This window comes from Periplaneta americana, chromosome 15 (genome assembly GCF_040183065.1).
Source record: "Periplaneta americana isolate PAMFEO1 chromosome 15, P.americana_PAMFEO1_priV1, whole genome shotgun sequence".
Lineage (NCBI taxonomy): Eukaryota > Metazoa > Arthropoda > Insecta > Blattodea > Blattidae > Periplaneta > Periplaneta americana.
Window position 1 is genome coordinate 170,826,616 of NC_091131.1, and position 144,179 is coordinate 170,970,794.

Below are 144,179 nucleotides of genomic sequence, written 5' to 3' on the forward strand. Positions count from 1 at the left end.
TCTCGAACACAAGCTGATTTTCGAGAAAAAATTACCAAAAATTCGGTCAAAACTCTCGCTGCCATAATTCGGACGAATTAGCAGCGGGACGAAAGCTTGTATGTGGTACGAATGGGGGTGGTCGAAGTCTATCTGTTGTTCAAAGGACAATTCTTTACCCTAGGGCATATTGAACGGTAGAGGAGGGCAAATTCTTAAAAATATTATTTTTTAATTTCCAAAACAGACTCTTTTCTATAACAGGAGGACGAAAGGGCTGAGGACCGAGACGCCTATACTGTTGGTTGCGTACGTACTTACCAGTGACCCAGCAATAAAATCGGTCTCTTCCATTGCACTTTATGCTTGCCTGAGTTCTGCGGAAATAAAGGCGATACCGAGGCACGGAATGCAGTGCTGTATTCACCTATGACCCACCTCGGATGCGGTAGCATTAAAATCAGAATCCCAGACACAAGCTGATTATCGAAAGAAAAATACCAAAGCTATATACCTCTGTACAGCTTGACTACACAACTTTTACTTCGGAAAATGTAGTTTATTGCTTTTACGTGTTAAATACTAGCCACGGCGCCTTGTTGACTGGTTTCTGCTTGTTGTGGGCTATCTTCAGAACTGGGTGGTCCTAGTTAGTTTTTGCGCCTTCTGTTTGCGTTTCCTGTGGCGGTGGGTTTGTTTAGTGTAATGTGGAGTCAAAAAGTGTGTGTGTTCTGGAATAGCCCACAACAGGCTGAAACTGGTCAACAAAGTACCGTAATCTAATATTTAACAACGTGAAAGCAATATACAGTATATTCCGAAGTACACTTCATCCCCCTATTATTTATTCGCTCGTTTTCATACTCTCTCTCGCTATCATAATATTAATAGTCGATCACAACGCGATAACACGCTAGAAATTCCACTTTACACATCATATCTGTATTCCTCATCTTTCACTGTTGCTACCTCTCGTCACTGGAACTCTCTGCCGCCTGAAGTCAAGGGCTGCCGAACATTGAAATCTTTCAAATCCAAGTTAGAAAATTATCTTATGACGAATTGCCAAACTAACTTACTATTATGACAAGTGTTTTATTGCATGTTTCCACGTATTCACATTTTTTTATGTTCTAGTGATATTTAACTTATTTTATATTTTTGTTTTCATATTTTCCGATAATGGTATATCTCCAATGTGATAAGTTGAGCTATATATAATCATAATTTTCCTTACTGTGTGTACTTAAAAATATTACATTCATTGTATGCTTTGTACTGCACTATTTTATTACCACTACTATTATTATTATTATTATTATCATTATTATTATTATTCTTATTTTTATCATTATTATTATCATCATCAATAATTGTCTTATTTTTTATACTTTGTCTCATTTATTTTGACCTGCTGTTCACATTTTATTATGCTTGTCTGATTTCTACTTACTCGTTGTTTATATTTTATTATTATTATTATTATTATTATTATTATTATTATTATTATTATTATTATTATCTTATTCAGTTTTGTGTGTAAAATTCTAGCGTACTTTGTAAATTTGTAATGTTTATTGTAACGCAGTTTTACTCCTGGTTGAGTGTAAGAGAAGGCCATATGGCCTTAACTCTGCCAGGTTAAATAAATTATTATTATTATTATTATTATTATTATTATTATTATTACTATTATATAACGTTAAAAAATGTGCAATCAAGATGTATAAAATGAATTCCGCTTCCTGATTGTATTGTTTGCTGCATGGCTATTGTCCATTTTTCTAATGTTTGATTTTAAAATGACGAATGACGGATTCAGAAAAGAGCCATACGAAAATACCACATGCTAATTTATATTTGGGAACTATTTCCATAAAAAGAATGACTGCTTCATGTGTGTCAAAATTGGAGGAGTCAAGGCAAAATCGATAATTAATTTTTGTCACTGATACGGAATGGGATTTATTAAAGTATTTATTTTCCTGCAATACTAACCAGTGAACCTCAAATGACAAGCGCATCGTGAAACAGAACATAATTCTTATACTGATGCATCACACCAGCGCTGTAGAGTGCAGAAGGGATAGGGAGACAGCATACCCGCCAGCACGACGGATGCACACTGGTGCTGTAAGAGACGCTAGCCCGAGATTGTAGTGTTCTGATGACCGCTGCATTACACCATGCATAAGATTTTTTAGTGTGCAACTTGTCAGCAAGAATATGAATAAAGACCTCCCTCCAAAAAAGGTGCAACATCCAATTAATGAAATATGTAACTTCGTTGGAAAATGTAATAGTTGAATCAACTTGGATCTTTGATTAATCAAATGGTTCTGCTGGTAAATATAGGTCTAACGAAATATGGCCCTGAAATTATTGTGTTTTCTCCTGAAACGTGTATTATAGATTTGTTGGTTACACCAGCGTATAGGTAACTAAGTATGGACACTTCGCGTCGGTACCTTTGATGTAGCCGGACTGATTTCAATGACCTTCAAGCCAGCTAGAGCGTGAGATTCTGCTTTCTCCCTAGAGTTGGCGCTGACATCACACCAACTAGCAGTCGACACAGCGGAAATATAACACATACAATTAATACATCTAGGTACATTAGGCCTATGTACTCAAAATAAATTTATTATATCTGAAATATAAAAAAATATTATTACAACTAATTTATCACTCAGAAGTAAGGGAAAGCTGTTAACATGAATTTATTTGAAGCAAAGCGTTACTGGATTATGCAATAAGGTAGGCGATGTTTGGATCCTGTGTCTCAACTCTATACTCAATATTATCTTAGCGTATGCTCGATTACACTAACCTCTAGCGCTTGAAAGTAGAACTAAACGCCGGTGCACAGAGAAACAAAACACAGGAAAATTCGCTCAGTGTCCATTCTTTATATTCCCTACTAGCCGTACCCGTGCGCTCCGCTGCACCCGTTAGAAATAAATATAAAGTAATTACATAATTAAAATAGGACATTTGATCCAGGGAACATTCGTGTTTGATAGAAGGATAACTCGTTTAATATGTTACTTAATTTAAATTGTACTTAAAATATTAAAATGCGATCATTTTGGTCCAGAGACCACTCATTTGATGCAATGACAATTCCTTTAACAGGTTTCTTAATTGTTATTACCAATTATTTTTGGAAAAGCGAAAAATTAACAGAAAAATTTTGGCTACAGTTTTATTATTATGTTTATATTATATTATTTTATGAAAAAGTGTGTTGATAACGGATGTACTCGAATTAGAAAGTTTTTAATTTGTTGTGGGAGCTCTTGAATCTCAGGAGGAACAACTTTTACAACAGCGCAACATAATCTGCTTGGCTCATTACCCAATTTTTTGCATTGTACTTATTGCATATATATTTTATGTATTTTAACACGATTCAATTGAGTATAGTTAAAATTTGAATTATAAAATAATGGATTGCTAAGCTAACGTACTATTACTGCATACTAAATCAATACACTCTCGTTGTTCGTTAATTCTCTGAGATAAAAATGAATACGTTCATAAACATTATTATAAGAAATACAGGAAATGAATATACGAATAACCTATCAAGTTTTCTGTGCATAAGAAGCTATTTTAATCTTACCTGTCCTCAATTCACTCACAAGTTACTGTAATAACATTATAGCATTATGTCCATCCAGAGAAACTACACTTTCCAATGATGAAATAATAATTAATTATACAAATCGGTTAATTTAGCTTCTGATATTACTTTATAAAAAACACAGAAACATTCTCTGTAGGCTATGTTTCATAGCTTTCGATTGTTGTGTCCAAGGCCCCTTATAGACGAAGTCATTTGTTTTTTATTTCAATACACCGCCTTAGATGGCAGTTATTTTAATTTTAAAACTCATTTATCTCATTAAATATCAGTCCTATCAAAATTCTTCAGAGAACAAAACTTATCAGAAATCATTTTTAAAGAAACTTTTGTTATGATCATATTTCACAAAAATCAATAATAAGCGAGATATTTCGATTGATTTAATTCAGGCCCCCTTATAACCCCCCTTTTAAATAACGTATTTTGAATGCCATATAGCCTATAATCTAAGTTACAACGAACTTAATTTATATTCCAATTTTCATCGAAATCGGTTCAGCCATTATCGCGTGAAAAGGTAACAAACATACAGACAGACAGATAGACAGACATACAAACAAAAATTTCAAAAAAGCGATTTTCGGTTTCAGGGTGGTTAATTATATATGTTACGACCAATTATTTTTGTAAAATCGAAAATTACCAGAAAAATTTCGGCTACAGATTTATTATTAGTATAGATTCGCTGGTTACACCCTACATTTCTAGTTATGAATGCTAAATTCAAGCGTAACACTGAATGCAACAGTGAGTTACGTTACCAAGGAAACGAAAGTCTAGTTACTCAAGATGAAACACCAGGAGTGATGGAGCCCCTGACAGGCGGCGGACAAACACAGGAGGAGGAGGACCGCTTCAACTTTCAGTATGAACGTGCCATTTGCTTATTGCGTATGGGCTATTCCATATGAAATCGATCAGTAAAAAACCTCGCATTTTTTTATACTCTAATTTTTTCCCTACTTATACAAGGTGCTGAGGGAAGTGCATTTGCAAAAATATAGTACTATCGAAAGTCAAACGGTTTTCGTATTATTGAGCGACAAATTTAGCGTATTTTATAAAAACAAGCCTCTTTCAGCGCTCAGAACTCTGGAACCATTTACTGCAGAACATTGAACGAGAGCTTATTTTGAAGCTGACATTTGGTAGGTTATGTTAAGAAGTAATCCTTATTTTTATTGTACACAGAGAGACAGTTAATCTGATTTTACTTGCTTTTAGGCTTTTTGGCCATTTGTAAAAATACAAAAAAAAAAAATATATATATATATATATTGAGAAAAAACCTTGCATTATTAAGAGGGATTCGGCAATGTTTGCTTAGTGGTACGGCAATAAGTTTCGATGGTATTAAATAGATTATTTTCACATGCCTAGACTTGACGGGCGCACTACCGCACGCACTGGCCGAGAGCTGAAGATAAGCGAGCGTTGGGCGTCATTTTACTCCTGTGTTTATGAAAACCTGTGATAAAGCTAGCACAGCTATGCGCTGCTAGACGACACATCACGTGTTTGTCTCCTGGCCTTGCTTGTCTCGGCTAGCTCCCGTCTTACAGTCAGCTGGTTAGTTCACGCGCGTACTATTTATTTTCTTTATTTGATATTTTCAATACTTTCTTATCAACATACCATCACTAAAAAAAAAATGTTTTTATTTGTACTTTCAATGCAGAATCTAACTATATATTTTAAAAATATTTTTTCCTAGCCAAAGGCGTCTTAATGAGGAAAAATCTAAATTTCTCCATTTCCATAAAAGGTAAGAAAATCTGTTTATATGTCAATATAAACTTAAATTTCTCAGCATCAAAATAAACAATGATTTTGACGATTGGGTGAAAGGGTTTCAGAGCTACAATAGTTTAAAGTTGCTAATTTTATGAAAATACGATAAATTTAAATATTTTTAATTTAAACACTATGAAGTTCTGATGCCTCAAACTTTGCACAAAGCATTGTATCACAGTTCTCTACGTACAAAAAAAAGGTTCATTGTATTTAGAAATTGTAAGGTCAATTTTCTCTATATTTCGGTCGATTTGAGATGGAATAGCTCGTATGTAGAAATATTGAGATGCTGTTATAACCAATTAAGAGACGGAAAGTACGCTATGCAAGTAATATTCTCAGAGTCACTCTTTATAATGGTCAGGTTGTCGTGGAGGGTCGCTGGAATCACCCTGACATGAACGAAGCCGCCGCCTTCAGCTTCAACATCCCCTACCCAGAAACAGACGACGAAGAGAGCAGCAGCCGCACGACAGCGACTATGAGGCGCAGCCGCTCGCGCTGTTTCCGACCCGACGGACCGAGAAGGGAACGAGCGCCTCGTTCACCCATAGACTACTAAATAACCGCTAGACGCTCACTGGCGCTAGTGTTATGTTCCCAAATTGAACAGTCGACGAGCGGCCATTTGTTTGGTAGAGCTGAATAAGTATGGTTCTTTCGTGTGCTGCTTTTTATTGCAGCAATGCACACGGATGTAACGATAAAGAAGGAAGGAATGTTATATTTTACTGGTTAGTTAATAAAAATTTCTTCTAAATTATGAAGCAGACTTTGTTGAAACTCAGTGTTTACGAATGCATTCAAACGGAGATATTGTACATTAAACATAATATTTTTTTTGAAGAAAATAAGGAACTTATTTCAAGGAAAACAATACAAACGGGTATAATTCGAAATCGATTGTAACAAGCTTCGTGTATAAGATAACGCGATAGGCCTAAATGAAATGGTACAGACAGTTGTACCAGGTAAATGATTGGTTAGTCTACTTGTGCGTTCAGTCAGGATTCAACCTCGTCACGAATTTTAAAAGCATTCCAGCCATTAGTTTATTTATCAGTAATTCCGAATGTAACGTTACAGCTAGTAGAGATCGCAGCCGACGAGTTCTGCAGGATTTGCAGAGACTCGGACAGCACGGAACATTTCATCTCGCCGTGCCGATGTAAGGGAACATTGGCTCTAATTCACCTCTCCTTGTTGGAAAGATGGCTGGCAGAATCGGACACCAGCGTGTGTGAGTTGTGCAGATATCAATCAGTACACAACTGTACGGACCCCCAGGTACGCATTTGCTTATTTCCAAATATGAGTTGGAGTGGCAATATCCACACAGTTCCCAACATCTCAGCAGCTCCTATTAATAGGCATAATAGGATGAATGAAAGAGTGAATCTGTAACATCGCCCCTACCATAGGCTATGATGATGATGATCCACATACTGTTCATTACCTTTTGTGGAATTATCTGTTAAAAATAGCGAGTTAGAAGACAGAATCTAACTCGTTGGTTAAAACAGATGTTTTTGTATATCTGTTGCCTTTGAACGTGTTTTTGGAGATAAACTTTCGAATTTGAGGCATTTTAACGATCTCAGACTCTAGAATGATGAAATGAAATGAAATAGCCTACTAGTGTCCCTTAGAAGGGCTAAGGCCTCCTGCAAGAGGGAAAGCTCTGGCTCCGTTTTGCTCACGTGTCGAGCTAGTCCACGTGGGCGGAGTTATGTACTACACATCGACAATTATGACTAAATATTAACACTTTGTCACTTAATTATAACCAAGATATTCAACACTTTTGTCATTTAGGATTGTACTCATTGCTGTTAGTCTGTTCTGCACGTTAGTTATCACATTAGAATATTTAGGCTTTGTCATTCAGGTGATTTCAGTTCCTACTCATTGGTCTACGTTTAATTCGCACTCAATTAACATATTAGGATATGTATCGCTTTGTCCTTGGGATGCGTTGTCTCTACTCAACTACCTGTCGTCCTAGCTCCTTCCATCCTCTCCTACATTGTGCTACTCTCCTCCAGTGTGTTCCGATCTGCTGCCTGGAGGAGTCAGCCCATCTGATTCTCGGCCTTCCCCGTCTTCTCTTTCCTTGGTAGGGGTCCCAAGTAGTTGTTATTTGCGCCCATCTATTCCCCTGCAGCCTTACCACATGTCCTCCCCATCTCCATTTTATCCTTGCCGCTTCATGAACTATGTTCTTGGAGGATGTGATTTCTTGCAGCCTCTTGTTGTTAATCCTGTCCTTCAAAGATATGCCGAGTATTTTCCTCTCCATTCCCCTTTGGCATACTGCTAGGGTGTTTTTCTGTCTAGCTGTGAGGGCCCACGTTTGGCAGCCGTACAAAAGGACTGGAACGATACAGGTGGTGAGTGCTTGGGGTCTGAGGTTCCTATTTAGTGAAACAAGACTCTAGAATACTCACTAGAAACATAATCACAGGCTAAAGTTTGTTTACAGACAAATATGATTAATAAATCGACTAGTGGATTATCTAATGATCGATAAATACACAAACGATATATCCAAACAGGTATACCAACCGTTGAATATACAATCTATGAAAGAAAATTCCCGATCAACAGCAATTAATTTCTTTTCGTCAGAAGAAGCATCTGCCAAAAAAGGAGCGGCTGCCAATGCAGACCTTAATAAAAGCACTCAAGATAAAAATAAAGCATATAAAATATTTATATGTCACAATGAATTGCTCTATATCATGGAGTAAGAAAAAAATTGAAAATGTGACTTTTTCACTTCCCGGTTCCGGTAAAAAGCCTTCATGTATAAATTATAGTATAGGCATTATTAATGACAAGTCAGTTTTATATGAATATCACTAATTGTTTTAGACGCGAAAGATTAAAGATGATAGGTCTACAACTTATTCGTGATTGCTGTATATATCTTTAAAGACAAGCTATAACAACTCCTAATGGATTATAGTTAAGGCAGAAACAAGATACTTAAGTCCATTAATAATATATTACAATATAATAATATATTAATAATACTATGTCTGATTTCTACTTACTTGTTGTTTACATTTTATTATTATTATTATCTTATTCAGTTTTGTGTGTAAAATTGTAGTGTACTTTGTAAATTTGTAGTGTGTTTTGTAACGCAGTTTTACTCCTGGTTGAGTGTTAGAGAAGGCCGTACGGCCTTAACTCTTCCATTTTAAATAAATTATTATTATTAATATTAATATTAATAATAATAATAATAATAATAATAATAATAATAATAATAATAATAATAATAAGGAACATTAAATCCAGACGTTTGAGATGGGTAGGGCATGTAGCAGTATGGGCGAATCCATAAATTCAAATAGAGTGTTAGTTGGGAGACCGGAGGGAAAAAGACCTTTAGGGAGGCCGAGACGCAGATGGGAAGATAATATTAAAACGGATTTGAGGGAGGTGGGATATGATGATAGAGAATGGATTAATCTTCCGAAGGATATGGATCCATGGCGGGCTTATGTGAGGGCGGCAAGGAACCTCCGGGTTCCTTGAAAGCCAGTAAGTAATAATAATAGTAATAATAATAGTAATAATAATAATAATAATAATAATAATAATAATGACTTTCGTGTGTTCATTGTTTTATTTCATTCCTGTAGCTATAATTATGTCTACCCTCACTACAAGATACGAACCGATGTCAACAAATGTAACGCTTTATAGGATATACAATTCAAAGGCGTAAGTAATATAAATGCCTCATAGTTTCATGGAATTTCATTCAGAATAGGTCTACATGTAACTTGAAAATCGGCGATCCTGAGCCAATTATGTAGACCAATTTACCGACACAGTCGTTGCCCAGAGTGCACCATAGAAGGCTAGTCTATGCTACATCCGTGATGAAATGAGATGATGATGGAGATTTGTTGGGAACCGGAGCTCCCGGAGAAAACCTCTGTGTTGCCTGGACCAACACACGGGGCTACGCCAGGGTTAGGATTACAAGTCCAGCGCTCTAGCCACTAGACTACCGTGGCGGCTAGGATAAAACAGGCCTACAAACATGACTACTGATAATGGTAAAAATACGGCGACTTAACCGCGTTATAGGCCTAGTACTTCATAGCCGCATTAGTTATACAGGGTGATTCAGACCACCCGTAACAGTAATTTATTTCGGAAACTAGTGCATTAGAATTTTCGAGACAATATTTATAACTAAAGAACATGTGAACTTTCACTTGAGCTTGATTTCATCAATCAGCCCTAACAGCACATTACACTTTGAACACTGTATACAAAGAACTTCGAGATATGAGACAGTGAAATTATCAAACATATGATAGACCTACATGCACAGATCGATTTTCCTTTAGTTATAAAATATATTCTCCCTAAAAGATTGCTTCATAATAACCAGTCCGGTAAGGGACAGTGCATATTGGTTGTCTAAAAATTAGGTAGGTACTGTATTTCATAAATCTTGCATTGTACTGACAATTTAAAATCTGGATGAAGGAAATACAATAAATGTGATGTTTTAAAGCTGAATGCATTTTTCACGGCATGTTGTCACGTGCTACTAGTAGTAGTAGTAGTAGTAGTAGTAGTAGTAGTAGTAGTAATAATAATAATAATAATAATAATAATAATAATAGGCCTAATAATAATAACAAGAATAATAATAGTAATAATAATAGTAATAATAATAATAATAATAATAATAATAATAATAATAATAATAATAAACTACGGGTTACATCAGCTGCTTGTCTATGCGGATGACGTGAATATGTTAGGAGAAAATCCACAAACGATTAGGGAAAACATGGAAATTCTATGTACTTGAACCAAGTAAAGAGATAAGGTTGGAAGTAAATCTCGAAAAGACTAAGTATATGATTATGTCTCGTGATCACAATATTGTACGAAATGGAACTATAAAAGTTGGAGATTTATACTTCGAAGAGGTGGAAAAATTCAAATATCTTGGAGCAACAGTAACAGCGGCGGCTTCTCAAGGGGGTTACAGGTTTGTACACCCCCCAGTAATGTTCGTAATCTCCCGGTTTTGTTACTATTAAAATATATATATATATATATATATATATATATATATTTACAATTTTCATTCATGACTATCTGCAGCTGGCGTCTTGTTTTGTACGTCTGCAGGAACCTTCGAGCCTCTTGGTTTGCAAAGATGTTGAAAATCTATGAAAGGTAGTTTATAGAGATGTTCGGTAATGGGGGGACAGGGGGTTAGAGGCGTGGTCTACTGCTTTCTCATTGAGAAAGGTTTGTCGCACTCCCTGACATGGGACACCAACGTCAGTGCAGAAGAAACTAAATTCATTGGGAAAGTATCTGTTTCAACTAGACATTTGTCCGAAGTAATGAGCATGAAAAATGTATTCATTCAGCTTGTGCAACGGACAGTCGCATATTTCGCATATTACTTTCTCAATCTACATGCACACAAACGGCACAATACATAAAGGAGCTTGTATTTTGCTTTAAAGTTGTAAGAGTTGTCGTTCTGACAATAAATGCTGCTACCTCCCGACAGCCTACGAAAGCTGCATTTGAATTTTATGAATGAAAACGTTGGATTTGGTACTTGGTAGCATTCTGATGACGATTCTGTGCTCAAATGTTTTTCATGAGGTTAAATCGTAATATAGAGAGCTCCATCCACGACCCCGTCCACTTTTGGACTTTCTGTATAAATAAGTATGCTTGTATTTAGTCATTTTACTTATTAATTGCATATAAATAAGCTTTATATGTATAGACCTCAGGCATACACGGTTTTAAACATTGAAGTAAAGTATGTTTAACTCCTCTCCGATATCCATTGTGCACCACCATATTTTCAAACCACCAGCCGCCACTGAACAGTAACAAATATAAATTACACTCGGGAGGAAATTAAACACAGAATAAATATGGGAAATGCCTGTTATTTTTCGGTTGAGACGCTTTTATCATCTAGTCTTCTGTCAAAAAATCTGAAAGTTAGAATTTGTAAAACAGTTATATTACCAGTTGTTCTGTATGGTTGTGAAACTTGGACTCTCACTTTGAGAGAGGAACAGAGATTGAAGGTTTTTGAGAATAAGGTTCTTAGGAAAATATTTGGGGCTAAGAGGGATGAAGTTACAGGAGAATGGAGAAAGTTACACAACGCAGAGCTGCACACATTGTATTCTTCACCTGACATGATTAGGAACATTAAATCCAGACGTTTGAGATGGGCAGGGCATGTAGCACGTATGGGCGAATCCGGAAATGCATATAGAGTGTTAGTTGGGAGGCCAGAGGGGAAAAAAGACCTTTGGGGAGGCCGAGACGTAGATGGGAAGATAATATTAAAATGATTTGAGGGAGGTGGGATATGATGATTAGAGAATGGATTAATCTTGCACAGGACAGGGACCGATGGCGGGCTTACGTGAGGGCGGCAATGAACCTCCGGGTTTCTTAAAAGCCAGTAAGTAAGTAATAATAATAAACCCATATATTGAAACGACATTTTAAGTTATTACATTTTAACATAAAATAAAGAACGGCTTAATGCAATTTATGGTCTCTTGTTTCTTAAAAGTTAACTTCCGGAATGCATATACAGCATTAGGCCTACATGTTTCCGAGAAATAAATTCACACTGCAAGGCAGAAAAGCCGAATGAGGTGGAAAAGCTGTAAAACCCGGCAGATTAAATCGGCATGGAAACGAGAGAAGAAAGAGAAAGATAAGCAAGAGAGAAGATTAACTTACTCTTCACGACCTGCATAACAACGTGTTAGTAAACATCAGAGATCAGCTCGGGCTGGCTCTGCTTTCGGTTCAGAATCGCATTGTAAACTTCCACATCATCCTGAATGGTTCATAACATCCCCATTACAGTGTTGCGCATGACCTCCCTTCAGTTTAATTGAGTGTCAAGGCAATACCAAGTATAAATACCAGACCTATTATGAAATGTTATGAAAGAATCTGGGCATTGTTCTTGACTGAAATCTTATGAAGCCCAGGTCCTCTCTCATGATAATCCAGTATATATGAATCTGCTTAGTCAACTGTCCGAAGACATATTAAAATGAAATACAACCTGATAAACGTGAATGCATGTTTAATTAAAAAAATTGATGTGATGAAATGACACATAAGTTACTTTCTCAATGAATATAACTGTATGTGTGTATAGGAAAAAGAGAAACTGGAAGAATTACGTGTATTATTACCATTGCCATGGGAGGTCGAGTTGAACATTCCTGGACTTCTTTGTAGATGAAGTCGGAATGTTGCTTAGTATTAAGTTTATAATGCATTAGCTTGTGTAATCTATCCTTGATGCTGTGTTTTACTTCCAATATACGTGGTACAGTCATTAAGTTCTAATACTGAGCGCATAGTGGCGTTGTGGTGCACTATAGCGCATAGGTGGCGCCATGGTATGATACCTTGTCAGTTAGTCTCTCGACCCAACAAGAGACAGTTGAGTGCATGCACTGTAAGCAGAACTACGGTCTTTGTTGTGACGGCGATTTGAATGCGCGCGTCGGAACTCGAGTATGTTGCAGTTTGAGCAACGGGCAAACGTCACGTTCTGTCGGAAATTAGGCGAAACTGCTATAACCGATCATAACTGGAGACGAAACATGGTGTTTCCTTTACGATCCGCAACTGAAGCGACAATCCGCCACCTGGAAAACGCCATTATTTCCAAGACAGAAAAATCCGCAACAAGACAGGTCAAAAGGCAAGGTGATGCTTTAACAGTTTTTTTTTTATTCAAATGGAATTGTTCACATAGAATTCATCCCACAAGGTGCAACTGTAGACAAGATCCTCTACAAAGAGATTCTTGGCCGTTTAAGCAATTCAATTCGTCATAAGCGTCCTGAGCTTTGGCATAGGAAGAATTGGCTGTTGCTACACGACACCGCCCCTGCACATCGCTCCATCCTTGTCCAAGAGGAACTGGCAAGGCAACAGGTCGCTGTTTTGCCACACCCTCCGTACTCACCTGATCTCACACCATGCGATTTTTTTCTCTTTCCCCTCATGTAATCAATCCTACGAGGGCGTAATTTTTATGCGGCCGAAAGGTCATGACTGCCACAAGAGAAGCCGTACGGCATCTTCCTGCCAACATCTTTCAGCGGTGCTTCCAGCAGCTACACCAACGTTGGCAGACGTGCATAGCGGCCAACGGCGACTATATGGAGGGAGGATGTCGATCTGTTTAAGTGTACGCCGTATCACGCGGCATCTTCTGAGACATCCAGATTCTTGTAGGTGCCTACCCTTCAGGCGTCAGTGTCAGAACTTAATGACTGTACCACGTATACCACATATAATATTCAATGAGATTATTGTTAAATACAGTGAAACAGTTAAAAATCTTGGCATTTTTATGGATAGCGATCTAAATTGGAACACTCAAGTAACACACACTTGCAAAAAAAATATTTTCTCAACTTCACTCTTTGTTTCATATGAAAGAATTTCTACCACTTAGTCTAAAAAAGAATCTTATTCAGACGCTTGTAATGCCCCATTTTGATTATTGCGATTCCTTACTAACTAATGTAAGTTCACTCTTAGCTGAGAGACTACAACGTGTTCATAATATGTGCATACGATTCAACTGCAATACTCGTAAATGTGACCATATAACACCTTCCCTCCAGTTACTTTCATGTGTGCGTCTGAAGGAACGAAGAACAATACATTCACTGTCTCTTCTATTTAGAATCATGATTGCTTCTACTCCGAATTATCTCTTATCCCGCTTTCAATTTCTTACAACTCTTCGAAACCGGCATCAAGTACTTCTTTCTATCCCTCATCATAGAACGTCTCTATACTCATCCTCCTACACTGTAGAAATACCTCGTCTCTGTAATTCGTTACCTAATGACATCAGGCACTGCCGGACTTTATCACAATTCAAAATTAAATTGGAAAATTTTGTCTTGTTTAATGCTTTTTAGGTATTGCTAGAAGTGTTGATTTGTGGTTTTTTAATCTAGATTAAAATCGCAAGTTTGTTGTTTATGTTAGTTAATTAGGATACAATTAATTTTACTTTTCTTTTCATTTATTGTATCTATGTATTTATTCACACTGCAAATGGGTATGTACCCGTGGCAGTGGTAACTAATTACACTCAATAATGACAATTAATAATAAACACAACTAATAAAAAAACAATAATAATAATAATAATAATAATAATAATAATAATAAGGACCATCCTAAATTAAATGAAGCATGATCACTTCAAATTTCAAATTTTTTCAAACAAACTTAATCACTAATTTAAAGTTTGTGTGACTGCAACCTGTGTATATTTTTGTGTGACTTTACTTTGTTTATAATGTTTTTTTTTTTCTTTTTATTTCTGTTATTGTATTTGTATTTCTGGTGGTGTGGAAGAGAAGGCCTGATGGCCTTAACTACACCAGAATAAATAAATAAATAAATACATACATACATGAATGAATAAAATTATTAAAGTGTTATAATGAAGGGCATTTCATTAAAAATGCCTGAATAAAGTTGCTAACATTATTTGTCCCGATTAATCAGAAGTTTTTAACAATATGAAATTATCCACACGGACAATACAAAGGAGGATAAGGGATATTGAAACACTAGCTAAACGAGTAATAATATCAAAGATGCATCGAACTGTGGTCTAATCTCTCGCTTTAGGTGGAAACACAGATATTGATGTAGTAGAAGGGTTAATTTTTACCCACGTGATTACGAAGGATCCCTCTGTATAAGAATATTTTCTCCATTTCATTGCAGTTAAGGAGAATGCAACAGATTCAAGCATGAAGAAAATATGTAGAATATATGACTTGCAGCATAAAGTATTTTGTATCTGTAGTAACAGACGGGACTCGAAATATGACTTTTAAAAATTCTAGTAGGGGGACTAACGTTTAATGGAATTAGTGAAGACATGAAATGTTTCCATTGTATAACACACCAGGCTGACTTAGATTTATTTCAAAACTAGCCGTACCCGTGCGCTCCGCTGCACCAGTTAGAAATAAATATAAAGTAATTACATAATTAAAATAGGACGTTTGATCCAGAGAACATCCGTGTTTGATATAAGGATAAATCGTTTAATATGTTACTTAATTTAAATTGTATTTAAATAATTAAAATGCGATCATTTTGGTCCAGAGACCACTCATTTGGTGCAATGACAATTCCTTTAATAGGTTTCTTATTTGTTATTACATGCAACCATAGTTTAATGAATGTACAAAATAGCCTATTAAGTTTTCTGTGCATAAGAAGCTATTTTAATCTTACCTGTCCTCAATTCACTCAGACGTTACTGTAATAACATTGTAGCATTATGTCCATCCAGAGCAACTACACTTTCCAATTGTGAAGTAATAATTAATTATACAAATTGTTAATTTAGCATCCGATATTACTTCATACAAACACAGAAACATTCTCTTTAGGCTATGTTTAATATCTTTCGATTGTTGTTTTCCAAGGCCCCTTATAGAGGAAGTCATTTGTTCTTATTTCATTGCACCGCCTTAGATGGCAGTTATTTTAATTTTAAAACTCATTTATCTCATTAAATATCAGTTCTATCAAAATTTTGCAAAGAATAAAACTTATCGGAAATCTTTTTTAAAGAAACCTTTGTTATTTTACTTTTTTACAAAAATCAATAATAAGCGAGATATTTCGATTTATTTAATTCAGACCACGTTATAACCCCCCTTTCAAATAAAGTATTTTGAATGCCATATAGCCTAAAATCTAAGTTACAACGAACTTAATTGAATCGCACTTTTTAGAAAGGAACTAATTCAAAATTTGCTACTTTTCAGGAGAGCATAAAAACATTTTTTCATGTACATATAGCTGAATAAAATATTTAAGAATTACATTATATAAAGATAACATGGGATTGAATTTAATGATAACAGACTTTTGAAGAAAATGTTGCGCTACAATAGTATACATAAATTTCTAAATTTGAGACTTGGTTCCTTTCTTCACTGGAAATTGTTTTTGAAAGAACGAAGTAAATATACTAAGTTTACAACAGTTATTCAATGCAGATCTACATATATTTTGATTAAATTGACATGTTAGAAATTTTTAAAATACTATTATGAATCAAAAAATAATTCAAAATGGACATGTTTCATAAAATATTAACAAATGTGAAATGACTAGTGAGTCTCATTCATGGTGCACCAGGACCTGTGTAGTAGAATATGAAAATATTTCTTCGTAAAATGCTTCAGCATTTTCATCACTGACGTACTTCATTAGTTTCTTAAGGTCTTCAATGTTTTGGGCATTGATGGGAACTTTTCCTTCTGGATATGCCTTTGTTAGTTCCAGTGTCAAACTCGTAAATTCCCCTTCCCAAGGAGAATCATATTGCTTACATAACTCTTGATGTATGAGCGAGCTTCTACAACGCCAGGACTGTCTCAGCTGTATGTGAATTCCTTTCATATAGAGGGTGTGAAATGAATCTTTCTCTCACGAGGATTCTATGAAGTTTTTTCCGATATGATATTCTTTTTGAAAAATTAGACCATTACATACCAAAGTTACTGATCAGTTTTTCAGAGTCCACTTTGTACGGTTATTTCTATATATTCTTTTATTGTATACACCCTATCGGCCCCCTGTTATTGCTTTTCTGAAAACCCCAAAATCCCTATCACAAGGGAGAAAGGAATGGCCTCGTTCAGGAAAATAATTCTTTTTATAGTTTTGAATCTTCCAGAAGCTGCCAGACCAAGACAAAACCTAACTATTGTATGATTTTTGTTTTGGCCTGGGCAGCTATCTGAGAACATGTCTATGTTTTCATCAAAATAATATTTCAAAAACGAACAAACATCATTGGCTCCCTTTCGAGCCTGTCCTTCGTAATACACGTACAGCACAAATTGGTTGGCTTTAAGATCATGAATGCAAAATATATTAACCTATAATTACCTCATATAGAAGACTTCTTTGAACTGGTAATTGGGGGAAGGGCAGGTTTATAATATTATGCTGACAACATTCATAATGTCTTTGTATTTTAGGAGTCATCTTAGTGAAATTACTGGCTCATGTATTGACGCACACAACTTTCTCTGTTATGAAAATATCGTACTGTAAGAATAAAATAATAATGATTATGTAAACAACATATTACTTAATTATTACCTATACAAACATACACTGTTGTCTGTATAAACACATGTTTCGTAAGCAAGTTTAACAATATACCAAAAATCAATGTACCAGTACCATAACAGAGTTACAAATGATATGTTGTCATGTTTTCGATGTCCAAACGGTGAAGAAACGCACTAACTTCCTGACTTAGTTCTTTTCTTTACCGTAGTATAAATATCACGGTGATGTTAGAGACACATGAAAAGGTCTGACTAAGTTCATTTCTTCGCCAATCAATGTGTCTTGGAAGTAGTAATCTTTTGGCGAATAAAAACAAAAATGGCAAATTTTGACTTAGTTCCTTTCTAAAAAATGCGATTCAATTTATATTTCAATTTTCATATAACTCGATTCAGCCATTATCGCGTGAAAAGGTAACAAACATCCAGACAGACAGACAGACATACAAACAAAAATTTCAGGGTGGTTAATTATATATGTTAGGACCAATTATTTTTGGAAAATCGAAAATTACCAGAAAAATTTCGGATACAGATTTATTATTATTATTATTATTATTATTATTATTATTATTATTACTATTATTATTATTATTATTATTATTATTATTATTAAATAGATTCTCTCCATAGTAAAAATATCTATTGTCCTATCTTAGGTCGCCTGTCGCCTATATTCAGTATATTTACGAACACTTGTTTTCTGAATGAAAACTGTAAAGTCTAAACAAAGATCGTGACTAGGAGACAATAATTTACGATTTGTATTAAGAGTGGCAAATTGTGACGTGTTTCCTAGGTTGTTGTAGCACACTAAGAATAAAGGTGAAATAAAATATAATCTATCCATCTATAAATCATTATTATGCAATATACGTCACATGATTGGATTGAGAGTCCGTCACTGGGATCCAAACCGAGTGCTGTATACACCTTGATTGATATTACCTCATATATATATTGCGGCTTGCGCATCGTGAGTACAAATTTGCCGATAGCTGATGTACATTAAGAATAAATTATTCTCTTAATTGACAGTATCAGCGCTTTCCAGCTAAACCCAGTGTTCTTTTACAATCAGTAGAATGGTATTAGAAATTCGATTCTATAATGTGGGTATATTTATGTACGATTGGCAACACTGACTATTATCTTCGCCGTCTTATCATAGGAATGATAATTAAAGAAGCCACACTTACACTAACAAATTATCGGATTATTGGTCACTATAGGTAATTTGTTGGTGTAAGTGCGGCTCCTTTAGTTATTACTTCTATGAATAGATGGCGATGATAGTAACAAGTGTTGCCGATGATACATAAGTATACCCTCATTATAGAATTCAATATGGCATCCACGTGTGCTAATTTTATTGTAAAACAACACTGGGTATAGCTGACAACCGCTGATATTGTCAATTATAAGAAGAATTTATGCCTAATCTGCATCATCAGTTTCCCAGACGCTTTTTAAGCCGCCCCTATAATGGTCTGCCTATTGAAAACTAGAGGAATTATTTTAAAATTTGTCAGTTTTTTTATATCTTTGGTTCTGACTTATCGACTGAGTAGAAATTCGCTTACACGATCATAAAATCTTAGGTCAGATATCTTTGAACGTCAGTTTACCAGAAGGACCACTTCTGACCAATGAGTTTGGACAGACATAGAATGTATTAGCATTCAATAATCACAGTAAAAAGCAGTCAGTTGTAATAACCGGGTCAATGAATCTTAAGCTTAATACACACGATAAATATTAATAAAATCAGTGTATATATGTATGTATATATATATGAGTATTAAAAGGCACTAAGTAACATTTTTGGTAATGTTAGTTACAGTAACTGTGTAGGACAGCAGATTACTAACCCTATTTTAGAGTTGGTGAAGAAATTTCTGTTCAAATCCAAAAGTTGAGTCACCTGTCTTAATACTGGCTGCATTTATATGACAAATAAATATGTATTTGCATGAAGTAAACCTTAGTACCCTTTGAGAGTTTAATTTGGTAGTTTTAAAAGGTTTGTTTGAAATAATTAAAAAAAAACAATAGTTTGACACAGATTCTGAAAAAAGCATGAGATCAGATAGACTTTCTTGGTAAAGACAAGACTCAAACCGCTTAGAAGTTTATAGAAAATCTTTTGTGAAACTTCAGTTTATAAGACAGTAAATGGTATTCACTTTTGATCTAAATCTGCAGTTCAAAAGGCGGCAGAAGTTACAACAAAATGTCTCACGGAGTCCCACGAGATATCTGTAAGGAGGTTTATTATGACAGATTCTTTTCCAGTTGAAATTTCTTTAACCTCTAAATTACATTTTAATTTCACAGATTGAAATTTAGTCACTGGTTAACTTGCAACTTCTTTACCGTGTTAACATTTTAGGATATGAAATTTATGCTTGCAAAAATAACAACAAACTATCTGAAGTGCCAACTTATACTCTAATACTTAAGTAGAATTGAAAGTACAATACATTCATTTATTTCTATAATGATGATAATGATGTCTCATCTGTTTCGCATTATGTCCAGTTATTATTTATGAGGATGCAATTCAAATTTATGTTTGCAAAAATAATAATAAATAAACTGTAGTGCCAGTATTTATTGTCTGACATTTTCATATAAAATTGAAAGGAACTATCTACAATACATTCATTTATTTCTCTAACTACATTAAATTCAAAATTATAATTTATATACAATTTTTAAAATCAATGATCCCATCTTTACCTGTCTCAAAAATAAAATAAACGTACACATTAAAACTTTAACAATCCGACACATTTTTTTCAATTTACCAAAAACCACTGAAAGTGTAGTTAGCCCCTTTCATGTTTCACCAATTCATAAACATGTATTGTGAAAATAGTATCTGGTAAGTGTTCAGATGGAAGAAAGTATTACATTTTTTTATTTGTTGTTATTAGGATTGGTAGTAAATCAGTATTAGTAACTGTTACTGGCAATTACTGAGCCATAGATGTATTTCCAGCATAATTATTATTGCTTTATATTCTTTTTATAGGACCTATTCTATCCCGAAAGGCTGGCTCCTATAATGGCCCTTATTGTAAGTAACTTCACGATTTACCAATTTACAATAATATACTATTTATAGTACATAAATATTTAAAAGTTGTGTCACTAGATCACCATATGAAAGGTATTTAATGGAAAAAAAAGTTATAAAATAGATTTGATTTTATAACGTAGATACCGATAGGCTATCAGTTTTGGATTATACCGGATGTCTCAAAAGTCAGCTGTCTTAGTGCAAATCTCAAGTCTTGATGTAATGAATGTTGTACAATATTGACATTTGAGTTTTCGTTTGAAATAGAAAAAGCATTAATGTAAAATATGTTCAAATTGGTTTCCCTCTTGAGCGTTAAAAATATGGATGCGAGCATGGAAAGATCTTTGTACGTTATGAACATTGTTCTTGTGATAGCGTGATATGCAGCACTGCAGCATTAATGTTTTCTTTGAGATATCAGTTGAATGTGGATAGACTTAAGGTTTCGCCACAGGAAAGAGTTACGGTATGTGAGGTGTGAGGTCTGGGGACCTTGGCGGGCCATTCTGTAAGCACTCTACGACTGAACCATCGTCCAGGATCAATGTTCTCGTGAAGTCGTTCTCATACAACGAACATCGAAGTGCGGAGAGATTCGTCTTGTTGCAATTTGAATCTCCGACTTCCTTTACTGACATATCGCCGACTTACGGTTCGAATACATCTTTTAGGAGTTGCAGATATCGTTCAGTGTTGACGTGTCCTTCGAAGAAAACTCGCGCACTGTTATTCTGGGTATCGATATATTATGCTATGTGAGGATTCTCTTGCGATAACTTCACCATGTTGTGCTTGTGCACATGACCATGGTCCTGCCTGTTTATTTCATTATTAGTAAGCCAATTACAAAATTCTTCCCGGCGCACAGTGGCATATTTGGCAGATTTAGGCGGCCAAAGCTATTTTTGTACTTGAATTGAGTCTAAACTTGTTTTCTTACTAATATATTGTATTTTTATGAATAAAAATATTATTTCTACATTTTCAAGCCATTTAATAATACATTAAAATCAAGACATAAGTTCAACCTAAATATTCATGTTTATTATTGCTTAAAATCTGATTCACATTGATCACCCGGATGATGATGGTGTTGCTTATGATGATGTTGAGTGCCATGGATCATTTCACTTGCTATGTCAGTAGATTCTTTGACAAATCTTATTTTAATAGGGCAACAATAACGTGGCGAAGTTGGAGTTGGATTGTGGCAGATGTAATTTTTATTTTGCAACAAATTAGTGGGAAAAAAGTCCAAGAAATATTTTTATCGGAATCAGCATCATTCTGAAATTTCTGTTTAAATGGAGTTTAAATGCAGTCACATCGTCATTTCCAAATTAACACCAACCAGTTACTCGTTCTTTCTTCTTCAATTAAAGTTTGTACAACTCATAAGACGCGTCAACAATCGTGTAATCCTATAGTCCAATAACCTTTGTAACTTTTTCTTAGCAGAAATAATAGTAGCATCGTATGACTCCTCATTCGCGTAGCAATCCAATTTTGCCTTCTGTAACACACTGTAGCAAGGTTATAACTTTTTATTAATTCTTGTTATTTCATATTGTCTTATTGAAACACCAGCTTCAACAAACATGCCAAAGTTCTTAATTTCACCTGGGAAACTATAAGTCAATATTTCCGTACACAGTATGTAGTTCTATACAAACGTTCTTTCTTTCTTTCTTTCTTTCTTTTCTTTCTTTCTTTTTTTCTTCCGTTCTTTTGCAACTCTCAGTCAATTTCTGCAAAGTCTTCATGGTCGTCCCGGTTGATCCACTGTATTAGTAATCGCGAATATTCCTTCGAACAAATCATTGTTTTTGTTACTGAATGTATGCTCCATTTTGTGTGCTGTGGTCCATCTTCATTTCAATTCAGATTTATAACGTGAAAATTTATGCTTTATTTCCTTAATTTGTTCGCCTATGTAATTTTCATAGGCTAGCAGCTAATTTTCTACAGATTCCAATTTTGCGTTAAATTTTGGTAAACTTTGCCGCTGCATCATGTTACATAACTTCCTTCGAGATGTTATATTGACGTCCGGTGCCCTAAAAATTTCGTATAATATAAAACAGAAATAAACATAGGGTAAAAATATCTACATTTATACCAACATTTCTAGCTTAAGTTTTACTAATAGGTCTACCCTGCTTCATGCATTCAAACCTGAATTTTCAATTTTACATAATAATGTTCTTTTTTCTCCTTCATATTTTGACATGTGGGGTCCTGAAGGTCATTTCTTGCAAATTTAAATTTTCAAAATTAAGAAAATGCTTTTAGCTCCCCCTCCATTTTTTCTTCAACGTGTAAATGGTATATTTTTACAAAGTAATTTAGAAATTAATACTTCAACACACAGAAAGAAGTGCAATTTCATGAAATCTGTGCACTTAAGCTGAAAAGAAAAACGAAATTTTGGTGATGTAACATAATCATGCACGCAAGGTCGTAAATAGTTGATGAATCTTTATCCTATAAAACCGCGCGATTCCGTGGCTGATTTTTAAGTAGGCCTAATAGTGAAGTAGAAGCCTTAAAGTTTCTATTGAGGGTGGTTCACAATAAACCGGGAACGGAAACGACGAGAACGAGAACGAAAATAATGTTAAAATATATATTTTTCAATCTGAGCATTCACAATGGTTAATTGTGAATGCTCCCATTTAAATACATTTATTTTAACACTAGCCGTACCCGTGCGCTCCGCTGCACCTGTTAGAAATAAATATAAAGTAATTACATAATTAAAATAGGACGTTTGATCCAGGGAGCAACTTTTACAACAGCGCAAGATAATATGCTTCGCTCTCATTACCCAATTTTTTTTTGCATTGCATTTATTGCAGATATATTTTATGTATTTTAACATGATTCAATTGAGCATAGTTAAAATTTGAATTATAAAATAATGGATTGCTAAGCTAACGTACTATTACTGCATACTAAATCAATACACTCTCGTTGTTCTTTAATTGTCTGAGATTAAAATGAGTGTGTACATAAATATTATTTTAAGAAATACAGAAAACGAATGTACAAAATAGCCTATCAAATTTTCTGTGCATAAGAAGCTATTTTAATCTTACCTGTCCTCGATTTACTCAGACGTTACTGTAATAACATTATAGCATTATGTCCATCTAGAGAAACTACACTTTCCAATGGTGAAATAATAATTAATTATACAAATCGGTTAATTTAGCTTCTGATATTACTTCATACATACACAGAAACATTTCTGTAGGCTATGTTTAATAGCTTTCGATTGTTGATGTCCAAGGCCCCTGTTTCGATTGCTGTTGTCCAAGGCCCCTTATAGACGAAGTCATTTGTTCTTAATACATTGCACCGTCTTAGATGGCGTTATTTTAATTTTAAAACTCATTTATCTCCTTAAATATCAGTCCTATCAAAATTTTGTAAAGAATAAAACTTATCAGAAATCATTTTTGAAAAAACTTTTGTCATGTAACATTTTTCACAAAAATCAATAAGCGAGATATTTCGATTTATTTAATTCAGGCCCCCTTATAACCCCCCTTTTAAATAAAGTATTTTGAATGCCATATAGCCTAAAATCTAAGTTACAACAAACTTAATTTATATTCCAATTTTCATATAAATCGGTTCAGCCATTATCGCGTGAAAAGGTAACAAACATACAGACAGACATATAAACAAAAATTTCAAAAATGCGATTTTCGGTTTCAGGGTGGTTAAGTATATGTGTTAGGACCAATTATTTTTGGAAAATCGAAAATTACCAGAAAAATTTCGGCTACAGATTTATTATTGGTATAGATTATTTCCATTTTCGTTCTCGTTGTCGTTTTCGTTCCCGGTTTATTGTGAACTAGCCTTTACAGTAAAAACAGTACCGGTAAATATCCGGAAGTGAACTATTGTACTCTCGAATTTGCTTAAATTAACTTAAAAAATAATGAAAAGGAATGTCATTTTTTGATATCGCTTTGTCTTCGTCAAAATAGTTAGGCCTGTAATACCGATAAAAATATTTAAAATGTATTCAACTTTCCAGTTTCATCAGAATCAGCAACTATTCACTTCAAACCATACACCGAACAAATAATATTCACTGTAGAACTTGAGCTTACACAAACAATGCCGAGAAAAGGTGCGAGCACTGCAAGAGATGATCAAGTTTCCACTGTCATACAGTCTCAGAATTTGCGCGAAGCGATGGCAGTAGGGTAGTTTATTATTTCCCGTCAATTCCATTCAGCTTTACCATGTCATATTTTTTTCTACCCAAAGTGAGTTTTAGAAAATCGATTTTCGGCCGCCTAAATCGGTGGCCAAATGCCCCCACTGTGGGACGATCAGAATCACCACTACGAGTATGCAGTTCCTGCAAAAGTTGATTTTATAAGAATGATATTTATGATATTGCAGAATACGGTGCATAGAGTTTTAGGAATTCCAAGTTCCTTTCAATCTGATCGGGTGATCTAATACCGCAAAAGAACTGTCATTATCATGGATCGCCCAGTTTGTCGTCCTTCTCCTACAGAACAGGTATCCTGAGAGTTTGAAAATTAGATTCAGGTCTTTGGGTGACGACGGTGAAATTCAACCCATGTTCGCGGTTGAGAGAGAAAGACCTGAGGCATGCTATGCTGAATCACAATTTCGGCTTTACCTTGCATAATGTACGGTAGTGGCAAAAAACCGACCGACCCTTGTAGCTGATACAAAAGAATCCTGTGCTGTGTATTGTGTCAAACTGTGGTAATTTCAATATGGATAGTGAAGCCAGAGGTATGTACTGCTATTTAATGTAAAAATACGCAGTTATCTTTGCCGAATAGAGGTAGAAATGTAATATTGATGCCAGATAAAAATAAAACTCTCAAAGTTTTTTCGTCTGTAAGTTTGAGGCACTGAAGGAAACACAAGACGGTAAGAATCGAACAAATGCAGTAAATTTCATTGTTACAATTAATTGTACAAGATGGATGTGTTTTGTGACTAGCAGAATTTGAATCTGTGACTCTGAAATCAGCTACAAGGGTCGGTCCGGATTTTTTTGCCACTACTGTACATCCATTTCCTCTACATTAGCCTGTTATATATGATTATATTACTTCAATTACTCCCTATTTTTCCCATGAAACCAAAATTTCAGAACAGTATATAATTGTTCCAGTTCTACTTTCTTCTTTACGTTGCGAGATATGGACTGTGAATATATTCCGGTTATGCTAGAAATCATTCATAAGGTACCAGGAGCGGTGTAGCGTGTCTTGTGAAAGGAATGAAGCAACTGTGATTATTATTATTATTATTATTATTATTATTATTATTATTATTATTATTGTTGTATGAATTGCAGAATGGGTGTATAGAATTTCAGAAATCTACCTTTATCGTTTATATGCCATTTCGAACTTCCCATTAATCGCTGTAAACTAATCAATTCTGTTACACTGGTCAACAAAATTAAACATGTATTTTGTTAAAAGATAAAGAATGGGTGATTCTTGTAGCATTTTTCATGCTGATTTCAAACCTGTTTTCAAAATTCTGCTATCACCCAAGGGTTTTGAACAATTACCAAATGTACTTCAGACTTTTCTAGTATTGATATCTTGTAATATTTTACCTAAAATCATATTTATTTACCTAAAATATGTGTGTGAAATAGATTTTATTCTATACTTCGCTTGAGAAACCTCTCTTTTGATATAATTATTAGGCACATCCTAGATTCTTTTGTAACATCTTGTACATCAGAAACAGACCAAGCTCGACTTTTGGCTCTACAAGAAAAAGAAGCGGGTTCCTGGCTACAAGCTACCTTCCCCAAATATTGGAACGCTGATGAACAACAAGTCTTTTAAGACTGCAGTCGCTCTACGTCTTGGATGGAAAATCTGCGTGCCACATAAATATGTATGTGGGGAAGTTGTCGACACTTCGGTCACCATGCTCTGAGCTATGTCAAGAGTAAGGGACGTTTTTATAGACATTCAACAATTAACGACATAATCAAGAGAGCATTAACATCTTCTGGTATCCCAGCTATTTTAGAATCCTCTGGGATTAGTCGCACGGATGGTAAGTGTCCTGATGGATTAACCTTGGTCCCGTGGAGCAGAGGAAAATCACTAATGTGGGATACGACATGTGTGGATACCTTAGCTCCATCCCACTTGCCGACAACTTCTAAACTCGCTAGCCCTGCAGCAGAATCTGCCGTACTCAAACGTCGTAAATACGTACATCTAGTAGACAATTACATCTTCATCGTCTTTGCCGTGGAAACAATAGGTTCCTGGTGTAAACAAGGAAAAGACCTGGTTTCCGAAATTGATAGAAGTTTGGTGACTGTTACTGGAGACCCTCACTGCACCAATTACCTACGGCAACGAATAGGAATAGCCATCCAACGTGGAAACGCAGTCAGCATTTTGGGAACCTTTCCAGACGCCAATTCTTTCGATAAGATTTTCTTCATTTGAATATCTGAAAGCAAGACAAGGGTGAAGTATGAAGCCCCGTAGAATTGAAGACTGTGCAAAGAAGAGTTAAGGTGAACGTAGCCTGCTTGTTGGTCACATGGGACATTTGACAGTCATTTCATAAGATATTCTTTAAGTTTGTATTATATTGCACGAAATTATCTCTTTTGAGTGTCCAACAGTAATCTGACAGAACATTTGGGGTCAATTTTTCCTGGCAGCTCCTTTCCATTTCAGAAAAATACTGATGAAAACACTCCCCATGTTTGTCGCTGACTACCCGAAGGTTTTGAGGAAAGAAAAAAATAGATGAGAATCCAAGAAGTTATTTTCAGAGATACATGCCACCCCATCACGTTATATTTCTGAATCAGCTGGCTGACAAGTTCTCTGTAATCTTCTGATCTGTGGTTCCTAGAAAGTAATAGTCTGTTGAATGTTGCTTAGGTTCCCGGCATATCATTGGAACTGGAAAAGATATATGACGGGATCCTTTTAGCCAATTAGAGTAAGTATTAATTTATTCTCAGTAGAGCACAGCAGATTTCATGGACTCAGTTCCAGTCCTCATCTATTTTGCAATCAAAAGAAAACTCGTAAGCTCTTGTAATTCGTTTAGTAGCTAACATTAACCTGTGTGTTTTCAAAGTTAATTAACCACAAACGTAACAAAAATTGTTTGTGATTTACACAGTATTTCGAGGTATGTTTCACTTTACAAGATACTTTTACTACATTTAAAATTAGGACAAAGAAAACACAGGTTATGAAACTTGTTTCATGATTGTAAGTTCCAGCTCGACTGAGAATAAATTAATACTATCTCTCTCAGTCTTATGAGGAATGAAATTAATTTTTATGAAATGTGGCTTCATACGCAACAGTGGTCTAAAGTTTTAGGTTAATTGTTAGAGCAATAAAATGAAATATTTGACATATTTTCTTTCCATTCGCATGTTAAGGACAGTATGTACAAAAATAGATCTATTTTTCTAAAATTACAAAAAAAAAAAATGGTGGGTGGTAGAAAAATTCTGACTTCATTTTTGGAATCAGCGGATGACATTACGTAACAAACAGCAGAAATTGTACATTTAACAAAATCATTGCTGACCAGTGCATTATCAAGGAAATAGGGCCAGAATTGTCTCAGCAGCAGAGTTATGTCTATGATCTTCAGTGTAAGTAATGGCGACTCTACTGAATCTGTGAATTTGTCATATAATAAAAAGTTTTTAATACTGCTGACAATGGGGAAAGCAAAAGAACGTTTGTTTCATGCCCTTGTTGCAGGAATCGTTATCAGTCTGCATAAGTGAAAATGTAAACGTTTCGGGATAAACATGGGATAGCTTCCTTAATTTCGAGAATTGTAAAGTTTGAGTGCACTGTTGTTCCAGTTATCAAGTTCAGAGAAACCACAATAAATTCGATGTTTAGAGCATTGATTCATAGTTTCCTGTCCAAGGACAGATCTTTCACTGCAAACCCATCATTCTGCAATCTTTCTTCTTTTCTGCTTTCCTCTTCTCCTCCCTAGTTCCTCGCTTCACACTTTTAGCATCCCACCACAACCGTGATACACGTTCATAGCATGACCTTGTTCTATCAATTCCATTCCATCACACATCTCTCTACTCTGCTTCCTTCACAAAACGCACAGCTCGTTCCTTGAATTCAATGTCATAGGAAATCAGGAGAAGTCTGAGTCTAAAATATTTTAAGTAGACTCTACTTAGAAATGTTTTTAATGAACAGAACTACACTCTTGCGGAAGTTTCCAAATAGTCTTAAATGACCTAGTTGTTATTTTTTTCTCTTCTCTCTTCTTTTTTTCTTTTTTTATCATCTTCATATATTACTTAATCATTTGTATTTCTATGCCATTCAGTAGACTTTGCTAATCAACATTTTATGTCTTGTAACCCACATGTATTCTCCTATTAGTATATTAACTGTATAATATATCTCAAGTGAAATAATCGTCGAATTTATCTCGAGCATTTTAGGCCTTATAAATTGTGTGTTTGTGTGTGTGTAAGTGTGCATATTCCCCTTATGTTATGTAACTGATTTTGATTATGTGTAATTTTCTACTTTATTCTATATATTATGTAACCGATCTTGACTATTTGTATTTTTATATTATGTAAATGATCTTGACTATTGTAATTTTCTACTATATTTTATGTAATTTCTAAGGTATTTTCTTTTGTTTTGTTTTGTAATCTAATTTTGTATTTCATGTATATTATTGAAACCTGGTTGAGTGGAAGAGAAGGCCTCATGCCCTTAACTCTGCCAGGCAAAATAAACCTGCTACTACTACTACTACTACTACTACTACTACTACTACTACTACTACTACTACTACTACTACTACTACTACTACATGATCCATATAACTTAATGTCGTCTATGATCTGATATCTTCTTGTGCCCCGAACTCTTCTCGCATTCACTATTCCTTCCAGTGCATCCTTCAATAGAAAATTTCTTCTCAGCCAGTAACCCAACAAATTCCTTTTTCTCCTCCTGTTAAATTTCAAGATCATTCTTTCTGCACCCACGCGTTCCAACACAGCTTCATTTCTTTTCATGTCTGTCAATTTCACACGCTCCATTCTTCTCCGTATTCACATTTCAAATGCTTCTATTCGCTTTTCTTCTCTTCCTCTTAATGTCCTTATTTCTGTCCCATGTCGTACAATGCCACATTCCACACACAGCACTACACTAGTTTCTTCCTTGGTTCTTTTTCTGGAGGTCTGCAGAAGATTCTCCATTTTCTATTAAAAGCTGCTTTTGTCATTGCTATACACCTTTCAGCTTCTAGCAGCAGCCCATGTTATTGCTTATAGCACACTTAAAGTATTTGAAGCTGTTCACTTGCACTGCTGAGTTCTTCACTAAATCCTCCAAGTAGATGTTGAACGGGTAGGTGATATATGACATCCTTGTACTGCTCTCTCAATTTCACTTTCATGCGACATTTTTTCTCCTTAGGTTTGGAGGAATGAGATCAAAATAATTTTCATTATTTGCTTTACGATTAAATTCTTTGTCAGAAAAAGCACATTTTTATTGGGGGAAGTGTTTAGAACAAAGGGACCGTATTCATAGACATTCTTAGCGCGGGCTTCCGGTGGATCATCAGCGTACCAAATTTTTCGTATTCAAAAACCAGAATTAGCGATATGAATTCATATTAATCCTGAACAAGTAACCAGTCGATAGCCGGGGCTAGTTTAGCACGCTCGTAGCACGGGCTAGCGAAATGTCTATGAATAGCACCCAAGAAGATTAAGAAAGAAAAGCTTCTGGCTATTACTGAATCTGCCGATAATATTAAGACAAATCAAGCCACTTATTTCGCAATAGAGGCGGCTGTGAGAGTGTTTTCCATCTTTGTCATTCATGCTGTCAACAACATTCTAAGTCGACAATATTTTCAATATTATTGCATAGTCTGTCAGAATCCTTCCTCAAATATTGTAATGACATTACAGATCGGCAAATTTTTAATTGTAGTAACTAATATCGATCTGTTTAATTTGAAAAATGCCGAAGCATTATTTAAAGAAACAAGTCTAAGCATATCATGCATGTTATCATCGGAAAAATTGACCATTAATAATTGCTTAATTAGTTCTTTCAATAGAAAATGGTTTACATATGCTTGTGAAACTGAAAATCAGTTGCGCAGGGAATTTACGAATCTTCGGATTCTGTTCAGGGTTTAAGTAACTGTTAAAAGTACGGCAGTTCTCGTTATTTTACGTGTTTTCGAATAGTGTAGTATGTGAAAAATCAATTATTTCCAACTGCAACTCTAAGGATAACATAACAGAAGGGTTCTAATTTGGATTGAATAATTGAATCACTTTCACTTAGTGTCTCTGATTACGTTTTCTCTTAATATTCATAGATTGTTCATGTATTAACCGCATTATATCTTCTTTTTACTGAAGGCAGACTTCTGTATCTCCATGGTGAATGCTAAAGGTATAGTGTACAGTGTACAGTGTACATTGTACACCCCTTTCTCATACTAACCAGGCCGCTGAAGCTTAATATAGCAAGAAGATTGAGAAGAGAGTGAGATATTTGGTCCAGTGATTTTTCCCCTATAATTATTACTGGTTTATTTTCTTTTATAGAACCGAGGCCACTACAATATAATGGAGAAGAGCCAGACTGTTTCCGTAAGTAATTATTCAGTATTCATAGATCACAGTGTGTACTCCTTGCAGGCTGTCCATAATAGTTATATGACTGAATAATCACATGGAAAGCAATCTTTAAATAATATTTTGATAATAGATTACTTTTTAGAACAAAGATATTGATATCAGTTTCCGATTATATACTTTATCTTAACAAAGTTTATTTTGCTCCATCCATACAAAAGTTGCTAAGAGCAATAGTCTCCCTTTTACACACCTTCCTTAGTTCTTAATCATTCATTGGCACATTCTCTCTAGAAATTTGTTGCTTGAGCATGAGTTACTTGATTTTTTAGGTGAAGAGCCATGTGCCAGAAGAATTCATAAAATATCTCAGTTGTTCTCAAACATAAAAATAAAGGTTAGAAGAAAGAATTCTTCTTATGCCTAATATTCAAACACTCCATAGACAGTACGTCTAGTAAACACTTAAGTTTGTGTACGTTCTCCTGTTGCAAGTCTTGCCGAGTGAATAATAATTGGAGTTGCAGTCACCTCCACTGAAGGGCGATGACCTCAAGGAGCACAGCTACTCCTTGCAGTGTTGCAACACGTTACATTTCATATTCTCAAAATTATTGGACGTATCAAAAACGTATTTTCATAAGTTGTTCGCATTGACTTCATCTATTAATGTAATAGGTTTCCTTCCACGCTGTATAATGCAATGACTTTTTTAAATAAATTTCCCCTCGTTTAGTCAACTGTCCGAAGACTGGTCTGAACCTCATAAGTGACACCATGAAGTATCACTTATGAAGCAACTAAGACAGGAGACAGTGGCTAGTGTGGCCGGTTCCTTTTCCCCTCCATTGCATACATCGCTGACTAGCAACAAATTACATTGATCAGATTTCAGATGCATACAAATTGTTGTTCCTCTGACAAATATCGTCAAGTGAGATGTATTGCCTGATAATAGATTACAGTAGACCGTCGATAATCCGAAAGTCGTTGTCTGAACAGTCGAATATCCGACTCCGAACGCTCAAATTTTTTTTAATGAAAAAGCTGTCTGCCTGTGACTTATAACTCCCAAAAATTCTCCTGGATGACTGCTGATATTTCAAGGATTGGTACGGAAATAACCTTACATCAAATATTAAAACAGTCAGATAGAACATAAAAAAGGGAAAGTTCTTTTAATCCTAGATAACGACCCACATATCCTTCATTTGAAATTCTTAAGGTTTATAAATTTCGTATTGTTCTAGGGTGTTGAGTTTTTGCTCTTTGGTTCAATGTGTAGTATTTCATGTCAGTGTGTATGTTGCTGTAGCTATGGTTGGAGTTTGTGATGTGTTCTACGAAAGTTGAATTATTCTACAAAAAATTTAAAAAGAAAGTATTTAACACCGAATAATTTAAACACTTAACTTGAAGGACTGTGTTTATATGGTTTCTGATGTTTTGGATAGTTTTACAGAAGAAAATTAAAAAGTTGTGGATGAAAAAATTATGGCCTATACGTATAGAAGCAGGAAAAAATGAGGAATGGAAATGCGTGCAAAATGAAGATTTAACTGAAGCTACGACTCTTTCTAACGCCATACACAGCTTCAGAAATTGTGAGAAGGTCGATGCTAACGAATGGTTGAATCTTGACCAAAACGATTTCGGGTACCAAATTTTGAACGACGATGAAATTCTGACTGTTGTAACAGATAATGAAGCACCTGTAGATGAAGATGACGGCGTAACAGAAAACTAGGATGAAAGAAGCCCTAGAGGTCAATTCACGGTGAAGCAATCAGTGGTCTAGAGACTTTTAAAATTGGCTGAATAAAATGCCTGTGTATACGGTAACACAGCTTGTCTGTCTACAAATTAGAGACTTGACTGCAAAGAAACGAAACACAGTAAAAATTTAAAAAATGATCAAAGACTTTTTAAAATCTGTCTAATGTTGCTTGTAGTACAGTCAGTAGGTCTATTGAAATCTTTAAAGTTAATATAGCATGCAGTTAAATTATTTGTGGTGTTGTTATTGCTCTATGTTCGAAAATCCGAACGAATCGATACTTCGAACAGGAATAAACATCAATTAGTTCGGATTATCGACACTACTGTATTTATCAGCCGAACCTCAATCAGAAGCATAAACATAATTGTTTATTGTTTATTAAATAACATTGACAGAAATACAATCTTAGTTCTTCCCTGAAGGAGTAAAAAAACTCGTGCTCAGGGAGATACCTAAACACAAAGATAATTTTTTGACACAAACTGGGTCAAGAAAAAAAATTACTAGATTCTTTTCTTTCCACAGGTCCACACCTCCAACAACATCCACTGGAGGTGTGAGCGGACTGTCCGCCTGTCCTAGGAACGGGCGGGGTAAGTAAACGTCTTCATGCGCAGATCGCAGTGACTTTCATTCCAAAGCTTTCTAACTATTTATATCAATTAAGTGAAATTTAAGCAAGAAACACGTAAATTTATGTATTGAGGGTAAAGTTTATAAAACAAGTGTTAATTACATTTTAGGTTTCCGAGGCCCATTTCAATTTCCAAATGCCACCCATGTATTTTTGTTATTTAGTCAACTGTGTGAAGACAGATCTGAACCTCACAATTGAAACAAGAAGTCACCACTTATGAGAACTAAGATAGGAGATAATCTGGTAATTTAAGGTTTCCAGTGATACAAAGTTCAGTTTTTAGTATTTCCACACTTAAACGATTTCTCTCATCATTTCGTAATCTGTTAGGACTATTCATGATATTAATTGTACACTCTGCAACCACGTTTTGAACTTACTTACAAATGGATTTTGAGGAACCCGAAGGTTTATTGCCGCCCTCACATAAGCCAGCCATCGGTCCCTATCCTGTGCAAGATTAATCCAGTCTCTATCGTCATATCCTATCTTCCTCAAATCCATTTTAATATTATCCTCCCATCTACGTCCCGGCCACCCCAAGAGTCTTTTTCCCTCCGGTCTCCCAACTAATACTCTATATGCATTTCTGCATTCGCCCATACGTGCTACATGCCCTGCCCATCTCAAATGTCTGGATTTAATGTTCCTAATTATGTCAGGTGAAGAATACAATGCGTGCAGTTCTGCGTCGTAACTTTTTCCATTCTCCTGTAACTTCATCCCTCTTAGCCCCAAATATTTTCCTAAGAACCTTATTCTCAAACGCTCTTAGTCTCAGTTCCTCTCTCAAAGTGAGAGTCCAAGTTTCACAACCATTCAGAACAACCGGTAATATAACTGTTTTATAAATTCTAACTTTCAGATTTTTTTGACAGCAGACTAGATGATAAAAGCTTCTCAACCGAATAATGAAACGCATTTCCCATATTTATTCTGCGTTTAATTTCCTCCCGAGTGTCATTTATATTTGTTACTGTTCCTCCAAGATATTTGAATTTTCCCAACTCTTCGAAGGGTAAATCTCCGATTTTTATATTTCCAGTTCGTACAATATTCTGGTCACGAGACATAATCATATACCTTGTTTTTTTCGGGATTTACTTTGAATCCAATTGCTTTTCTTGCTTCAAGTAAAATTTCTGTGTTTTCCCTAATCGTTTGTGGATTTTGTCATAACATATTCACGTCATCCGCATAGACAAGAAGCTGATGTAACCCGTTCAATCCCAAAACCTGCCTGTTATCCTGAACTTTCCTAATGGCATATTCTAAAGCGAAGTTAAAAAGTAAAGGTGATAGTGGATCTCCCTGCTTTAGCCGGCAGTGAATTTGAAAAGCATCACATAGAAACTGGCCTATACGGACTCTGCTGTACGTTTCACTGAGACACATTTTAATTAATCCAACTAGTGTCTTGGGATTACCAAAATCAATAAGAATGTCATATAATACTTCTCTCTTAACCGAGTCATGTGCCTTTTTGAAATCTATGATTAACTGATGTACTCTGCCCTTATATTCCTATTTTTTCTCCAATATCTGTCGAATACACTAAATCTGATCAATAGTCGATATATTACGCCTAAAACCACACTGATTATCCCCAATAATTTCATATACGTACGGAGTTAATCTTCTCAAAAGAATATTGGACAAAATATTGTACGACGTCAACAAAAGTGATATTCCTCGAAAGTTACCACAGTTAGTCTTGTCCCCCTTCTTAAAAATATGTACAATTATGGACTTCTTCCATTGTCCTTGTATAATTTCCTTTTCCGAAATAGGAAGTACAATTTTATAAATTTCGCTATATAATGCACTTCCACCCTCTTGTAATAATTGTGCTGGAATTTGATCGATACCTGGAGACTTGTACTTTTTCAGATTTTCTATCGGAATTTCGACTTCTGAGAGCATGGGTTCGAGTATAAACCACGTGTTGAACTACTATTTCTAATTGTGGAGATTTCTCTGAGGCACCTTTAGTCTGAAAATATTTATTTAATTCCCCAAAACTTTTCAAATACGCATCTTTCACAAAGGAAGAAACCACTTCATTTAATAAGCACAGGTCACCATACATTGTATCTTCATCAAGTTGTGGCTTTAATTTTCAACTAATACATAACATTTCTTCAACGTTTGGTGTGGAACCATCAAGTAAAACTGAAAAATACTTGAAAATTCCCTATCTTCACGTTACACGAAATAGAGAAATATCCCTTTCAGCCTATGTAATAAAAATTCCTATAACAAGTTTTCAAACTGATTTAATAAAATTACCTGCCGAAATTAGAGTCTTTAATAATGATAACAGCCAACGGCCTCATGATGAGACCCACCAACATGTTCGGCTGAGCTGGTAAAATACCGGCAGGCTACCAACCCTAAAAGTATGATATACTTGAATGGTATTTTATTGTGGCAAAAGATGACTGGGATATTTCCAACCCATTGTTGTGAGACACAATGCTACAGTTTAAACAGTCGAAGTTTCAAAACTGAAAACATTACATCACATTTTTCCTTCCAGAGACAAAAATGTAAATCTGTTAAATACTGTCAGTTTTAATTATGAGAGATATACATAAGGAGCTTTTGAAATGAGTGTATCTAGAAGGAAAAATAAGCGATCGGTGACTGGCTGTTATCGGTTTGTTGGGTTTTCGGTACCGTATCAGCGTATTCCGAATCTCACCGGTCCGGTGGCATCAATGACGTCACGTTGCAGCGAAATAACGAACAAAAAAATTGCTGGAAGGATCCATGGCTGTCATGGCGACTGTACAGATTGTTGTCTGTGCTACACTAGCAAAATTTTCCCATCTCGTTCAAAGAAAAGATAGCATAAACAATTTATTTCTTCAACCGGTAGCAATAACGGGTCCGTTGATGTGTTCGCTCATAAGCCATTAACATATTGTTTTTACGTTGTGCTCATTACAAACAATACAGCAGAACACACCGCCATGACACAACAGTGCACGATGTTATTCTTCTGCTAATTCCCGCCCTATACAAGAACCAATCAGATTCACTGATGGCGGCTGATGGAGACTGCCACCACTTCTGCAAGTTGATGGCACCGGTGCGACACCGGTGGAGCATCAATGACGTCATCGGTGGAATTCGGAACACCGTGATGCCATCGGATTGCTCACCGGAATACGCTAGATAGACAGAAAGCGGAATTTCCGGAAGCTCTACATGGGCTGTCGCACCACGGATTACTAATAATGTCTTAATTTATATACAGCTATTAATAGGGATATGATCGTCTACCTCTGGTTCGCTATGTGGACTTGAGGTCAGCAGCTGGCTGGTCGGTCATGGCCCTTCATGGGCTATCATGCCTCAGATTAAAATTATAAATAGGGGTAGGAAAAAGTATTCCCATCCGCTCACTCTTATACCTAGTATGTCGAAACTACAACAATGACAGACAGTGATGCTGGCAGCAATAGATTTGATTCAAGGGATAAAACTCAGTTAATTAAATATACGAGGGGCATCCAGAAAGTAAGTTTCCCGATTTTTTACCCCTTGAAAGTAAACGTAATTAGCCGTGTCAATTGCGCATGCGTAACAGATCTATGACGTATCATTCATATGCCAGCCGGACAGGTCCCGCGTGGTGCCAGTAGCGTGGCAGCAGTGGTTCGAAATGGAAGCTCTTATTCCTTCTCCCGCCGCATCGAGGTTCGGTCGGTGATAGTTCTTTAATGCACAAAGCATTGCCAGCTCTCATCGGCAGCTGTCAGGTCTATGGGCCGAACCCCCCCCTCTCTCTCTCCCTCTCCCTCTCTCCCTCTCCCCTCTCTCTCCCCCTCTCGCCCTCTCTCTCTCCCTCTCTCCTTCTCCCTCTCTCTCTCTCTCTCTCTCAAGAAATTCCTGTACTCCGATAAGCGTTTTGGCAACGACGAAGAGCTGAAGACGTCTGTCACACTCTGGTTCCATTTACAGGCGGCAGAGTTCTACGAGAGAGGGATACAAAAGTTGATCCCACGATAGAAGTGTCTCAATTCTGATGGTGGCTATGTTGGAAAATAGCTGAAACATTGCTGTACCTGTTGCCAATAAATGTTTTCCTAAAAGTGTGTGTTCTTTAAAAAAAATAGGGAAACTTACTTTCTGGATGCGCCTCGTATTTTGTTTTGTGTTGATTAGTTATATAAATTGGAGTTATATTTCTAAACTGGTGATGAATTAATAATCATTCTAAATTTATCTTTTATTTATTTACATTATGATGAGGTATTTTTTGTTTTTATACGTAGGAATATGCCTTTCTCAATTCCATCTTCAGCACGATTCAAATTGTGAACAATGTTTCTAATTAGTTTTGAGTACAGAGTTCAGAACCAGATATTTCTAATGCTTCAACAGCAGTTGGAAAAATTCTAAAAGGCGATCAAACATAATTTATATTACATTGAATGGCTGCATCCCTTGTAAATTACTGTTACTTACCTGGTTTTAACAAAATATGTCACTACTTTTCTTTACAGCACTACATCACCGAGGCTGGAACATCAGGCTGACGATAACGTAAGTTCATATTTACCGTTATTTATTTGTTTCCAGTGACACACCTAGAAATATGGTTTGGTGGGGGGACTAACCGTAATCAGTATTTGCTATAGCTGTGAAGCGCTGATGTGCTGAGAAGTACAGACGGCATCACTGAAAATGATTCAATGGTTGGGGCTATTAAACACATTTCAAGTAAAAGTTACAGATCTTCTAACATTATCAAAATCTTGAGCTTTTTGAATGAAGATGTGATAAACATGTACAGGGACATCATTTTACTTTTACTAACATTTTTAATATTAACCTGGTTATACCTTTAGAGAACCGGAAACACCGTTCGCTACCTCCTTCCACGACTGGAGTTCGATGATACTGGCGTAAAACACAAACAAATCACTTTACTAGGTATAGGAGGGAAGAAAAGTAGTTCATCCATTTATGTAAACTAGGAAATATCGCGATTTTGAGTTCGATAATTTTCATTACGTTTTTGTTTAATCAAAATGCAGTACTGTATTAAGAATAAGTGTTTTTACTCACGAACTGAGCTATTCATGCGAACGTATTCATTATGCAGTGTATATTATACTGTCTACAGCACATTAGAGTACAGTATAGAGAATGAAGTTCAATTGAAAAATAATCATAATATGGATATTTAAACACATTTTTGAAAATAGTGGCCGTTCATTTCGATACAGGCTTCAGTTCTTTTGTGCATAATATCGCACTATAGACTATTGCATCTAATTCCAATTGCCAGTTTTGTCCTTCGTACTAGTAACTCATGTTGAAATAATTCTGTACCTACTCTATAAAAGAGTACCTTACGTACTGTAAATTCCATCTTCACTTCTGCCCGACCCGCAAAGATAAAATTACTCAGACATGCTATCTACTGTCCGTCCAAGTGGTTATGCCGCAGGGTCGTAGAAAGGGGGAACTCACGTGACAGTTAATTACTTAACGAGGCCCTTTTATTTAAGTTATTTTAAACAGTTGTATAATATTACGTAAACGTCCAATTCCTAACAGAAATTAATGTTTTCAGAAAAGAGCTAAGACAGCCCTGCTTTTACAGAGGGGCGTGCAGAAGCAGGTGGGGGAAATCGGGATGCGACGTAGGCAAACGGACAGTACCTGTGCGAAAATATGAGTCAATATTAAAAGTTCTTTCGTCACTGGAAAACGCGAACATATTTCTGGAACGTACTATACTCAGTAACTCAGTGCTGTTTACTATAAGCAGCCTTGATTCTGTCTGGAGAACAGTTGAAACTTCATTAGTAGAAGGGGTGGGAGTGAAGTACATTCAAAAACTCAGGTACAATAAAAATTGAAGTAAAAATAAAATGATGTCCCTGTATTAACATACATGCTTACTTAAAATTAAATGTTTTAAAGATCACAGACTTCTCACAACAACATATACATTCAAGTCAAGGCAAATAAAACCTTTCATTTTCTTTCTTGTTTTCCCCCCTTTCGTCATTCTTAATTTTCTTAAGTTCCTTAAGATAACTTCTCTTGTTCTCATGCTTACGAATGATATTAAAATAGGTCTGAATCTTCCTTTCCCAATTCTATAAGTCTGTTCAATATGGCCCACTCTCACATCGATACCAAAAATCTTATCGCACACAATACATACAGTCTCATATGTATCCATTTCATATTCATGACCCTCTTCTTCCACCCCGAAGAATATTAAATTCTTCTTCCTTTGCTTATCTTCATAATATTTGATTTTCTCTTTCATTTGCTCATTTTCCCGTACCAGATAATCAATCTTCGCACTGATGTTATCCACTCTGCACTTCAAGCTTTCTGATGATATATCCACTTGATTCTTCGAGTTTCCTGTACTGTTCTGCATTTGTAGTTCTCCATTCCTAGCTTCATTTCCCTCCTTCTTTATCACTTCTCGTTGTAGCACTTTATCCATTTTCTATTGTACCTCCCGCTCTATCACTCGCTCATTGGTCAATGCCCCTCTACGCTGTTCAGTCTCTGCTCCTTCAGCACATGTCCTTACTCGGCTAAAACTCGCTGATGACTGTGTAATTGTAAATATACCAATTACTTATTCATGTGATAGTGAGAAATTTTTCGTCTCTGTATGTATGTGTTTCTCAGTTCCATCTTGAGCAGGTTTCAGATTCATATTCATAATCATCGTCATCATCTGTTAGTTCATACACGGTTTAGGCAATTTACCTGTTTTCAGAATAAGTATTTTCATCGTTTAATGCTTTTTTCCCTAGGGATTCATAATTATGCATTCTTATTAGTTTTATGAGATAATGCTTTGTCCATGATTTTGTCGTTGACTATTCCACAGATGATGACATACGAGTCAGGTTGTGAACACTATTTCTAATTCGTGTTGTTTGAGCAATGTGTTCTGAATCAGTTCGACATCAGCTGGCATATAGCCCAAATTTCGATCAAGTATAATTGATAATATATTCAATACTACATCCCTAATTAGCTCTACTTCCTGTGATTAAAAACATTTAATGACTTCAATTTATTATAGACTGTCAATTTTTTATTTACAGCCCGGACATGTTAGTATGTGTCTGCTTCAATCTGTGTGCTAAATTTGGTGAGTTTATAATTGTTTCCATTGGTACATCTAAACATGATTTGGGAAGGCTATTCTTAATCTTTGCCAGAGAGGAAAATTAAAGTTTTTTTTAACTATATTCACAGACAAAGATTGGATGCATTGAAAATAATATTTATCAGCATTGAATATGAATGTCTGGTGGGAATCTTTTGGGCTAGCAGACACGCTTCAATATTTAAGTCACAGAAATTACAACATTACCCAAAAGTGGACTTTTTATAATAGGGGTATGTCGTAAAAATCTACTCACACAGGTCTGTATAACATATTGTTTAAATATCACACACTTCCCACAATATTACATAAAGACATGTGAATGCATTTACCCTTTCTTTCTTTTCTCTTAGAAACGGGATACATGAACATGCTTCGAGCCTTGTCCACGTGGTTTGTCACTGTTTCTTTCTATGCACTTTCATTTTATCTAATGTCGTTCTGACAATTATACATATCTCTGAATTTGTCTTACGCAGATATTCTCACTTTATTTGAGAGACAACTCAGTGATCACTCTCCCGTTCACAATTAACATATTCCTTATTAAATGTTGTGACTTTGTATCATATGAGAGCACAGTTGTTGCGCAACCTCATCGTGAACGAGCGGGTTCGGGATCCAATCGAGTTGGGACAGATTACTCCACCTGCTTGAATTTTTTTCTCAGGGATTTCCCTCATCCCATAAAGAGTAAATGTTGGATAATCTTCGATGATGGGCTCTGGATTCATTTCGCATCCATTATCACATTCATTTCATTAAGACGTTACGTAACCCTAGCAATTGATGAAGTGTCGTGTCATAAACTTACCTATATTACATAATCAGGAATGGATTTCAGAAAATATAGCCAAGCATTACGAAATTGTTGTGTTAAACAAACTTGCACGGACGTTCGTTTACAATTTCTTTCTGAATAGGACACTGGTCTTAACAATAAATTAATTTTTTCCCAAATTTTTTGGTGATTCAGTGTTTATTCCACAGACGCTTTTGAAGCATTTCGCTACGGGCCACTGAAAAAGTATATATGCATGTTGCGACAACCTAAGTGATCTTGAAAATCTTCAGAAACGAAGATGAGTTTGGAGGAAATAAAATCAGAGATGTGTATTAACTAATATTTTCTGAGTTTTCGAAATGAAAATAAAATATTAACTTAATGTGCAACGTTGATGAAAGTATTTGAGGAAACCGGGACATTTTGAGGAAAGGATTTTAGTGTCTTTACAAATCAGGCATAGTTTGCTATATTCTTGTTTGCGAATATGTTAATGTTTAGTGTCTTAAATAATTGGAAATTGAACACATATGTAGAATCGCAGAATTATCAGAGTAATCGATTTGTGTTATGGATACTTCTGTTCACTCTCTACAAATGATTGTATTAAAGTCTTAATTGACTGCGGGCATCATCGTTTTGAAAAACACGTTACTCCCTTACTTGTTTGATGATCGTTAACCTCTGCCCAAGTAAGTAAACGCCACGCCACCAGCCTGTAGATTAGCCGTTGGATCCCATTAGCTGATGTGCCACGGAACTCTTAAGTCTTATTTGATATTCAACTGTCAAATATGGCTAGGGAAAAGTATTGCTATTCGATAACTCCGCCAAACACAGTAGTAGGGCTTACTGTGTGGGAATAGATTGAACGGGGATATACAGTCTGATTGTAGAAGTGATACCGGTACACTTTATCTGAGAGAAATAACTCAGACTACGTATTAAACACCTTTTATTTTGTGTTGATTGGCCATACAAATTGAACTTACATTTTACACCGTCATGAATTAATAATAATTGTAAATTCACCAATTACTTATTCACGTGATGGTGAGAGTTTTTCGTCTCTGTATGTATGTGTCTCTCATCTCCATCTTAAGTAGGTTTCAGATTCATATTCATCATCATCATCAACATCAGCATCATCATCTGTTAGTTCATGCACGGTGTAGGCAATTTACCTCTTTCAGATCAAGTATTTTCCGCCATCCCTTGATGTGTCGTTAAATTCTTTTTTTCCTAGGGGTTAATTAATTTGCACTTTTCTTTGTTTTCAGAGATAATCGTATCCTAATAATTGTCCATGATTTTCTCGTTAACTGATCTACAGATAATTATATTCGGGTCAGGTTATGTACCCTGTTTCCAATTCGTGTAGTTTCAGCAATGTGTTCTGCATCACTTCGATATCAGCTGGCATAAACCCCAAATTTCGATCACGTATAATTTATATTATATTCAATGGTGCAACCCCCTTATTAGCATTACTTCCTGTGTATAAAAACCATTTAATGACTTCAATTTGTTATAGGCTCTCATTTCTTTTATTCAAAGCCCCTACACGACACAATACAGCCGCCGAATCTTGGTATTTTCAGGTGAGTTTATATTTACAATTCTTTCTTTGTTTCTATTGGTATAACTAAACATGATTTGGGAAGGCTATTCTTAATCTTTGTTACAGAAGAAAATTAAAGTTTTTTAACTTTATTCACACGCAAGGATTGGATGCACTGAGAATAATATTTCGCCTTATTGAATATGATTGGCTGGTGGGAATGTCTTGGGCTAATAGACACGCTCCATAATTAAAGTCACAGACCTTCGAACTTTGCCCAAAAGTTAACTTTTTACAACAAACTTATGTAGTAAAAATCTACTTACTCACAAGCCTGCATGAAATTCAATATTTTTAAGGTCACATAATTACCAAAATATTAAAATAAGGCACGTAAATGCAATGCCACTTTTTCCTTTTCTCTTTGAACGGGGATATATGAACTTGTTTCGAGCTTCGATCCCGTGGTTTTGTCACTGTTTGTTTCAAAGCACTTTCATTGTATCTAATATCGTTGTGACATTCAAGTTATTATGGCCCCAAGACAAACATCGTTTAAACTGAATACTTATCTCTGCATTTATCTTACTCTGATATTCTTACTTTACCTAACAGACAACACAGTGATCATTCTCCCCCTCGAAATTAAAATATTCCTTATTAAATGTTGTGACTTTGTATCATATGAGTGCACATGATCGTGAAGCGAGCGGGTTCTTTATCCAATGGAGTTGGGACAAATTAGCCTGCATGCGTGAATTTTTCTCAGGGTTTTCCCTCATGCCATTAAGGGTAAATGTTGGATAACTTTCGACGATGGGAGCTGGATTCATTTCGCATCCTTTATCACTTACATTTCATTGAGATTTTATATAACCTTAGCAATTGATGAAATGTCGCATCATGAAATAAGCTATATCACATCATCTGGAATGGATTTCAGGAAATTATAGCTAAGCATTACGAAATTGTTGCGTTTAACAAATTCATATGCACAATATCTTACAATTTCATTCTTAATAGGACACTGATCTCTATTTTTCCCTAAGTTCTGTACTATACAGTGTTTATTCCACATTCGTATTCAACGCATTTCGCTACAGAGCTTCTAAGAATGTATATGATGTAAATGCGAGAACCTCAATGAACTTAGAAATCTTCAGAAACTGAGATGAATATGGAGGAAATAATATCAGAGATGTGTATGAACAATTTATATCTGGGTTATCTGAATGAAAATAATGTGTTAATACAATGGGTAACGTTGATGAAAGAATTTAAGAAAACCGGGATATTTTGAGGAATGGATTTGAGTATGGTTACAATTATCGTGTAGTTTGTATATGTGGCAATATTCTTGTAGGCGTTACATCTTAATGTTAAGTGTCTTAAATAATTTGAAAAGGAACACGAATGAAGAATTAGAATGAGCTGAATTTGTAGAGTAACGGATTGGTGTTATTGATTATTTTGTTCACACTCTGCAAATATTTGCATTACGTAAAATGTCAATTGACACGGAGCATAATTATGTTGAAAGTACGTCATCCCCATACCTGTTAGATGATCGTTAACCTCTCTGCAAGCAAGTGAACGTCACCCTATCAGCCTGTAGATTGCCCCCTGGAGCTTCAATTGCTGGTGCGCCACGGACTACTCTTAATGTCTTAATTGATATTCAACTGTCAAATACGGCTAAAAAAATTATTCCTATCCGAGAACTCAGCCACATATTATAGTAGGACCTACAGTCTGGGAATAGGTTGAAGGGGGATATACAGTCTGATGCTAGAAGTGATACCGATACACATGGTCCATGGGAAATTACTCAGATTACGTAATAAATAGATTTCATTTGTGTTGATTGGCCATACAAATTAAGCTTACATTTCTACACCAGTGATGAATTAATAGTAATTGTAAATACACCAATTATTTATTCATATAATGGTGAGAATTTTTTCGTCTCTGTATGTATGTGTTTCTCAGTTTCATCTTCAGCACGCTTCATATTCTTCCTCATCATCATCATCATCATCATCATCTGTTACATCATGCACTGTGTAGGCAATTTACCTGTTTTCAAATCAAGCACTTTATGCCATCACTTGATCGTCAAGTGCTTTTTTCCCTTACTTACTTACTTACAAATGGCTTTTAAGGAACCCGAAGGTTCATTGCCGCCCTCACATAAGCCCGCCAGCAGTCCCTATCCTGTGCAAGATTAATCCAGTCTCTACCATCATACCCCAGCTCCCTCAAATCCATTTTAATATTATCCTCCCATCTACGTCTCGGCCTCCCTAAAGGTCTTTTTCCCTCCGGTCTCCCAACTAACACTCTATATGCTTTTCTGGATTCGCCCATACGTGCTACATGCCCTGCCCATCTCAAACGTCTAGATTTAATGTTCCTAATTATGTCAGGTGAAGAATACAATGCTGGCTTATACTAACCAGGCCACTAAAGCACAATCCTTACTAACAGAATTAATAAAAACAGTGGAATATTGCATTTAGTCCACTGTTGTCCTTTGTTCCTCTAAATATTTAGCTTAAAAAGTGTTAATTTCAAATGTCCAATATGTTCAATGCTCAAATATGTTGATATATATGACATCTTCGAAGACCGGAGCGTGACAGACGATTTTGTGGCGATGAAATTCGAGATAAGAACCGCCATGGTATGGTGATTAATTATGGAGTTATGAGAGGCAATACCCAGAAGTCAAATGGAGTAATAGTTACTTTTGATCCACAGTGCTTAGTAATTGAAGTAAAATGTCAAAAACACAACAACGGTGTGATGTGTGCGACATGTACCCATCTGTCCCTGAAATGGTCTGATATCTCGGTTTAAACGCAAGAACTGCGAAGAAAATAACTGTAGTTGGTTTGTTTTCAAGTACTGCACAGCGAGTTCTCTGTGCAATGTCACAGTTTAAATTGGCATTACAATACTTACCTGTTTCTCATTTTGAAGTAAGTTAAGCACGTGATGTTCACATTGCGAACGTCTCGCAGACGCCGGTTTTCAAAATGTGTTGTGCGATTCACCCGACGTTCGGCGTTGGACCAAATCCTAGCAAACCTGTGTGCGTCATGCTTGGAGTAAGAAAGTGTAATTTGGAAGTGCGGGATGTTTGATGTGGACAAGTCGGGGTCACAGTCCGAACTGAAATCTTTCGTGCAAAAGCGTTTCACACGGAAATAATATTTGATCCAATAGACAATTGGAAAAATTGCGAAATAGAATATTGGTTTCTATCTTATTTATGCATGCTTTGATGTGGTTTATTACGCCATGGTCTTCGAAGATGGAATTAATTACAGTTGTTCTGACAAACATGGGAGTAGATTGTTTTCCTGGTTTGTTCTTATTAGCATTAGTGATAAATCAATAAGTACTGCTGGCATTTACCGACGCAGTGCTATGTTTTTAACATGATTTATAATAGTTTCTTTTCCTCTTCTAGGTTGTTCCAAGAGAGGATATCCTCATTACAAGCATATTTAACAACGTAAGTAAATATATATGTATACAGGTAATAGTATATATTGCTTAGAGGCTCTTCCTTAATAGCAGTACCACTGCGGCCCGTATCAAATGTGTTTACTGAAAAAAAAAATTGAAAAATTGATTTCATTTTAGAACATAGGTGTTGATACCGGTTTCGGACTATATGCATTACTTTAAATATATCAATTTTCTTCAATCTCCACAATGGATACAACGAGTTATTGCATCTTTTTTATCCACCTCCCTTAATGCATAATCATTCATAGGCACACATATTCCCGTCAGATAGAATTTGTTATTCGCGCATGCATTATCGGTAATTTAATTGTTTTGTGAACAGCTATTTGACGGCAGTATTGATAGAATTTCCCTAGGACCTAAAATGTTGTTTCATCAGCTGCTTGTCTATTCTAATGTCGCGAATTAGTTAGGAGAAAATCCACAAGTTTATTAGGGAAAACACTGGAATTTCATTTGAAACAAGTAAAGAGATATGTTTGGAAGTAAATCCCAATAAGAAGAAGTATACAAATTCATTATGCCCCGTTACCAGAACATAGAAAGGAATGGAAATAGAACAATTGCAAATTTATCCTTTGAAGATGTGGATATATCTTGGAGCAACAGCAGCAAATAGAAACATAAATCAGGAGGAAATTAACGCAAAATAAATATGGGAAATGCCTCTTATTATTCGGTTGAGAAGCGTTTCTCATCCAGTCTGCTCTCAAAAAAGCTGAAAGTAAGAATTCATAAAACAGTGATATTACCAGTTGTTCTGTATGGTAGCGAAACTTGGACTCTAACTTTGAGAGGGGGACAGAGGCTAAGGGTGTTTGAGAATAAGATACTTAGGAAAATATTTGGGGCTAAGAGGGATGAAGTTACAGGAGAATGGAGAAAGTTACACAACACAGAACTGCACGGATTGTATTCTTTACGTAGCATAATTTTGGACATTACATCCAGACGTTAGAGATGAGTAGGGCATGTAGCACGTATGGGTGAATCCAAAAATACATATAGAATGTTAGTTCGGAGTCAGGAGAGAAGAAGACCTTTGGGAGTCACAGACGTAGTTGGTATGATGATAATATTAAAATGAATTTGAGGGAGGTGAAATGTGATGGTAGAGACTGAAATAATCTTGCTCAGGAAGGGACCGATAGAAGGCTTGTATGACAGCGGCAATGAACATTCGTGTTCTCTAACAGCCATTAGTAATTAAGTAAGAGCCTATAGTGTTTAATTAAAAATTAATGCTACAAGAAAGACAATTTCTCTTATGTCCAATATTGCAAACACACCATGTAGCTCCAGTATATAATACGAGTATTAGATGTGGTGGGAAAATTCAGATCATGTTTTGCAATATTTTGCAAATTCACGATTTATATCAGTTTTACAACATTATAAGTTACTTCATTGGCCATTAATAATCGTTATTTTAATTGTCGCCATAATCATAATTAGCAATAAGTATTACAGTTCCTGGACACTTAATTTCCCGATCTTCTTTCCTGTTACGGGGGTAAGTACAGGGAGACTTTAGAGCAGAGGTCTCCAAAAAGCGTATCGTCTTTCGTGCTCTCGATGCTGCCCGCCGAACACAGTGTGATGTAAGGCTAGAGAAGGGGAAGAGACTCGTACCTCAACAGATGGGAGCAGTCAGTGGGGGATCGCGGCAACGGTCTGCTTATGTTTACAAATAATAACATCAAAAGAATAAGAAATATCATACGTTTCTATATTATTTCCAAATACTATGAAGCTGGTGCCTCGTCTGTTGCTATTGACACAAGCCGTTGCAAATTCCACCTCTTCTGTTCTATGGTGCCTTTCAGTACCAGGAAAAGATCTTCTCCAATTGTATTATGTAATTACATCTAGAAGACATTCAGACACAGTAAAATGTTCATTAACTCCTCGGATGAAAATGGCTACGTGAGCTTTGTCATTTCTATCTGTGCTTTCGTCCAATGCAAGTGAGTAAGCTACAAACTGGTTAATTGTGGTTTCGACTTCAGATTCAATTACATTTACAATCTTGAAATTCCTTCTCTGAACTGTAATTGAAAACAATTAAATTTTCTTAAACTTTGACTTTGTTCTGGACACAGTATTTTTGTAACGTCCTGTATGCACGATTTTACAAATGATGCTTCTGTAAAGGGCTTCATTGATTTTCCAATATTCCAAGCTAGAACATAGCTAAAAAGAAGCTTTTCTTTGTTTAAGACTGACTGAGGACACGTGTTTGATTTGTGTTTGTATTTTCTTGTTTTATATTTATCAATATTTGTAGGCCTACGCATTTCACCTAAAATTAAACGAAAGCTATATGTTTTTCAAGCCGAACTGAGTGTAAACGTATTGCATTATACTGATTATTATTATAACCAACAGTTATACAGATAGCCCCAAAATAAATTATTTTCACATGTCCAACATGCCTGTAATTGTATGATATTCTTTGTGAAGAGTCGAGTATTGTCGTCGCATGTTGAACTTTAACACATCGTTAAAAATTTTCGAACACATTAAGTATTTCACATTCTCCCCACTAACACAAAAAAAATTCTCTTCCTATTCATCCTTGAATGTACTACGTCCATGATTAGAAGACATTGTGAAACGTGGAATACTCCGACCAACACAATGATAATGGCAGTCCGCCACTACTCTTCGTTTGCGCATAAACATTGAGTACAGTACAGGTGGGGATGGGTGAGGCGGAGCGTGCTCATTACGTACTGGCTTCGGTTCCGTTCAGGGGCTTACTCGCGAGTACGCTTTTGGAGACGTCTGCTTTAGAGGGTCACTCAGTGACGTCATCATACTACCCCTATTCTTGTCTTTCATTTCTCGTTGCAACACCAGGAAATTATTCACTGCTTTCCCATAGAAACCGATTGAACATTCGCTTTTCCCATTCCTCCACCGAACACGGAATCTATCAATAAATTCATTATATTGTATTATATTATATTATATTTTTATATTCACACCAAAACTCAGCCCTATTCACAGGCTGTGTATAATGCAGAATGTTTAATATAAAATTAACACATTTCTTTATTTATTTCAACAAAAATTATGCTAAGAATAATTTATTGGGGGACTACAGAGATGACATTGACCCCCCTCCTGTCAAGGCGTAACTCATCATGTCGATCCATGTCACTCTTACTAGACGCTCGTTAGAGTACTCTGTTGTCAATACCATCGATCTCGTGTGTAACATTTTGCTTCAAATGGTCCATTGTTAGGAATCGTGTGGCGTAAGCTCAGTCCTTCAAGTAACTCCACAGGAAGAATTCTGGTGTTGTTAAATCCAGAGATCTCAGTGGCCACATTTTCTTGGAAATTATCCAGTCGTCAATGAAACATTCATTTAGCTTCATGGATTCGTTTGGTTTGTGGCATGTGGCACCTTCTTGTTGAAAGCATCCAATATCCGCATATCATTCAACAAATACCTATGCTCCCAGCGAAAGTAGTGGTTTGGTGAGCAATTTCCGCACACAGGATAGTGGAACCAAATTTTATTAACCAGTCTGTGAAAACTGCAGAGTAACGTCGCATTTTCATGAAGTTTTTGAGCAACTTGGAAGATGTAGAGGTGGGTCAAGAATATTTCAACATGACGCTGCCACATGCCACACATGAATTGAGTTTATGGACCTAGTGGAAAGTTTCCTTGACGACCGGTTAACTTCGAAGAACCTGTTGACACCGAGATATCTTAATTTTTCAATACTCGACTTGTTCCTGTTGGGTTACTCAAAGGATAGAGTTAACGAATCACGGCCCGAGAGATTGGACGATTTTAAGCAGAATAGCCTATTATAAACGAGATCAAAGACATTGACAACAGAATCTTCTAATGAGCGGCCAGTAACAGTAAATGACATGTTGAGTAGTGCCTCGAGCAAGAGAGACGGCATTTTCTACAGTAGAGCTTTTCATTTCACGACCGAGATTCATAATAATACACGCTATCGGCCGCTCCCTTCGTACTATACACAGCAGACTGGCTGTCGCGTGCCCTGACGCCGCAAAAGACTAAGCACTCAATGAAGCATATGTGCGGATCTGTCGTCTCGATCGTTTGAAAGTATCGTAGACTGAAAACTGTTTTCGAAGTAATGCTTGCAGTATGGAAGTTTTAAACTGCTTGAAGCCCTATCACCTGATAGTCAACTTAGTAGGTATAGAGGCTTTCAGATTTAATAATAAAGTACAATAAAATATTTGAATAATAACAGAAAGAGTCAATAAAATGAAATAAAAATATAACAAACATTATCAATAAGAATATAAATAAAGTGTAAGCAACAGTAAAAAAGATAAAAAAAAACTGTTCGTCTTTTTCCCCTAGTTGAACGGAACAATAATAATATTTTGTAACAGTTGTATTCGTAATGCCATGTGACAAAATTAAATATATTAAAGAAACCAAAAAAAAAATTCTAGATAAGATTAAAAAATATTAATTTTATAACCAAATGACGATTCTTTTAATTTTGGAATAATTTCAGCACGTATTTTGCTATCTCCATCCTCGATATTTCGTGATATGATCGTTGAATGTGGAATAATAGAATGTGCACCCACCTTACCAATAGTAGCTCCAACGTCAATCATTGTCTGTGATTAAGCATCTCTTAATATAGCCTACATTATGGTAAAAATGTTACGCGAAGGAAACATGTAGATTTGGTTTATTTTTATTAAATACTGTGACTGTAATAGATTACATCTGGTATTGAAGAAAATTGTGACGCATCACAAAACCTCTTATATATATATATATATATATATATATATATATATATATATATATATATGCAATCACACATTTACTAAGCTTCTTTAAACATTTTTATTATTGCTATAATAATTTCGACAAGATGGATGCTGAATAATTGATAGTGTAAAGCATTATTTCATTTCAAAATTTGTGTTATTTAAAAATTATTTTTCTTGTTTAATTCTTCAAATGCTTTCTAATTTTCGTGCTCTCTGAAATAGAAACAAAATGGCAACCTTCTCAGGTAGGCTGTTTTGCGTACCAGCATAAAAACGTGAAGTAATATTAGTGCAACAACCTCGAGCGCTCGCGATGGGTTATACATTTTCTACTGCATGCTCTCGAGCTTATCATTTCGCGACTGGCTTCTTCACAACCGGGGACTGATCGATGAGTTCGGTCGGCCGTTTTCAAAAGAATGCAGAGGTCTACATTATAGAGGTTAGTAATCTCCAAAAAGATGCTCTACATTTGAGGTAGAGTAAAAACAGTGGTTAGAATCATTCTTGTTGAAATGTGTAAAGAAACAAATATGTTAGTTTTATGCGAAATACTCAGCAGTTCTTTCTCTGGATTTACATATGAAAAGAAATTATCGACAAGGAATTAAGAATAGATTTAGCTTTTAGAAGAGAGATGTTGATATCATTTATTATATACTTCGGTCAGTGTAGAGTATCCACCGGCCACTGAACGAATATTACACACTTTTGTCACTGCCAATGTGGCACTATAAGCCAATTTTCAATACCTTTATCACAACCACAACACATTTAAATTCTTATAGAATTATTACTACATTAACAAATTTAGTATATCACAAAACACACTAAACGAACGAAGTGCCATGAAAGTTGCCATATTTTCTTCCTGGAATTACGATCCACTTCCACTAGATGATTACCGACACTAGTAGCAGGGCCGGCAATACATGCAAACGAAATGTTACTAAATGTGAGGAATGTTACTACAGATGTGTAGTATTATGTGACAGGTTATTTTAGATTAGGTTAGGTTAGATTAAGTGTGTAGTGTTATGAGAGAGGTTAGGTTTGATTAGGTGCGTAGTATTATGAGAGAGGTTAGGTTAGGTTTGATTAGGTGTGTAGTATTATGAGGTTAGATTAAGTTTGATTAGGTGTGTAGTATTATGAGAGGTTAGGTTGGATTAGGTGTGTAATATTATGAGAGGTTAGGGTTAGGTGTGTAGTATTATGAGAGAGGTTAGGTTAGGTTTGATTAGGTGTGTAGTATTATGAGAGGTTAGGTTAGGTTTGATTAGGTGTGTAGTATTATGAGAGGTTAGGTTAGGTTTGATTAGGTGTGTAGTATTATGAGAGAGGTTAGGTTAGATTGTATTAGGTGTGTAGTATTATGAGAGAGGTTAGGTTAGGTTGGTTTAGGTGTGTAGTATTATGAGAGGTTAGGTTAGGTTTGATTAGGTGTGTAGTATTATGAGAGGTTAGGTTAGGTTTGATTAGGTGTGTAGTATTATGAGAGAGGTTAGGTTAGATTGTATTAGGTGTGTAGTATTATGAGAGAGGTTAGGTTAGGTTGGATTAGGTGTGTAGTATTATGAGAGAGTTTAGGTTTGATTAGATGTGTAGTATTATGAGAGGTTAGGGTAGGTTAGATTGGGTTAGGTGTGTAGTATTATGAGAGAGGTTAGGTTAGGTTGGATTAGGTGTGCAGTATTATGAGAGTTTAGGTTAGATTAGATGTGTAGTATTATGAGAGGTTAGGGTAGGTTAGATTGGATTAGGTGTGTAGTATTATGAGAGAGGTTAGGTTAGGTTGGATTAGGTGTGCAGTATTATGAGAGAGTTTAGGTTTGATTAGATGTGTAGTATTATGAGAGGTTAGGGTAGGTTAGATTGGATTAGGTGTGTAGTATTATGAGAGAGGTTAGGTTAGGTTTGATTAGGTGTGTAGTATTATGAGAGGTTAGGGTAGGTTAGATTGGATTATTTTTGTAATATTATGAGAGGTTAGGGTTAGGTTAGATTGGATTAGGTGTGTAGTATTATGAGAGAGGTTAGGTTTGATTAGGTGTGTAATATTAGAGGTTAGGGTTATGTTAGATTGGATTAGGTGTGTAGTATTGAGAGAGGATAGGTTAGGTTTGATTAGGTGTGTAGTATTTTTACGATGTTGGCGACACAAACTCACTCAGTGATCACATCAATTTCTAATAATCAATAATCCAAGGCATTTTCAAGGTATTTTATCAAGTTCCTGTAGTGGCCGGGACATAAGTAACATTCACCAACAGATTTTTATCGTAGTTTTGTGTGTCTGTACAAATTGAGATTAATCTTTCCAAGTGACTCCAATTAAAAGAAAATGACAAAATTGCATATTTAAAGTTTTATTTAAATGCGTTGTGATCAACAATAATAATATAATTTGCTGTGATGCAACCTTTACTCAACCAGCAGACTGTTTTCCCACTTGGATAACGTAACTCCACTAGCAACCAGGAGCGCACCATGGGTTCCCGTTTTCCTACTCCCTCTTTTTCCTATATTCCTGTGTATATAGTCCTAGACTAGTTATCATACTCTCTAGATTATCATTATCAGAATGTTTGTGCGTTGAACATGTTGCAGATTTGAAATTATTAATATCCTTTCAAGCAGATGTTTATCAAAAGGTACCCCTTGATTAGAAGGATGCAACTTTGAGCAATTGGCCACTATATCTGTAGTTTTCGTTATTGTTGTCAAATGGCAGAATGTTTGGTTTATAACCTCTTCTAGCTTTCTATTCAATGTAGCCAAAGTCGGTGCTACCATATAGTTGAGGTTTCACTTTATTCGTAAAATGGTTACATGTATAAGAATTTACAGGGATTATAATGGACGGAGTTTCGCAGTAATAGACCAACCGGCAATTTGGGGGGGGGGGGAAAGAGAAATAAAAAAGAGAAATTTGCACAAATCTGTTAATGGCAGGCTAATTTATGTCCGAAGAAATCAAGAATACCATATCTGAATTTGCTGCTATTTATAAGAAAAATTCGTTTATTGCATAAAATTAATTTATTTATTTTGCTTTGAAATATTAATTCAACTGCTAGTCTCTTATTAAAAATCGGTTAACCTTCTTTGGTATTATTTGTGCTATTTCTTGTAATGGTATCAATGTCTCAATACTTCTTGAATAAAATGTAGTATAAAAGAAACAGTTTATTTCAATAGCCAATATCTTGAAACGGGTATTTACAATTGGCATGTATACAAAATATGTGAAGTGTCATCTCACCGGAAGTACCTTAAAGACAAATATATCATATCATTATCATATCATATCATATATCATATATCATATCATATCATATATCATATCATATCATATATCATATCATATCATATATCATATCATATCATATATCATATCATATCATATCATATCATATCATATCATATCATATCATATCATATCATATCATATCATACCAACATTCACAATTTGAAAGCCACCGGCGTGGCTAGTCTGTTAAGGCGCTTGCCTGCCAGTCTGAAGTTGCGCTCGGGCGCGGGTTCGATCCCCGCTTGGGCTGATTACCACGTTGGGTTTTTTCGAGGTTTTCCCTAACCGTAAGGTAAATGCCAGGTAATCTATGGCGAATCCTCGGCCTCATCTTGCCAAATACCATCTCGACATCACCAATCTCATCGACGCTAAGTAACCTAGTAGTTGATACAGCGTCGTTAAATAACCAACTAAAAAAAATTACAATTTGATGGCCTATTTGAAATAAAATTCGATTAAAATTTGTAAAAAACTTTGAAGGTCATATATCATTGACTATGTTTAAAACACATAGCCTGAAGTTACTTTGTTGAGGTTTTTCCGAGGTTTCCCCTCAACCAAATATAAGCAAATGCTGGGTAACTTTCGGTGCTGGATTCCAGCCTCATTTCATCGGCACTATCACCTTCATCTTATTCAGACGCTAAATAACCTAAGATGTTGATAAAGCGTTGTAAAATAACCTACTAAAATATTATCCAGAGAAGGGTTACGTTACCCCCGCAACTGACTTTGCCGGCAGGAACTGCTCGCTATTCTGCATATGTGGTGCTATCGTATAACGGATTATTGACATTCGGAAGAAGTTCACTAAGCAATAAAATTCCTTATTTTAGTATTTAGCAATGTAACACTTTTCAGCGGTGTTAATAATTTTACTGATATTACTTTCAAAATTTTAAGTGTGTTATTAATGTTAGTCAGTTCGCGGCCCTCTTCGATTAAACGAGTTGCAATTTTTTTTTTTTTTTTTTTTTTTTTTGGATTGTTATGAAAATCTACAACATGTTCATTGTACCTGGTTCTGAAATTTATTTTGTATGACCGATACATATTATGTTATAATGTTTCTGGTTTATTTTCTTGTTACAGGAAGCCACTCCTGACGGAAATTTGGTCATGAAGAAACAGATAATTGTAAGTAACTCATGCCTGTACATTAATAAAAATGTAGTATATTGTGTGCAGCCCATTTCTTATGTTAAGTGTTTATTTTTACTTTTTTTTTTTTTCAAAATCTAATTTAATTTGAGAACGAAGATATTAATACCAGTTTCGACCTACATACCTTACTTCAAGAGTTCTATTTTGTTCTAACTGCAGAATGGATCCGATTTCTTGTCACTTTCGTAATCATTTCTACGCAAACATGTTCTTTTTTTTTACAATTAGTTATTCGAGCATGCATTATCGGTAATTGAATTTTGTTTGATGAAATAGGCAAGTGGCTTCGTAATTAATAAAATTTCTCCGGATCTTACTCTCTTTAGATATAAAAGTAAATGCTACAAGAAAGAGAACCCTTCTCATCATTCATATTGCAAATAAGCCATAGAGATCCACTAAATTATCTCAAATGTGTTGGCACAATTCAGATCGTGTTTTACAATACTTTGCAAATTCTTTAATCATGTCAATGCTCCAACATTATATGATATCTCATCAGTGGTCTTTAATCATCATAATCATCTCATCATCATCATCATCCGTCCACACCTGTGGAGTAACGGTTAGCGAGTCTGGCCGCGAAACCAGGTGGCCCGGGTTCGAATAGCTGTCGAGGCAAGTTAACTGGTTGAGGTTTTTTCCGGGTTTTCCCTCAACCCAATATGAGCAAATGCTGAGTAACTATCGGTGCTGGAACCTTGACTCATTTCACCGGCAATATCACCTTCACTATATTCAGACGCTAAATAAGTTGAGATGTTGATACAGCGTAATAAAATAACCTATTCACCATCATCATCATCATCATAACCGTCATCATAATTTACAATATTTTGGTTTCATGACTAATTTCGTTTCCCGCTGTTTTTTTGCTTTCAAGACAAGCACTTAAAGTCTTAAGACGGTCATAGGGTTGCCAACTCTGGTACATAAAATTACCTTCCATATTACAAACTCAAGTTTGGACGAATAGGCCTATATATAGTGTACTAAATACAGAATCTGCTATATGAGATGAGCAAAAAATAATTATTTTAAATCGAGCAACAATCTTTGCTTCACTGTTGAAAAAATGCACTTAAAATTTTATATTTTAAGCTTGATACCACAGGCTTAAGAACTTCCTTTTCTTTTCCTATAAAAGGATACAATTCTACACAACTTAATTTAAGTTTTTCCCTAGGACGAAGTTCAACTTTTACTATTTTCACAGTTCAACGATTCTTCCTATTATGCCTCGAGATATTCATGATACTGAATGCACGTTCCACAAAACAATTGCTTGCAGAAAAAAACAAACATGTGTTGAACTACTATTCTTATTTGTGAACATTTTTCTGAGGCATCCCTAACCCGAAAAATAGTTACACTCTTTTCTCTTTTTCACAAAGGAAGAATCCGTCACATTTAAGAAGCACAGTGTTCTCCATAGAATATATCTTCATCTAGTTGCAGCCTTCATTTTTGTCTAATACTTAAAACTTCTTCCACTTTGATGTACAACCATCAAATATTTGGACTGAAGAATACTTAAAAATTCACATAGGCTATTATTTCAGAAAATGTATTATATAACTTTATTGTGTTAAATTCTATCGTACCTGGTTTACATGTTTCGACCTATTATGGGTTATCCTCAGAACTGGTCATTGTTGGTCTTGGCGCCTCTCGTTTAGTTTTCTGTGAGGGTGTGTTTGTGTGGTGTAATGTGGAGACAAAGAGTGTGAGTGTTCTGAAATTGAGTTGTGTTCTGCGAATTTCATTGGAGTGTGTTTTCGTGTGTCTGTATATTTCATATTATTCTAGTGTGTTTAGTTTCTGGCCTTTTGATTGGATGTGTAGTATTTCCATGTCTGTGATGATGTTTCTAGGTGTGGACAGCATTTATGATATGTTCTATGTGGATGTATTATGATCTGCCTGCCTGTCCTATATAGAAGTTGTTGCAGGTGTTACATTTGAGTTTGTATACACCTTTTTTGGTTGTATTTGTTTGTTTGTGTTGTTTGTGTGTTGAGATGTTTTTGTAGAGTGTTATTTGTTCTGTATGCGATGTTGTAATTTAATTTCATGAATGATGTTGCAATTTTATGCGTGTTTTTGTTTTCGTATGTTAGTGCGATGTATTTTTTGTGTTCTTGTGCTTGTGGTGTATTCTTATGTTTTTTGTGATTATGTTTTGTCTATTATGTTGTCTATTATGTTAAGGTTGTATTCATTTTCTTGTGCTATATATTTGATTGTTTTTAGTTCTTCGTTGTAATCCTGTTGGTTCATTGGTATGTTGAGTAGTCTGTGTACCATTGTTCGGGATGCAGCTTGTTTGTGTTGTGTGGGGAGGTTGGATGTGTTGTGTATGTGTGTTGTTGTTGTTGTTGTGGGTTTTCGGTATACTTTGTGTGTGTTTGTTGTCTACTTTTATTATTGTGATGTCTAGAAAATTTATGGATTTATTGTAGTTTTGTAATCAAGATGTATAGGCTATTATCTTCAGCTGCTCTGAATTAAAAGTTAAAATATCCCATGAAATAGGGGAAAATCCCTTTTAGCACGTATTTTAAAAGCTGTTACCAGAAGTTTTCAAACTCATTTAATATTACCGGGCACAAGTAGGGCCAGTAAGGGGTTGATACCGGTCATCGGTCTTATGTAGAGATTCGCCAAAATTTCCGGCCTTGCAGGTGAAATAGAGCTACTTGGCAACCCTAGACTCACTGACGTTACCTTACTACCCCAACTCCTGTCGGTTCTCGTTTTAATAGGGTACTGAAAAATCATACACTCCTTTCCCAATCTAACCGAAAACGATTAACAATCGAATTTCCCAATCCTGCCGTTAGCCCCAAAACCAATCCCTAACGTGTAGGCTCCATCTGTAATGGTTCTATCACTGGACCTTCACATAAAAAGCATTACGTCGCTGCGCCTCCAAAATCCGCTATGGGTTTTTTGTTAATATTTTGCACGAGAAACAATAAAGGATTACCATTTTAATTATCTTGATATTCAGGTATAATTTAATCTTGATTCATCATTCGGATCTAATTGTTCCGTAGAAATAATGCATCAGTAGAAGGTAATAAAAAACGTTATGTTGAACTTATCTTTTATGAAAGAACTTTCTTAAAACACCCGACGTTGCCCGCTTTTTCCTTTTTGCCTGCAGGCTTTCTGAGATCTCGGCAACTCAACTATAGAAAATGAAGCTCTCGCCTTCCCTAAAGATGAATCTTTACATAGCGTTACTTACATGATTAATGATTTTCTTAGCCAAAATATCTGTCGGGGTTAACTTAATTTGAAATAGTTGAAGATCAGGGACGGAAGAAAACGTTTAATCATTTGCCATACGTTCAAATGTTCTTGTTTTTAATTAGCATTGTCTTAAAATTTAGTTAAAAAACACCTCTCAGTCCCTACTCGTATACGCCCGCTTAGCATTGACTCAATGTTCCACATTGATCGGAAGTTGTGCTACCATACATTTCATGTAATTTCCTTTTCATGGGTGCTTTCACTTGAACTTTAGATACAGTTGCTCCCCTCGGTGTGTTATGATGAGCTAAAATTTACCTCTTTATCTGCCATACCAAACAATCGATGTGCGTGTGTGTGTAATTTATATAGAATTATTTTTCACCCCTCTACGCCCGCTTATATCAAGTTTTTTTAAATATGACTTCAAAATGACATCTTGAAATTTCAGAACATACTAATTATTATATTAGTTTTTATTTAATATATATAATGCAGTTAGAGTATTTTAGCTAGGTAGCTAGCTAGTAGACATTGTGAGTACAAATTAAAATTATAAAACAAAAATGTTTCTAGCCACTACCGTGAGAGCCAGGTTAATTTTCGGACATAAAAAGAAAAGGCATGCGTTTTAGAATCAATATAATTATTGTTTTTTCTTTCAGTGGGATACATAGCCTACATTCGCATACTACATTAGCAACATGGCAAAAGTATCACTGAATTATTGCTGTACAATATCTCCAAAACTAAGCATTGCAGAAAGAAATATCATGAATAAAAGTTGCTTGATATTATGGGGGAAAGTAACTGCCATTTTTCGTGTTTTATTTGGACGTCGTTGTGATGGTCATTTTAGGGTCAATTTAATTTTGTTTAAATGGGAACCTACATTTTTTATGTTGTTTTCTCATTCCTCATAAAAAACTTTCGTAAAAAGCACTTTGCAATTGTTCTTAAACCAACGTAAATAACTAAAAAAAATTATGAATGGCTGTGTACGAAAAGTGCAATGAATGGTCTGACCCATTCGAAACAGTCCACCATAACAGTAACAGTAGGCGAAGAGGCAAAAAGACATTGTGTCCGTTGTTTTGTTTACTTTCCACGGTAGGACGGTTTCCTTGTATCTGTCGTTAATGTACTTCAGCCGCCTTCGAGTCCAGGTGGATCCACCGGTAGTATGTACCTACAATTACCCATTATCGAGTAACAACCATCAGTTCCATGCAAGTCGTTTAACATTTGAAGCGTACTCAGTCGTCTGTGGGTTGAAATGGACCAACTTTCTCAAAAGAAAAAGTGGAAATGGTTCTCATTTACGGGGAATCTAGGAGAGATGTGTAACAGGCTATTCTGGTGTACGCGGAACTCCATCGAGAGCTTAATTTTATCGTGTGATAAAACAACTCTCTGAAGAAGGCAGTGTCCAGTCAAAGAAAAGGAGGCGCAGAAGAACCGCTACGGAAGAAGATAGGAAAGTTTCGGTTCTAGTCGCAGTGGATTACGACCCCCATGTAAGTTCTCGCGAATTAGCTACCAACGCGGTAATGTCCAAAAGCAGTGTCCTCAAAATGTCGAAACGACATAAATTCCATCCCTACCAAGTGTCATTACATCAACAACTACATGGTGATGATTTTGTGAATAGACTAACGTTCTGTAGGTGGGCACAAGACAGCCTGCGGAATAATAATAACTTTTTTCAGTTAGTATTGTTTAGTGACGAGTGTACATTCACAAATCATGGTGAAGTAAATCGACATAATATACACTATTGGCCTGTGGGAAATCCACGTTGGTTACGAAAAGTGGAACATCAGAGACCCTGGTCTGTTAATGTGTGGTACGGGATTTTGGGTGATAAGATAATTGGACCGTACTTCATTGATGGCACCTTAACAGGTACAGAAACGTTTTAACGGAGGAGTTGCCGTTATTTTTGAAAGATGTACTATGTCGCACATGTGGTATCAGCACGACGGATTCCCTTCTCACTGTGCACATACTGCTAGGGATGTTGTAAATAACAATTATCATGATCGTTGGATTGGACGTTCAGGTCCCATCAATTGGCCAGCTCGATCTCCTATCCTTACATCACCAGAGTTTTTCTTATGGGGTTACTTTAAATAGAAAGTGTATTGCGACATACCAACGACTGCGGACAACATGAAGACGCGCTTACGAAATGCTTGTGCCCTTATTGGAAGAGACATGGTTTTACGTACACATCAATCGTTCCTTCACAGAGTTTGAAAATGCATTGCGGTAGAAGGGTATCATTTTGAACATTTATTACGCTAAGGTACGATGCTTATGAAATAATACTGTACAATACCCGTACAGTGGTGATACTCTGTGTACCTAACTTTCATCAATGTTTAATTGTCTACACCAGTGAAATAATCGTGTACTAGAAAATGGTTTTAAAAAAGCTGTTTATTTTGAGATAAGGAATAAGGAAACAAAATAAAAAATGTTGGTCATTATTTAAAAAAACCTACCTTGACCCTCAAATGACCATCCAAACTTTCTCCAAATAAAACACGACAAATGAAATTTACTTTTTCCCATAATATCAAGCAAATTTTATTCAAGATATTTCTTTCTACAGCCCATAGTTTTGAAGATATTGTACAGTATCAACTTAAATGGTCCACTCTGTACATATAAATGTTTAGGTGTGTCCATTCGACTGCAAACCACATACGTAGTTGACAATGTGAAAAACACTGTTTCTAAGTTAATGCCGGCAACTATTGGGAAACTGCCCTTGAGCTTTGTTTTAATTAAGGTCATTACGAATGCTAGTGGCACTGGGAATTGCAGTTCTTTAAAATCGAAGGTCATGTTGGTGATTATCATAGGAATACGTGGAATAAAGCATCTTCTCATTTCGTTTTGCCAGTTAATATTTTCTGATACGTTTTGCGCGAGTTTGTTCACACCAACACTTGTTTCGTTGCGTGATTTTGTTGGAGCAGTATTTCGCAATAGTTTCACTAGTAATTCAATATTAAGTATTAAATTATGTGCTTGAATTTCCTGTAGTTTCAAAGAATTCAAGAATTCAGTTGAAAAACATAGCCTGGTCACTATCTACAACTGTATCGAGAGACTCACAATAGCTATTTATTGCATTAATTTTTTAGATTTTGCCTTTCAACGTTTTATTTAATTTCATGTTATTTTTTCCACGACCTTATGAAATTCGATGTTCAATATTACGGAAATAAACAACAACAGACTGTAGAAAAGACTATTTGAATATTATACATGTAGGTTTGACCGTATTTATTTTTATTTTTTATGTTTTAATAATTTAACGCCCATTTCTCCAATTTTAATATAGCCTCTCATTTTCTCCTGGTTGTGAAGATTTAATCTGAAAACTTTGCCTATATCAGTCAAAGCGTGCATGCATACAGACATTACATTGCATTACATTACATTCACTTTTATATTTTAAGTTGTGTTGAAAATGACGCCCACCTTTCTGGATGCAAGAATCTTAAGATATTAGTGCACGTACAGTATATTTTGACATCCTTACCTTGCAGCTGTAGTCCCATCAAGACAATGCATAGCTGAACTGTTTATTAAGTGCAAGAAAGCTTCTGTTGTGTGAAAAAGAGATACCGAAGGAGAACAGTTTTGAGATAGGAGAAACTTGCAGATATACAGGAAAGAATGCAGCTAAGCTCTAAGAAATCTTCATGCCGTCTAGCACAATAATGCAACATGTTACAAAGATCAATATTGAAGGAACTGAAAATGTTGAACTTTTATTATTACAAGTAACAAATATGTATGATACTCGGGAGGAAATTAAACACAGAATAAATATGGGAAATGCCTGTTATTATTCGGTTGAGAAGCTTTTGTCATCTAGTCTTCTGTCAAAAAATCTGAAAGTTAGAATTTATAAAACAGTTAGGATATTACCGGTTGTTCTTTATGGTTGTGAAACTTGGACTCTCACTTTGAGAGAGGAACAGAGATTAAGGGTGTTTAAGAATAAGGTTCTTAGGAAAATATTTGGGGTTAAGAGGGATGAAGTTACAGGAGAATGGAGAAAGTTACACAACACAGAACTGCACGCATTGTATTCTTCACCTGACATAATTAGGAACATTAAATCCAGACGTTTGAGATGGGCAGGACATGTAGCACGTATGGGCGAATCCAGAAATACATATAGAGTGTTAGTTGGGAGGCCGGGAAAAAGACCTTTGTGGAGGTCGAGACGTAGATGGGAGGATAATATTAAAATGGATTTGAGGGAGGTGGTATGATGATAGAGACTGGATTAATCTTGCTCAGGATAGGGACCATTGGCGGGCTTATGTGAGGGCGGTAATGAACCTCCGGGTTCCTTAAAAGCCAGTAAGTAAGTAAGTAAGTAAGTAAGTGGTTTATCAATTACAGCAAATGGGTTCAATTATTCGTGCGAAATTTTGTTGGTCAATGTAGCAATCTCTTCTGGCGGGACTCTTGATTCATCTCAATTTATAATTACGAACAGAGCTTAGTTAGATTTGATTATGTCCTCTCTTAGAATACAAGGCAGTGGGACACCTAAAACTCTCCTATGTGCATTAAGTTCTTCTTCACTTCAAAAAGTATGTATAGAATGTGTTTCATAATGTTCAACACTTCTTGCACCCATAAGTTGGATATCATTTTCAACATATCTTTTCATAAAATATAAGATCAACATGACGTTTCCTTGTTACCTTTTAGCGGAGCATTATTTCTAAGGGCGTATAGGCCTAAATCACCGCAACTCACCGCAGATTTGTTTTCCTCTGTGCGAAAGAGCTGTAGAATTTCTCCACTGAACACACGCGCTACGATCGGTTCTAATGCGGCGCCCTTATACTGCAATACCAAACGAATTACATAAAAATAAGTTTCTTCGACATATAGAAATTCTGAAACTGCATTGCAAAAGTAATATTGTTGTTCGAAAATATAGATTCACCACAATCTCTTCGTTCACTTCTGCTTCGCACCAATCTTATTGTTCTTTTTTCCTTGCCTAGTTAACGACGCTATATCATCTACTATGTTATTTAACGTCGATGGGATTGGTGGTAGCGAGATGAGGCGGAGGATTCGCCGTAGATTACCTGATTTTCGTCTTACGGTTGTGTAAATCTCGGAAAAATCCAACCAGGCAATCAGTCCAAGCGGGGATCGAACCCGCGTCCGGGCGCAAATCTGGATCGTATCAATCGTGTTACTTCCGGTAAAATGTTAGTGAAGGAAGCAAGTTTAAGCATATAACGCATGTAATCGCGAAACATTTAGTCGTAATCTAGGCTATGTTAATTTTATCAACAGTAATCTCACTAGACGTTTTGATTTATCTAGAGAAAATCAAAACTCGAGTGCGATTTAATTGACTATTACACGATTAGAAGAAAGTATATAAAGATTAGAAGTAACGAAGTACTCCAATACAATAAAATATTAATTGACTTACGAAAATACAACTGTCTTCAAATGTATTATTGTACCTACCGTCTCAACATTACAAATATTACGCTAGATGCATGCTAGATGGCAGTAGTGAGCAGAAGTTCTAGCTCTATACACGATGGCAATGTTACTAGTCAAGAAGGCTTTGTTGATTCAGTTTCATTTTTATTATTAAAAGAGTTGGATTCCACTTCAATTATCCGAATCCCAGTAATCAACGTCACTTGACAGATGATTTTCAATAAATCTTAATATTAAACAATCTCTGATACGTGACTATCCATATCATATAGCAGAAGCTATAACATAACCTAACTAATATACTGTACACAAGTGTTAGAAACGTTTTAATTAACGACGATGACATAAAAAATAAACATGAATAATTTTAAAAGGAATAATTATTGAATGTACAATTTTCAAATTTGAATGTGGTTGGTGGTTCAATTGATGTTATATTGGACGTGTGCGTAATAGAAGTAGAACTCGTTGATTTAGGCCTACATGGTGTATTCAACTTATTCAGGATTTCCGAATGAATAATTTTAAAAGGAATAATTATTGAATGTACAATTTTCAAATTTGAATGTGGTTGGCGGTTCAATTGATGTTATATTGGACGTGTGCGTAATAGAAGTGGAACTCGTTGATTTAGGCCTACATTGTGTATTCAACTTATTCAGGATTTCCGAATGGTGCTCTTCATTTATTTGTAAATCGGATTTCAGAAGATGCATAGGTATGATCAGTGATTTTTATTAATTCTTGTTCTTGAATGCCAATGCGAGTCATATTTGAAACTGCTGTGCATCAACTGGAGTGGTTTGTATATATATATATATATATATATATATATATATATATATATATATATTTTTTTTTTTTTTTTTTTTGACGTCCAGACCAGCGCAGTTTCAAGTGTTGGCAAACAAAGAAACAAATGCTAGGGACGCGATAAAATTAAACAAATGCTAGGGACGCGATAAAATTAAACAAATGCTAGGGACGTGATAAAATTGTGCGATAAGCAGCCATGATTGGTTGAAATACTTCCTTTCGTACCGTTTTATTGGTTAAAAGTAGTATGACGTAGTAAGAGTGTAATAGTCAATTGTAAAATTGTGCAAATATGCATGTGCTGTGGAAAATCTTATTAATCTGTTGTAAGTTTACTATAGTCGCGACGCTGTTATTTCCAGCGTGACTCCTCCTCTTTGCTTACGTCTTAGGAAATGAAGGCTCTATAAAGTCTATGTAGGTAGTATAGTTCGCCATTTTTGTTCTTTCGTTGCCGAGCTACCATACGAGGAATGTATTTGCCACACCGTTAAACATTATCATGTCGTAGCTCCTATGATAATAAATCAAACACACTGTAATTCAGCAAATAAGTGAGCGGAAAATAACGTCTTCGTGTGCTTTCTGCGAACGCCAACGAAAGAGCCAAAATGGCGGGCGATTATATTAAGTATTTATCGAGCCTTAAGAAATGAATAACGTCTTCCTCAGCGAATGACAAGACGCACACGTTTAAATATAGCCGACCTGCAACGCGATTGGCTGCCGGAAATTAGAACGACGGGACTATAATTTTTTGATACTGCTTTATTTAGGGTTTAGGAATTCTAAACGCTACGTTGGTCCTCATTGCTACAGGCACTTGTTTTTCAATTATGTAATACGTGAAAGCTCGATTATTTGCAGCTGCAACTCTAGTGGTAAATTCTTCGTAGTTACAGAAGAGAAGAGCTCCAATTTGAACTTGATTACTTCCACTTAGTGTTTGTAAATAATGTTTCTCCTTCATAATCATGTATTTTCCACATGATAAGCACATCATACCTACCACTTTATACTGTACGCCTTCTTCCGTGTTTCCTTGTTGAATTCCAAACTTACACTTTCTCACAACTTTCTGTTGCTGCGTTCCTAGCGTACTCTAGCTGCGTCCACGTGCTCTGCGGTGGATATGGGCACCGATTGATATCACTGATGTAATGGCAGTGGAATTAGCTTTTGCTAAATTAATTTTTTAATGCTAAGCACGAAAATTGAGGTAAACTTGCCAGGTGACTTCAAATAAATTACGTCAAAATTGAACATTTACTATTTAACTTCAATGCGCTGTGGTCAACAATATATAAGGTGATCTGCTGGGAAGCTGTCTTCACTGCACCAGCGGACTATTTGCCGACTGGATGGACGTACAGCTCCATTAGCAATGAGAGCGCAGCGTGGGTCCCTGCTCCCCCCCCCCCGCAATGAAGTCTAAATCAGTGTATAAAGTAGTTAAACAATACCTATATTGCCATCCGAATTTTTGTGCATTGAACACGTTGGATGTTTAAAATTATTAATAACCTTTTCAGCTAGGTAGGTCAGTAGAGGGGGGGGGGGTTGCCACTTTGAGCAATTGGACAGATATTGAAAGTGAAAGCACTTATTTATACAAACGAAGCCACTAAAGCTTAATTTCTACTAAGAAGATTATTAAAAACAGTGAACTATTAAATTTAGTCTATTGATATCTATTGCTTTATTGTTGTTATCTTCTAATATGTAAAACTGTGGATGGCAAGTGCTCAGTTGAAGCTCACTACAAATTATTATTATTATTATTATTTTTTGGGGGGGTTTCTTATTAGCATTGGTGCTAAATGAGTCACCACTACTGGAAATTACTGACTCAGTGCTATATTTTGAGTATAATTTTACTTATTTGTTTTTTTCTTTTATAGGAATTGACATACGGCGAGAAAGTCGCCGCTTTTAAAAAAACCGTAAGTAACTCATGAACTAACATAACCGTAAGTACAATAGTGCTCGTATAATATGTTGCTTAAAGGCTCGTCCATAATAGTGACATCACTGGATCTCCGTTGGTTAAGTGTTCACCGAAAAACAAAAATTCTCGAAAATAGATTTAATTTTAGAAAAGAGATGTTAATTCCAGTTTCGGACTAGCCTATACCTTACTTAAAGAAGTCTATTTAGTTACATCTTCACATTGGATACAATGATTTATTGTCTCCTTTTTATCCACCTTCCTTAAATCATAATCATTCATACTTACACTTATTTCCTTCAGTTACAGTGATGCCATTTGAGTATGAATAATTACCCATGCTTGATTTTTTATGGAAAGGCATGTGACAGCGATATTGATAAAAATTTCTCTAGGACTCTTTGTCTTAAATATAAAAATATACGCTAGAAGAAAGTTTATTATCCTTAAGCATGATATGATATGTTATGACATGATATATGATATGACATGACATGACATGACATGACATGACATGACATGATATGATATGATATGATATGATATGATATGATATGATATGATATGATATGATATGATATGATATGATATGATATGATATGATCATTGATCTGTCCACCATCACTTTAACATTTTCGAACTTTTGCATATCAGTCCATTGTTTGTCATTTCCGCTCTAGTTCATTTCCTCTTTTTGAAATTTCTTTAATCGCTTTATCTGTTTTACAACCCACTGTGTCCACACCTGTGGAGTAACGGTCAGCGCGTCTGGCCGCGAAACCAGGTGGCCCCGGCTCGATTCCCGGTCGGGGCAAGTTACCTGGTTGAGGTTTTTTCCGGGATTTTTCCTCAACCCAATATGAGCAAATGCTGGGTAAATTTCGGTGTTGGACCTCGGATTCATTTCACCGGCATTATCACCTTCATCTCATTCAGACGCTAAATAACCGAAGATGTTGATAAAGTGTCGTAAAATAACCTACAAAAAAACAACCCACTGTTTTCAATTTATAATTTATTTGCTAATTACTTCCTCATTTATTCCTCTCATTTTACCCTGTTTTATTTAGCCACCTCTGCCTCCCTAATCCATCCTCTTTAATCTATTCCAGTCCTATACTGCGTCCCTTCCATTTCTCGATCTTCCAACTGTTATGTTATATATTCTTTTCTTTAATTATCTGAATTATCTCCATTGTTAATACTCAAACCTACCTACATTCACTTACTCCTTCTTTGCTGTTCTCTCCTATAATTAATCCACCTAATATAGTTCCAGTAAATAATTTCAAAATTCTGAAACAATTCTGATCGTGTTTTACAACACATTGCATATTCAAACGTTACGAGATAACTCTTCTGTCTTCATCATCTTGGTAATCTGAAATTTTACAGTTTGAGGACTAATTTGATTTTCGGTAGTTTTTTCTGCTATGAAGTAAAGAAGACGGAAAATTTAAAAAAAATTCTTCCTCTTTATATTATAGGGAAATTATTCACTCCTCTCCCTGTCCCACCGAAACCGATTGAACATTCATCTTTCCCATTCCTACCGTTCCCACTAAGACCCATCCCACTTACAGGCCCTCTTTAATAGTTATATCACTGAATCTTGATATGAAAATCATGTATTAAAGAAATTACAAATTTTATTTACTATTCAGAACAAAGATATTGATGTCACTTTCGGATTATTTTCCTTTTCTTTAAGAAGTTTTACTTTATTGCACTTACACAGTATGTAATATGATTTTTCTCCCCTTTAGACATCTTCCTGCTTTCATAATCATTGATTCATAGCATTCAGCTATTGTATTGTTAGTATTTTTGTTTTTTTGAATGGATTTTTCATAATGTTGCAAATAGCCACAGTAGCTGACGCGCCCTTTTTAAACACCACTAACTAACTAAATAGCTAACAGAATAGCATAATCATTCATTGGCACAGAAAGCTTTCAGTTACAATTTGTCATTAGAACATGTATAAATTGAATTTGGATAAATGAAGAGACAAGCGAGAGCAGGATAATTATCAAAATAACTCCTTGTTTTTAATTATAAAATAAAGGTTAGAAAGAAAACATAATTTTTATGACTTATCTTTAAACAAATCATATGCCTACAGGAATTAATTTGCAATGTGCTGGGACAATAATTATTTTAAATTGTGAGTCAACAATAAATAGAAAAAACCTCAAGAAACTTAGAAACTTAATTAATAATTACATCTCTCCCTGCCATCTCTTCGTAATTGAGTCACCTAAAAGCCAAATGGCTGGTCTCTAAATTGAGACGATTCAACAAGGCTCATGCCAATCAATCACCTCCTACCTAATAGCCAAATTGGCTAGTCTCTTATATGAGACAACTTATCCTGCCTAAGGTATTCCGTAGTTTTCCTAAGGTGTAAGACAAATGTCGAGATGAGCCCTAAAAGGAATGGGCCACGGACCTATATGCCCTTCCCCATATATTCCCCTTTTCTAGCAAACGACGTAATGCCCTAGTCCAGAACCTATAAATTGCCTATTAACTGTGCGAGGTCACTCATTTAGTCGCAATGCGAAAGGACAGGGAACCTTTCAAATTGCAGATTCAAATTACACGGCGCTTCTTCTGACGGCCTTCACCTGCCTTGTCATCGAATAACAGATGACGCAGTCTTCTCGACTCCATCTGCACTGCGAAATGGCTAGGACCATTTCAATGTGCAAGATTACTCCTGCCATCCTAACGGCAAACAACGAGTCTTCCCGACTCTACCTACACTGCGATATGACACAGTTCATTTCAATGTGCAGATTGACACCAGCCATTTGTTCCTCGTCCCGCTCTGTGATCACTTTGACCACATTTTCGCCCCCTCGCGTATGTGGTATCTAAGAGGTTACGTCCATTTTCGGTTTTTCCCCTTCAAAATTTTCTGGAGCTCCTTCAGTGGAGCAGCGTAACCTGGAGTGAGACTAGTGGCCAACAGGCTTGGAGCTCACATATTTAGTTTCTTACAGCCCCGAAACCCTTGCAAGGACGCGATTTGCGTACCTTTTAAATTTTGTCCTCCCAATTGTCCTCTTTCAATTCAATTCAATTCATATGTCCGTTTACCACCTTTATAAGATATCTCACTAATCGTTACTGTCTCCTACGCCGCCATCACCATCTTCCAGAACTTTAGTGAAGATGACCTGTTTGTTCGTTAAATGTTTGTCTATTTGTAATGTTATTCGAAATTCCGTTTTGTAAGGAAACACATTTTTCATCATGCTATTTTATTTCTCTAAACCAGTTCTTCCCAAGATAAATTATTGAAGCATCTTTTTCCAAAATGAAATTACTAATGATTCTGCAAACCGTTCCATTAAAATTCTTACTGAAGATTATGTCGGTGTCATTTTATAATGAAAGAGGATTGTAGATCAGTAATCGTTGTCTGTGTGCATGCCTCTCCGTAAATTACACAGCAATGGGACAGATATTGAGAGTAACAGCACTCATTTATACTAACCAGGACATAAAAGCTTAATATACAGTATACCAAGGAGTTTAATAAAATCAAGGAATATTAATTTCAGTCCGCTGATATATCGCTGGTTCACAATGACAAGGTTCTATCTAGTGTTTCGTAAATTTTACAGGAGAGAATTTTAAAAGTTTGGTTCTTAATAAAATCAATGCAGATGAAGTTTTTAAAAATATTTCTGGACTTTTAGATAGTTAAAGTCATTGTTTAACATGTGTTCAGAATTAAATTATTTGTGATGAAATGAGATAAAAATAAAATGCAATCTGGGAAGAATATTGAATGACTCAAGTTTAAAACGCGGATTCAATTAATATTCATGGATTGTTCTCGTATAGAACCTTATGTTCCCAAATTGTGATTTTTTTATTGTCAAATAGAGATTTGTGTTTCCAAACTAATTTTTCTAGTTTCATTACCGTCATAAAACAAAAGAGATCAACGTATTATTTTACATAGTTAAATTCACTATTAATGTCCTTTTTTCTTAAATTCATCTCAATATAGTTTAGATAATGAAAAGGAAAGCATTAAGAAATCATTTTTAACTTTGTATCCATAAATAAAATATTACTGGTTTGATCAAGTTATCACTTTGAAAATGTAGTGTAGAAATAAAACAGAATAAGGATTAATAAGTTCAATTTTAACCACTACTTTTCAACGTTAAACATTGTGCATTACATACAATATAGCATTAGTGTTTCTAAACAAATATCACATTTATTTATATTACATATTGTTTTCTTTTTAATAGTTTATAGTCGGCCAGAGTAGCGCTGGCATTCTGTGTTCGAGGTTGGGGGTTCGATCCCGGCCCAGATCGATGGAATTTAAGTGCGTTTAAATGCGACAGACTTATGTCAGTAGATTTACTGGCATGTAACAAACCTCTTATGGGACTAAATTTCGGCACACTGGCGACGCTGATATACCCCTGAACTTGCGAGCGTCGTTAAATAAACCATAATTTAAATTTTTAAATAGTATATAGCATTAATATTAACATAAATATGCTGTTACAATATTTTCTTCTTAATGCTGGATAATATTTCCATGTGGTAGCTCAGTTGGTAGAGCAGCTGGCTACGGACTGGAAGGTCCGGGGTTCGATCCCAAGTGGTGACGGGATTTTTCTCGTTGCCAAACTTCCAGAACGGCCCCGATGTTCACTCAGCCTCCTATAAAATTGAGTACCGGGTCTTTCCCGGGGGTAAAAAGCTGTCGGAGCGTGGTGCCGACCACACCACCTCATTCTAGTGCCGAGGTCATGGAAAGCATGGGGCTCTACCTCCATGCCCCCCCAAGTGCCTTCATGGCGTGTGACGGGGATACCTTTACTACTTTTTTTTTTTACAGAAAATGATTACTGTTTGAAGAGGTTTTTGAAATAAGTTTTGTCAACCTCTGGCATGCACTTACACATTAACTGAACGTCGGCTAGTTTTTTTTTTTACAAGTTTAGGCTTGTCAGTATTTGCTGCATCTGTGGATATTTAACCGCGTTCGTTTCACATATTTTTTCTGCATACGCCAAATTAACAACATGAAATTCATCATCTCCATGGGAAAGCTTATATATATATATATATATATATATATATATATATATATATATATATATATATATATCTAAGCTTGAAAGAGGAACATCGAAAATCAATTGATTGACTTTACTAAATGGAACAATTGAATATGCCATGTCCAGAAGTGGAGGTGAAGAAATGACCTTAATCGTTCTCTGCAAATAACCTAAAAGTAAAGTAAGTAGTAATATGCATTGCAAGAGCAGTATGTTGAAGTTTTCATGTTCGAGGAAAAGTTTGAAAAAGCGAAACGTAGTAGGGCTTTTTTAGTTTCCAAGTATTGAAAGAAAACATACCGCTCGTGTATCTTACATTATTTTGTGCGAAGATCGTTTATTACATACCTGAAAGAGGAATTTCTAATTAGTTGCAATGAAATCTCCATCTTGGTTTCTGTTCAATGACGGCAAATTTGCAAAACAAAAATATCTATCTTCAACATTGTTGCTTTAAAATGTTTTCTGTTTACTATACTCCAGCAGCCCGTGATACACGTCTGTCTTTTTTTTCCCCCAGTCTATGATGAGTCTGGAATCTTGTTGATTTTTTCACGGCTTCCTTAATGTTACTTGGATCACGAATGCAGTAACTTTAGTGGAGTTGTAGAGTTTACTTAATTTTTGCAAATATTTAAAAACAATAATTAACAGTGCAATTTAGGTGAAATTGGAGTGGTAAGTTTCGAATTTATAATTATTACTATATTGAACGTCTCTAAAAATAATATGTTAAAAGCCTAAAGCAGTAAAATCAATATGTCACTTAAGCGGTAAGAAGAGGGAAATTGTTATGTGTGTTAGGTTGAGAATACTGAATGTGGAATTTTAGACTTTCCGCGGATTGTTCTTGTGCGGAAACCAAGCAAATACGTACGATCTCGCACAAAAGATTTATTCACTACAAGTGAGATTTAAATTATTATTATTATTATTATTATTATTATTATTATTATTATTATTATTATTATTATTATTATTGCTCCTTAAGAAAAAATCATATTATTGACCAATGTGCTAGGTAAAGCTAATTTGTGGTATATTTACACGTCTATCCATGATGACTCTGATAATCCTTAACACAGGGTAAAATTAGCATCATTCTGTTTTGTTGACAACCAAGTTGAAAATTAAGAATTAATATATCCGTTGAATTAGGTTCTGTCTTTAATAATTGCTGAGAGCAATGTTTGCTATTATGGCAGGATTCATTCAATGATATCACTATTTACAGGTCTAATTATAAATCCAAAATGATTAAGAGCACAATTTGCAATCATTACTTATCTTCTCCTTTGGAACTTCATGCCTACAGGAAAAGGCTGTGGAATATCTTCAGCATTGCTTGATAAATCATTGTATTCTGGTACATAATCGTCGTCTGAATTTAAATTATTGCAGTAAGTAACGTAACAAATTAGAAGAAATGTACCAGTGCTACCAATAAAAGGGAAATTATTCTTGCAACAATATTGTGGTTTCAAAGTACGCCTAGTCTATATTTATATTGTGCAGTCACTCAAATACCGTCACATAACAATCAAAATTGATTAATGGTGCTGATTGATAAATTTCATACTTCATCATGAAATATTATTTTAAAATCATAATGTTGATTACGTTGGTTTACCTGATTCAAGAAGAAACATTCAGAAAGAACCTTGTCATTCTCATAAAAGAACTGGGTGTGTAATTAGAACCTTTTCAAACCAACTTTATCACGAACAATAATAATGATATCAACGTATAATTTACATTGTAGATAGCTGTGAAAAGTAGCAGAATTCAATGCAACAAAAATGTCTATTTTGCTAAAATTTTCAGATAGAACCTTTTTATTTTGAGCCCGCGATATGTTGTTGTTCTTGTTGTCGTCTAATGGCAGTCTCCCAATCTTCGGGCTTCCCATTACGATGCTGTCAAAGTAGATGCTTTCATGTGGTTTATACTTTTACATTCCGTGATTTGGTTCATATTTATGACTGAGTTACCGTTTATTGCAAATAGTAGATAATCTACAAATGTACAGAGTGATTCAGAAGGAGTTAGGGCCACTTACGAAGCATATTTCCGAAGACATTTTGAGCTAAATTATGTCATATAAACACGAGTATTTTCAGAATTACAGTAATTTGAGGTTGTTTCTAAAATACTTTTTGTAATTAGTATTAAAGTTCAAAGAATATTACAAATAGGGAAGTATATATTTTTTAATTGGCTATTATTCTGAAGCTTTAAAAGAATTGTTAATTCCATAATTGTTTCTTACAGAATTTTTTTTTCAATTTTTAATCACAAAATTACATTTTACTTACGCACTTACCACACACAATTGTTACAAATCACGCCACCCTTGTAAACTCTTTAAGACTGTAAATTAGGATGCAACACTGAACTGTAAAGAATCAAGTTGCTAGAAGTTATGTGATTTGTAACAAGTCTTGCGATAAGTGCTGAAAAATAATGAAATTTTTAGTTAAAAATTGAAAACAAAATCTGTACAACCTCACTAAGGAATTAATAACATATTTTTAGCTTCAGAACACTAGCCAACATTAAAGAAATTATATTCTGAATAGCTCGTTCTCTATAAGAGAGGTATTTTACAAGCAATTTCAAAATAGTGTCTTAAAATATTGAGAATAGCACCCATGTTTAAATGACTTTTTTTTCTCAGAATGTCTTCAAAATAATCCCTGTTAGTGGCAGTAATCCCTCTGAATCACTCCTCTATAAGAAGGGATGAGAATGAGATAGTCCAAAGCCACATTTTAAGCGAAATTGTTTTATGTGCGAACTCATTTCTCATACATATTGAGCATCTACTTGTTGGATATTATAAACTCTACTCAACAAATGAAGTAAATAGCATATATGTCCAGGAAATTATGACACTGCACCTAATAGCATTGGACTCAATTTTCAATATGCTCTCAATAATTTTTCTTTTCTCTTTGGCTTAGAACTATATAATTCTCACCCCTTCATGTGTATAAAAATTTATTTATGCTCGACCATGCGGAAATGTAGTAATTATACACCTGGTAGCAGTCCTTTAATGCATGTCATTAAAGTACACTTTAATGCATATCATTAAAGTACACCTATTCATTAAAGTTCAGGTTTTCGATTATTCTCGGATATGCATTCGAATGACAACTAGCAAAACGTCACGCAGGCTGCAAATCCAATACTGTCGCAGAAGATTATGTTCTGTTACTGTAATAATTAGCGTTAATTGTAAATAATATTCAAATAAATTCAATTTGTCATCTCATTTTTCAATGTCGAATTCAATTTCAAGGTTATATCATGTTTAACGAGATTACATCAAGGTCGTCGACATTCGTTTCGGGGAAAAAATCAATACTTTCGCGTCTGCGCACATCTCACAATTCACGAGATTGCACAAGGTCAGTTCCCTTCCCATTCACATAAGATAACGTGAAAGTTATGAATAATTTCAAGTTATAAATATGGTCGAGCATAAAAGACGCTCGTATAAAATTATGAAACTCGCTTGTGCTCGTTTCATAAACATGCGTCTTAATTATTATCATTATAGGCTCGTTGCATAATGAACTATTATTTGCTTGGCTGTTTGTTCGCTTGCTTGTTTATTTATTTATCTATTTATTTATTTGTTAGTTTGTTTTGTGGATTTGTGTAAGGATATCATGGCTTGCGCACTGACGAAGCGCGGTTATAGATTATTGTTTTCTTTGTTTCTTCTTATCGGCATTGCTGCTAAATAACTACTACTGACATGCATAATTCATACTGGCTCTTTTTTTTTATAGATCGCTACAAGCGAAGACAAAATTCTTGACAAGAAGACAAGTCTGGTAAGTAACTAATAAGCGTGTCGTACGCCGGACTCCTGGTCGTTTCGCTCTCCGACGTGTTGTCGAGGTGGGGAGGGGAAACGGGAGTGACGTGACAAGATGGCTGTGGTTTGTGGGTGGGGTGATACGAAACTGTGGTGAAGTTTAAAGGAAAGACTGTTTTTAAAGTAACATTGTTTATTACAGAAATAACAGTGAAAGTGTAACTATGGTTCCCTCCTAGTTCTGTGGTAGGGGTAACGGGGGAGTCGTGATAGAAATTGATGGTTTAGAAATTCGTCCTGAGGCTTCGATGCGGGGAGAGTTATGATGGGTGATAGTAAAGTGCGACTTGAGTGAGAGGAAGGTAGGGGTAACGGGAGTGCCTGGGGAAAATCGGCTTGCTCTCAGGTGTGTTGTGGGGGGGGCAGGATAACGAGAGAGATGGAATGAGGTAGAAGGTTAGTTCTCTAGTTCGAAGGATCAACACAGCGTGCTGTGCGACTTACCGACTTCGAGAACAAGCTCCTGGCATCGGAGGATCAACACAGCGTACTGTGCGACTTACCGACTTCAGGAGCGGGGAAGGGTTACCTCTATCATCGACGGATCAACAGAGCGCACTCGCGACTTACCGACTCTAGAGGGGGGGGGACTGAGGAGATGGTTGTGTTTATTCGAACAAGCCGGGATAAGAGCTGGGAGTCGAAGTCAGGATGGTAAGAGATAAGGGTGATCAGGGGAGAGAAGTGTGCGGGTTGGAGGTGGTGATGAGGCTTGTAGCGAGACTAGAAAATTTAGAATACGTAAGAAGTGAGGCTAGTGTAGGAAAGAATACAGGAGACAGGGGCGCAGCTTGGCTCCCTGTTCCCGGAGTGGTGGCCGTGTGCAGACACGTCCGAACAAAAGACAACCATAGCGTAGGCCTGGTTGGGAGACTGCTGTCAGTGACGGAGGTCGCGCTAGAGCTACCTCTTTGCCATCTGACGAACGAGTGACTGAAGTCGCGGAGATGCGTTATATTTATACCCCTCGGAACAATGGTGGTTGAGGACGCCATTGACGTCACAGTGCCTGGGGGTATTTCTATTGCCAACGTGACTCGTCGCCGCGCGATCTTTGCTTTCTCCCTCACAAGAGGGAAAAAAAAGCGAGCCAACCTGCTTTCTGAGAGAGAGAAAGCAGCGACTCTCATTTTCGCGGGTAGGTTTGAACCGTTTAAAGTAGGACGCACGGGCATCGAGAATTGATATACACAACAATCGCCCCTCCTGTTTTTGCCCGTGCGGTACTACTAGTAAGTTATGTAATATAACCCTTACAACAAGACAATTAAATACAATGAACAGAAGTGGAGTATCACAAAATAAAAGAATACACTGAACATGAGAAAATACAATGAATGAATACAATAAATTGAAAGGCTAAGGTTGCCTAGTCCGAGAGTCCGTGTCTCTTAAGCTATGGAGGTCTCGGCCCCAATCTGTGCTTATCATATTTGGTCTGTATGTTTGGATCATGGTTTGTGAACGCCGATCGCGTGTCAACAATCTTGTTTCGTTTGCCTTGCGGCACCACTACACTCGCATCAATAGCTCGTTCGGTTTGATCACACATCGCGAACGCGCACACGGCGATCTGATCAGGTTGGCCACTGCGTTTTCTTCTTTGTGGAGGCAACACCGGCAATGGTGCTGCAGCGTCGCTCCTAGCAGCCTCCGGCGTCGTCTGGGATGGTGTTGGTGTGTCCGCAGGTCGGTCTGGATTAGGCGGGGAAGGTTTCGCCTCCTTGCAGGTGGTCACAGCGCGCCAACATCCTGGACCGCTGAGCTCGTTGGTCGTCCCTGTGGTCTCGGGAGACCGGATGTATCGAGGGATGTCGGTGTTGCTTGTGACCTCGGAATATGGGCCATCTGATGTCGGGTTGCCGCCTCGGAGTGGATCCGGCATCCCTTCTGTAGCAGTAGGAGGAGTAACTTTGTGCCTGGTGTCCGCGACGTCTTGGGCAACTATCTGGGACCCGCCAGGGTCTCCCTTTTCAAGTGGGTCCTCCACCTGTGGTACCTCCTCAGAGCAACAGATCCCCTCAGCTGCAGTGGGGGCGTGGCTGTCGCTCGTGACTCCTATCTCCAACATGTGGAGCTCTAGTGGCCTAGACGCTAAAGGATCCTCCTTGCGTCCGCTCTGTGAGGGAGGGCCACTGACATGGCCGGAGAGATGCTGGTACCGTTCCTCCTTAGCGGGATCTCCGGGTACAGGCTTGACAGGTGGCGGTGGCTGTTGCCTTCCGCCAGGAGCGGCGTCCCTTTGTGGTTCTGGCTTGGTACCCTCTCCGGTTCTGGGATTGTTGATCAACGGTACTACTGCACCGTTTCCCAACCTCAGCTGTCCTTGTCGATAGTCTAGTTGCGCTGACATGTCTCGCAACCATGTATTCCCTAAAATCGCATCAGCACGCAGCTCTGGTGCGACGAGGAAGTTGATGGGCTTCGTTGTTCCCGCAAGTGTGACGGGTATCTCTGCTTCGCCCTGGGTTGCCATTGTCTGCTCGCGTTGGGCAAGATGAATGACATCCTGTCGGGCTCGTATGGTGCTGCCATTTGGAATTTTCGCAGCATTGATGATGTTTCTGGAGGCGGCACTGTCGACGACCGCTGTGGCTGCGAGGGTTCCCATTCGGATGTCAATCCTCGGGACCGTTTCCTCTTCATCGGGAGCTAGAGCCATCTGCGCGACGGGGCTGGAGATCGGGATGTGGCGAGCAGGATCGGTGCGTCTCTGCTGTCGGACCGGACAGTCCCGATTGTAGTGGTACCCCGGGCAGTAGTGGCACCGTGGAGCGTTTGATGATGAAGTGGAATGATGCTTGGCAGCGGTGTGCTTGATGTCGCCCTCCAGAGGAACAGCACGATGTATCAGTTCCATTGTAGTTGTCGCAACAGGATGTCTGAGAAACGGCCGAAGTTGTGGCCGCAGAAGTTCGATGATCACTGGAATGATCGTGTTGGGATCGGCATTAGGAAAAAGTCGCCGATAAAGGAAAATTTTTCCCGTGATGAACTGATCGGCTGCCTCGTTTTCTCGTTGTTGCTTCCCGTAGAGAGAAGCTTGGAGAGTAGCCCTTACAGCCGGGCTGTCGAAGCGGTGAGTCAGTCCTTGTTGCAGTTCCTCCCAGGAGAAAGGAATGCCACTGAAGAGCAGTAGCCAGTCCCTGGCTGGTCCCTTCAGCTGCTGTTGAACGAGGCGTGACCACTGGGAGGGGTCTATGTGCGCCTCGATAAGTAGGTCGCGGCATCTGGAGATGAAGCCGGCCGGATCCTCGTGCTCCAATCCATGGAACTCGGGGAGCACAAGTGGTTGTGGAACCTCGGCGGGGCGAAGACTGCGCATGAGTCTCCGCAGCATCTCGAGTTCCATCTTATCTTCATCCTTCTTCTTGCGACACCAGTCGCAAATGAACGGGTTGCTTTCTCGGAGCTGGGGCTCGTCCTCGAGCCCGAGGCACACTGCGTGGTAGAAGGTGGGGCAGGTGCCGCAGTCGACATAGTATTGCCCGCGTCCGGGGCAACCCCGTTGGCAGCACTGGTCTCTGGTGCGTGTAAACATGGTTGGGCGCCACCGAGAAAATTACTCCTCTCGGAAGAGTGAAGAGCTATGGGGTGTATGTGGATTCGTCTCAGTACCAACTGAGAAAATGGCCCCACGTTGGGCGCCAATTGTCGTACGCCGGACTCCTGGTCGTTTCGCTCTCCGACGTGTTGTCGAGGTGGGGAGGGGAAACGGGAGTGACGTGACAAGATGGCTGTGGTTTGTGGGTGGGGTGATACGAAACTGTGGTGAAGTTTAAAGGAAAGACTGTTTTTAAAGTAACATTGTTTATTACAGAAATAACAGTGAAAGTGTAACTATGGTTCCCTCCTAGTTCTGTGGTAGGGGTAACGGGGGAGTCGTGATAGAAATTGATGGTTTAGAAATTCGTCCTGAGGCTTCGATGCGGGGAGAGTTATGATGGGTGATAGTAAAGTGCGACTTGAGTGAGAGGAAGGTAGGGGTAACGGGAGTGCCTGGGGAAAATCGGCTTGCTCTCAGGTGTGTTGTGGGGGGGGCAGGATAACGAGAGAGATGGAATGAGGTAGAAGGTTAGTTCTCTAGTTCGAAGGATCAACACAGCGTGCTGTGCGACTTACCGACTTCGAGAACAAGCTCCTGGCATCGGAGGATCAACACAGCGTACTGTGCGACTTACCGACTTCAGGAGCGGGGAAGGGTTACCTCTATCATCGACGGATCAACAGAGCGCACTCGCGACTTACCGACTCTAGAGGGGGGGGGACTGAGGAGATGGTTGTGTTTATTCGAACAAGCCGGGATAAGAGCTGGGAGTCGAAGTCAGGATGGTAAGAGATAAGGGTGATCAGGGGAGAGAAGTGTGCGGGTTGGAGGTGGTGATGAGGCTTGTAGCGAGACTAGAAAATTTAGAATACGTAAGAAGTGAGGCTAGTGTAGGAAAGAATACAGGAGACAGGGGCGCAGCTTGGCTCCCTGTTCCCGGAGTGGTGGCCGTGTGCAGACACGTCCGAACAAAAGACAACCATAGCGTAGGCCTGGTTGGGAGACTGCTGTCAGTGACGGAGGTCGCGCTAGAGCTACCTCTTTGCCATCTGACGAACGAGTGACTGAAGTCGCGGAGATGCGTTATATTTATACCCCTCGGAACAATGGTGGTTGAGGACGCCATTGACGTCACAGTGCCTGGGGGTATTTCTATTGCCAACGTGACTCGTCGCCGCGCGATCTTTGCTTTCTCCCTCACAAGAGGGAAAAAAAAGCGAGCCAACCTGCTTTCTGAGAGAGAGAAAGCAGCGACTCTCATTTTCGCGGGTAGGTTTGAACCGTTTAAAGTAGGACGCACGGGCATCGAGAATTGATATACACAACAAGCGGAATGTATATCTTACCCCAAGAATATTCTATTTTGTTCAGTCTCAACAATGGAGACAACGAGTTATTTTTATCCACCTTCCTTAATTAAAAATATCGGTAGTTAAATCTGGTTGATGAAATGGCATGTGATAGCGGTATTAATTTCTCGGCATAGGCTAGACATTGTCACTAAAGCTGCAATTTCAACGTTCTTTAAAATCGTAAATCATGCCATTGTACCAGATTAAATATGGTATATCACAAGTCAAACATGATATTCTCTACTAATTAAACGGTCTTTACCTAACTGAAACAACGCTTAGAATATTTCACAGAACAGTATTACTTATACGTCTGGCATTTACGACAGTAATTAGCCCTCTAATAATAGGCGTTTTAGTTTCCGATAACATATAGGAACGAACGTAATTGGTATCGTGTTCATCAGGCCAAGATCTACTGCGTGTTCAGTTCAAAGTGTGTCATGGCTCGCTGTATGCCGTCATGTAATCGTGCGCCGAGCCACTGTGTAACCTGCAACGTGCATAGCACCTATGGAAGGAGGCGGAAGTGAAGCAACTATCTGACTTATTAACGGATTTTCATTTTCCTTACGTCAAGCACTTAAATATAATTTTATACAGTACAAGGCTACAAACTAATGTTTAGTACGTTTAACGAAGAAATAAATGAACAATATCACAACCTAAAATTAACTGTCTTCAGAATATCTCTGCGACAAAGTCTCAAAATCAGGAATTATGCCACTTACTGTCAGTCGTAGTTGATCACGAAGGTATTTGTCTGTCAGTCGTGATCTAAATTTGGTTTTTACTATTTTCATTGTTGAAAATAATATTTCACAAACGTAAGTTGTAGCGAACATGGCTTCAACAGAGCAAGAGAAAGAACGAAGCTTCGGATATTTATTTTTTGGCAAAGATTTGAAAGTTCAACATTTGTCAAGTGCTTACACCTGGCTTTCATTTGACATCACATAGTAAATCAGTGAGTTCAAATTAAAGAGCTAACCGCATTAGTCGTACATTTGCTGAAAAAGGGTCGACGTACAGAGATGATGATGTTGTTGATGATGATGATGATGATGATGATGATAACAACAATAACACTTAACCTTTTAAAGATTCATCAATAACAGTCATATAGTATAATGCCGTTTTATGTTATACAACCGTTTTCCTCGTAATACTTGTGAACAAAACATACATTTAATATTCTCATCATATTGACAGCAAAAAAATGCGTCCTCCCATCCTACTTGGAACTTTCGTACATGGTTTCGAGAGAGACATATGCCACTCGCAGGTCAGAGACAAATACACTCCAGTGAGTGAGAGGGTGGAGGTTGTCGGAGGTTAGAAACAAGCGAAATGCACAGCTATCACTAAGAGCCACAAAGTGTCGCCAGTCACTTTCTCGCCACGGCTGGCCTAGAGAATTCAATCTTTCTACACTTACACAGAGGCGTATTACGTATGTGCCAGAGAAGTTGCCTAGCAAGTACGGCGTTCATTCTGAAGAGTACTTACCGATACGTACGGTAACACCTGTAGTGGCAAGAATATGAACTTATTGGAAACACGTACTGAGGTGAGTTTTTTCTTACTGTCGGGATATGTGGAGAGTGTTAAGACGATTACTTACGTATTTGTTGACATTAACTTCGACGGTCAACATGAACACGGAGCATTTGATTTGTGTTGTGGAATGTTGCCGTACGCAACCGATGATAACAAATACCCTGCGTACGACTTGCCCGCGCAAAATACAGTTCGAAAGAGGTTATGGTAGCACACAGACCGTACAGACCGCCATCTGTTGCTATGACGTTCAAGTTATACCGTACATGTTCTCAAGTTCAGATTAAACGCCTTGATTAATATGCAACTTCTCTGACATAAAAGCTGAAACTCGCTTTAAATCGCTGACTCATAACAGTGACGTCATGAAACAGTTTGAAATGAACACCCAGTAGTGAAGAAAGTACTTGTAGCTACTAAACCCGATCACATATAACAGATTAACAGCGATGTTGAATGGCTTTATAATAGGCCTAATCATTATGCATTGAAGACGTTAGAGATTTGAATTTATTAATATTCTTTCAGTAAGGTATGTACACTGATGTTCTAAGGTACCTGACATACAATTTTATGATCGTGTAAGCGAACGTACCAATAACGAGATAAGTCAGAACCAAAGATATAAAAAATTAACAAAGTTTGAAACAGTTATACTAGTTCTCAATAGATGACACTATTACTGGACGGTTAAAAATATATCAGGGAAAATGATTATGTAGATCAGGGATCGGTAAAAATGTTCATCGTGATCACTTGCAATAGTGACGTCGACAGGCAGTGCAGTAAATTGCCTTTCTTCACTCCCCTTCCGTCCAATTCCCCTACAACTCCAGTACACAGGCATCTATCAGTGGCGGGTTACCTGATGAGATTTAGATTGCTTCTTTCTCAAAATCTTCAACGTCTGTTCGGAAACTATGCTTTAGAAAGAATGAGAGGAACAGTATTTGTTGTGCATACGGTGGCAATGTAGACGTCTTTTGTGTTCTAAAATTCTAATAGGCACTTGTAAACCAAACATCTAGCGGCATTGTGGCTCCTGTCGTAGAATCATAGGTAAGCATGACTATATCCAAAACGGAAATGTATACATTAAAAATAAGGATAAAAATAATTTTCTTTTCATAAGGCTGGACGGGGCGAAGCAATTAAATCATTAAAAGAAACTAAATTCAAATAAGAGTTCTGGTACTGAAATATGATGAAACAAGATATGAATCAAAGAGAACTCCATGCAAGTTATGTTATTGGTTTGGAAATCGCAAAATAAAATAAACGAAGACTTAAATTAGATTTCACTGTGGGCACACAAATTTCGATTAAGGTTAAATCCAGAGAAATCGCAAGCAATCGTAATGGGACATAATCGTCTACGAAGTACTCTTGATAGTGGTACTACGTGGTACAGTCATTAAGTTCTAATACTGAGCGCATAGTGGCGTTGTTGTGCACTATAGCGCATAGGTGGCGCCATGGTATGATGCCTTGTCAGTTAGTCTCTCGACCCAACAAGAGACAGCTGAGTGCATGCACTGTAAGCAGAACTACGGTCTTTGTTGTGACGGCGATTTGAATGCGCGCGTCGGAACTCGAGTATGTTGCACTTTGAGCAACGGGCAAACGTCACGTTCTGTCAGAAATTAGGCGAAACTGCTATAACCGATCATAATTGGAGACGAAACATGGTGTTTCCTTTACGATCCGCAACTGAAGCGACAATCCGCCACCTGGAAAACGCCATTATTTCCAAGACAGAAAAATCCGCAACAAGACAGGTCAAAAGGCAAGGTGATGCTTTAACAGTTTTTTTTTATTCAAATGGAATTGTTCACATAGAATTCAACCCACAAGGTGCAACTGTAGACAAGATCCTCTACAAAGAGATTCTTGGCCGTTTAAGCAATTCAATTCGTCGTAAGCGTCCTGAGCTTTGGCATAGGAAGAATTGGCTGTTGCTACACGACACCGCCCCTGCACATCGCTCCATCCTTGTCCAAGAGGAACTTGCAAGGCAACAGGTCGCTATTTTGCCACACCCTCCGTACTCACCTGATCTCGCACCATGCGATTTTTTTCTCTTTCCCCTCATGTAATCAGTCCTACGAGGACGTAATTTTTATGCGGCCGAAAGGTCATGACTGCCACAAGAGAAGCCGTACGTCATCTTCCTGCCAACATCTTTCAGCGGTGCTTCCAGCAGCTACACCAACGTTGGCAGACGTGCATAGCGGCCAACGGCGACTATATGGAGGGAGGATGTCGATCTGTTTAAGTGTACGCCGTATCACGCGGCATCTTCTGAGACATCCAGGGTCTTGTGGGTGCCTACCCTTCAGGCGCCAGTGTAAGAACTTAATGACTGTACCACGTAAAATTGAATTAACTTAGTTTTGCATGATACTTAGAATTAAGATTGTATTAAACTAGTGGCTTGTGCAGCAAATGCTGCAAACTAAGTTCGTTAGACGTTCAAATAAAAATTTTTCAAATCTATTTTCAATGAAAAATACCAATCATTTTGAAAGTTATTTGCTTCTATAATAATGAAGCATACTACCTCTGAATATTATTTTTATGCCAAGTACTTTTTCTTGAACCTATCACCTTCAGTTTTTGAGTTTCAACGCTAAAACGCAAGTAACAATGTCAGGACGATCAGTGGGTTTTTCATGTGGGAGTAAAGCAATAGCTATTTCAGGTCATTGTGAATTGTAGGTGAAAGTTACAAAAAGTCAGGTTTGCTATGCTTTCGAACAATAGACATAGCATCTTGGTGTAGCTGCTGCATGTAGAGCTTGAAATGTAGAGGGTGAAATCATTTTATCCTGCTAAGAGTTCTTGCTGAAATGATCGGGATACTACAAAATTTTCCAGGCAAATTATTTTATCAGTAAGTAATACCGTCTTTCCTTAGGATCTGTAATATTTGCGCTCTCTCGAGCCAATACTGAATCTATGCCACACCGTCATTAAATATATGAAAAAGACCCAACACACTTGATTAATAACTATAAAATATATGATTTTTAATAACAATATTATTATCTTACGCAAGTTTTGTAGTTTATATATTAACATCATGGCATACATCTCGCCAAAATATTGTAAAAATTTTTAGAAAATTACTACATTGTAAAACTGTAAAAATTTGTAAATATTGTAATTGTAATATTGTAAAATTTTGACTTGTTCCACATCTTAAAGCTTCATTGCTCATGTAATATCTATAGAATAAAATGAATGAATGAATGAATGAATGAATGAATGAATGAATGAATGAATAGTAATAATTAATTTCTAATGGTAATAATGTCATTAAAGCACACCAAGTTTTGTGGATTTTAATATCCAGTACACAGCTGTAGTCAGAAAATTACACACAGCAGAATCAGACCTGTAAATTATTTTTCGTAAGTCTTGAAGCTTTACATAACCAATTGAATTTAAACTCTAAATATGTCAGCAATCCTGGAGGCCATGGCCTTCGTGTAATAGCCTATTGTTTACTGTAGTGTGTTTTGTTTTATTCGTGTTGAAATGCATAGTTCTCAAAACTGACGAAAGATGGATTTTGGAAAATTATGTAGGAAAACTGATGTATTGGTAAAGCTTTGAGGTTTTAATTTTTTTTTTCTATAAATTCTTCGCAATTAAATTCTTTCAAAATCTTATTCGTTAATATGATATCAGTAAATTCCTAGACATGTAATGTTGTACGTATATTTCTTTAAATTCTCCCATTAGGGTCTATGAGAAAAACAAAGAAAACGTAGTGTGATGCTGAAAATAACAGACTTCTAAATTTTCATGGAAATATCGTTTTCTGCTTCCCTGATACTCATGAAAAGTTATTTTCAGCGTACAGTCGGTCTATTTATAAAAATTTCTTCTAAATTATGAAACAGACTTTGTTCAAACTCAGTGTTTACGAATGCATTCAAACGGAGATATTGTACATTAAACATAATATTTTTTTGAAGAAAATAAGGAACTTATTTCAAGGAAAACAATACAAACGGGTATAATTCGAAATCGATTGTAACAAGCTTCGTGTATAAGATAACGCGATAGGCCTAAATGAAATGGTACAGACAGTTGTACCAGGCAAATGATTGGTTAGTCTACTTGTGCGTCCAGTCAGGATTCAACCTCGTCACGAATTTTAAAAGCATTCCAGCCATTAGTTTATTTGTCAGTAATTCCGAATGTAACGTTACAGCTAGTAGAGATCGCAGCCGACGAGTTCTGCAGGATTTGCAGAGACTCGGACAGCACGGAACATTTCATCTCGCCGTGCCGATGTAAGGGAACATTGGCTCTAATTCACCTCTCCTTGTTGGAAAGATGGCTGGCAGAATCGGACACCAGCGTGTGTGAGTTGTGCAGATATCAATCAGTACACAACTGTACGGACCCCCAGGTACGCATTTGCTTATTTCCAAATATGAGTTGGAGTGGCAATATCCACACAGTTCCCAGCATCTCAGCAGCTCCTATTAATAGGCATAATAGGATGAATGAAAGAGTGAATCTGTAACATCGCCCCTACCATAGGCTATGATGATGATGATCCACATACTGTTCATTACCTTTTGTGGAATTATCTGTTAAAACCAGCGAGTTAGAAGACAGAATCTAACTCGTTGGTTAAAACAGATGTTTTTGTATATCTGTTGCCTTTGAACGTGTTTTTAGAGTTAAACTTTCGAATTTGAGGCATTTTAACAATCTCAGACTCTAGAAAGATGAAATGAAATGAAATAGCCTACTAGTGTCCCTTAGAAGGGCTAAGGCCTCCTGCAAGAGGGAAAGCTCTGGCTCCTTTTTGCTCACGTGTCGAGCTAGTCCACGTGGGCGGAGTTGTGTACTACACATCGACAATTATGACTAAATATTAACACTTTGTCACTTAATTATAACCAAGATATTCAACACTTTTGTCATTTAGGATTGTACTCATTGCTGTTAGTTTGTTCTGCACGTTAGTTATCACATTAGAATATTTAGGCTTTGTCATTCAGGTGATTTCAGTTCCTACTCATTGGTCTACGTTTAATTCGCACTCAATTAACATATTAGGATATGTATCGCTTTGTCCTTGGGATGCGTTGTCTCTACTCAACTAGCTGTCGTCCTAGCTCCTTCCATCCTCTCCTACATTGTGCTACTCTCCTCCAGTGTGTTCCGATCTGCTGCCTGAAGGAGTCAGCCCATCTGATTCTCGGCCTTCCCCGTCTTCTCTTTCCTTGGTAGGGGTCCCAAGTAGTTGTTATTTGCGCCCATCTATTCCCCTGCAGCCTTACCACATGTCCTCCCCATCTCCATTTTATCCTTGCCGCTTCATGAACTATGTTCCTGGAGGATGTGATTTCTTGCAGACTCTTGTTGTTAATCCTGTCCTTCAAAGATATGCCGAGTATTTTCCTCTCCATTGCCCTTTGGCATACTGCTAGGGTGTTTTTCTGTCTAGCTGTGAGGGCAGCCGTACAAAAGGACTGGAACGATACAGGTGGTGAGTGCTTGGGGTCTGAGGTTCCTATTTAGTGAAACAAGACTCTAGAATACTCACTAGAAACACAATCACAGGCTAAAGTTTGTTTACAGACTATTCTTCTAACACTGCAGTGACTCCTAACACTTCGGCGTGGTCAAGTGACTGGCAGAGTAGGAATTGATAAAAACGTTTCCTATGAAAGTTGTTTGTATTGAAGAGCTCTATCAAATGGTACCTTATTTGACCCAGACTCCCACTTGAAATTTTAATGTGATACGCCACTGACCTTACTTCCTGTTAGAGCTGATTGATGAAATCAAGCTCAAGTGAAAGTTCACATGTGCTTTAGTTATAAATATTTTTGTCTCGAAAATTCTAATGCACTAGTTTCCGAAATAAATTACTGTTACGGGTGGTCTGAATCACCCTGCATATTGCGCAAAGCTACGCATCTATTGCCTTTCTTTCTTACAGTAACCCTGTAGGCATGTTTGCATTGCAGGTCCTGGTGTTGTCGTCCCCCGACCTCCTGCTCGACGCCGTCACGATGTGCACCGTCACGCCTCTCGCCGTCATCGGCACTCATTTCGGTAACTGGGTTATAGGCCTACTATTCTCAAGGGCAGAGGGGATTCCATAACGCAACCTGCGTCACTCTGACTTTGACGTGTGCTGCAATGAATTTTACATCTTTGTGTCGAATGATTCGTAATACGGTCGGTATGACGACTTCAACTGATAAATGTCAAGTTGAAAACTTCAGTCGGTCTAACGACTATCACACTGTACCTGTCTCTGAACCTAAAGCAAGCCGCTTCGACGCCGATTGAATGATGGATAGAATAGGCATCGACTTGTTTGAAATATTTGAAGGGCAGCTCTGCACAAAAGCCTGAGAAAATTGAAGGGCTCGGTGCAATAAGGTGCTAGCCCTCACTTTTGTGAAAATTGAGATTTATGTACAAACATACGTGGAATAATATTGTGCACTTTCTGTCAAAAGATGGTTCTGGTATGAGTATAAATTTCGCAGCAGTAAATGCATATCCTTTTTCTAATCAATGTTAAGAGTAATTTGTTTTGAGCAATAAGGCGCCAACCTATACCAAGTTGGAAGGAGAAAGTAGCCAAATGAACAGATTATAAAAAAATAAGTTAATTGAAACGATGGCATGGTTAACTGCACTGATGATAGCATCGACGACCCAGATTATATTATATCTGACTGGAAATGAAGGCACATCGGAAGAGATAAGGATTAATTTAATTTCTCATTATTAAAATAGTATCGAGGGATGACACCTTCTTGCATAAAAGTTAAACATTATAACAGTTACATATATATATATATATATATATATATATATATATATGAGTTATACATATATGAGTATATATATATTATATATACATTTTTTTTTTATTTGTTCCACTGTTTCAGTGTGAATTAAACATATCAAGGGAACCTGAGATTAGTCACATCAAATTCCCTCCAAACAGGAAAAGAAAGCGTCACCATCAAGACTGGGAACGTTTTAAACACAAGACAAGGAAAAATAAAGGACAACAATATACCTCACTATTCAACAAAGAAGTTATTCAAACTAGAGCGATCGTGATTTTGGTCGCATAGAGTAGAGTTGTATTCTCGGAGATATTGTTCCACCGTTTATGCTACAGAAGACTGGTCATATACCGGGTGTATCAAAAGGTCAGGTCAAGCCTTAAGGAGGTGATTCAGGATCTTATTTGCAACAAAAAATCCTAATACACTTTTTAAATATTCATCCCCGTTTCCGAGTTACACGAATATCACGTAGCCTACCGTATCTATCCCCATTTGATTCCACACCTAATGGATCTATCTGCTTGAGAGAAGGTAGGCTAATTGTCAGTAGTCTAGAGCAGATACTCAAAATGTCCCCCTCTTGCATGAACACACGCTTCAGCACGTCGTCTGACCTCTTGCTGCTCATTATTTATCCAATCCGTGCTGATGTATCTCCATTGCAGCCGTGTTAATCTTTGCAACGAGCTCCTCCCTGCTTGCTATCTCCGTTTGCTACATTTTCTCCTTCTTGCAGTCCCAGAGAAAGAAGTTCAATGGTGTTAAGTTTGGGGACCGGGCTGGTCAGGCAACTATGGTATCAACTATAGGGTACTCCACCACATTTCAGACTTCCACTACGCCAATGGTTAGATCACCATTTTCGAGGTAGAGGGATTGAAAGGGGTGGTCTCATTGCCTGGCCAGCCCAGTTCCCAGACCTAACACCATTGGACTTCTTTCTCTGGGGCTCCATAAAGAAGAAAATGTACCAAACGGAGACATCAAGCAGGGAAGAGCTCGTTGCAAAGATTAACACGACTGCAATGGAGATACACCAGCACGGATTGGATAATGTGCAGCGAGAGGTCAGAAGGCGTGCTGAAGTGTGTATTCGTGGGAAAGGGGTACATTTTGAGCATCTGCTCTAGACTACTGACAATTAGCCTACCTTCTCTCAAGCAGACAGGTCCATTAGGTGTGGAATCAAATGGGGATAGATACGGTACGTGATATTCGTGAAACTCGAAAACGGGGATGAATATTGAAAAAAAATGTAGTAGGATTTTTGTTGGAAATAGGGTCCTGAATCACCTCCTTAAGGCTTTACCTGACCTTTTGATACACTCTGTATAATCTTAAATGCTAATACAAAAAAATAAGTTTACAGTAACGAAGATGCATCAGTTGGACTTTAAAAATTTTCGTCCATTGACTTATTCAATACTGAAGAAAAGAGTTTCAGATTCAAAGAAACCTCTCCAATTTTCAAATGCCTCTTTAAGATTGACTCAGCTTTACCAGGCATTTTAGAGGTTGGTTACACTTACTAGCATGAACTGTCATTACATTCAGTATACTCTCAAGAATTGGGGTCGTCATAGTTCAACAATTTCAATTTGTGTATTACAACCTAAATATTCAACACAACTTCCTATAGAGAGTCGAAAATTAGCAGATGTAATGTTACTTCTGGAATAAATCCCACCAGTACATCATATTTTCTACAGGAATCTCGTTACTCACGGTACTGCAGGTGAAGAATATTAACCTGAAAATGTGGATATACTTGATGATATATAGTGCATGGTAAAATTGAATTGCTGTAATGCCATTTAAATTTCGGCCAGTGTATGGCACCAGTGCCCACCCAGCATCGTGATGCACAAGGGGAGCTGCGATAGGTAGCGAAATCTGATTACGAAAGCCCTATAACGGCCCCCAGATCACCGTGCTAACGACACGATATCTGCATTCTGGTTGGATGATCGTCCACCTCTGCTTCGACATGTGGACGTGAGGTCAGCAGCTAGCTGGACGATCATGGTCCTTCATGGACTGTCGTGCCTCGGATTATTATTATTATTATTATTATTATTATTATTATTATTATTATTATTATTATTATTATTATTATTATTATAAGCAAATCTTGTTGTAAACACAGTATAATACAACGTTAAATTAGAAAGTCCAAATATAGAGGACAAATTCAGATATTATTCATTATAATTCTAATTTAGTTAGTCCACACCTGTGGAGTAACGGCTAGCGAGTCTGGCCGCGAAACCAGGTGGCCCGGGTTCGATTCCCGGTCGGGGCAAGTTACCTGGTTGAGGTTTTTCCGGGGTTTTCCCTCAACCCTGTATGAGCAAATGCTGAGTAACTTTCGGTGCTGGACCCCGGACTCATTCCACCGGCATTATCACCTTAATTTCGTTCAAAGGCTAAATAACCTTAGATGTTGATAAAGCATCGTAAAATAACCCATTAAAATAAAATAAAATAATTTAGTTAAGTTGCATAAATGTTCAGAATAAATTTATGTTTGTTTATTCATTCGTAATTCCTCTCAAAGCAGTGTCCAACCATCTGGTGCAATAAGGTGCTAACCAACATAGACATCCCCGATTATCAAATATGCCTGTAATATAGGTCTTCCAAATTCGGTAAAATGTTTCAAAATTACATAAATGTAACTTAAGAGTCACAGCTTCACATTGAAAGCAGTTTCAGCATTTAAATTTCAATATTTGGTATTATGCGTTTTTCTAAACTTTAAAATGCTCATATCTCAGAAGTAACTACGTGTGGGTTTAACACCTTATTGCACCGAGCCCTTCAATTTTAATTGATGTTGCTAAAAAATTCCTTACATATTTTACAGAAAATAACGTTGTCTAATTTTTCATATAATACCCATGGAAACACCAAGATGGTTGAAAACTATGGTCCTTATGCACTATCTGTTCCCTTTCGTTGATCTTTACAACATAAACTACCACTAGGCATACTATAATGCAACTTATGATTATGTTCCCGTTCGCTGCAGTTTTATTTTATGGACAGTTTTCTTTATTAAAAACTAGCTTAAAGCATCTGGCGTTTCCCGGGTTTTCCTTTTTGCTTCTATACTTTCGGCAACTCAGCTATAGAAAACTAATTGTCTTTACTAAGCTTTCCTCATCTATAAGGATGAATCTAAACATAGCGTCACTTACAGTAATTAATGATCTTCTTAATCAAAACGCCTGCCAGAATTAACTCAATTTAAAACAACTGAATCCACACCTGTGGAGCAACGGTCAGCGCGTCTGGCCGCGAAACCAGGTGGCCCGGGTTCGAATCCCGGGTGGGAGCAAGTTACCTGGTTGAGGTTTTTTCCGGGGTTTTCCCTCAACCCAATACGAGCAAATGCTGGGTAACTTTCGGTGCTGGACCCCGGGCTCATTTCACCGGCATTATCACCTTCATTTCATTCAGACGCTAAATAATCTAGATGTTGATACAGCGTCGTAAAATAACCCAATAAAAAAGCAACTGAGCAGCAGGTACCAAAGAGAAAACATTCCATCATGCACCTTTCGTTCAACTATTCTTGTTTATGATTAACATTGTCTCAAAGTTTAGCTAAATAAAACCACACCCCTCGGTCCCTATACACCCGATTAGCATTGACTTAAAGTTGTACATTGATCTGAAGCTGTATTGGCATACATTTCATGTAATTCTCCGTACTTGTGTGCTTTCATTTGACCTTTAAAGCCAGTTGACGGTAAATAGGTAATTTCTTTGTTCCCAGTTTAAACACCTTTGGGTCCACACCTGCGGAGTAACGGTTAGCACTTCTAGCCGCGAAACCAGGTGGACCCCGGGTTCGATTCCCGGTTGGGACAAGTTACCTGGTTGATGTTTTTTCCGGGGTTTTCCCTCAACCCAATATGAGCAAATGCTGGGTAACTTTCGGTGTTGGACCCCGGACTCATTTCACCGGCATTATCACCTTCATCTCATTCAGACGCTAAATAACCTAGATGTTGATAAAGCGTCGTAAAATAGCCTACTTAAAAAACACCTTTGGGTGTACAACACTGAAGTGACTGGAACTGCAAAATACTTCAGAATTAAGGACACAGATATGGGAAACAAATTGTCCTCTGTTTCCTGCCATTTCACATCATTATTCATTCTCTAAATTATTAACTCATTTAAATAGCGATACAATTGTGCTCTTGACACTAACAGCAGCATGCTTGTTTGGTCCTCTCCTAGAATGAAAACTACGAACTATCACTTACTACCTCGGCTCCAATATTATTCGTTCCCTTTATTTTCTGTCGAATTTCGCTGCTCTTCATCTGAAAGTGTATCCTATATAAACTGATGTATTATTTTTCAAATTTTAGATCAGTTGTTGGTTTGATAGATCTACCCTTGTATATCAAGCAGTGTAGAGATAATCGAAACAGGACTAGCTTTGACGGCAAACTCTTACATTGCCGGATTGCTTCATCGCATTTTGCCAGAGATCATCCACGAATCTCAATTCCACAGCGTGGATACGACGCAGTGACCAACTGATATGACTTCGGGACAGAGATAGTTCTCGCAACTCATTTCAACCGAGCAAAGGATCACGAGCGCTCAAACAAAATGGCAAATCAAATATCGATATCATTTTGATATATCGATATTGTACTCATAAAATATCGATATTATGCAGGTTTTCATATCAGTAAGTAGGCCTACACATCTTACATGATCTATCACCAATTCAATAGAAGCTAGATATGCTTAGAGCAGATACAGCGTCGTTTCCTGCAGATCTGTCTTGGCTGTATTTTAAAATGAACGTAAATTAGTAAATAGGTGAGGTCTGATATTTTAACGCGAAATGTTGTTCTCTAATGTCAAATTAATAAAAACATGTTACGAAAATTTAACATCTGACATCAGTTGCTTAGCAACGGCAATGGATTAATCACACTATTCTGATCAGATTCTTACATTTGGTGTTTGATAGAAGGATGGAGTTACTTTTTGCATGCATTATATTTGACATTATATTCAAGGAAGGAAAAATAAAATCAATAACACAACACATCAATTAATTAAAAAAGCTTTCATTCTACTAAACTGAATCTTGATGTACACTGGTGTTCAAAGATATCTAACCTCCAAATTTTTGATCGTGTAAGCAAACTTCCTAACCACGGAATAAGTGAGAACCAAAGATATAACAAACTGACAATCTCTGAAATAGTTCTGCTAGTTCTCAATATGTGATCCTGTTATTGGGGCAGGTAAGAAGTGTTTGGAAAAGTGTTGATATAGATTAAGTGTAAATTATTCTCATAATTAACAATATCAGCCCTTTTCCGCTAAATTGAATGTCTTTTACAATCGTTGGAGGGAGGTTGAAATTTTTAATCATATAATGGAGATATATTTCTGTACAATTGGCGATACTGACTGTTATCTTCGCCATCTATTCACAGAAGTTATAAGTAAAGAAACCACACTTACATGAACAAATTATCGATTACTATCGATTATTAGGGGTCAGGTATCAGAGATCACGCCAGTGTTGAATGAAATTACAGAGAATATTTTATATTTAGTGAAACGAAATACAGTCGTGTACAGGTAAATATGTTATTTTGATAATAGATGTTATTTTATAAATTGGTTTACAACGCAATAATATTTATTTATTTAATTATTTATTCTGGTGTAGTTAAGGCCATCAGGCCTTCTCTTCCACAGCACCAGAAATACAAATACAATAACATAAATAAAAAGAAAAGAAAACACTATAAACAAAGTAAAGTAACACAAAAATATACACAGGTTGCAGTCACACAAACTTTAAATGAGTGATTAAGTATAATTAATTGTATCCTAACTAACTAACTTGCGATTTTAATCTAGAGTAAAAAACACAAATGAACACTTCTAGTGATACCTAAAAAGCATTAAACAAGACAAAATTTTCCAATTTAATTTTGAATTGTGATGAAGTCCGGCAGTCCCTGACGTCATTAGGTAACGAATTCCAGAGGCGAGGTACTTCTACAGTAGCCTATAGGAAGATGAGTATAAAGTTCTATGATGAGGGATAGAAAGAAGTGCTTGATGCCGGTTTCGAAGAGTTGTAAGGAATTGAAAGCGCGATAACAGATGATTCGGAGTAGAAGTATGCATGATTCTAAACAGGAGAGACAGTGAATGTATTGTTCTTCGTTCCTTGAGACGCACCCATGAAAGTAACTGGAGGGAAGGCGTTATATGGTCAAATTTACGAGTATTGCAGATGAATCGTATGCACACATTATGAACACGTTGTAGTCTCTCAGCTAAGAGTGAACTTACGTTAGCAAGGAATCGCAATAATCAAAATGGGGCATTACAAGCGTCTGAATAAGATTCTTTTTTAGACTAAGTGGTAGAAATTCTTTCATATGAAACAAGGAGTGAAGATGAGAAAATATTTTTTTGCAAGTGTGTAGCTAATTAAAATTTAATACTTGTGAAGAACTAAACATGTTATACTGAAATTGATTTTTCTGGGATTTTTTTTTTCTAGTACTCACTAATGTTGGTCAGACAGCGGCTGAGAAAGTACCGGAATCTTTGCTGCAGTCATCCACATCGATCTCTTAATCCGGACATCCTATATGTTTCGTTGCGGAGGATGCGTTCTACCGTACAGGCGACCAGCAGTTCGAGTCCATCCTAAGCTCCATATCCACGCACTGGCACAGATGGTGGAGGCGTCACTCCCTCGTCAGAGTGGTGCTTCCACCGAAAGTTCTGGATAAGGACGACTCCTCGAGTGCCAGCGGACAAGATAAAGTGAACTAATTATAAGTACATCATATGGTTAGTCTTGTAGCTTTAACATCTTGAAAAAATAACATGTTGCATTAAACCAGTAACAGAGTTCTGATTTCTGTAGACAGCATCTTTGACATTTCCTAAGAAATACTTAAATTTATTCAATAAAAATTAAAGATACACAAAATAAAAAAGATAAACTTTAGTAAACCTTTTTTTTATTCTTAGTTGTTGTTAACTGCTAGTCTTTCTAGTATTCTTTACAATTACTGTAGTAAATTTGATAATTCCTAGTGATAACCTGCATCCATTTTTCTCATTTGTTTCCTGCTTTGTTCGTGTGTGATCCATCCATCCACATCCCCTATAATCTCTTCGCAGATGTATCCATAGGCCTACTGATTACAACTGAATGGGTTATTTATGAAAGGGCCTAAGTCGCTAATTTCGTGAAAATGAGTTTTTAATGGAATACTGCTCTTTGGGTGTAGATACATCGATTTAGATATGAAGAGAACTAAGTTTCGCACTCTAATGCTTAGTATTATGACCTAGAATTTGTCGTTTGATTTTGAAAGGAACTAAGTCAATAACTTAGATCGTTTCAAAACTAAATATGCTTTCAGCATGTGGCATCACTGAAATGTTAAACAAAGGCATTCGATTTTTTCCTCTTATATTGCTATTTTGTCATTGTTGGGTAAGCGAATTGGTTATTCTGTATTGCAGTTGAGAGTTTATTATATCTGTACGGAAATTCACAATGAATAGTGAGATTGATAAAAAGAGAAAGAAAGGTGTAAGAAATATTTGTGAGTATAAAGGCGACAAAATCAAACGTGCAAGGCGGTACACAAAATGAGAAGTGAAAAGTTCTATAAGTGCTGAAAGAAACCGAGAAAGTGTGTCAAAACGATGAGCGTGTGCTAGGTCTTTGCTTTGACTTCATGCAGAACATTAGTTTACCAAACATCCCCGTCCAGGACCCATTTTACCTTCGCCAGCTATCGGTTTTTCCTTTCTGTATACACAATTTGAAGGATGGTAAAGCACATTTCTATCTTTATCATGAGGGAGAGGCTAAGAAAGGACTTGATGAAACTTGCTCGTTTCTTTTGCACTACGTAAAGAACAATGTCCCTAGTACAGTAAAAGAACTTCATCTCTATAGTGATATTGTGGGGGACAAAACAAGAATCACTCATTGTTACGGTTTTGTCTGGTCATGACCGATTTAAATATGTTTGAGAAAATCATGCATAGGTTCCCTATCAGGGGACATTCATTTCTCCCGTGTGATCGGGATTTCGGTCACATAAAGAAAGTCTTGAAGAAGCATGATCGCTATTATACACCAAAACAAATATGTGAAATGATAATATCATCAGCATACCCTGGAAAATTCACAGTTCATAAGGTGCAACCTCAATACTGTTTTCAACTTAAGGACTGGTGGCCCAAATACTACAAAAAAAATTTGTAACTCCTTAGAAACTAGTGATCCTGAGACACCTAGGGACAAGAGACAGTGTTTTATGATCAGTAAATTCATGGAGTTTCAGTATGATCAGAGCGGGTAGAACGCTCTGGTATGATCATAAAAGAAAAGGCACAATCATTGCTTCACAGTTTATTGGCGGATTTCAACAAACATTTTTACTTGGTTTACGAGGCTCTACAGTAATGTTGCCCATTCAGAATGCGTATCCAAATGGGAAGGTGGAGATCAAGGAAGAGAAGATAGAAGACATAAAGAAAACAATGAGGTACCTATATAAATGACGAAAACAAAGAATGGCATGAAGAAATAATTGCCTGGAACCAGTCTTAATTCTGGACACACTTCCATCGCAGTACAGATGCGCGGAATTAAATGGGCACCTTGAGCGAATAAAATAAGTTCAGTTTTCACAAAAATACTATATAAGTGTGTTTTCCCTTGAAAAAATAAAGTATTATTTAAAAAAAATTGGTCATTGAATATTTGTTTATGAAAGGGCCTAAGTTTTCAGATTTCAATTTTTTTTTCTAAAAAAAATATAATCAGCAAAATGTTAATACCTGGCTGGTCAAATTCGTTTCAAAATAGAATTTATGATACAATTTTTATTTCAGCATTAATTTCAAAATTTCAGCCTATAAGCAGTTTTTCTTAAATTGCCAACGATTTAGTATTCATGACTTAGGCCCTTTCATAAATAACCCATTCAACTATGTCCATTCGAAACGAGAAAGTATCTTAGCCTCATTCAGAAATAGTTGCCTCCCTCCTGTCCAGAGATGTTCTGATTTTCTGACTTTTTAATCGGTTATTTAGACCATTCTGACAGAACACTGGCTTACTATGAGTGCGGGCTCAGGTTCGAATCCCGGTGATGGCGGAGTTATGTTTGTGGTGAACAAAGGCAATATTTCTGAGGAGTTTTCTCGGCGTTCTCCCATTGTTACACAGTCACTCCTCATTTCAATACCAATTAAATCATTTAAATAGTGTTCACCAAAAACGGTGCGGCGTGACGTAATACTGTGACACGCGTACAGATGACGTCAATCTGAAGAGCGGCGGAAGGACACACTGAAGCGACAGATGACATCACCACGGTATCTACATAGGAGTGGCAATGCACAATAAGCTTATTAGAAGCTCCAGTGCTGAATTATTATAATTATGATGTCCATTAAACGATGCGGTAATTCAGTTCCAGTTTTTCCGCTGTTTTCTGCTTTATACGTTAGAGGACTCTTCGCCATCCTGCCCACTCTCAGCAATCTCAATCAAGGTGATCGACAGTTTGGCCCCCCGAGGCACCTGACTCAGAGCAAGGAATCTTGGTGGGACAAGGAACGCTTGTAGAGTAATTTTTTACAGAACTATTTTTCTTGCTGCAAATATACACCTTTAAATTATAGATTTGTTTTCTATCTGAAAGAAGACATACCAATTATTTTATCACTCTTTTAAAATCCATGCTCTTGACTCGGTTTGAACCCAGGATACTGAGGTCAGCGGTAGTCAGGATCACTGAACCATAAGAATGTCTTGTGCTGGTGGTTAAACAACAGTTGTTAGATTGCTTCATATGGCATTATGAAGTAAAACTAAACGCCTACCATAAAATTCCAGAGACTTTCGATCGTGTTCTTTACATCATTTTGCTTTATGATTGCTACATGCAGAAACAGTATTACGGAAGACTACAAAGGCCAGTTTGGTGTAACAGTACTCATATTTGACAGGTTAAACACAGGAGCACATAAATGCGTCTCACATAGGTTAAAAATACTGGATGAAAAATGTTTGTTGAGCTCTGATGTCAAAGCTAGGAGCGACAATGAATTATTTAGTGTCGTTGATTAGTTTGCTGGCTGCTGACCTCCTCGTCTGCAATTCCGGTGACGCAGTCAAGTCTTGCCACACGTCACACAAAGGTGGTTAATAGCCCTAACACTAAATACTGCGGCATTGCCCGAGGCATGGCCATTCACAGTGAAGTGCAAGTAATTCGCGTGAGATCTGATAGTAAAAATACAACAGATACTAGAAATGAACGAAATTAACGTCTTAAGAAAAATAATTGGTAAATCTAGAAGATACAGGGTGGGAAATGAGGACATAAGACGAAACTATATATATATACGGTATTACTAATAAAAACTCTATATACAGACTTAACTGTCTTATACAGGGACATCATTTTATTTTTACTTCAATTTTTATTGTACAGTCACGGAAGAAAAAACTGGCCGATGTGCAGCAAAACTCGTAATGTTACTTATGCCGGTTTTGTTGTGACTATCACAGTATAGAGCAGCGGTTCCCAAAGTGTGCTCCGCGGAGCCCTTGGGGCTCCGCGAGTGATTCTCAGGGGCTCCGTCCGCGGCAGTTATGAAGATGACAAAAATTGCTGCTTCCATCTAGTCTCTAGCAAGAAAAACGCAAACTACTTTCATCAAGCGAAAATACTTTCTTAGAAAATACTTTGAGTTTTCTTGCTAGATAGCAGCACCTATAATAGATCTACTCGTTACTGGAACTATCTCAATGTTTCTTGCTTGCCAAGTACTCGATGATTCTCGAAATTTATTTTATGTTTTATATACCAAACAGGCAGCGTTTGTTAATCGTGTTATGTGGAATATACATTCTATTGACTGTTATGTTGCCTAAAACATATACACATACCTGCATGTTAATTTGTTTGCAGAAGTGTTAGCTAAACTTTCGTTGAAATGGAACTGTGGCTTAAGACGGACTCCGTAATACCCGAGAATCATCAGCTATCAACCAGTGCTCAGTTAAGGTATATGTACATCCACAAAACGCAAAAAATGATGAAAAATTAGAATTTTGAAAATATAACTACTTTAATAGAGAATTTTCTTCCCTTTAATTTGATATAAGAATTTTCGATTCATGCCTTATGGTTTTTCAGATAAGTCCCATTTTCCAAAATTCTGCGTCATCAGCTACGGTCACTTCTACGATCACTCCAAAAGTAATGCACAGCATTTTTTTAAATTTATTTTTTATTCTAAACCTTTGCAATTTATGGAGGTCATAGATACATCCTTCCCCCTTGTATTCAAATTTAATTTAAGTTGTTCCCGTGAGGGGCGCCAGAGAGTAGCTCAGACGTGTTGGTTCAGACTTTTATCGTGCAGATATACAGACCCTCATTCCAAGGTGGAGTAAAGCAGTTGAAAGGTGCGGGGATTATGTGGAAAAATTATGTATTGTTCCTGAAGGATGTATCTACATTCTGTGAAAATAGAAAAGCTGTAGGCTAAAAATGTAATTTTTAAATAAATATTGTGGATTACTTTTGGAGTGATCCTCGTAGCAGTCAATCCCATCGTCCAACATTGCTTGTAAAATAAACTTCTTTCTAGTCCCAAAATAGATGCATAGATATCAAGGCATGATCATTAGATTGAAAACACGTTTTTACATAATGAAGTAATTTATAATCTTTTACTGTTGTTCATAAAGCTGTAAATTTGTGTGTCAGTGATGTTGTACATCATTTTAATAAGAGTCCAAAAGGAGAAATTAAAATTCTGAGGAGGATGAGCATAAACCCTGAGACAAGCACCATCGCAGGATTTGTTGCATCAATGGAAAAGAAGGACAAAAATGCCAAAAAAACATTCAACACCTGAAGTTGAAACAAGGAGGAGGTATTTGAGAGGCAGAAAGAAGCTGAAATAGGACCGACCTGACGACGCTTAAGGGGTGACATATGATAATGCAGTCTTCTAGGCTCTGAAAGTTTGTGGTTCATTTCCTGTAAATAGCAATTTTAGAATATTTAATTCTTTTAAACATGATATCTCAGTCAAATATGGTGATACCAAGACGATATTGGTGTCATTTTGAAGCTTGAAATGTCTCCTAGTGCCTGACAATGAGTAAAATAACATTAATGCCGTTAATAATTACCTATGGATTTTTTACATGAGATATGCAACATAAAATATTAGTATAAGTTACATATATGGTAATATTTAATTAGTGTAAATGAAAATAAATAATAGCTCTATATCAGGCACTAAAGAATAGTTTTAGCTATAAAACAGTGAAAAAATGTGGCTCTATCTTAAAAACTGCATGAGCTATCATGTTTCAGGTTCTATGTCAAAATTATAAACAAAATAATTTTTATAAACAATTTAGACATAATTTCAAGGGATCTGTTCACTTCATTCTCTTTCTGATACCATTCTCAATTGTATAAAAATTTTACAGAGCAAAATTATGCAAAACAAAATTTTTTGTATGTAAAGGTGTACATATACCTTAAAGGGGCATAATAACAGCTGTAACCTTACTTTAAAAGAAGATAATGCCAATTCCTTGAGATTGAGTTCGGATTATGTTGAACATGATCCTGCTTCAGAGTCTACAATGTATAGTGTAGAGGTAGGCCTATTGAAAGGAATTAAAAAAAGAAAATGTTGTTATTCATATTTGGACATGGGATTCACTGAGTTAGCTGATGAACGTCCACAGTGTGTGATATGTAACAAAGTTCTGCCCAGTAGTTCTATGTTCCTTGCCAAGCTTAGAGACGGCATTTCGAAACTCATCCTGACTTCACAAATGAAACTACAGACTAGGTACTTTAAAAGAAAAACTGACGAACTCCATGCAGTTCAGACAATATTCTTATCTCATGTAAAAGACAAATAATGAGAAAGCACTGGAAGCGTCGTACTTGATTAGTCATGACCTGGCTCTTGCTGGTAAACCTCACTCTTGCTGAAACTCTTATGAAACACTATTAGTGACGGTAATGAAGTGCATGGTGGACGATAAAACTACAAACTTGATCTCCAGTGTGTCTTTATCAAATAATACTGTGCGTAATCGAATACAGAATCTATCAAACGATGTTAAAAATATCATAATTTTCCGTATCAGTCAAATGAAATTTTTGCTGCAACTTGACGAATCCACGGACGTTGCCTGATTAGCTGTGTTAATGAGGTTTGTGCGGTACGAATTATCATGTGCTTTCATGAAGATATTTTGTTCTGCAAGCCATTGCCATCCTCTACAAGCGGTGCTGAAATTTCATTAAAGACTCGATACCTTGACGTGTGCACAGATGGCGAAAAGGTCATGGTAGGTCCTGTTTCTGGCGCTGTTACAGGGATCAAGAAAGTTTAAAAAAAACTGCACAAGTAGTCATTGTGTACTCCCCAACATGCTCTCGCGACGAAAAAAAATGCCAGCGTTATTAAAGCAAGTCTACACAACGTCGTCAAAATTATCAACTTTGTTAAGGCACGATCTTTGCAGTGTAGGCTACTCAGTATTCTGTGCAAAGTTATGGAAAGTATAGGCCTAGCACAAATTATTTTTATTACACATAGAAGTGTGATAGCTGTGGCGTGATAAAGCGTTATCCCGTTTACTTGAAATTTGAACGGAAGTTTCTTTACTTTCGAATGACCAAAACAATTTGCTACCAGATTATTTGAATGATCAGGATTGGTTGTGCAAATTATGTTACTTGGCAGACATTTTTTTTAAATTAACTAATTCAACACATCCAAGGTAAACGGACGACTGTATTCGATGCTAATGACAAAATTGCCGCGCTGAAGAAAAAGATAGCGTTCTACATAGAAAGCGTCGAGAATTGATTTCAAACTTAGAATTAAAAAACACAACAATGAATGACTCATTCATAGCAATAATAAAATAACACCTTGATAATTTGCTTCAAAATATGAATTCATACTTGCCAAGGGACACTCAGGAATCGATTCGAAAGAAATATGATTGGTTTGTAGATCCATTTCCAGTAAAATCAAAACCAGCAGTCCTCACCGCGGCAGAATATGAGGTCCTTATAAACATGGTGTCAGGCATCATTTAAAAGCAAACCACTTCTGGAATTTTGGGCTCAGTTAGGGGAGGATCTTTTGATATTAAGTTCAGAAGTTAAATTTATCTTACTGCCTTTTGGTATTACGTATCTCTTTGAATCGGCCTTGTCGAGATACACGGCTCCAAAAATAAATCGAGCTTGTTTAGACACACGTCTTCAAACTCACTTCTGTGACAACGGACAGTGACAAACTCTGCCGCAAGAAACACGCACATTCTTCACATTAACTTCGAGTGTACATGCAACATTGTAACATTTTTTAAATATCTTAAATAGTTGTTATATCATTTTGTAGATTTAAATAACATTATCTCCAGTACTTTTTCACATTATTATTAATATATTTTATTATTCATACTTTCATATACGTATCGTGTGTAATATGCTTCATAAAACATAGACAGATATAACTAAAAACTAAAAATTTCTTGGGGCTCCACGAGAAACTTTTGCTTCAAAAAGGGCTCCGTGGCTGAAAAAGTTTGGGAACCGCTGGTATAGAGCATTGGTCCCCAACTCAGAGCACTGTGTCGTCATCAAGCCTTGCCCGCTCGCCCGCGGAAAGTCGTAGCAGGGCAGGTAAGACGTTCAGCGGCGGGACCACAATATGAATTTACTGCATAGGTTTATGATTGTTTTCTGATGAAAAAAGACACGGGCTGAATAAAAATAACTAAATGAACTGTCTCAAGCAATATGAAAAAAAAAAAACATTGTAGCCTATTTTCAACAAAGTTAGAAGTTAATAAATTTATAATTACTTTTAGAAATTTAATACACATTTCACGTTAATTATTCGGGTAATGCATGACAATTAATGTAAATGTGTAAACTGCTTCTGTTAGGGAAAATGTTGAACAAAACACACAAAAATCCTAGGAATAATAATGCAGATATTTAACTCCATTCAGTCCACTCAACACTGGCATTAGCACTGATTTTTCGGGATTTGTTTAATTCTCTTTTTCCTCAGCAATTTCTCAACGTTTGGAACTATTGTTTGTATAGTGCATAATGTGACAGCACATTTTAAGTTGTGATCCGATACTTGGCTTCCATGACATGGCTTGTTTATCTTCATCATAGGAAAAAAATTACTGTTCGCACAGATGGCCTACGTGAATCCGAAAAAGTATGTCTCTAAAATCGGGGAAATCTAAGACATGGAAAGTTCATATAAAAGTCAGATAACTTCTTTTGTTTTGATTTTTATCCTTCAATTGACTATCGTAAAGTACATCAATAAGTTCTAATTACAAATACTAATTGAAAATCAAATTGAAAATTTTCCTAGTCTTTAAATCTCGAATCAAATTTCTGGTGCAGATCGTCATGATGTGTGAATATATTCTTCGAAATCCTAAGTCTTAAGAAACTAGTATGCCTATATCGTTGTTAATATTGAATAATGTGCTGTAACTTATCCTTTTAGTTAAGCTAACTTTCCATAATTAAAGGTAGTTTATATTAAACGCCTTCACTCTGTCATATAACTGTGTAATAATCTTGTTGTTACCATGTAGATAACAATTTAAAACATTCAGATAATTCCATTAAGAAGGCAAGTTCACAAATCCATTTTTTCATTCTTCACTTATGATGCAGACTTTTCTTCTTCCTCCGTGAACGATGATGTTTCCTCCCTCAGTTCAAAGAACCTATTCAATAATTTGCCACGACTAAGTCACCGTACTTTACTATAATATGACAGATCGCCTTACTCGCTATTGCATTCATCAAGAAAGACTTAAATTGACAATGAGCGAGACTTTTCGATATAATTGTGTTGGTGGTTTTTCCAACTGGACTACTTTGATTTGTTTTGCACATGATTTCTGTTGGTGTATAATGTAGTGAATAGAAATAACTTCATGGGATACATTAACGCTTTTCACTTCGTCCCTTAGAGAGATTAGCTGTCGGAATGGTTTTATTTACATTCTACAGTACTCTGTAGGTTATGCAGAGCCGGAGTTAGGTATAGTGCCACTCCTAGGCAGTGCTAGATTTTGCCGTCCCCAAATCCCACAAACAGTTTATGGACAGCTATTATACAGGTGACGTTCAGTTAAAGTTATTTTTAAACGAAATGTTACAATTCAGAAAACAAAATGTTAAATGTTATGACTTATTTAACGACGCTAGTAACTGCAGAGGTTATATCAGCGTCGCCGGATGTGCTGGAATTTTATCCCGCAGGAGTTCTTTTACATGCCAGTAAATCTACTGACATGAGCCTGTCGCATTTAAGCACACTTAAATGCCATCGACCTGGCCCGGGATCGAACCCGCAACCTTGGGCATAAAAGGCCAGCGCTATACCAACTCGCCAACCAGGTCGACTTCAGAAAACAGTAAATTACTGAAATCAAAATACATGCATCTTACTTGTGAATTATAGAGACTTTCTTCGGACTTTCTTCACAGAGAAAGCAATGATGGTATTATCAAAGTCATCTGACGAAGCATATCAGACTCGAAGCAAAGAAACATAATACTCAAACTTTTTCATTGTTGAAACAAAATTTATTTTTGAAAGGCAGGCTGTGGTTTTTTTAAGCATGGTTTCTGCTGGTGTATAAATTTTACGAGTATTTCTTACTTCGACAGGAGTATAAAATAAATTAAAAAATAAACTCCAACTCTTTACAGAATAAACCTTCCAAATCGAATTATATAGTGAACATACTGAAAAGTGATTAAATAGTATTGTTGATGATATAGGCCAGTGTTTCTTAAACTTTTTTGAAGTGGGGACCACTTTTTTAAGTCAGAACAGTTCCGAGGACCACCTTACTCTTGTTCCCTTTGAAAGCAAAGCATATTTTAATACCAGTATATTTTAAAACTGAATTAATTAATTAAAATTAATTTTCTTCGATTAACTTTATATTAGTATTAACTAATTAAGTTAATGTTAATAGAAAAAAAATCATTTTAGATTTTTAATAAATCAAGGTATTAGAGTGTGGACAATCTTTAACTTATTAACTAAACAAAATAAATAAATAAATGAATAAATGAATAAAATGTTGGTATTCTCATTAATGAGACAGATAAGCCTGCCGATTCTTGCGCAGTTGTTCTATATTTTGATATATGCTGGTAAGCTTAAGTCAGAGATCGTTACATACATAGAGTCGATTTCGGTACTTTGGTTTTATTAGAGTTAGTGATAAAAACCCTTTCTCACACAGATACGTAAAAGCAAACTGAATTATAATCTGTAAAGCACCATTGTACAATTCACTATATTCTCTTTTCACTTGTGTTGAGGTCCAGAAATTAACCATACTTTCTGCTTGGAATTTCATTTTAAGTCGAGAGTTCAATTAACTGTTCTCTTTCACTCAACGAAGGTTTATGATATGATATGAATCCTGTTTAGCACGCTCGTAGCCCGGGCTAGCGAAAAGTCTATGAATAGCACCCTGTAGCTTTAATAATAGAATAAATAAATAGGTTCCAGTAAACACTATAATCACTTATATAATCACACGTTTTCCTAAATTGCACAAAAATTATTTCTAACTAACAAATCTATTTGTGTTTCTCTTCCCTCATTACTAATTGTTTACCGAAAGTAATTTATAGGTATTTATTTATTTCAATTTAACTGAATGTTCACTTATATAATTTGTATTGGATTACCTTAATCAATTTATATTTATTCTACTTTAACTAACTGTTCACGTCTATATCATCTTACCATTAAGTTCGTATGTATTGTATCTATCTCAATTTTGTTTACTCTTCGTCGTATGTTTTGCCAGGAAGATATTAAAGTAAAAACAAACCATAAATAAACGAAGTACCGTATGTCTATAGACTAAAGAGAGGCGAACAGAGGAGTTGATAATGAAATCACTAACATTCCTCGTACTGGTAAAAACAATTAAATAACAAATTTCTGTACATCGACAAAAACACGAGAGTTTCAACCTTATAGAATGTGAACAGAAACAGTACGAAAGCCTTTCTCTCCTAGTCCAGCAGCTTCGAGTAAACAGTACTCTGCACTGTGGTAATCACAACAAAACCGGCATAAGTAACATTACGAGTTTTGCTGTTCATCGGCCAGTTTTTTCTTCCGTAACTGTACCTGCGTTTCTAAATGTACTTGACTCCATCCCTTTCCCTAATGCCTTGCTAACGTCAGTCACACAAAATTATGGCCGCTGTTGCTAGCAGTGAAATAAACATTACAGAGTACAGTGTGTTTCAGAAATATGTTACATTTTCTATATAGAAGAAAGAGCTTATATTATTGAAGTTTATTTTCACATAGGTAGGATGTATAGCATAACTGAATTTATCTGTGTGGACTGAGCACATGTGAAGATTAGACTTACCGAAAGTACGGTACCCTATAATATGGTGCGGTACTTAACAGCATTATTTAAACAAGAGTTTTGTTTTACTGTTTGTAGGTATGAAGGACGATGATGGAAACTGGAATTACAATGTAACCGAATGTGAACAACAGTTTTTCTTTTTTTTTTTTCACAATTTCCTGATTATATCGTTACGGAATATTTTCGTAGGAATGTCATTAATCTGGTAGATAAATTTAGAGCAACAGAGTGTACAGAAGAAAAGTGTAAGATGGGCAACAAAGGTGACAGAAGATGCTGTAGAAGATGTTAGAGAAAGGATGCAGCGAGGTCCTAATAAGTCGGTCAAGAAGTTAGCTGTAGAAATTGGGGTTTCTTACCGAAGTGCTCACAAAATTGTCAGGAATAAATTAGGTTAGTAATATGCTGAATAAAGTAGACATTACATAATGTATATAACCGCCTGAAGACTTGAGTTTGTGAAAAAAAATTGTTACTATTCTACTGTTTTTTCATATAAAATACTGTAAAGTAATGACCAAACTGAATATCGTAATACTATATTTCCCTGTAACATAAATGGATACACTACTTTTCTCTCCTCCTATAGCTAGTAAAATGATCTGTTTACATATTGCACTAGCAACTCCAAACTACTGTAATGGAAAGGGGGTAACAGTGTTTCCGAGTATAGCCAGGTTAATGTTAAAAATGTTAGTAAAAATAAAGTGATGTCCTTATACAATGAGTAAGTCGTTTATACGTCGTGTGTAAATTCCTTACTAATAATCACTACGTACGTCGTGTATAACAGTATAACTGTTACACAACTACGTCATAGTTTCGTCATTACTTCGTTACGAAAGGTAATAGAATATCTGAGGTTCTCTACTGCATCCGGTAGAGCGCTCTAGTGTGCCGTGTTAAGTATCGATAGTACAACTGGCTCTGATCGATTACTACACTATATTTTGGTCAAAGAGTACAAGCTGCAGCAATATTATTCTAATTATTCTGTGCTCTTTGGTGTGTTCTTCTGTGGTTACTAGGCAACCATCATCATAAAATGACAGTCGATACGAATAGCTGTTAGAGGGACGGCCATTTTTTCTCTATATACAACGCTTAACCTTCCTATTGTGTTCGAAACTTTGTCACACATGTTGTGAATGGGTCAGTTTGACCCAGGATTCGAAAAATGGATATAATAGTAAAATATCTTCTTTTATTTAAGCCTTGGTTAAAAAAAAAAGCAATAAATGTCCTATTTTACAATGTGTGAACACAAAATACTTAGCAATTTAGTCTATGCAAATGTTGCAATAGGCCTAAAATGTTTGCATGATCATGGCAGAGGAACGCTTTGCACCCATTGCATTTTTGATAATAATTTGGTCTTTCTTCGGTCTACATTCCTTTTTGTTGCACTTTCTCCTGAACTCTTTCCTGGAACATTTTCCAAACTTTGTTTTATCTTCTGTTCTTGTCATCCTTTTTTTCCCGCATTGCTTCTATTAATTGTAGGCCTAGACCAATTCCTTCAGGAACAGTCTTCATCTATACAATTTATTTGGATTGTACTTGCATGAACATAAAATACATAAGCATTTATTCCTACAATATCGAGTACATTATAAAACACACACTCAGACCATCTTTTGGTACTCCTTTTGCAAGAGTAGGTACTGGCACGTTTATCTGTGGTGTCAATTCCTCCTTCGTTTTGCTTGTAATGTAATATGATTTCAGGCTTTCTGTGCTCTTCTGAAGATAGACTGCAGTCGTGATGCACTGTGGACAGCAAAATCACTAATTTATTCTTCTAAGACACATACGACATCACAGTTACGTCGGACTGAAATCCAAAAAAATGCTTGGACACCCTGGTCTCGTAGTGTTTAGTTGCATATCTGATGGTTTGTTTTTTCTCAGAGTTCTGACTAACCTTAGATTCCTCTTGAGAAGTTCCTCGGCCAAAATATAATAATCTGTGGCGCTACAGCCCAGGAAGGGCCAAGACCGACTTGCCAGCTGCTGGCCTCACGGCCACATGCCGAAGCAGAAGTAGACGATCATCCAACCAGAATGGAGATATCGTGTGGTTAGCATGATTGAGCCCCCCAGCCGTTATAGATGATTTGCGTAACCGGATTTCGCTACCTATCATAACTCTCCAACTGCATCACGATGCTGGGTGGGCACCGGTCCCATACACTGGCCGAAATTTCATGAGAAAATGTCTTCCCTCATGAGGACTCGAACCAGCGCGCATTCAGTAACACGAATCCTAGGCAAAACGCCTTAGAACACGACGCCACGGCATGGGACCGGCCAAAATACAGCCGGTAAAAAAATTGTCCGTGATGATGTTTTGATCAGTTTTCAATGCTACCAACATTTGTGCCTTGGTTTGTTTCTCGTGGTCCACTTTCTGGCTTTGCTTTGCACACTTCTGCTGCACAAACATATTATGCTGTTTTTACATCATAATTTCATACCATACTTCCCTCTGGATTTTGAAAGTGTGTACTGGCGGAAGGGACATTTATCTCAAAACGGCTCCAACTGCTCATGCTCATATACTGTGGCATCTTGGTAGGGTAAGAACATTTTTGGCATTTGTTCCACAAACATGTAGAAAAAAAGATATAACAGCAGCGAATTTATCATGACGTCATCTAACTGGTCGTACAGATTTGTTGTCAAACATGAGAAACATCCTAGTAGTATGGAAAAATTGAAGTGATACTGTTGCACAGAAAACAGGTCTACCATACATATTGTCCCACAGTTCTTGAAGTGATTATCCAGCAGATCTGTACACACCGGCTAATATCAGTGTGAGTGAGTGAGTGAGTGAGTGAGTGAGTGAGTGAGTGAGTGAGTGAGTGAGTGTGAGAGTATGTAAGAATGTGAGAGAGTGTGTAAGAGTGTGAGAGAGCGTGTGTGAGAGAGTGTGTGTGAGTGTGTGTCGGAATCCAACTAGAGTACGTAACTCATAATTAAAATCAAAATCCGTGACTGGGTCTAAATGACCCAAACACAATAGATGTGTCAAAGTGAAAAATATGACGAAGTACTATATTTTTGTGGATAAAAGTAATAGGAAATATTCCTAATGATGTTTTTTAGGATTAGTCAAAGCCCTGTCACATTATCGCTGTTTTTGTGGGTTTTGTGTTAATTTTAGTAAATCCAATGGGTCATTTAGACCCATTCACAATAGGAAGGTTAAACAAGCAGTTTCGTATATATAACTACTGCAAAGCAATTCCCATGTATAGTTACAGTCTGTTTATACATCCATTGCTTATGCATGGTTTATTAGTAAAGTTTTCTGTCTCAACTCTGTATAAGTCTCGTATAAATACTATACACGGTTTATTAGTAAGACTAATAGAATGTTGGCGACTGAGTGAAGAGAAGAAAATTTGAATGGAACTAACATGTCAATATCTCGAATTGATTGGACAAAGTTGTGCGTGTAGCACGTGATAATCAGCCCTGGAAGACCTAGAAAGCTGACTGGACTCTGCATAGAACAGGTTCCGAGTAAGAACATTTTTGGTTATCAGATCCAGAAAAAGAGATAGATTTTTGAAGGTGGTAAAATCTTTAATATGATTTACTTCGGAAGAAAATTAAAGCGAAAGTTTCGTATCATACAGCTATGCCACGTAAAAGAATGCGGAATTGCACGAAAAATTTACCTTAGGCTACATCTGATTCTCAAGTATCCAGTTTTGCAGACAAATTGTCTGAGGACCAAACATTAGATTCAGACGCTGAAATTTCAGTAGGCCAAGATTTCGTTCACCGTGGAAGTCTTGGACGGACAAATCAGAAAACAAAACAAAAGCGTGTCATTATAATACGTTTTAATTTGTTTCTTGATTAATTATTCTTCGACAAGCTTGTGCGTTCTAACGCATCTGCCTCTGGCAGACATGGGCTTCAACGATAAAGCGAAAGGAATCCCAAACATAGCAAGACCATTCCACAGATGAACAGATCAATTTTATAGTCGCAGAACTGCAAGTGGAAGAAGAAAAAGATAACGAAATACATTAAGGAACAGAGAATATGAATGAAAGATGAACGGAGAATAAAGAAAGGGATTGGGAAGTAACAAAGAAGAATTAAGAAAGAAGAATACAGAAGTTAAATAAGACAGCGAGGGGCACAGAGAGGTTAGGAAGAAGAATGACCTGTGAAGAAGAAGAAGAAGAAGAAGAAGAAGAAGAAGAAATGAAAGACAGCAGAGAAGAAATTGTGGTAGAAACGAAGTCAGGAATGACAAATTAAAGAAGTAAATAAAAAAATGAAAGAAAAATTATTATTTGAAATCGTACTGGTTTTCAAGTACCAAGGTTTCATTGCGATGCAAGACGTGTTTGTGTGCTCTTAGCCTCAGTCAACAGTGCGATGAATGAGACGAGCTTGGACTCCTGCCAGTTAGGCACTCCGCACATGCTCGAGCACCAGGCGCGTCGGTAATGCCGTCAGGAGGTCCCAGTGACGTCAGCAAGCAACTCTTCGGGATTTTGGAAACTGCCGAATCTCTGTGACAGTTTCGCGCTCCCAGCTTCGTTTACTACAGACAATATTACTTCTTAAACGACTTATTCCTTTGCAACATTCGTTTCAATGATTCCGCTTTAATTGCACGATGGCAGAGATGCGTAACATCCCTGGTCACATATAGGCTAATGCTGGTGACAGACTACAGTACTAATCGCGATTAGCACTTACCGAAAATGTGGTCACACAGTGGGTCCCGTCTAGTCAACAGCTGAATTACCATAGGGGAGACAATTTTCCCTATGTACAGCTGTCAAAAGAAAAAGTGGCCGCTCTCCTGAAACAAAGTTCCCTTCGGGTATCTTCGCTACAATTCGGAGACAGGCGATGTTACATGTTGTTGGACCACGTTGCCTGATATCTACAGTTATAATTGAAGTATTCTGTGTGTAATGGTAGCGTTCAGGCCTCTTATTTATGAGGTCCTGCGTTCGAATACAACCACGTGCTTTTTATGTTCTTTTTTTGAGAGAGACAAACTATACATAATGGCTCCTTTCTCTTTTACGATTATTTTAGTAATTAACATCAGGTTCATTAATATATTATGCCATGACTTTATCATTATCATTATGATATTGCGGCTGCAAATGGAAAGAAAAAAGATTTTATTCTCAATAAAAGTATCTTTCGTGGCATAAACAAAACAAATTTACTGGCGTCGGCCTTAAAACATTCAAACAATTAAGCGTTCAAAAAATAAAACAAAAAGCCACAATTCAATTTTTAGTCTATCTTCCTCTTATCTCGATCATCTTGCAGTCGAGTGGGCATGGAATTGACTAGTCTTTGCAAATAGCGACTGTTTTTAGACACGATCTTCCAGGCATTCTGAACATACATACATAAGTGTTCTGTCCATGGGCAGGTCTTTCATTGCAAACCCAGCAATCTCCAATCTTTCCTATTTTCTGCCTTCCTCTTAGTCTCCGCATATGATCCACATATCCTAATGTCGTCTATTATTCTTTTCAGTCAGAGACCCAACCAATTACTTTTTATCTTTCTAATCAGTTTCAGCATCATTCTTTCTTCACTCACTTTTTCAAACACAATTTTATTTCTTATTCTATCTGTCCACTTCACACGCACCGTTCTTCTCCACATCCACATTTCAAATGTTTCAATTCGTTTCTCTTCATTTCATCGTAATGTCCATGTTCCTTCCCCATACAATGCCACACTCCACACAAAGCACTTCACTAGTCTCTTCCTTAGTTCTTTTTGCAGAGGTCCGCAGAAGATCCTTCTTCTTCTATTAAAAGCTTCCTTTGTTCATGTTTGCAGTTTTTCTTGGGAAGGATAGGCCTAAATGCAGTAACATCCCGTTGCTTTCCGCACACCACTATCTCTTTCGCATCTTATTAAATTCCAAGGGACCCAAGCGTGGAGATGAGGAGAGTGGATTTGATTAATTGGGCCCTCCGGACTTCACCGACAGTCACGGCAAGGGTTAAATATTAATTCTATCAGGATGTTTGACCCTATCAGAGATCGGGAAATCTCAATTAGCCTTTGCCCCCCGCATCCTGGACTAGCTTCTACGAATCATCAGAAAATCTTAAAGTGTGATTGGGCCAATTTTTCCGAAAATGTTTCCACACTTGCCCTCGTAGCTCAGCGGACGAACGTCGGAATTTAGATGTCAACGTCTCAGGTTCAATTCCTCGTTACTCCTTTTCATTTTATTGTGGTTCAAGATAGTATAATGTAATAATACAAAAACAAAAACTAATAGCAGTGTTATGCAACTTGATTTTTCCAAACCTAATATTAAATTTATGTTATTTATATCGCTAAAGAACGATTACAATATAAATAACTTCAATATTATTTATACAGTATCACTAAAGAACGATAACACAATATACATGAAAAATATCGGTTTGTTTAATTAATATAAGATATTATATAATACGTATTTAATTATCTAAATAAAATAACCTATTTTACAAAGAAAGATGCTTATTTGTGTTATAATAATTACTTACATAAAATACAGATTATTTATATTGCGAAAGAACAATAACAATATAAATAACTTGAATATTATTTTATAATGCTAATGAAGGAAAACAATATAAATGATAACTTGAATATTATTTATATCGCTAAAGAACGATAACAGAATATAAAAAACGTGAATATTATTCATATCGGAATTTCACAGATTTATTGCAGATGTATTTAAGAAATTGTAGAAGAATAGTAATTAGTAACAGTGTCCTATTTATTCTTCTTGGAGCCAAATTTGTAACTTTTAAAAGTGTGGTTACTATGTTGAAGTGTATGTGTTGCAACGGATGCTTGATTTGTTATGTATGTGAGTCAGTTATGGGATGCTTGATGTCGTTGCAATGTCGTAATAGCCACCGGCGTGGCTCAGTCGGTTAAGGCGCTTGCCTGCCGGTCTGAAGTTGCGCTCGGGCGCGGGTTCGATCCCCGCTTGGGCTGATTACCTGGTTACGTTTTTTCCGAGGTTTTCCCCAACCGTAAGATGAATGCCAGATAATCTATGGCGAATCCTAGGCCTCATCTCGCCAAATACCATCTCGCTATCACCAATCTCATCGACGCTAAATAACCTCGTAGTTGATACAGCGTCGTTAAATAACCAACTAAAATAAAAATAAATGTAATTATAGTTTTATTGTGTCTGTGTGACTATTGTGTATTAATTTATGATGTATGGTACGGAAAGCTGCATATTTGTGTTATAGAAGTGTTACGTATGTGTGTTGTTAATGTTTTTGTATGTTTAAAATTGATAACTGATATTTGTTTTGCAATCGAAATGCCTAATTTACGGATTGTTTTTGTTTTGTTTACATCGCGTACGCTAATTTAATTTTCCTTTCTATTTCTCTTTATGCTTATCTTTTTTGTGTATAAAACTATAGCCCTAACATATATATGTAAAATAGGGCTAACCTCCATTGGAGATACAGTAATAATAATTATTATTATTTATATCGTTATAAAACGATAACAGAATACAAATGATGACTTGAATTTTATTCATGTCTCTAAAGAACGATAACAAAATATAAATAACGTGATATCCATCAAGAACGATAACTGGATATAAATGATAATTTGAATATAATTTACATCGCTAAAGAACGATTAAAAAATAAAATGAAAACTTGAAGAAGGCCCGAACCCAGAACCTTTGAATCATTAAACAAGCACTCTACCGCTGGTCTGCGAGAAGCAGATATGGAACACTTTCATAGTTCGGGAACTGCTTGTACAAGCACATGCATCGTGTAACATCGCCGCGACCCGAAGTGGACTTTGAAAATATTCGCTGTTCACGAGTGCGGCCACTTTTTCTCTTTGACAGCTATACATACGTATCTGTTTGTTTCCCTCCTGGACAACAACTAAAGTTCATACTTTCTTTTGACGTTTGTTCATTGTTTTTTCCCCCTTTTTTGTTGTCTCTTGCTGCTTAATATGGGATTTTATTTTTTAAAATTGCTATATGATTTACAATGTAAACTGATGCAATTTATATTGTTTTGAAAAGAGATTTTATAACCTATAAAATTTATACCATCATGCCAAAAATGTATATTATTTTGTAATAAAACATATTTTTAAAATCAACCCTAACCTCAACGATAGCGTCGTATTGGAGACTGAAATTGAAAATCTGAAAAAGAGACCAGTTCCAGTTTGCAATCCATAATTTATTGAAATGAAACATCTTTCAGCAGCCTTCTATTGCTCTTTATATAGCCTATATGAAATACGAATAATTCGTCTGTCATTTGTTAACATATTTCTTCTTACTTTTCTGACATCTGCATTAAATTTCTCCACTACGTCTAATAGTAGCCAAATTCATTTTCTAGCCATTCATTTTCGTTTCTATTTCATATAATACAATGGAAGGGGTAACAAAATTCCACAGCAGAAGCTATCACGACTTCCTAAATAATATAAATCAGGTGATTCGAAACCAATGATTACTAAAATGTTACTTTCGTCCACTGGGCCGTGCCTCAGCGCGATTATCTTGTTCTGGAAACAGGGTTTAGCTGCTGATCGCGATCAGGACGGTGACACACTACAAACCCGATCGCGATTAGGTCGATAATCACGATTAGTGACTGTAGTCTGTCACCAGTATAACAGATTGATCAGCCTAATCCACTTTCAATACAACTTTTCTCAATTTCACTATGCTGCCATCTAGCGACTGCAAAAGAAGTCACGTTATAACTCTGAAGGAATTGTATGGAATAATACAGTAGCTAGCAGCAGTACTTTCATCTAACGATCGTTACCAAAAAAAATCACATTCGACAGTAGAGACCCTGGTGGTTATTCTCTTTTATCCGTTGCCATTTCATAATATGGGAACGGCCAACCTGATAGGCTATGTGATCAGCGGTAAGATTAGCTATTACACCTTTAAGGCCCATTCACATTGAAAATTAAACATAACCGTAATATAAACACAGAAGTTTGCGCCCAGGCTACCAAATGGGATCATTCACAATGATTCACATAAGCATTGACATAAACATTACCGTAAGACGTTAACATAAAAGTTTGCAAACTCCAAACTTTCATGCTTATGCTTACGTGATTTGCAAACGGAACACAATCGTGGAGCGCTGAAGTATACGACAGAATATGAGGAAATGGCGTCGTTGTTATGTTTCCATGGTTACCAAGTACGTTTGCTGTTTATGTTCTCATCGTGAATGATGGTGTGACTTCTTGATTTTACCGTAACGTTTACATTCTTAAGTTAACGCTTACGTTATGTTTAATTTTCATTGTGAATGAGCCTTTAGTGTGCACGCCTGTTCAATATTGCATTCCTACAGCACAAAGTTTAAAGAGAAGGTATTTTGATGCTGAAAAATCGCACTCTTCGTGTTTTAACCAGACTGCGGCACAGATATAAATTGTTTCCATGTTCTTACATTAAGTAAGCAAAAATTACTAGACGATTTTGACGTGCAAATATTTGAAAGATGACTCAATAACGCTTGCATTCAAATAAAGAATTTGAAACTGAAATCACGTACTTGCTGAAAAAGTCTAATTTGAGAAAAGACAAGTGTTATAAGATTATGTCCATACATGATATAGCAATCCTCCAACGTTACTTCGACAATACAATTCTGTTAAGAAATACATTTCCATTATTAATTTTCTTTATAGTAATCTGATGAATTCCGACAGCGACTAAACATGCAACTACTGCTGCAGTTTCTGAATGGTAATTATGCACATCACTTATTTGGAGTAATGATAATGAAGCTTTTTGCTTACATTAAATTATGTTTCATTGAATACAAATATTTTACGCATGTTTTGAACTTATACAAAACAATTTGGATTAGTCAAAAAATTTTGCGTAAACTATTTGTTTTGAAACAGTCCCGGTATTCAAAAGGTTGCTATCGAAGCTTCAGGTATAAAAGAGAGGGAATAAATTAAGAAATTAGGATTTAAAAGATCAGCAGAAACATAGGCAGTGCTGTTGGATGAGAAACAGCACCAGCCTGGAGATGATACAAATGGCAAACTGGAAGGAACACTTTGAAAAATTGTTAAATGGAGATAGAAATATATAGAAAACGAACGAAGGGAATATGAAGACACAGAATTGCACTGTAAGCATAATACGAAGAAGCAAAGCTCCAGGACTAAGGGGGATAAATTTTGAAAGCCTAAAAATGGAGAACCAAGTATTTAAGTTTCTGGCTAAATTACTGAACACAATTTGTCAAGGGAAAAAAATTCCGGATGAAATGAAATTGGGTTACTTGACATCGATATACAAAAAAAGAAACGCGAAAAAGAAATTGTATTAATAATTACAGAGGAATTTTCGTGACAAATACTTTCATGAAGACCTTAGGGAGGTTAGTGAAAAAATGTTTCAAAATGGAATTTATTGGTTCAGAAGAGCAATTTGATTTCACAGCTGGTAGATCATGTATTGATCAGATATTCACTTAAAGACAGATTTTGGAAAAATGTAAAATTAAAAATAAACAGATTCAAATAATTTCCATACCTAGAAAAAGCATACGATAGATTCTCAGGAAAATACTATGGAAAACATTGGGAATAGTAGGGATAACCTAGCCTCTCAATTGCATAATAAAACAAATATGTAACAAAAACACATGAGCATCAGGTGATAATGATGATAATGATCTATGAGTAAGCAGTATTTTGTGATATTGTTATTATTAAATTTTATTATTATAATTATTATTATTATTATTATTATTATTATTATTATTATTATTATTATTATTATTATTCCGGAGGAAATTAAACACAGGATAAATATGGGAAATGCCTGTTATTATTCGGTTGAGAAGCTTTTATCGTCCAGTCTGCTGTCAAAAAATCTGAAAGTTACAATTTGTAAAACAGTTATATTACTGGTTGTTCTCTATGGTTGTGAAACTTGGACTCTCACTTTGAGAGAGGAAGAGAGATTAAGGGTGTTTGAGAATAAGATTCTTAGGAAAATATTTGGGGCTAAAAGGGATGAAGTTACAGGAGAATGGAGAAAGTTACACAACGCAGAACTGCAGGCATTGTATTCTTCACCTGACATAATTAAGAACATTGAATCCAGACGTTTGAAATGGGCAGGGCATGTAGCACGTATGGGCGAATTCAGAAATTCATATAGAGTGTTAGTTGGAAGGCCGGAGGGAAAAAGACCTTTGGGGAGGCCGAGACGTAGATGGGAAGATAATATTAAAATGGATTTGAGGGAGGTAGGATATGATGATAGAGACTCGATTAATCTTGCTCAGGATAGGGACCAATGTCGAGCTTATGTGAGGGCGGCAATGAACCTCCGGGTTCCTTAAAAGCCAGTAAGTAAGTATTGCACATGTGTTTATGAAATAAGTCGAAAGGAAATGTATAGGCCTATTAATTTATTTTGAAAATTTCGCATTACAGGTTTTTGTTTTAATCTACGTAAAGATTAATTTTTTGGTCCTATAGAATTTTTCTCCTCTAACATTAATTTTATTTTAATGTTTGATAAATTAGTTGTCTTTCTTTGGAACGTCACTGTAGAGCACCAGCAGACTGGACTGAACTTGGTTCCATGTACACATGTCTCTCCTTCTGCCTACTTCCATCCACCTCAAACACAGTGACAAAGCTGCCTATAGTATGGACTTAAGTAACTTATTCTATCGGGTCCAAAATCTCGATGTCTGCTTATTACATTACTTTGAGTTGAATTTTAAAAGGAGTAGCCCTACATCACCTCGATAAAATTTTGTGGAGATATTTATTGTGCTTTTCTGACGTCGTGATTTTTTTCCTCCAACCACATGCATACAGAAAAATTATTGCTTTCAGACATGGAGAGCTGTTTTCCAGAAGTGGAGCAAGAGCAAGAGAAAAGTAAAATTCTCAAATGTATAATTGAACATTTTGGTCTCAAAGATTACTCTGAAGACATTTTACAGTCAATAAAGAAATGGATTAAATTTCTATGCACGAAAATTCTATTACGGTGGGAAAAACAAAGCATAAATGATAAAAACTTCTTAAAATAGAATGCGCTATGTTTGAATCAAGATGCAAAGTTTGAGAATGAAATATGTAAGTAATACTTTGCCATCTACTACAACACAAATTAAATTTGAGTCTGCCAGTACAAGCATTGGAGGACATCAACGTAAACATTTTCGAGGACATCAATGTGAACATTTTCGACGACATCAACGTAAACATTTCGGACAATTGAGCGAAAGATTAAAACGGGGGAAAAAAAATTAGTCTACTTTTTAAAGAAAGATCGCCAGAAGAAAAGCTTTCTCCTGCCCATACGAGTTTCAGAACTTTTAGGTTAAGAGATGCGGCCAATATTGTATGAGAGCTTCAACGTGCGACAAAATGAAGAAAAAACGTCCAAATTGATTGCGGAAACTAACAACAATTGTCACCTAATAAGGATCTCGTTTTGATTACTGATTTACAGTTGACCTCTAATCAATAGCAAGAATTAAGGGAAATGCAAAATCTTGTAACAGTTAATTTAGATCCACCGTATTATTTATTGCTAAACATTGAAGATAGGATATATTCAGGAAGGAAAGGGGACTACTAGTTGACATGATAAAACAAAGCAGTCGCAATGAAAACGAGGCAAATACCGCAAGAATTTTTTTTCAGGGAGGTTTCCACTTCCGCATATATTACGGGAGTCGATGGAAATCTAATAAGTCGCCTACGCACATAATATTAGAAACTTATCTTGCGGTTTTGCAATACTGATAAACGGGCATTTGATATGTATGCAAGAAAGACAAGGGAATTATATTCATGCTTGCACAAATAGTATTATATGCCTACAACCTTCACAAACTCTTGGCTCATGGACAGAAGGTCACAGGACACTATTATACTACTGGCAACCAGGAAACAAGGAACAAATATTATATCAGACTTTTCAGAGAAGTCTTCGCAAGAAAAACATCAAGAAAGAAGCAAATACCGACATTTACTCAGGCTACTTATTTCTTTGGATCCTTACATCACCAGCTTGAAGATGTTAAGAAAAGAAAATCGCGGTCGATTTCAATAGTAGTGCTGCAGTTGTCTCCGAGGCTTCATTACTCGGTGCTGCCGAAGGAGAGACTAGCAGCAGGATACAGATTCTGACGGGCATGCATCTGACGTCTGAGCGAGTAAGATATGCAATAGTCCTTCGTCTTACGCTTTCAATTTTAAGCGCATTCCACATTATGAACATTAATTTATTTTTTCATTCAAATCGAATTTTTTTTACAATATTACTAATTTTATTTTCAGTAAAAATAGTTGCTATGTTCATTTTCATTATTAAAACTTCAACAATTGCAGGTACAGACCAAATTTTATGAAAATTGCGCGATTAGTTTTCGAGCATTGGTTTTCGGCCGGCTAGACTCGCTGAATTACACACTGTGCGCCGGCATCACCACCCGAAAATGTCTCAAATGGGAATTACCCAATTCCTTAACAAGACGTGCTTTACATCTGCTGCACCAAGAGTGTAGTTCTCCTAACAGAAGAGCCGTCATGACTACTTCATTTCTGTAGAAGACATTGCAGTAATTTCTTTTGAGTTCCATTATTTTCTGATAAGATATAAGGCATGCTAGTGCGACGGACCATGCCCTAAAGCTACGGCTTGTTTATGGCTATCATCGCCGGACGCACATCGCCAGCGATCATCGCCGTAAACAAACCGTAGCTTAAGTGCATTGACAGCTATGATGATGATGATGATGATGATCCCGACATTGGTCCCTATCCTGAGCAAGATTAATTCAGTCTCTACCATCATATCCCATCTCCCTGAAATCCATTTTAATATTATCTTCCCATCTACGTCTTGGCCTCCCCAAAGGTCTTTTTCCCTCTCGCCTCCCAACTAACACTCTATATGCATTTCTGGATTCGCCCATACGTGCTACATGCCCTGCCCATCTCAAACGTCTGGATTTAATGTTCTTAATTATGTCAGGTGAAGAATACAATGCGTGCAATTCTGTGTTGTGTAACTTTCTCCATTCTCCTGTAACTTCATCCCTCTTAGCCCCAAATATTTTCCTAAGCACCTTATTCTCAAACACCCTTAACCTATGTTCCTCTCTCAGAGTGAGAGTCCAAGTTTCACAACCATAAAGAACAACCGGTAATATAACTGTTTTATAAATTGTAACTTTCAGATTTTTTGACAGCAGACTGGACGATAAAAGCTTCTCAACCGAATAATAACAGGCATTTCCCATATTTATTCCGTGTTTAATTTCCTCCCGAGTGTCATTTATATTTGTTACTGTTGCTCCAAGATATTTGAATTTTTCTACTTCTTCGAAGGATAAATCTCCAATTTTTATATTTCCATTTCGTACAATATTCTGGTCACGAGACACAATCATATACTTTGTCTTTTCGGGAATTACTTCCAAACCTATTTCTTTACTTGCTTCAAGTAAAATTCCCGTATTTTCCCTCATCGTTTGTGGATTTTCTCCTAACATATTCACGTCATCCGCATAGACAAGCAGCTGATGTAACCCTCTCTGTTATCCTGGACTTTCCTAATGGCATACTCTAGACCAGGAGTCGTCAGCACAGAGCACGCCGGGGCTAGTCTCCCTTACCCGCGGAAAACGCGGTGCACTCGGGTGCAATCCGTAGCTTCTAGCGGGTATGCTCTCTATCTCTCCCTGTTATACGACGTGCACACTGGACGGCACCGCGTACCCTTTACACATTTCAGCGAGTGCTGACGACCACTGCTCTAGAGCGAAGTTAAAAAGTAAAGGTGATAGTGTATCTCCTTGCTCTAGCCCACAGTGAATTGGAAACGCATCTGACAGAAACTTAATAATAATAATAATAATAATAATAATAATAATAATAATAATAATAATAATAATAATAATAATAATAATAATGGGATGAGAAAACACTGCAAATATAACAAAGAATGTCATAAAGCCTGAGACACTTTGCCTGAATTTAAAGGTACCTACGTTAAAAAAAGGAGGAAAGTAACTGGCCACCCTACCCCATTGTCTCCTGGTTCAGTTGCCTCATGAGTGATGCCTTACTGGTATCACTTATAAGGTTCAAAACTTCTTCTGACAGTTGGCTAAAACAGACTTGTTAAAAGATTGAATGCATAAATCATTTTATAAGCGTTATTAGTAACAAGACAGTGTTGCAGGATTATCACAAGAGGCAAAAGTCGGACTAATTTCACTAATCCCTTCCGTGTTTAATCCTTAACACTACTACCAAACCAGGAACAAGTTACAAAACTCTTTGACCATAACAACTTTCTTCAGAGGATCGCAGGTCAAGAACCTCGGAGGTAAAATCTCGTATTTAACAGAAGTGCCGTTCATCCCAAACCCGCTGGAAGCCGCTCCTTTTACAAAAGCGACATTTGCTGGTAAGTTCTGAGAAACATCAGTCCTCATTCAAGGGAACTCTCGAGCGGCAATGAAATCTGCTCACAGCTTTATTTGATTCCTGCCGCAACAACTGAAATACCGACCTAGCGCTCAAGTTATTCCTCCACCAGACTTCCAGCAGATAGCAGGCCGCTGCTTCTGGCTTCATAGCACGAAGATGTGAATGACTAACTGAAGTTTTATTTGTAAGGCGCTGCTTATTTTTACAACTTGAAATAAATGTACATTTTCTCTATCAAAAATGAAAAATAATGTAGAATTTTCTCATTTATCGCTAGAAAACAAAATTTTCTCGACAACAGGCAGGATTCTAAAAATAATCGCGAAAAATAATGTCTTCCTTAAGCTACGTTACGCGGTCGAACATCTGTACCAGCGTCGTGGTACTACCACTGAAGATGGTGGGGCAAACATGTCTGGTTTTTAACCGATTTCATTAATTTTATTCAATCATTAAAAAGTGTTCATATAACTGTAATAAATTTACTTCTATTGTACATAACTATTCATACCACACATTTTATAGGTTCTCTCAGACTTCAAACAAAGATCTCTGAGATGGGAAGATGATACATTACGTCTGTGCCGTCGACGTCATGAAAGCAATCTTGATAGTCATTATTACGACCATCATAATTAACATGACTATTTCGTTTATGTGACGTCATTTCATTTTCGACCAATGAAGTGTAATGAAATTTTGAATTCCAACCGATCACAATCATACATCGCGATAATTTCTGCAGCTCGATTTGTCACTATCAATTTATCCCATGATTGTTCTTCTATTTAGTCAGTCTCGCCAACTGTTTCCCCGTAAATCGATGAGCATGAATCCATTGTACTAAATAAAGTGCGAAATCCTACTTTCACACCTACATCTTAATCTTCTAATTCCATTTCCATCGTATCTAAAGAAAATGACACTCTTTCATAACAATTGTTTATTTAATTAATGTATATACTACTAGGTTCAAAAAGTTCCCGGAATTTTACTACCATTTTTCGTATTATTATATAACAAGGGATATTATACATTTGTTTTGTTGGTAACATTCATGATGTCATTTCCTTAAAGTTTGTTGATAATGGCGATTGTTGGTTTTGAGTTGTAGGCAATTGTTTATCATAGTGTTTTGCTTGTTCGTCGCATTTTGTAATTATGTCCACAGAGCAAAGTACAAACATCAAGTTCTGTGTTTTGTTACACAAAACTCCTGCAGACACATTAAGATTGTTGGAAGAAGCATATGGCGAAGCAGCAATGAAAAAAACTCAAGTGTATGCCTGGCATAAACGCTTTTCTGGTGGCCGCGATAGCATCAAAGATGAAGTACGCAGCGGCCGTTCAACAACTGCAACAAATGAAGCAATCGCTCAGCGTGTGCGTAATGTTGTGAGGGACGACCGACGTAAAACTATAAAAGAGATAGCAGCAGAGGTCGGAATATCAGTCGGAGGTGTACACAATGTTCTTCACAAGCACCTCAACATGCATTACGTGTCTCAGAAGTTAGTTCCGAAAATGTTGTCGGCAGAACAGAAAGAAACAAGAATGACTCTTGCTGGGGACATGATCAGTACGGCTGATGAAGATGGTGATTTCTTAAACAAAATTATTGCTGGTGATGAAACTTGGTGCCACTTGTACGAACCAGTCCCTAAACGACAGTCATCTAAGTGGAAATCAAAAACATCTCCTCGGAAGCAAAAATTTCCTAGGGACACTTCCAAAGGCAAAGTTATGTTGGAAGTTTTCTTCGACTCTCAGGGTCTCATCCACCATGAGTTCATTCCAGAAGGTCGTACTGTAACGAAAGAATTGTACGTAGAAATCCTCCGTCGCCTCCGGGACGCAGTGAGAAGGAAACGTCCAGAAAAGTGGGTAGAAATCAACTGGTTGCTTATGCATGACAATGCACCTGCTCATCGCGCAATTATTGTAAAGAATTTTCTTGCCAGGCACAACATAACTGCTTTGGATCACCCACCATACTCTCCTGATCTCTCACCCCCTGATTACTTTCTGTTTCCCCGTCTGAAAAGTCATCTGAAAGGACGGAGATTCAATGCTGAAGAGGTTATCGCAAACGCGACGAGAGCACTAAGACGGGTTTCACAAAATGGCTTCCAGGCCTGCTTCCAGGACCTCTACACGCGTTGGCAAAAGTGTGTTGTTCCGGAAGGCAACTATTTTGAAGGGAATGCTGTAGAATAGTGTTTAAGGTACGTTGTTTCTATGATACTAGCAAATTCCGGGAACTTTTTGAACCTAGTATGTATTAATCAGGTTATTTGTAATTATATTATGAAATGTTTAATATAAATTATTATTTCAGCAGATAATGAAAATGTATTTCAGTACATGTAATTAACATTTTAAATCTGTATTTCGCTTTTCTCAATTGGCATTACTGAATAACATCCAATTTCTTCATTGCAGTAATCGATATTCATCTATTTCAACTTCACAATATCTGAATAGGTTAAGTATTCGTAAGTGTACAATTATTAACGTTTTATGAGCGAATTTGAGAGATAAGCTTATATCATTTACATTTTTATTTCATTCACGAAATAGTCCTAATAAATGTTACTCGATGTCTGATCACCCAGATACACACACTCGCTTCGCTCCTGGATTTATCGGGGATCTCAGACCTCTTGTGACATTACTATAAAAAATTTCTGCCCCTCTTCGTTCGTATAAAGTTCATGATATAGGCTATTCAACAAATTCATTGATGAAGTGATAATAGTGCACAAGGGTATAGATAGAAATCTGCTCCTTAAGCACTCTTCATCAATTACAAATCTTACTGGTCGTCCAGGGTTCGAATTTCGATGTCATTGTTGAGAAATTATGTGGCAGAGTTAATATGGTAAATTAGTAGCTGGTGCAAGCGAGTACTAGAACTTTTATTGCGATCCAGTATGAGGCTGGCTCTGAATCACAGATGTGGCTGTCTTACTTCCGCACGCAGCAAGTCAGCTAATCCTGGGATTCGGAGACAAGCGAAGGTTCAGCAGACAGAACACAAACACAATCATCGGCGAGACGTAAAACATGGGAATGAAATCAAAACATAGCAAAAAGCGAAGTTTTTATAGTGGAGAGAAGAGGACAGAGGAGAATGGAAGTATTGGCAAAGAGAAGTGTAGTGGACAGGAAAGGAAAGAGTAGTGGGCTTGCTAAGTGAAAAGAGTACGGACGGCTTCATAATAATCGAAGGAACCGATATCTACGTTCCTTTCAGTATATTACTCATTCTCTATACATTCAACCAGAGCTAGTAGCTCTGACAGCCACGATCCGCCACAGCTCCGAGATCGACTCTATTTCTCCGAGAGGAAAAGCGTACTCCGACGTCACAACTCGACCAGTTGGTAATGACTGCATTACAGCGACCTTCTCTATTGCAGAGGCTATTCCGTGTCCAATTTCAATGTATATGCCCAAAGTACTCTGACAGGTACAGATTTCTTTTACGAGTCGGAAATCTTCTGCACGGACGTCCCAACTTACTTCCCTCTCATCTGTATAGTCTGTATGTGTACCATATCATCATCATCATCATCATCATCATCATCATCATCATCATCATCATCATCATCATCATCATCACAAAGTGATGGTGTGGTCAAGTCACTGTCATTTAATATTAAATGTAGGCGTCATTTAGAATGATGGGTGAACGGCTGTATCTTCGTAGTCAGTGCACTGTTTACTTGTATGTGTTTATTAGAACACGCGATGGCACTGAAGACATAATTACACAGAATAATTACATTTAATAATAATAATAATAATAATAATAATAATAATAATAATAATAATAATAGATCTAGATTCATTTTCCGGGCTGAGAGGCCGTGGTCTATTGGTTGGTTTTATACCAGACGTTTCGTCTGCAGACGAAACTTCTGGTATAAAACCAACCAATAGACCACGGCCTCTCAGCCCGGAAAATGAATCTAGATCTATAGACTCCGGCCGTGAAAGCCTACACTGCAAGAATAATAATAATAATAATAATAATAATAATAATAATAATAATAACAATAACAATAATAATAATAATAATAATAATAATAATAATAATAATAATAATAATAATATTTTAAAGTAACTAATTACTTAAAGTAAAAGTAATTTGCCATTACAACTTGCATAGACATACATACATACATACGTACGTACATACATACATACATACATACATACATACATACATACATACATACATACATACATACATACATACATACATACATACATACATACATATTATAATTTACATTCATTCAATTATTTATTAATTCATAATTTTCTGCAAACACAACTGTCTAATCTTTCCTACACCCTGCCTTCCTCTTGCCCCGCACATGATGCATATTATCTTGATGTCGTCTGTCACCTGATAGTTTCTTCTTCTCCGAACTCTTCTCCCGTTCACAATTCCTTCAAGCGTATCCTTCAGTAGGCAGTTTCTTCTCAGCCAGTGATCCAACCAATTCCTTTTATTTCTCTTCCTGACAAGTTTCAGCATTATTCTCTCTTCACTTACTCTTTCCAACATAGCTTCACTTCTTCTGTCTGTCTGTCTGTCTGTCCATTTCGCACGCTCCATTCTTCTCTTTGGCACTGATACTCTTTCACCTCACTCACTGCACTGGCACTATGGCACATTTCACTGACGCTATACGAGTGGAACACATTTCACTGACACTATAAACTTTTCACTGATCACAAAATTTCACTATCACTATATATTGTGATCATAGCAATCACTTTAAGATTAAAGACCAACTAACCAGATAAAAAGGCTATCCAGACGATTTTACGGCGGTATTTTAATATCTCTCAGATGGTAGTTTCAGTCACAACCGAATGCGGAAATTTCATACGAATTTCAATACCAGAATATAAACACTGTTGACTACAAAAATGCAGAAAAGGATTTTTTTGAAGTAGGCTACTGCAACAGACAGATTAGGGCTCGATTTACGAGCTACGTCGTTCTATATAATAATAGTAGGCCTATGGTGAGTTCTAAGACGGTGTTTTTCTGAATGTCACGTGTTACGGTAATCACGTGATACGTCAACACTTTTCTCATACGGTTCGTAGTTTCTTCCTTCGAAAAGGAAGAATTATACATCCCGTGATGATAGAGTATCTCGAAATACTTTTTTTAATTACTATGTTCATTGTACTTGTTGAAAGGCATTCATCTCTAAACAGATTTCCCACAGCAACGTACCCAGTCAATACTTGAAAAAAACTTACCTTGCAGTCGACGTCGACAGAGCTGGCTCATGGAGGGGACGCTTACCTGCAAAAAACAAAACAAAACATCTCACATTAGTCTTATACGACAATATACTACCACTGCCACCACCATTATTATTATTATTATTATTATTATTATTATTATTATTATTATTATTAATATTATTATTATCATTATTAATATTACTATTATTATTATTATTATTATTATTATTATTATTATTATTATTATTATTATTATTATTACGTTTCTAATGCTTTGTTATTCGAGCTATAACGCATTTTTTGGTGTAATGACGCAATTATTATTATCACCTACCCCATTTCGCCGAAATTACACCAACTTGCACACACGTAGACAGCGTGCTCGACATCACGAATCACTCATTGTATATATTTTAATATTTAATTGTATTGAATTGCAGAATTGACTGAACATGACTTGGAAATCATGAGTTTGACAGTGACGATAGCGTGAAAGATAAAGCATACGTACCTGGTGAAAACGACAATGGCATTTCCTCAGAAATTGATTCTGATGAGGTTTGTATTTCAAAATTATACATACTATGTATTAAAAATGGGTAGGTCAAGTAGTTATTACTGTTTTATACCTCCAATTGGTTATACTCTTATACCGTAGTTTCAAACACCGTAAGACGCAAAAATATGAAGTGGTGACATCCCAGTGGCTGGTAAAAAATAGATACAGGTAAAGCAACGTGGAAGAGGAGCATTAACAAGGAGCGAGTAGGGGTACAGTAAAAATGAACCTGGTAAGTGGAAATGTAACAAAGACAGTGGAAAACGACAAGTGAAGCCAAAATTTTAAATATTTCCACTCTACGACGAATAAAATCAGAGGATGTCCAGAGATACTACAACAGAAATACGCCACAGATAATACACGTTGCATTATCATTTTTTAATTAATGATAAAATGATTCATGTTTGTAAGACTATATTTCTTATCACACTCTGCATTGGAGAATGGCGTGTAAGGAGCTTGGTGAAAATAGGAAACGGGAAAAGTCCACTATCTGGTTCTCATAACTAGGCAGAGTGCAATTAATTATTACCGCTTTAAACTCCAGTTTTATTTTTGTTTCATATTTCATGTATTTTTTGTCTATATAGATATTAGAATTTGTTTTTACTTATTACATTATTGTATGATTTTCAATAAATACTAGTGGCTTGTGCAGAAAATGCTGCTGCAAACTAAGTTCGTTAGACGTTCAAATAAAAATTTTTCAGATTTATTTTCAATGAAGAATACTTGTCTTTTTGATAGTTATTTGCTTCCATAATAATGAAACATACTCCCTCTGAATGGATTTTTTTAGGCCAAATACTTTTTCTTGAATCTATCCAACTTCAGTTTTTGAGTTTCAACGCGAAAACGCAAATATCAATGTCAGGACGATAGCAGTAGCTATTTCAGGTCATTGTGGATTGTAGGCAAAAGTTAAAAAAATGTCAGGTTTGCTAAGCTTTCGAACAATAGCATTTTCGTATAGCTGCTGCATGTAGAACTTGAAATGTAGATCGTAAAATCATTTTATCCTACTAAGAGATCTTGCTGAAATGACCTGGAGACTACAAAATTTTCCAGGCCTGTTATTTTATCAGTAAGTAATACCTTTTTATCTTTCCTTAGGAACTGTAATTTTTGCGCTCTCTCGAGCCAATACTGAAGACAATGACACAATCAATATCTACACTACACCGCCATTAAGTATATGAAAAAGACCCAACCCCACTGGGTTAATAAGTATAAAAATATTTGATTTTTAATAACAATATGATTATCTTACTTAAGTTTTGTAGTTATATATAGCAGCCACTCAGTAAATTATAGAAATAAAGATCTAAATTAAGATATTCTCTACATTTACTTACATAACCTCAAAAGTTTCACTTTCATGTCATCAATATAGCATCAATATTATGTACAATTAATGAAAAATAGATACATCATGATATTAACTATAATAATATTTAATTTTTAATGGTAATAATGTCATCAAACCACCTCAAGTTTCGTAGATTTGAATATCCAATACACAGCTGTACTCAGAAAATTATACACTGCAGAATCAGTTTTTAATAACAAATTGAATTGAGCTCTAAATATGTCGGCAATCCTGCACGTCATGGCCTTCGTGTAATAGCCTATTGTTTATTGTAGTGTGTGTTTTGTTCTGAAATTCAATCAAGTCGGCCGTGATTGAATAAAATTAGTTCTCAAAACTGACAACAGATGAATTTTGGAAAATAGGAAAATTATGTAGGAAAATTCACATTTCACAGATTTCCCACAGGAACGTACCCAGTCAATAAATGGGTCATTAATAATAATTTGTTGCAATATTCTCAGACGGAAATAGTTGCTTTGATTTTTTGTATTATGTTAATCTAACAATAAGTAAAACTTGGCATAATGACAAAACATACTGAAGGCATATGGACATACTTAAATAAGAGTGTTCACTAGGAGGTAATAAAGGCGTTCCATTCTAAAGCTATAAATTGACATATAAACACACACATGCACCACAACCATTCATTTTGCGATGCTGCTAACGAATTAAAGTTGGGAATCGAGTCTATGTCTTTTGTATCACACGACAGAATGATGCATTGCGTCTATACTTCGTTCCATAATGTCTGACAGGAGAAGTAAACATTGCCAACAGAGCAGGAGGGACGTATATTGTTACACAACCAATGGAATGAGACCTATGCCATTGGTTGAATAGCAGTTATACTTCTCTCCACCTCTGCCGGTAACTTTCACATCTATTGTCAGACATATTGGAACGGAGTATACTCAAAGAATAAAGTCCTATGCCGGTGCAGAGTGGAGAAGGTGAGTTACACAACAGACTGCATGTGGTCACTGAAGCACTGGATATACCTGTTGAATTCCCAGAGCTTCATGACTGCAACACTTTTTTGGAGTTTTAGAAAATATTATGCATCACTAGAAGTATCTATCGGCAAACGACAGTCAACACGCAACGCACTACTACATGGTACACAACTGCATTGCTGTCCGCAGACTCCCCAGCCAACTCGAGCGCCGCCAGCAGCTGGCGAGTGAAGTGGAAGGTGCGAGAGACCAACAATCATAGTTACGTCATACGAAAATTCAAATTAATGCAATAATTCTGAAATTAAGTATATCATCTTGCTATTCTATTTACGTTATGAATATGTTATATTCATGTATTAATTTAGATAAATTCATACGTATTAAGGTTCGCTTAATGTCTCTAGATTGTTATGCAGCTACAGACGGTTTGTTTCCTCTGTCCTGTGCACTCATAAGCCTAACAAGGGCAGAGTGAACATGACTCCGATTATAATATGAAATGGTCATTAATCCGCGTTCTTTTCATATAGAGTAGCTTTACATATTTACGTAACAAAAATGTTATAATTATTGTGATAGCAGACAAAGTTGGTCTCTGTCACCCCTATTATACATCAGTTGAATCATTCGACGCTCGCTGGATCCATCACACTCCAAGGAAATAACACTCTGTATCAGCCCTGGACACAAAGGAGAAATGAAAAGTAACTCAGAAACCCGGCATATGTACTTTTCGATTACACTGCCTTATAAACAAACGGGCAGCAGGCACTGTGAATCATGAAGGATTTCAGGCGACCAGCGAAAGTTCGTAAAAGCCTTATACAGGGACATCATTTTATTTTTACTAACATTTCTGATATTAACCTGGCTATACCTTTGGATCAACGGTAGCTACCCCCCTTCCACGACTGGACTTCGATGGTGTAATATACAAACAAATCACTTTACTAGGTATAGGAGGGAAGAAAAGTAGCTCATCCATTTACGTAAACTAGGAAATATCACGCTTTTGAGTTTGATAATTTTCATTAGGTTTTTGTTTAATCAGAATACAGTACAGTATTAACAATGAGTCTTTTTACTCACGAACTGAGCTGTCCATATGGACGTATTCATTATGCAGTGTATATTATACTGTCTATAGCACATTAGCGTACACTATAGAGAATGAAGTTAAATTGAAAAATAATCATAATATGGATATTTAAACCCATTTTTCAAAATGGTGGCCGTTCATTTCGATACAGGCTTCAGTTCTAATGTGTGTAATTCCAATTACCAGTTTCGTCGTTCGTACTACAGTAGTAACTCATGTTGAAATAAGTCTGTACCTACTCTATAAAAGAGTACCTTACGTACTGTAAATTCAATCTTCACTTCTGCCCGATCCGAAAAGATAAAATTACTCAGACATGCTATCTACTGTCTGTCCAAGTGGTTATGTCGCAGAATCGTAGAAAGGAGGGAAATCACGTGACAGTTAATTACTTAACGAGGCCCTTTTATTTAAGTTATTTTACACAGTTGTATGGGTATAGCATTACGTAGATGTCCAATTCCTATCAGAAATTAATGTTCTCATAAAAGAGCTAAGACAGCCCAGCCACTAGCCTTTACAGATAGGCGAATAGAAGCTGGTGGGGAAAACCGGAATGCGACGTAGGCAAATGGAGGACAGTACCTGTGCGAAAATGATGCAATTTTGAAAGCTCTTTCGTCGTTGGAAAACGCGAACATATTTTTGGAACGTACTGTGACGGTAATGCTACTATGACTGTATATGCGGTCTTGGATCTGTGTGGAGGATGGCTGAACTTCATTAGTAGAAGGGGTAGTAGTGAAGTACATTCAAAAACTCAGGTACAATAAAAATTGAAGTAAAAATAAAATGATGTCCCTGTACAATCCGTCATTGAGTAATGCTTACTTTCCTGTGTACTCGTCTCAGCCGGGGAAGGTGGAGTGGAGACTTAAGGGGAAATCTGCAGTGTATCAAATGAGTTACTAGTGCCAGGCCTGCTCTAGATTCTCTGTTATATGATAATCAAGTTCTTTTTGGCAATACCGAACATGAATTGCAATACTCTATTAATCACCTATATATTATAACAAAAACTTACAATTTAGAAATTTCAACAAGAAAAAAAATGGCTTTTGAGAGTAAACAACCCGTGAGAAGTAAGATTTACATCGACTTCATACTGGAGCAGATCAACCAACTCCTTCAGATATTTGTTACACCCTAAGATACTCGAAGAGTGTGATATTTCTAATAAAAACCAAAAATTATAATAAATCTTTGAGAATCATCAACCCAGTCTTTTCATTCACAAAAGTACAAAGATAAACCAGACTTAAATTGTAAAAAAAATTGTCAAAACCGGTTATCTGCTATGGTAGTGAAGCTTGGATTATTAGACTCCAAGATGACCAACGATTCACAGCTGCAGAAATAAAATTTCTACGAAGAACAGCTGGCTGTAGTCTTTGTATTGTATTGTATTTATTAACATTCCATGGTATTCATACATGCTTACAGCTAGAATATGGAACAAGTCAAAAAACTTAATACTATTATAAAATCTTAATTTATAGTCACAGTCTAGATGAAATATATACAGAAGAGATTTACAATATAGTCTACTAGTACAACACAAAGTTTTAGTATCAATTTCATGAAGCGTTATTGAATGTCATGAATTCACCTACAGAATAGAAGGCGTGAGAAATTACGTCCTTCCTTTAATTTGGCCCTAAATAAACTTATGTTTCGAGTTTCATTTTTTATATCGATTTCATCTTCCTTGCGTCAAGTACATAAATACAGTTTTATACAGTACAAGGCTACAAACAAATGCTTAGTACATATAACGAAGGAAGAAATGAGCACTGAAACATAGGACACATTATCACAACCTAAAATTAACTGTCTTCAGAATATCTGTGAAACAAAGGGAGGCTATTAAAAATTTTTATTGCCATATAACGCACTCCTTTTTGATAGCACGATAGACTTGCCGATGGAGTTGGAAGTCATTTTTGACGTGTATTTATGCTATGAACTGTCGAATTAGTTACAATCGCTTGTAAATACAGTAAAGGAATACAGAGAAAAAACGGACTGCTTTCTTTAAAAATATAATTTGTAATGACTCTGAAGAAAACTGGAATGATGCTGTAAATGTGCAGGCTCAAGGATATTTGAATTTTTTCACACAGTTTCAGAATATATTTCTTCTTGAAGTCTATGCTAGAGTGTTCGCACATACAGATGTGCTCTACAATATTCTTCAGACAAAAAGTCTAGACATAGCATACTACTTGCAAGAGGTATCAAAGTTAAAAAAAAATACTATATCCGAGTTCAGACGCAATGGGTTTCCGTCCATATGGAGTAATATGGAAAATGAAAATACTTCAGCCAATACAATGGAACCACCATTAAAGCGAAGAAAAGGAGATGATGACTTGAAATACAGGCAGCTGTACTACAGCATACTAGATCGTATGCACATGGAAATTACTGACAGATTTTCTGATTATGGAAAGCTTCAGTTCACACATCTTCTAGATTCTCAAACATTTTATGCTTATAGAGAAAACTTCCCGAATGAGGCACTAAACAAATTATTTCAGTCCTATAACAGTCACTTTGATCAAGTACGTTTGAAAAATGAATTAAGTGTAATATATTCAGCAGAAGTCTTTGATTTTTCGAACAAACCTATCCATGAAATATTATCTGCCATATATGAAAACCAGCTGAACCAAGTTATTCCTGAAGTCCTTAAATTGGCAACATTAATTGTGACAATACCAGCTACGTCAGCATCGGTAGAAAGAACATTTTCTGCGTTGAAGAGAATAAAATCCTACTGTAGATCAACTCATACACAAGAACGTTTATCCGGCTTGGCACTAATATCCATTGAAAAGTCATTTCTACAGAAACTTTGCAAGTGGCCCAACTGTAATTTCAAGGACGAAGTCATCAACATATTTTCGTCCCAATCAAGACGTCTGGAATTCACATAAATATGTAAGGAATTTTATTATAGGGATTTTAAAATATATTTTGTGTAATAATAGGGTCAGTGGTAGCCCAAACCCTTTAACCAGTATACGCCACTGCACAGTAATATAAAATGTCGTACGACATAGTGTTCGGTAGTACTCGTACATTCATTCATAGTGTTTTGCCCAAGGGCAGGTCTTTCATTGCAAACCCAGCATCCTCCAATTTTTCCTGTTTTCTTTTACCGTCGGAAGACTCATCATGTTATGTTTGCAATTTCTTCGGGAAAGATAAATGCGGTAGCTTCCCGTTGCTTTCAGCACCTCTCTCTCTCTCTCTCTCTCTCTCTCTCTCTCTCTCTCTCTCTCTCGCCTTAAAAGATTCCAGGAGTTCCAATGTGGAGATGAGGACAGTGGATTTGACTAATTAGACCCTCCAGACTTCGACGAAATTCACTACAATGTGTAAATAGTTCTATTATGGTGTTTGACCCAACCAGAGACCGGTAAATGCTGATTAGTATTTGCTTCACCTCATACAATAGTCAAAATAGTCGTAGGCATACGACTATAGCCATACATATGGAAACCCTGAATACTACTGTTACTGCAATTGGTTTTTGGACGTTATGTTATTATTCTAGAATAACCTTATAACAGGATAATATTGTAGTATCATATAAAATCTAAGGTACTGACCGAAAAATTGAAAAATACTGGGTTTGTGGTGAAGGGAGGAACACTTAAATGCACGAACGAACGAACACACCCCACCGCTGTGTTATAACGCTTAGCATGTCCGACCGTGAAAATAACCGGTCCAGAGTTGAAACCATGTTTGGTTTTTTCCGACGTTTTCCCCTCAATCAATTGAAGCAGAATTGCTGGGTAACTTCCTGCGTTGGACCTTGGATTCAACTTCATCTAATATCTTTAATAGTTTCTGTTCGACCAGGAGATGCAGATGGCACCTGTCTGAGGAAGCCGCATGCATCTCAGGAGACGGAGGGGCTTTCATAGCGGGCTGCGTCAGACCAGGGAGTTGTGTAGCAGAATCGACGGATGGCACTATGGTGACTCACGATATCAACGGTAATTCGATCATCAGGTCAATATAGGATGAAGCAGGACGTAGTGCGTAATTTGTGAACAGATGACATCGATCTGAGGAGGCTGCAGAATACTGAATGTGTCAAAAATCAGGAACAATGGTGATATTCTTTCAACAGGATCGAGGCGAACCCAGACATTGCAACGTACATTGCGTACTTTTATGTGAACGGTGAGGTCAATACGCAGAACTGGCGATTGTGGAGTGACTGAACAGATGCTACCGTCCAAGATGCAGGGTGTGAACAATATAATAGTGTGGTGTGGAATATGGGTGGGAGGATCGTTGGTTCGTTTTTTAACGAAGGTACCCTGATCGACGAGGAGTACAAGACTCACTCTCTTAGAGGAGTGTGTCAGTTCTGAAAGACGACGGCAAGTTCCCTGCAATGTTTCTGCAGGGTGGTGTTCCACCGCATCATGGTTTAATCGTACATCAATGGCTTGATGACCAGCTGGATAGGTCAACCCCACACCAAAGGATTGCTACCTATGAAGTCATATGAAGGCAATGGTATAAGCCATCAATCTCCGCGATCTACATCATATGAAAAGAAAAATAAATACCGCCTGCTGTAGGCCTACTCCTCCTCGTCTTCTGAAGAAATAGGAGCGTTGTTTCCTGAAGAAGGTCGCCATACTAAACAATACTAAACATATCGTACAGGCAATACACGCTTAAGTAAACACTAAGGGTGCTATGCATAGACATTTCGCTAGCCCGCGCTACGAGCGTGCTAAACTAGCCCCGGCTATCGAGTGATTACTTGTACAGGATTCATATCATATGTCATATCACATCGCTAACACTGGTTTATGAATACGAAAAACGTTAGTTCGCTGATCATCCACCGGAAGCCCGCGCTAAGAATGTCTATGAATATGGCCCTAAGGTTCCTGACATTTGCCTCACTTCATATTGACAGGGAGGCGGAAGGCCTTTCCTGTTTACGGTAAGTCCATAGTCCCCTTCGCATCTTACGTTTACACGTTAAGGAATATCTTATGCAAGACTCCGCTACGTTCTTCATTTGCTTTTGTTTGTTCCATTTTCTATATCTCTATATATCAAGTGTTTTAAATAATTATTTATAACTAGCCGTACCCGTGCGCTCCGCTGCACCCGTTAGAAATAAATATAAAGTAATTACATAATTAAAATAGAACATTTGATCCAGGGAATATTCGTGTTTGATAGAAGGATAAATCGTTTAATATGTTGCTTAATTTAAATTGTGTTTAAATAATTAAAATGGAATCATTTTGGTCCACAGAGCACTCATTTGGTGCAATGACAATTCCTTTAACATGTTTCTTAATTTTTATTACATGCATCCATAGTTCAATGAACATTGACATCATTTACATTTAATGTGTATACTTTATTTTACTTGTTATAATATGTTTCCATTGAATTATGGTAATAACTTAATTTTAACTCTTGTTTTCTACGTATTCAGTAAATAGCGCTTGGCCCACTATGGTTCTGAACCCTTCAAAAAAAATATATATAGTCTAGCTCTGACAACCGTCGCAATAGGACGTGTCCAGCAGCGCGTCGGGTCTGAGCAGGCAAACAGCTAACTTTGAGTGGTTGCTGCATAAAAGGTGTTGTTTATTTCTGTGTGTGTACAACTACGCATAGTAAGTTAACATGGCAACAAAAGTTATTCGTCAGCATACCATCAAAGCAACATTTAACAAGGATCAGCAACGTCCGAGTGCTATGGAAATTCATCAATGGATAGCAGACGAGTTAAATGTACAAGAAGACGACCTACAAACAATTCAACTTGTAAGTAAACAACATGCTGTTTATTTGAAATTTAAAACGTCTACAACGTATGAGAATTACCTACAACGTTACGAAGGGTCATCAATCTTAACCTTACAGAATGGAGACAGAGTTGACGTTACGCTTTCCCCAGCGGAAGAAGAAAGTACTGTTGTAAGAGTGTTAAATATCCCTCCCGAGGTGCCCAATGAACGATTACATAATGTTTTCCAAAACTATGGGAAAGTAAAACAAATAGACAGTGAAAAATGGTCATCGCGATATCGATTTCATGTAGATACCGGAATACGACTAGTTAATATAGTCATTGACAAACCGATCCCATCCGCCATTGTAGTAGCTACATATGAGGCATATGTGACGTATCCAGGCCAGGAACAATCATGCTTTTTCTGTGGCGGATTATCCCATCTGCGGAATACATGTCCTAACAGAAACTTAAAAGCGAAAGTCACTGTTGCCCCTAGAACTGTCTTTACTATGAGCGACTTGTTTAAAAATGCCGAATCGACGTCGAGATCAACAGTTCCGCTCAGACGTCATTCTAGTCAACTGAAGGAAAGTGAAGCTGCTGATAACCTTAATGGGAATGATGACGTCATTTCACGTCCATCGGATATTATGGAGACGGAACACCAAATTGACAAACACAAGAAGTCTAGAGGGGATGGAGTTAATGGGTCAACAACTGAACAACATCGGGAACATAGTACTCGCGACCATGAAGAGGCAGAGCAAAATCCGGGGACGACACCTCTTCCGGTGAATTCTGAAACTGATTCTGCTGATGAAATTGAGGGAACCCGTGTCGATTCCGATCAACAAAAGCCAGGAGACGGGCCGCGTCTTCAATCCGAGTTGAATTCCGATTGCGATAACGAACGTAAGACATCAAGCAATAAGTCAGCTGTTAAGAATGACTTACAAGGCGGTAGTATATCATTTCCATTGGAGAAGCAATCTAGTACACATATACCTACACAACTTGAAGCGGACCAGACATGGAATGAGATGATGGACGCAGCCACAGGTCAACTTCTTCTACTCAACACAAGGACATAGCCGCGCAGAAGACAAGCAAAGGAGGCAACAGAGCGGGTAGGTTACACCCATATAAGCATGAAGGCAGCAAGTTGGGATTTCCTCCTCTGCGAGTAACAGATTAATATATTCCACTTGTCATTATATTGACATACCCAATAGAAATGTTTATTCAGTTTGATACATTTAATCATGTCTCACTTTAATCCATACTGGTTTAAGAAAGTTCAATCCTTTGGATTATTAAACATATTTTTCCTTTCTTTAATCCCCTTCTATATTTATTTCTCGTCCATGACGGATGTCATTAATATCCTTACCTTAAATGTCAATAATATCTCTTCTCCCCGGAAACTTAAGTTATTATCACAAGCCCTTCGCAATATGGACATCCAGATTGGCCTACTGCAAGAGGTCGGGACTTCGGACCTTCATAGCATATTTGGTTATAATATATAATCCAACGTTCTACCCGATGAGAGAGGTACAGCTATAGTGATTCAAGATCACATTCCATATACAGACGTAATTAAACTTTCCGATGGAAGGGGAATAGCACTTAGAGTAGATAATATCCATATTGTGAATGTGTATGCCCCCTCAGGCTCGCAGAAACGACGTGAACGTCAGAAGTTTTTTACGACCGATATAACACCACTTTTAGCACGTAAAAACGAACAATTAGTATTAGGAGGTGATTTTAACTGTGTTTTGCACGCCTCCGACACTTCCGGAGAATATCATCCTTGCCCGGAACTCCAAAATATAGTCGATGGTCTAAAATTATTGGATTCATGGAATTTACAGACACATAGAAATTCCCTTTATACATATAAAAGTCATAATTGTGCTTCAAGGTTAGATAGAATATATATGACACAGAACCTGAAGTCCAATCTTCGAGGTACAGACATATGCCCGGTCGCTTTCTCTGATCATTCTGGTTATATAATAACCCTACGGATTCCACGTCTACCCACTCCATTTGGCAGAGGAATATGGAAGCTTAACACAAGCATATTGAAGGAAGAGGATTTCAAAGAAGCTTTGGAACATAAGTGGAAAATATATCAACGCCAGAAGTCGAGGTATCCAAATATTTTAGAATGGTGGGTCAACACGAAACAAAAATTAGGAAAATGAATGAAATACTATAGCATTCTTCGACAACAGGAAATAAAAGGGCATGAAGAATATTTATATGGACTACTGCGGGATATATATGCTTCGTCTTCAACAGAACCTCGATTAACTACTTTAATGAAAAAAGTTAAAGCAAGTATCCTCAAAATTCAACATGATCGTGACAGAGGCACACAAATACGAGCCCGGTCCATCAGTATGCCAGGGGAGTCGACTTCCATGTATGATGTCATTCGAGAGACGAAGAGAGGGAAAAGGAAATATATTAACATGATTACTACCGCTGATGGAGTAGCGCACACAGCACAACCATCAATACGTTCCGTTTTGTACGAGTATTACAAGAATTTATACACCGAACCGGTTGCTGCGCCAAGTATCAATATACAAGCCAGTCAGAATAATCCGCCGTCAGCTACACTCACAACACCTCTAACAACACAAAATATTATAGCAGCTATTAAAGCTAGTCCATTGAATAAGTCACCAGGAGCGGATGGAATTCCAGTCGAGTTCTACATTGCGTTTTGGAGTATAATCGAGCGGGAAATGGTAGAAATAATGAACGCCCTTATGACATCACCTACTATTCCCAGTGATATTTGTTTGGGAATAATGGTACTCGTACCTAAGATTGTGTGTCCAAAGACAGCTATAGACTACCGTCCCATTACTCTCCTGAACAGCGATTACAAGATATTTATGAGGTGTATGAAGACACGTTTGAGTACAATTTTTCCACACATAATAGGACCTCATCAACAATGCTTAGTGGCCGGCCGAAATATTGTTAACGCCACATGTGCAATTCGTGATAGCATCAGTGTCGCAAAACAAAATAAACAAAGTCATATACTTATATCTCTTGATTTTGACCACGCCTTCGATAGAGTACGGCATAATTATCTACTACAACGAATGATGGATTTAAACATAGACCCAGCCTTTATAGCTTGCTTACGGAATATAATGGCTGTTAGTCATTCAAAACTTTTAGTAAATGGACATCTTACACAAGCCTTCCCTGTGGAAAGATCGGTGCGGCAAGGTTGCCCTCTGTCTATGCATCTCTTTGCTCTCACTTTGGATTCTCTGTTACAGAATATTTATTCTATATACCCTACGAATAAAGATTCTATTATTCGAGCTTATGCGGATGATGTCACTATAGTTGCAGTTGACGCCACCATTTTGCCAAGAGTGCATCAATGTATACAACAGTATAGTCAAGAAACGGGAGCTCAATTAAATGAAAAGAAAACGAAGGCTATGTACATCGGAAAAGAAGACAAGATCCCACTTCCCAGTTGGCTTAGCATTCAGTCGTCCGTTAAAATCCTAGGCGTCACTTTCTTCAACGATCTTACTCAAACAATACGATATAACTGGAATTCGGTCACTAATGCTATTCGTCACGTCTTGTCTGCACAAAAATTTCGATTCGCCGACTTGGTGAAAAGAGCGCAATATATCAATACATATGCGCTGTCGAAAGCTTGGTATATGGCGCAAATTTTTCCCATTCCATGTCTATTCGGTAAGAAATTGCGTTCTGCTACAGGTTGGTTTTTGTGGAACCGACAGATCTTTCGAGTACCAAGAGATCAGTTAACACTGGCAAAATTTCAAGGAGGTTTAGGAGTTTTTGACCCTTATACTAAAGCAATTAGTCTCTTCGTCTACCGGAATCTTCTTCACGTCCAAGGAAAGGGAGATGACTTCTCCTTCACATTCTTCTCTAAATGGGTCTCCATAACCAAGTTAGAGAATCCATCGGATTTACGATGTCTGCCTAGTCATGCACCACAAGTACGAACTTTCAAACAGGAAATCAGTTAGGCTACATACCACAAAATATCCCAGCTTCTGTCACGGCTAAATATATTTACAAGTATATGAATAGAAGTTTGCCAGCCCCTAAAATTGTGTGCCGTTTTCCTGTGTATAATTGGAAACGGATCTGGAAGAATATACGAAACAGTGTTTTGACCTATAAACAGCAAGACCTATGGTTTCGAGTGGTCAATGATATTTTTCCAACTAACAGCAAATTATACAATATCAGATTAGCCCGGACATCACTTTGCCCCTATTGTCAGGAAGAGGACAAGCTTCAACATCGCTTTCTGGAGTGTCCGAGGACTAAACAATACTGGGAAACTGCAATTCAGGATATTAGTGACATCGCGCATATCCCTGTGAAATACATAGATTTAAACTTTATACTCAAGCCAAGTTTTTATTATAAACCAAAGACGACACAGGCAGCTATTGTGAAGCGATTAGCACTCTGTATGGAAACAATATTGGAATGTTAAGGCAATATCCACACACTTATATGGAAATTATGTAATAAAAGTATGATTTTATGCAATTGTAATATGTAGGAAGGGTTTGATTTTCTTTATCAGTACATTAATTGTTGTTTGTGACTGATAATAGATCACTCAATATATTTTGGGGGTACATTATTGTTAGTAATGTGATGATCATTATAATTATTTATTTTGTTTAACAAGCACTTAAGATTCTTTAACTTTTTGAGACTCATTTTTTTGTACTAAGTATGAGATAACAAATAACATTAAGTAAAGGAAGTGAAATAATTTTGGACTAAATGTCACAATAATGCAAATACTCGTACAATGACACAATGTTTCCTTTTGTACGGATTGTAATAAGTAGAAGTATAATAACTCTATCATATGTACAGAAATATTTACTTATGTTGAACTGGGAGATTCTCACTCAGATTGTGTTCAACATTGTTTTGGGAGCATTCTTTTATTAAGTATTGTGTCTGTTTGGAATGTTTTTGTTATTGCTAAACTT

The 144,179-nt window shown here is 36.7% G+C and overlaps 1 protein-coding gene across 2 annotated transcripts; it reads left to right on the forward strand.

Annotated features, from left to right (window-relative positions):
* The first annotated feature begins 6,238 nt into the window (after positions 1 to 6,238).
* LOC138715535 (E3 ubiquitin-protein ligase MARCHF3-like) lies at positions 6,239 to 96,962 on the forward strand. 2 transcript variants are annotated; one of them, XM_069848574.1, is made up of 12 exons: positions 6,239 to 6,709; positions 20,660 to 20,704; positions 31,365 to 31,409; positions 33,700 to 33,767; positions 38,326 to 38,365; positions 46,797 to 46,841; positions 56,061 to 56,105; positions 67,616 to 67,657; positions 76,565 to 76,609; positions 87,335 to 87,535; positions 89,112 to 89,199; positions 96,523 to 96,962. In XM_069848574.1, the coding sequence occupies exons 7-12, from the start codon at positions 56,088 to 56,090 to the stop codon at positions 96,597 to 96,599; spliced, it is 471 nt and encodes a 156-aa protein (XP_069704675.1). In that variant the 5' UTR covers positions 6,239 to 6,709; positions 20,660 to 20,704; positions 31,365 to 31,409; positions 33,700 to 33,767; positions 38,326 to 38,365; positions 46,797 to 46,841; positions 56,061 to 56,087; the 3' UTR covers positions 96,600 to 96,962. The 2 variants fall into 2 exon arrangements, with proteins under 2 accessions (XP_069704675.1, XP_069704677.1); XM_069848576.1 differs by lacking the exon at positions 20,660 to 20,704.
* Positions 96,963 to 144,179: the final 47,217 nt, after the last annotated feature.

Coding starts and splice junctions, on each gene's coding strand:
- LOC138715535 (XM_069848574.1), top strand. Junction 76,610..87,334: donor TTGACAAGAAGACAAGTCTG/GTAAGTAACTAA, acceptor GTAACGTTACAG/CTAGTAGAGATCGCAGCCGA. Junction 89,200..96,522: donor CGTCATCGGCACTCATTTCG/GTAACTGGGTTA, acceptor TTTTTTTTCTAG/TACTCACTAATGTTGGTCAG.